The sequence below is a fragment of the Emys orbicularis genome, chromosome 2, assembly GCF_028017835.1.
Source record: "Emys orbicularis isolate rEmyOrb1 chromosome 2, rEmyOrb1.hap1, whole genome shotgun sequence".
Lineage (NCBI taxonomy): Eukaryota > Metazoa > Chordata > Testudines > Emydidae > Emys > Emys orbicularis.
In genome coordinates this window covers 53,467,625-53,611,803 of record NC_088684.1, presented here as the reverse complement: position 1 = coordinate 53,611,803, position 144,179 = coordinate 53,467,625, and positions in this window count along the sequence as shown.

Below are 144,179 nucleotides of genomic sequence, written 5' to 3'. Positions count from 1 at the left end.
TATTCTGTCATTCCTCCCATGACTGCTTGAGTGCATTTGGTGGCCTGACAGAACTGGAATATTGGAGAAATGAGGAGCGTAAGAACGTTGTGTGTCTACATTCAAGTCGCCATTAAAGGTTTTTCAAACCACACAAGAGCCAACTGGACAATAACTGGATCACCCCGGACAAACTGGAAGAGTGGCATACAATTAAATAAGGACCAAATAAACAAAAATAAATTGACATACAAAGGCCAAAGTAATGTGAAAATGTGGGTGTGGGTGTGGGTGTGGGTGTGGGTGTGGGTGTGTGAGAGAGAGAGAGAGAGATGTGGGGAGACCTTAAAGATTTTAAAAAGAAATGAGGTGAGCTATCCCAGAAATTAACTTTAGAAGAGCATTCATGGCAATAGTGGATGATGTTAACATGAAATCTAATTTTCCTAATATAGAGGACATTACTAGGCAACATTTCAACTAAATCATCGTCTTGTTAATGTTCACTTAATACTGAATAATTCCTGTGGCAGTACCTCTGACATGCCTATGAATACTGAACAAATGTATTGTATCTTGTACTATTGCAATGAATCCCCAATGAATTCATAAAGTCTAGACATTTAAAATAAAATGTGAACATTTTGCACATTAAAATAGACTTCTAGTTACTACTTGTGTGAGCCCAACTAAACATCGATGTGATTTCAGAAATCTGGCTAAACTTTTCAGGGAAGGAGAATATTCATAGCAAGACCCTGGGGGTGTGGGGGGGGAAGGAGTTCAGTTCTGGTGTAAGCAGGTGCTTAACTCATGTGCTGAGTCAGGCCTAGACTTCTAACAGGGCTGAATCTGAACCAATGTCTTTACCAGCCAGTATGATGTGCCCACTTTGGTTAGAGAGGTAAGCTGGGGGAGAATTCTAGCCATGTGACAATACTGTCACTTTGGCAGATATTCTTATGGGGAGTAGACTTTGTTGACAAAAAAAAATCCCGCAATTTAGCATTTTTAAATCATTCCAAATTTGCTAAAGAAGAAGTGAATAAAGTAAAAAAATCTGATGTTTTGAACACCAGGAAACAAAAATCAAATAGATCAAAAGGGTATGATTCTGGATGAAAACAAAAATGTATAGTACATGGGTACGGACAAAATTATTTAAATACATTGCCTTAGAGAGACAGGAACGTCATATAAAAATGTATCAATTAAGACTGATTCTACCTTTATGACTATGGTGCATGTACTGCTATAAAAGAATGAAAAAAATTATAAATGGATAAAAATGTGTGTGTCACATTGCCAGAAAAAGTTCCATTTTTTTTAATCTGAGAAATAGTGTGATCATGTTATTAAAGTCTACATAATAATCTACACGGAGAGCATGGCAGAGTTAAGGTGACATATGCATCTGTGACATTTCCTGACTTCAACAGTTAGCTAACTGTGCAGCATTAATATTCTCTCAATGTTATGTTTGTATGGAACTTCATTCATTAGCGATAATGTTGTAACAACAAATGTCAAAGTCATAGCCAATAGCTGACACATTGCCCTTACTGACAGATATACACTATGACATAGCTTGGGCTACATCTACAGAGGACTCACCCTGGGCCACTTAAAATCCTGGTCAGAGTGAGTGGTGATATACAGTAGATAGAGCACAATATTTCTATCAAAACTTGATTCAAAATAGTGATTTCTATGCTACTTTGAAATATGTGTTATGCACCCTAACAAATTATCTGATGTTTTAAAAAGCCGTTTCATCTTAAAATCCCTTGTAGATGCTACACTGCATTTCTTCTGAAAACTAATGGCCAGATGCATTATAAAGGCACAGCTCATGTTGAGGGTTGAGCAATCATAATACCTTCCAGAGCTCCCCAGTGCACACTCAACAAGTTCCAGGAACAGGACCACAGAGCACCAACAGTGCTTCACCAAGAGAAGGCAAGTCATATGGTGCTGGCTTCTCCTCTTTATTTTCAGCTGCTTCAGGGACCAGACTATTGGGCTGGATGGCCACAGCAACAGGGAAGTTGTCAACCAGACATCTGGTGAATGTGTGCATGGAGAAGGGAACCAGGCAGCTGTACAGTACAGTTGAGAAGGATACTCAGGGTGAAATCCCATCTCCACTAAAGTCAAGGAGAGTTTGCCACTGACTTCAGTGCAGGCAGGATTTCATCTTAAGTGCCTGGGTAGCACGTGCAGGGGAGAGGAGGATCTGATGGTAGAGAAGCACATGTAGAGAACAAGGAGGAAGGGGACAAAGAGGCAGAGAAAGTAGATATTGGAGATGTTGGGGATGGAGAGGAAGAGTAGCATGTATAATAGGAGAGCGGCAAAGAAGGGAATCAGCAGGGAACACACACAGGGAAATAGGGGGAAAGAGGAACAGAATATATAGGAGGGAAAGATGAACTGAAGAACAAAAGGAGAAAGTGGTACATTTTTTCCTCAAAGGACAAAACACTTGTCACAATAAACACACTTAAACTACATCAATATTTTCTGTTACTTTCCCCTATGAGTAATTGCTGTAGTTCCCACAAGGCTATTCCATGATACTGAATTAAGATAGCAACTGGGGAATTTGGAAAGGCTGAAGCTCAAGACAATCTCTGTTAAAGTGTGGTCTATAATATGAAAAGTTTGAAACTCCCTGTATGAGATCACTGAACTCTTGCCGTGAACATTGATTCATGGCTTTATTTAGAGAAGAGTTAGATTATAGCTCGACCCAGATTTGTTAACTCAAAGGTTGTAGCAGACTCATACGTGGTCCAGCCACTAAAGGGGGATAGAGAGCCACACCATGTAATGTAGCTTACACATGATATACTCCTGTACATTAAGATGTGTACAAATACATAGTGCCATATATGTGGGCAAATCCTGCTCATTTGACTCATGCAAATCATCTACTTGTGATCCACTTGTGTGGAGAAGCAGTAGCTTCTATTCTAGCCTATAACATGAAAAAGTAGCCATGGAGACTGCAACGCCTCTGGTCTGCCTGTGGTTTAATGGGGGAGGTGAATCCAGTATTCTCCATCCCGCAGAGATCTCAGCACAAAATCCCGTTATTCAGCAGGGTGGGGGGAGGGTGGATAAGTTAACCTGACAGGAATAATACATGTTGAAAGGTTAACTATCAGCCTGTCTACGCTCAGTGCTGTAGATATAGAGCTTGCAGGGGCAGATCAATTTTCATCTGAAGAAAAAGTCTAAAAATTGTGGCATAAAGAAACACTCCCACCCTTCCTTGATGCACAGATGTCCTTTGCTCTTTGTTTAGCATACGACCCCGCAGCTTTCCATGACCAATGCAGATGAGAGAGGTTCTTGGCTCATGAATAATTGAGGAGAGTTCAGAGTCATAAAAAAAACCCACTTCTTAATGCAACAGTAAAAAGCTTTGAGCTTGCAATGTGAAGGCATCTGAATGTCACATGTAAAGAGGATAGAAAATTGTGCAATCAAGCAATTTCAGTAGATGCCTTGCTAATGAAAACCAGAATAAGTCATTTAACAAATGATACAAACATTTCCTGGGGACATGACATCATGAAGTTTTATGGTTCAGCTGATAAGACAGAAAGCACTTATTGTAAGGATCACTTACCATTGTTTTTGTATCACACCAGCAGGATGGTAGTTAGAGTGAGATGGCCTTTCCTTTTTTCTTAAGCCTTCCATTGACTTATAATTTTGCCCAGGAATGCTCCTTTTGTTATGAATTACCAATACCATTAACATGCCCCACACCCAGATCCACATAATAAATCCCTCTGCAACAGACATCACATGGCTATGAACAAGTGTGAGGCCTGAGAGCACCCAAATTCCCATAAATCTCTCATTACATTTTATAATAAACTCACAAATGCTGTATGCCATGCAGTACTAGCTTTTATAAAACAGTTCTGCTATCAGTGCACACCGATTCCCCCCACTTCAAAGTTGAATTCTGAAATAGGCCATGCACAGAATAGATACAAATGCTGCCAAACTTCTGAGGGCATGAGACAAAACTCCCCTCAAATGCATAGGTGCTGGAACAAGGGGTGCTGGGGGTTCTGCTGCACCCCGTGGCTTGAAGTAGTTTCCATTATATACAGGGTTTACAGTTTGGTTCAATGGCTCTCAGGCCCCCCGCTCCTCCCCAGGTGACCAGATGTCCCATTTTTAAAGGGACATTCCCATATTTAAGTTCTCCTGCAGGTGTACTCCATTAGCACTGTGGGTCCTGCTGCTGGCTGGACCCCTGCTTGCCAGTCGCCATCCCACCAGTTGTGAGTCGGCAGACCCAGTGGCCGACAAGGGGGCTGGGTGTGCAAGGCTGGTGGCGGGGCGAAGCTGCAGCTCGTGGGGCCGGCCACCCCTCCCGCCCCCGCAGGTCTATCAGTGCAGCCCCCGCTGCGTGCTGGCTCTCGGCCAGCAGGGCCCCATCCCTGTCCCATTTCCAGCTGGCGCTGGCTGCGTGCTACAAGCTGCAGCAGCTGGTGAGTGCAGACAAGTGCCCCCTTCAGCCCTGCTCCTCCTCCATATACCCCTGTTGGGACGCGTCCCGCTCTCAGCGCTGAGAACCAACCCCTGGTCAGAGTGCTCAGCTCACCAGCAGCCTGGCTAGCAGCCTCCTTACTTCCCCCATTGCCTCTGGCTGGGTTGGCGCCCCAGGAAAGCCCAAGACCCTCCAGCCTAGGGTGCTGGCCAGGAGGAGCCGAGCCCTGCATGTGCCAAAGCCTCTCTGCCCCTCAGCTAAGCTCTGGAGTGGTGCGGGGGGTTGGGGGAAAAGCGATTTCCAGCCTGTTCCCACCCTGAACCTGCAGGCTCCACAGCAGTCTCCTGGCTTAGCACCCTCTTTGCCCACCCTCTCCCCCACCACTCTGGGTCCTGCCCCCAGGGAGAAAGGGACTGCTCTGTTCCCTAGGCAACCTCCTCTGCTCAGGTTCCCTGGGCCCTGGTGAACAATGCATCCTTAGGGCTTAACCCCTTCCTGCCTGCGCTGTAGCGGGGGGACAGGAGGCGGCTGGGTTATGTTGGTGACCAGCAGCAGCCTGCAGGTGTCAGCTCCTTTCGACACTGTGCAGGCAGGAAGGGACAAGCTGCTTCCAGCCATGGGAGAGAGGGGGAGAAGAGATGAGCTCTGCAAAGACACGGGCCAGGTCATCCCTTCCCCTTCTCCTCCTCCCCTGCGGCTGGAAGCAGCTCCCGTCCCTTCCCTCTGGCACAGCTCTGAAAGGCTGCTGCTAGCAACGTTGTTGTGATAAACCCTGGCAGAAATCTGGGGGGGATGCGGGATGTGACCCCGAATGCCCCCCCCCACTTTGCCTTGGGAAGACGCAGCACCAGGTACTGGGAGAGGCGGGTCTGTCCCGGGGGCCCAGCCAAGCATGGAGGGTGGAGAGCGCCGGCCAGGGAGGATTGGTCAGTCGGTCACCCTTCCTGTGAGAGAAGGGTAACGTGTGTGGGGGGGGGGGGATAGGGGTGTGTGTGTCACCCCGCCCCATATGAACCCTAAAGCCTTAAAGATAAGAAGGTAAATAAAAAGAATCCAACTACGCAGTATTTCTTTTTAACGGGCTCAGTCAACCTGATGGTCATTTGAATGTTTGTACTGCATAGTTCTGATCGATTGCTGTTGAACTCGCCTGAATACGAGTAATTTTACCAGGTGTCCTGTATTCAGCATAGGGAAATATGGTCATCCTTTCCCCCCAGCCCCATTACAAAAATTGTTCCAGCTCCCCTGCTCAAATCCCCTTAACATTAGAGGGGGACCCAAACCAAAATCTCAGAATCTAAAACATTCAGACTTTGGGAAACTTTGGATCTGAACCATCTATTTAATGTAATCTCCTGGTCAGGATTGCTAATAGACAACAGAAGTTCTAACACTGATTTGCTACAAAATTGTTTTCCAGAAGCTATCAGGGCTGGTTGTTGTCTTTATTCATCAACTCGCCCTCCGTTCTGTATTCCAACATCATATAAAGGAATCATACACCGGACCCTCGCTAGAACGCAGGATTTGGGATCCATGCGCGGTACTGCGTTAACGCGGGGACCGCGTTAAAATGAATTGCAATTAAAGTAATTAAATTTGGGATCCATGGCCACGACCGCGTTATATGCGAATCCACGCTATATAGATGCGCGTTCTAGCGAGGGTCTGGTGTACCACTAGGGTTGCCAATTTTGGTTGGATGTATATCTGCAGGTTTCATCACATGGTATAATCTTTAAAGATTAATCTTTAATTCCTGGAGATTCCAGAACAATCCTGGAGAGTTGGCAACCCTAAGTACCACAATACCTATGTGACAACCTAACAGTCTATCTCAGAAACTGCATCAAAAGCTTTGTGGAAATCAAACTGTTCCTTCTGCAATTTTCCAGAAATTCTGGAGGATCTCAAAAAACAACCAACAGGGTCACAAACCCACAGCAGCAAACCACAAAAGACCTGACAACAAGATCCTGGATGGACTCCCTAATAAGAAACTGATTCAGAATTACTTTACCCCTAGCTGAATGGAAAGAAAAATGGATGCTATTTTGGGAACTGAGCTGGCTCTGCTGCAACTGTAAAGAAAGTGAAAGTTTGAGCAGAGTTCATTTTCCTCAGAGGATAACTTACCATAGAATTGCTATTCAAGTACAGCACATGATAAAAGAACATACTAATTTGTACTTCTAAGAGCTTCTCTTGTGATGTTTAGTATCCAACTACAGAAATTTTAATGCTTGTCATTTCTTTTCTCCAACAAATCATCTCATATCCATGGGCTCCTCAGATGTGGCTGCTTCTTGACTTGGGCTTGGTTCCTTTTGGACTTGTGTGGTAGGTGAAAGTGGTGGTATTTCCCAAACCCATCCACGAAACTTCAGTAGGGGAGATTTGCTTGCAAAAACCAATAGCATGATAAAACTAAATAATGTGTCAGAAAGCCAATTATTCCATAAAATGCAGCTAACAAAAACATGTATTTGTTCATTTGTTCAATGTGGACCAGTATAAATGAATTAAGAAGGATTTTATCTCCCTCTGCCTCTTGCGGTAAAGCACTCTGCCTGATTTGTTTAATTTCTCCTGCCTGATTTTTAGTCTTCCACAAGCTGTAGCACTGTAGTTTATTGTGTACAATCAGCCATACAGACTCTCAGCTCTCCCATTGTTTGACCAGGATCCTTTTCACAATTTGTTCTGTGTTCTCTTCTCCATGATCTCACCAAGCATTAGTGTCAAACACCCTACCAAAAAGCTCAGAACAGGTGATCTAAATGAGATTTTGTTTAAATTAGCTGATAGCCATATAATTCCCCAGTCAAAGGAGCTATATTACTTTTGCTTGCTGACCTCCATTTTTCTTTGAGCCTAGAGCACTCTACATGATGTAGTGAAGAACACTCTAACTTTAATGTTCATGTATTAGTTTATCTTCTCAGGGGTTGTATTTTTAAAAAAACTGTGTGTCCATGAAGTATGCGCCATATTTTATAAGGTTCTGAATATGGGCACCACTTCTACTGCAGGATCTTGATTCCATCTTAGCCAAAAAACACGCCCCCTAAAAAAATTATGTAAATTTGGGAGTGGTCTCTTGTCAGTCATCTTTGCATTACCAACTTTGCTGTTTATCTAAAACAGTTTATCCAATTAATTTCTATGTCCCCCATTCTAGTGGGGTACATGGGGTGCAACAGTGCAGAATCTGCATGCATATATTTATCAAGAATGTAACCCTTCTGCGAGATGCCAATGGTGGAAACAATGGCCAGGTTCAATCTGTCTAGAGGTCTTTTTTCTAAAATAAATAAACTGATGGCTCAAGCCCCCACCCGGAGCTGTACTCCTATTTCTGGCTGTGAGAAATTAAAATACAACTTCCCCAGGCTTCTAAGTGGTTCACCTCACTCACAAGTCCTTGGGAATATGGAACCACAAATACTTTGAGGAAAAGGGAAAAATCAACAAAAGAAACATGCTAACCATATTTACATACAATAAAACGAACAAAACCCATTCTGTATGTCAGGAGTATGGCCAGCCCAGAGATCCAATGTATTAATTGTATGACTTGTTAAGATCCAGAACTTAGTCACAACACAATCCCCACACACCTAAATCCCCACTTACAGGTCCAGTTAGACTCAGTGGTAGTCAGGGGGTTGCTCTCCTCCATCTATCTACTCCAGACCAGAGAAGTCAGCAACAACAAATCCCACGCTCATATGCAGTTACCCAGTCCCGTTCTATGCCATCAGCTCTGCCACCTGCTGGACTAGTTCGCCCTTGCTGCAGAGCCTGCTTTATGCGGTCAGTCTGGTCTCGCTACAATGGCAGCTCTGCATCTCCATCGCTGGCCTTGTCAGGCCACCATAGAAAGTCAGCTCTGTGCTGCCAGTGATACGGCATGGTCCAGTCCAGTCCCAGGGAATGATTCCACCCAGGGTTCAGAAACTCCAGGTGGGGAGCACAGAGCAGAAAGGAACACTTGCACAGAGTCCCTATTCACTCAGATAGTGTTCCTGGTCTCTAGGATAGAGCCATCTACCCAGGGCTGGCCTTACCATGAGGCGAACTGAGGCAGCCACCTCAGGTGTCAGACTGTGTGTGTGTGGGGGGGGCACCACTCGGACCCAGAGTATAGAAAATTGTGTCTGCTGCTGGTGCATATGTATTCTCTCTGCTTCACAGAGATGGTGGAGTGCTGTGCTGGAGGAAGGAGGGCACAAGAGACATAACAGGCAGGCAGGAGAAAAGGTGAGAGGGAATAACAGAAAGCAGCAGGAGCTGCAGGGAGAGAGAGGAGTGGTGGAGGCGCAAGCAACAGCTGCTGCTGAGTTTAGTTCCTTAAGTCTAGATGATCCAGGACTGTGGACCCACTTGAGCAGTAGCCTGAGGGACTTCCTTGTACTGCATGAGCCACAGCAAGTTAAAAACTTCTTGTTCCCCAAAGACAATGAAAATAGAAGTTTCCATCCAACACATTACTGGCGTGAAATCCCCAATGGTGACAAAGTGGAGAGGCCAGGGCTCATGTACTCAAAAACCCAGAATGCTGAATACTGTTTTTGTTGCAAACTCTTCCAGTCTAATGTTCCAGCCATATTGGGTTCTAAAGGAACAAAGGACTGGAAAAATCTGGCTAACAATCTGGCATGCCATGAGAAGGCAGAAATCACCAGAGAGCATTCCATAGGTGGAAAAAGCTTGAGATGAGACTAAGGTTAAAGGCCACCATAGATGATCAGCATCAAGAGAATATTGCATCAGCGTCTCTTTATTGGCAAAATGTTCTGAAAAGGCTCATTGCCATTGTGAGAATGCTTGCTACCCAAAACCTAGCACTGTATGGCACTTCAGATCAGCTGTATCTGCCAAACAACGGAAACTTGCTTAATATTGTGGAGCTGATGGCTGAGTTTGATGCTGTACTCCAGGAGCATCTTAGAAGAGTCACCACCCAAGAAATGTACACACACCACTACCTTGGAAAAACAATTCAAAATGAGATCATACAGTTCTCATAGACTCATAGACTTTAAGGTCAAAAGGGACCATTGTGATTATCTAGTCTGACCTCCTGCACAACGCAGGCCACAGAATCTCACCCACCCACTCCTTTAACAACCCCCTAACCTGTGCCTGAGTTATTGAAGTCCTCAAATCATGGTTTAAAGACCTCAAGGTGCAGAGAATCCTCCAGCAAGTGACCCGTGCCCCACGCTGCAGAGGAAGGCGAAAAACCTCCAGGGCCTCTGCCAATCTGCCCTGGAGGAAAATTCCTTCCCGACCCCAAATATGGCAATCAGTTAAACCCTGAGCATGTGGGCAAGACTCACCAGCCAGCACCCAGGAAAAAATTCTCTGTAGTAACTCGGCAGCACAATATGGGGAGAAGGTGACCAGCCCTCTGTGGAGAAAGAAGTGGTTCGGGACTATTTAGAAAAACTGGACGTGCACAAGTCCATGGGGCCGGATACGCTGCATCCGAGGGTGCTAAAGGAGTTGGCGGATGAGATTGCAGAGCCATTAGCCATTATTTTTGAAAACTCATGGCGATCGGGGGAGGTCCCGGATGACTGGAAAAAGGCTAATGTAGTGCCCATCTTTAAAAAAGGGAAGAAGGAGGATCCGGGGAACTACAGGCCAGTCAGCCTCACCTCAGTCCCTGGAAAAATCATGGAGCAGGTCCTCAAGGAATCAATTATGAAACACTTAGAGGAGAGGAAAGTGATCAGGAACAGACAGCATGGATTCACCAAGGGGAAGTCGTGCCTGACTAACCTGATTGCCTTCTATGATGAGATAACTGGCTCTGTGGATGAGGGGAAAGCAATGGATGTGTTATTCCTTGACTTTAGCAAAGCTTTTGATACAGTCTCCCACAGTATTCTTGCTGCCAAGTTAAAGAAGTATGGGCTGGATGAATGGACTGTAAGGTGGATAGAAAGCTGGCTAGATCGTCGGGCTCAACGGGTAGTGATCAATGGCTCCATGTCTAGTTGGCAGCCAGTTTCAAGCGGAGTGCCCCAAGGGTCGGTCCTGGGGCCGGTTTTGTTTAATATCTTTATTAATGATCTGGAGGATGGTGTGGACTGCACTCTCAGCAAGTTTGCCGATGACACTAAACTAGGAGGCGTGGTAGATACACTAGAGGGTAGGGATCGGATACAGAGGGACCTAGACATATTAGAGGATTGGGCCAAAAGAAACCTGATGAGGTTCAACAAGGACAAGTGCAGAGTCCTGCACCTAGGACGGAAGTATCCCATGCACAGCTACAGACTAGGGACCGAATGGCTAGGTAGCAGTTCTGCAGAAAAGGACCTAGGGGTCACAGTGAACGAGAAGCTGGATATGAGTCAACAGTGTGCTCTTGTTGCCAAGAAGGCAAATGGCATTTTGGGCTGTATAAGTAGGGGCATTGCCAGCAGATCGAGGGACGTGATCGTTCCCCTTTATTCGACATTGGTGAGGCCTCATCTGGAGTACTGTGTCCAGTTTTGGGCCCCACACTACAAGAAGGATGTGGAAAAATTGGAAAGAGTCCAGCGGAGGGCAACAAAAATGATTAGGGGTCTGGAGCGCATGACTTATGAGGAGAGGCTGAGGGAACTGGGATTGTTTAGTCTCCAGAAGAGAAGAATGAGGGGGGATTTGATAGCAGCCTTCAACTACCTGAAGGGGGGTTCCAAAGAGGATGGAACTCGGCTGTTCTCAATGGTGGCAGATGACAGAACAAGGAGCAATGGTCTCAAGTTGCAGTGGGGGAGGTCTAGGTTGGATATTAGGAAACACTATTTCACTAGGAGGGTGGTGAAGCACTGGAATGAGTTACCTAGGGAGGTGGTGGAGTCTCCTTCCTTGGAGGTTTTTAAGGCCCGGCTTGACAAAGCCCTGGCTGGGATGATTTAGTTGGGAGTTGGTCCTGCTTTGAGCAGGGGGTTGGACTAGATGACCTCCTGAGGTCCCTTCCAACCCTGATATTCTATGATTCTATGATTCTATGATCCCACCCCATCTAACATCCCATCACAGACCATTGGGCATATTTACCTGCTAATATTCAAAGATCAATTAATTGCCAAAATTAGGCTATCCCATCATACCATCCCCTCCATAAACTTATCAAGCTTAGTCTTGAAGCCAGATATGTCTTTTGCCCCCACTACTACCCTTGGAAGGCTGTTCCAGAATTTCACTCCTCTAATGGTTAGAAACCTTCTAGCTCTGAAGCTTACACCCAGCCCTCAGCCAGAAATCCACAGTCCCAGTAAGTGTTGGAACTAAACATGTGCAAGTAAATTCCCCACTTTTCCATTTGGTCTAAGCATGCCCAACAGTGCTGCCACAGAGCTGTGGGCTAACTGGATTGGTACCTCACTCACAACCCCTGCTGAATCATCAGTTAAATGTCTCACTGGCCTCATAACTGTCACACCAATTAACAATGGAACACATTATGGGTGCAAGTTCAGCTACCTTTTGGATTAGTGCAGGTGAAGGCTTCCCTGAGGGCCCTACAGACGCTGATCTTGGTTCCCTGAGAGTTGTTCTGGAGAAAAGGGTGCTTATAGATAGAGCCCCTCATGGCTCTACACCATCACCCCACCTGCTATAGCAATTCCAGGGGGACCCTGAGAAGCAGGAGCAGCAGCATAGAACTCTTTTTCACCACAGGAATGGCTAGCAGCACACCCTTCCTTCCACTCCCCTTAAGAGCAGCAGAGGTGCCTCTCTCCCTTGCAGAGGTAGAGGTGGCAGTGGGGAGGCTACCAGTACTTACACCTGCAGCTGGGATTTATTTGTCTGGATGGGTCAGCAGAGCCTGGCCCACTCTTCTTGATCTGTGACATATGGAGTGCTCCTGCTGGGTGGTGTTGCCATGTTCCTCCAGAGAAGTGGGTCTTGGAGTTAACACCCCATTGAGATGATGGAACTGGTCACCTCTGTCAAAACTATTATTTCAGTCTTTGCAGATTCAGGCAGGTAACACTCCATCAGTTATGCTTGATTCACATTTTCAAACATTTCTTTGCCACAATGGGGGCTGGAGATTTAGACCCAGACTGAAATCAATGGAAGTTAGGAACCTAAATATCTTTGAGGCTCTGGGCCTTATTTCTTTTTAATGAAAGCTAAGATTTTGCTGCAAATACATGACTCCAAGATCTGGTGCCTTCATCATGGGTCTATAGTGCCTATGCCTTAATCTGGCCCTGTCCCAGATGCATCAAAGATGTGGCCCCATATAAAGCACATAGCAATAATCCAATCTTTAGGTAAAAAAAGGCAGAGATGACAGTAGCAAGGTCCATATCTGAAAGAAATGAATGCAACTTCCTGATCAGATGTAAACGAAAATAGCCATCCTGGCTGTTACCATCTAACTGTGACTGAGGCACTTTTGAATATTATCCCCTCAGCCTATTAGCTCTCATCCATGCCTCGATCCCACCCAAACAGTAGGTAAGACAGTCAACTGGGTGGAGTGAGATGGAGCTATAGAGTTGGGTGTCAGCAGCAGACAGAAGACACCCAAAGCCATGTCTCTTCACTAATCCTTTGGCCCATATACGTATTAAATAAGAATGGTGACAAGATGGAGCCCTTGAGTGGTGGCTGGGTGAGTGTGGGTAAGTGACGGCTGTCTGATAGGCGTCATCTGCCATTGAAAACATCATCAGCTCAGTCCAGGCCTCCGAGTCCAGGGTCCTGCTCAGGTGCCATTGTGCTACTTCTAACTGCAAGCGGCTGCCTACATCTTCTCCCAAAACAGCCTCTGACACCCCCGCCCAATGTGTTCTGGCAGCAGCTTGTGCAGAGCCACAAAAAACAAACACTGTCACCGTAAAAAGCAGCAGCTGTCAGTCCTGTAATTAGGGTGAGAAGGATCCATACATTTGGAATATAACAGCCAGTAAACAAATTTGGCGGGCCTAGGCCATTTCCTCCCAGCCCAAGCCCAAGAGTGAACAGAAAAGTTGCCCCACAAACCCGCACGAATGTGAGCATAGAGCAAGACAAGGAGTTGGGACATAAGCCCAGACACATGCTTGCTTGTCACAGCCACTTGCAGCGCTATGCAGACACGGGGTGTAACAACAATATGCTAACATTGACAATGTGGGCATGCAGTAGTGGAGTAGGCTACCACGTATTGACAAGCATGCAGCTACTTACCCAATGGTTAGCGCGCACTGAAGACAAGGCTCTAGAGGCTCAGCCAAGATTGGAACTCCACTGTTTGAGGCCCTGTACAAACACAGAGTAAGAAACAGTACCTCAGGGAACAAGTCTAAATAGACAAGACAAAGGGTGGGAGAAACTAAATAATATTATTAATAGCCCCATTTTACAAGAGGGAAATAGATGCACTGAAAGATTACATGTCCAAGGTCACACAGGAAGTCTGTGGCAGAGCCAGGAAGTTGAATGGATCAATAGAAGGGATTGCACATGTTGATACTCATGGTTAGGATGGGCTAACAAATATTTTTCTGGGCTGTTGAGTTTTCTTGGCTATTTTAAAAGTCTGATTTAATATGACAGTTGAAAACACCTCTATACCACACTGCACCGTCATGAACCTTCCCCTGTCTTGTCCCCGCACCCCCACCACACTTTCTCTCTGCATACATACACAGCAATGTATATAGGAAGATGCTTAAATCATTACAATTATGTTTATTTCTGTCAACTAAATGAGCTGCTTCTTTGTATAAATCTGTTCTTTTTAAATTATTCTGAGCCTTTTCCTCCCCTCAAGCCTTAGCTCCAATTGTTATTTTGGAAATAAATCTCTAAATCTCTCCTACAGGTTCCTTATGAGCACAGTATAATTTTATGAATAATTGAGCTGCTCTATCCTTTTGAGAGCGCTGCATTTCTGTGAACAGTTTATCCAGGATGCCTTTGGGGTGGTTCCACACAGCATATGATTTACCAGGTGTTTTATTGGGATGGCGATCATGCCGATGAAAACAAATTGCCTCATGACTGAGCCTTTGGTGGGCTGCCTTAGATTTCATTTTAACCTTGAGATGGATAGATTCGGTTGCCCTCCACTACAGTGTATCTGCATTTGTTTTTCAGTATCGTTGATGTAATGCACTATGCAAGAACCCCCTTCACTTGTCAGGAGCAGTAAATGTTTTAGAGTGTGCCATTGACAGACCCTAACACACGCATTCAAACTCCTTCTCTACAGAGAGGGAAATGCATCACTCTTGCAACAGGCACCCCCATTAGTCTCAGTCCATGTTAATTAGAGCTCTAATGAAGTTTTCATCCCTGGGGTGAACTGTAGCAAACAACCCTCATAAAACCTGCAGAGTTGTAACTATTTGCCCAGCACATTCACTCTTCATTGAAAACTTGGCTGAAACCTTAAGCTTGTGCAGAAACAAAGTCAAAATGTCCAGTGGAACTATAACATCGTGCCAGACAAAACTAGAGAATTGTGCCAGGATCTTTCTCAGTGAGGTGATTTTTGGACATTGTGTGGTGAACTTAAGAGAAAGTGATTGTACTGAAAACTGGAAAAGGAATTAAAGAGGAAGGAGGAGTTCAGTGTGGGACAGATGAACCAATTCATTCAAAGAATGGCCCCAAAGGTTTGATCATTTCGAGACCAAAACTCAACCTTACTTTTTTTTATTTAGAGATTCTGAAATATTTGCTTAATTGTTTTTTACTTTGATTGTCCAGTAGGACACTGTCCCTCTGCTGAAAAAAGTAGACCCTTTCTAGTCTGCATACTCTTAAACTTTCTTTCCACAAGCATTTGTCTCAGCAAAATAAATCACCTGAACATCCATAGAAACTGATCAAAGAAGGGGTATGAACAGGTTCACAACAGACACAACTCATTGAGGTTTTCAATGGAAACTCACTGAGAGAACTGCCAGGTCTATAATCTGGTGACTGTGTTCATGTCAAATTGGATGAAGAAAAAAGATGGACATAAAGTAGGTGAAGTCATGACATCCTCCTTCACACCAGCTGCATGGGGGAGTATGCTGCACCCCTCAAAGTAGTACAGCATTTTTGTGCTCTTTGAAATAGAATGTGCTTCCCCCGGAGATGTGCGACCCGATACCCCACCCAATCAAGCAGTGTGTCAAAATGGCATTGTCTAGACCTTACTCATCTTTTATTCCCCCAAACAGATGTTGTTGCTTGAAATCAGCTATGTCCTCACTGTTGGTTTTGAATAGCCCAGGGGATTTGATGGTATTTTATCGGTTAACTTTGTGCACTATGTTGAAGCAGCAGCAGCAATGGTCTGGCAGTTACAAACCTACAATGTGCTCATGTTCCAGGGAGAACCAAAGACAAGACTGGCCTGAATAAACTGTGGGTTTGGATTCAGAATAGAGATACTCCTCTTCTCCCCTCCTACCTTAATTAAAGCTGATTCTGTGCCAGTGGATCTTATTAATGTAAATTCCCATCATGCAGTTTTGATGGCGTTTTTTCCCCAGGAGAAATAAAAGCAAGTTAAACATTCTTAATTATTTTATTACTTCAGAAATACATTTTAAGCACAGTAAAAACAATTCCTTCAAAGTACATTTTCTTCAAAATCAATAATAGTTCTTAATGGCTCAGAAAAAATATCATAATACACCACTATCAAAGCTAATCTACCATAAGGAGAATAGTAACATCAAATGGCTTCTCCTATAGCAACAAATTGTAATTAATTACCTAATTTGTTGGAGCATTTGTGATATATATTTCATAGCTCCACTGCTTGGTATAACCTTCCAGACAGCTTTCTGAAGAAATATGATCTAAGCATCGCCTCAAGCTGATATTGTCAAATAACTCACCATGCTGTGCATAAGAGCAAAACAAAACAAGAGTATAGTGTTTCAGCTTCTAACGCCTCAGGAAACTCTATTCCTTACCAACATTTCACTCCAACAGTCCCCAGCATTTTGCCTTTATATCTGGAACATGCAGCAGATCCTTTAACTATTCGGCTTTCACTTCCTAATGCTTTCCTTGGTATCAGTTTGATCATTACTGCTAACCCAAAGCAAATGATGTCCCATTACTATACATCATACTCCAATCACAAAAGTCTCTGCCATGTGTCTAGAGTGTGATATATCCAATCTGTTAAGCTTGATGAGAGTGATGTTAAATAAAGGCTGAATGGATAGTAATTGAACAGTGAGAAGCCCTTGGGCAGCTTTGCATTGTTTCACACCGCTCCTATTAATGAGGTTATATCACTGTTTATGTCAACGGAGCCTTTTGTTTAAAGTCTTCCAGTTCATATGCCTTTTGTGCAGATGAAAAGGTTACTTACTGTAACTAGATTCTTCGAGATGTGATGCAGACATGTATTCTAAGTAGGCGTGTGCACGCCCCATGTGCCAAAGCAGGACGTTTGCCTAGCAGTACCCGTAGAGGGACGGTGCTCACACCTTGTTCCTACAGCATTTCCCATGGTTCCTTTGCACTGAATGTCCAGGGGAAGACTCCAGTGCAGAGAGGCAGTGGGTGGGTTGTGCAATACACATCTGCATCACATCTTGAAGAACCACAGTTACAGTAAGCAACCATTTCTTCTTCGAGTAGATGCAGATGTGTATTTGAAGTAGATGGCTAGCAAGCAGTACCCACAACTGAAGGCAGGGTTTGGAGGCTATCTGAGTAAGGATCGCAGGACCACTCTTCTGACAATAGCATCCGCTCTGGAAGAAGCAATGATCGTTTGATGGTCCGTAAATGTATGTATGAATGACTATATGGACGACCAGCAAATGTCTACCATGGAAATGTCATTGAGGAACACTACCAATGTTGCCTGTGCCCTTGTCAAATGAGCCTGTATCAGCAGAGGAGGCATAACCAATGCTATTTCATATGCAGTCTTGATATATTACCCATCTAGAGATGGTCTGCTTAGAGACTGATTGTCCCTTCATGTGGTCCACATGTGATACAAACAAGTGAGGTGTAGCACAAAACTGTTCAGTACCTGATCAGATAAAAGGCTAGACAGCATCTCACATCTACCATATGGAGGCATTTCTCCTGGGGGGGGGGGGGAATATGACTTGGGGAAAAATACAGGCAAAATTGTCCTTGGGCCTGGATTTGAACCTCTCATACTGGGCTCTGTCATTCATTGCCATGATCACCAGGATGTTCAGGGCCAGATGGGAATAGAACCACTTGTACAGGCACAAATGAGTGCTTCTCCAAGTACTTTGCTACCGGTAGTAGTCAGGCCAGTGTACCCCAAAGGCTTTCACAAGTTCGAGGAGTATCTCATTAATTGGGAGGGCCACTCTCCCCGAGACAGAGGACTGGAGAATGTCCATGAGTTTATTGGTATTCTCCTGGAGAAACTCTGCTTGAATACTCAGGGTTGCGGACACCTAACTTAAGAGGTCCTCATCCAACTTGAAGTCCTCTGGGATGGAGGGGGAGGATGAACCAGTCAGCACCACATTATCCAGGGATGAGGACAAGGCTCTTGGCGGAGCAATAGATAGGTCCTGCTCCTGAGGTAGCATCTCCAGATGGGGAAACTCCTGTGGTTCCAAAGGAAGGGGAAGCGTGGGCACCTGGGCTTGTGGCTAATCTGCAGCTGCCAGTGCCAGACAAGCAGGCAATCTCACCTTCGACTTGGGCAATGAGCAAGACCTCAGGGAGTGACAAGCTTCCCACTGAGTCCAAGGGGGCCACTGGTATAGGTAAGGCATTGGTGGCCAGTTGGTGCTGGGCGAGTGGCCTCTGTCCCAGACTCAGGGCACATGCCAACCCTGATAGCAATAATAGTCTACTGGTGGCCTTCAGACCTCCTCCAGTGAAGCAGGAGAATAAGGATCTCAACTCTGAAATGGAGGAGTCCTGGGACCTCAGAGACTTGGAGGGGGCAACCCCAAACAGGGCAAGCTCCAGGGTTTTTGCCGGTCCAAGCAGCGCAGAAAAAAAAAAAAGAAGCCGCGATTGCGATCTGCGGTGGCGGCAATTCGGCGGGAGGTCCTTCGCTCCGAGCGGGAGTGAGGGACCGTCCGCCGAATTGCCGCCGAATAGCTGAACGTGCCGCCCCTCTCCGGAGTGGCCGCCCCAAGCACCTGCTTGGCAAGCTGGTGCCTGGAGCCGGCCCTGACCCCAAAGGGGGCCACCAGGTGATCTGATTTATCAGTGGACCAGAACGAGATTGGAATTGGCATTCCTGAGGTAGTCAGCACCTCCGGTGCAGAACATGTTGGTGCCGCAGGCAAGATTGGACCTGGTGCAAACAAACAGCAGTACCAGAACTCCTGAGTCCTCAACATCGAGGGTGGTGGCAACTGCCATGGAAGCATCTGCAGCATTGTGTCAGTGCCAAGGAAGGTTCCAGTACCAAAGAGCCCCATACCAGCTCCAGTGCCATTTCCATACCAATCACCAGGAGGGGTGCTTTCTGGCATGGTGCCAAAGGGACTTAACGTTCTGTTGCATGTTCTACCTGGGGGCTCACCATCATCTTCAGCCTTGCAAAAACTTGGACCAGCAGAGAAGATGGGACCGAAAGGTAAAATAGGTCTAACGCAGCCTGGTATGCTGATGTCACGCCTTCAGTATCGGCATCATCTCAGTCGGTACTGGACTCAAAGGACACCTGGAGGCCAGAACCAGAGTCAATGGTGTGGGATATCTGCCTTCCCTACCCTGTACTGAGGGAGGGTCAGAGGTACCTATGCCATCCCACATGCTGGAACTGGTCCTGTGGCGCTCTGCTCTCTTCTAAGGGGAGGCAGAAGAGTCGCCCTGGGACCTAGAGCATTCACGATTGGTCTCATGAGCCCTCTTCTTTGGCGCCAATGACAGAAAACGGCTCCTGCACCTTTTCATAGAGGCCGCTGCCCCGGACCAAGAGGCAACAGCACTGTCTGAGACCAAGGGCAATCTGCAGCCTGAGGAAGGCCTCAGTACCAGGTCAGGCTGCATGGCCTGCTCAAGCAGGTGCTGCTTGAGGCAAAGGTACTGTGCCACCTGAGTCCTCTTTTTGAATGATCTGCAGATCAAACAGCGTGCCTTAAGGTGGGCTTTGCTAAAGCAGAACAAGCACCACGTGTGGGGGTGTCACTGTTGGGAATTGCCACTCAACATGAAGGGCAATACTTGAACCCGGTTGAGGACACTACTACTAACAGTATACAACTTTTTTTTAAACTAACACTAACTAACTATTAACTATATACAATGAGCTAGGCTAAGAGGATGAATGCGAGGTTGTGAAATAACAATTACACAGAGCTCTGACTCCAGCTGATGGATGGTGAGAAGGGACTGATGGGGGTTGGGTCAACACTGCCTCATATAGCCAAGGGAGGGGCAGTAGGCACAAGGTGTGAGTGCCACTGCTCTATGGGTACTGTTAGGCAAAAGTTTCCAGCTTCAACACTCTCCCATATCTATACTGTTGTCTCTTTCAGCCTGAGGTCAGGATGAACTCAACCTGATTGTGCAAAGGATCTATGTTGATGGCCCATCCATGAGGTTAATAGAGCCAATGAACTTCCAGGCAGCTTTGAGGGAAAATGTTGTTCATCTGACTGACCACTCTATCAGTGGTTTAGCAGGACTTCATAATAATACACTATAGCTGGTAAAAAAAAAAAAGGCACAATATTTTTTAATGAGGAAAGTTTATAGTATTTTGCCTTTCTTGTACTCAAAATCAGCTGAACCATTTTAACTCAAATTTTACCAACAAAATAAGACTAGTCCTGGGAAATTTGAGCTCAAAGGGTGAAAATTTCAGAAAGTGATAAGTTTATAGAACTATAAACTAAATTGCTTTTACACCTTATATATATAATATAGTAATAGCCATGAAGCACAAGAGAATAACCCTGAGTAATGTTCTGTGCAATAGAATTAGACTTGGTAGAATATTTTGCTATGATATAGGTATATAAATGTAAATTTGCTCTAAGCAGTCATGCAGTGTGGTCTGATGACTTGATACAAAAGAGAGTGACAAAGATGGTTTTGAACTTTCAAATGTCAGTTGTTTAGGCTATAATGAACTGTGCAACTGTAGACATTTGATGACTGCTGCTACAGATACTGGTAGGCTGGGTGGTAAATGGCATTAGGCAGCCATTCTAGCTTTTAGCCCTGTAACATGATATTTAAGAGAACCGTTAAAATTACTGTACATTTTCAATGTTGACATCATCTAACAACAAATTCTAAAATAGCTTTGCAAGTATCTTATATGCAAAATACATGAATAGGTTACACAGTAAGAAACCCGACCTGTAGAACTTTGTCTTGTCACTTGTTTCTACAGCATGCTTCTTTCTTTATTAAATTCAGTGGCCATATAGGTTTCCAAGGTGACAACTCTGGTGTCTGAAATCCTCATCAGCAGAGACACTGAAAACTTCTCCGCATTGCTCCACTGTCAAAGAGCAACCCTGACTGGAGCACCATTTTGCGGCAGGCCACGACATGACACAACAAGACAAGTACGCCTGCCTCAGTTTTCCCTCTCAGGTAACCCAGGAACTCCACTTCAGGCTCTCTTTCTTCAATAATACCGTGTTTGGGGGTTATTTTACAACCTTTCCAAACCAGTGTTGGTGCACAGGGTAGAAACCATTCCTCTCTGTCATCTGCTGCTTCCATTTGCTCTAGGGAGTTGAGATTAACTAGTCTTCCCTGCCCGCTAAGTGTTCTTAAGGTTTCTCTTGTGCGCCCTCATTTCTTCACACCAGTTGCTTTCTACTTGATAACTTCATGTGGGCATCTGTGTTGGCAACCAGAGTGCATTCTCCCAATATATCCATTACTTCCTTCTGATTCTGGTGGAAACGAGCTGCTTGGTGATTTCTTGGATCTATTCTTCGGTGATGAAGTCTTTCTAACTAATACCCAGAATCTCTCATAGGCTCTTATTTTCAAAGATGTCTAATTTTCTGTCTGATGTTTTAATAGCTCTCCAGTTCTCACACCCACATTACACCAAGATTACATTTGAATTGAAAACTCTCAGTTTTGTTCTGGTGCTGTATAGCTTTGATTTCTGCATGGTTGTTGAGTTTAGTAGATGCCTGTCCTAACCTTGATGTCACTTCTTTCTTGAGGTCTCCATTGCCTAATATGGTGCTATCCAGGTAGCTGAACTATTCAACTTTTCTTGATTTTTTGCCTTCTAATGTGGTGTTACTGCTTGACATCTACCACTTGGCCTGTATTTTTGCCAAGTTGTCTATCTTTATTTGTAATGTTTCAGGACTGTCGCTCAGTAGCACAATATTGTCAGCAAAGTCTATGTCTTCTAGGCATTACCCATACACCCATGCTATAATGGTGTTTGTATTACTAATACACTTCTTAATTATCCAGTCTGTGGCAATGCCAAACAACAGTGGAGACAAAATGCAGCCCTGTTTCATACCAATGTCCACACTGAACCACTATGTTGTCTGGTTATTTAAACACTTCACATCCATGTTGATGATGTTGACAACTTAGCTGGAATTCAATAAGAGTGAAGAATATTCCACAATATACATTTGTACAGGCTGTCAAATGCCTTTTGAAAAACTTAATGAAATTGTTGTGAGGGGAGCTTGCCATTCTATACACTCTTCTATGATGTTCCTAGTATGAAATCTGATCTACATGCGCTCTCTTGGCCCTGAATCCAGCCTGTTCTCTAATCTTTGCACCCATTGCCTCTTTCATCCTGTGTGGTATCACTCTGCAGAAGGCTTTCTCTACAACAAAGAGCAGTGTAACTCCTCTCCAGTTGTTACAGCCAGTAAGATCATCCTTTTAAAGTAGTCTGACAATGATTCCATGTTTTCACTGGTCAAGAGAGGTCTTTTCCTCCCAAATCTTAATTGAACAGCTCTGTTAAGATGATGAATACCAGGGGTCGGCAACCTTTGGCACACGGCCCATCAGGGTAATCCGCTGGCGGGCCGCGAGACATTTTGTTTACATTGACCATCCGCAGGCAGGGCCCCCCGCAGCTCCCAGTGGCCGAGGTTTGCTGTTCCTGGCCAATGGGAGCTACGGGAAGCGGCGGCCAGTACGTTCCTGCGGCCCATGCCACTTCTCGCAGCTCCCGTTGGCTGGGAATGGCGAATTGCAGCCACTGGGAGTTGTAGGGGGCCGTGCCTATGGATGGTCAATGTAAACAAAATGTCTCATGGCCCGCCAGCAGATTATCCTGATGGGCCACGTGCCGAAGGTTGCCGACCCCTGATGTATACTATCAAGCACTTGATGATATTGTATCAAGTACTTTTAGCATTTTTGCTGTAATCATCTCCCGTCACATTGTTATTTTTCAGTTTTTTGATTCCAGCCTGTATTTCTGACTTCCTTACTGGACAAAAGTTAATGTCATGTTAATACAAATCCCAATTGAAAGTAATCCAGGAGCAAGCCTTTGGTAGGCAGGACTGAACGATATTTAATATTTATTTAAAGGGCTTTAATATCTCTCTTTGGGGGGAAAATATTTTGCTTCAAAAGACTTCCAGCAGTGACAAAGACTATGTTTCTGTTTGACATAAAGAGATGATTTAGTCATGTGTGCATATGTGAAATAGTTATTAGACAATGGCATTTAATTTCTGTTTTAGCTGTAATTTAATGAGATTTAGAAGGTGGGAACAAAGAGAAATCTTAGTGTAAATGTGCTCAGCCATCTCTCCATGGGCCCCCATGTATGCATGTGGTGGAACACCAACCAGTGGCCTAATTAACTGAGGCTCTGATCCTGCACTGGCCTCTGGGAGTTGAGCACGAGTAAGGCCTGCTGGATGGGCCCTGCAGAGTACAGTGTTGAGATCTAGGACCTCAATCCTGCAAACACTTGCTTAAATATAAGCACGTGAATAGTCCCATTAAAGTCAATGGGACCACTCGTGTGTTTAAATTTAAGTACATACATAGTAAGTCTTTGCAGGATTGGGGCCTACCAAAGTAATTGAACATGGACTGACAATTTGCCAAATATTTTTAAATGGAAACTAGTATATTTTAGAATTAGACAGCATCAAACTCAGTTTTATACTATGAAATTCTTTTCCACATATAAAAACAATAGCATGGCTTTATTCATATTCTGCCAAACAAATAAGTTTGATTTTGGCACACAAAGTTTTAGCTTAGAGTCATTATTTTTACTCTGAAAAACAGATGGTTTATATTACAACACCACTGACAGACAGAGCCCGACTTATATCTGTTTCCACAACATTCCTACTAGGGCCTGAACTAATACTTACTGAAGTCAATGGAAGACTCCCATTGGCTTTGGTGAGCACTGGATTAGCCCCTTAACAAATAACTTATAGACTGAAATTCGTTTACATAACTATGTGGAGAAAAATTAAAGAATGAATAGATGTATAAACATTGAAGTCTGATCACAAACTATTCACAATGAATAATCCCAGCAGATCTGATCCTGATCGTTGCAATCATTACTGTTCTTATGGCGTTTTTGCAACAGCACATGTTTTTAACCTCAGTGCCCTGGTCAAATTCCTGCCTAGGGAAAGTCTGAGAAACATCTGAACTCTGAAGCATTTTTTCAATGAGTCTTCAGGAATGGGGTCACCTACAAACTAGGGCTTAAATGGGCCTTGTGTTGACCCTCTGCATGAACCAAATCCATTCACAAATAACAGAGCACAAATCTGATTGAATAGGACAGCCATTCAGAATTTGAACAAGTATTTGAGATCACAACCATTGTTTTGGGGTATCCAACCAGCTTTAGTCAGGACCTGGGTTTAACTCCTAGTCTGGAAGATGGTACCTTCAGCAATGCCCCATAGGCCTATACTGGAGTTTCTGCTCAGTACTTATTGAGAGGGAAGAGTGTTCCTATTGAACCAGCAGCATAAATTTACTGCTGTGTTCTTCGGACGAAAATAAATGTAGCTGGAAGATCTTCTCATGCTACCAATATTGGACATTCTGTGCAAATGGATTTATTTACTTTGTTGATTATCTTCTTTTTTCCTGTTACAGGGTGTCTTATAACAGAAACAATAAAAAGGCAGCTATTCTGCCCACAAGGTAAAAGTCTAACAATGTCCAACCATGTATAGAAAAACATAAAGAAGGCATGTAGGAGAAAAATCTACTGGAGCAATTATTTTAGGAAAGGCACAAGCTCATTCTGAGGGCTAAATTTACTTATTACCTTTCACTGTGTAAATAATTCAGCAAACCTATTTCATGTCAGAGATTTCATTAAAAAGATGAAATTATTTCACAAAACACCTTCCTTTCAGATCTGATATAGGTTCATCTCCTCAGAGAGTCTCTTCAATTCTTAAAAGCAATGCTACTGCTAATAACATAAACCCTCTAGCTTTTCTGCTTACATTTCCCACAGCACAGCAAGAAATGTAGGTCTTTCTTTTCAAGTTTATTGCTTTTCTTTAGTTAGAGCAAAAAGAGAGCTACATAATAACTAAATGGACATAATTAGCTTTCACTGGGATGTAAAAACTGTTAATCAAAACCTTTTCTCACTACATAGAAAAAAATATGGAAACTTATAGCTTTCTCTCTTTCTGTCTCTGTCTTTCTTGTTCATATTTTGTGGTTGCTGTTGTTGTCTCCATTATGTTAGAATTTTAAGATTTCCCAAATGGAAGATGTATTGGTGAGAAATACTTATGCACTGCACAGTGGAGATAAATACCATCCTTTAATAAACACAGGGAGGCAAGAGCTTTGACTGAATGTTTTAATCTTTGCACAAAATATTAAAAACAATTTCGCTGAAGCCAGGAGGAAATATTAAACCAGCAGGACAGTTAACATTCTTCCTGGGACTAATATAAAAACAATGAGAAAACAGATAAATGATATTGGAGGTAGAATATGAAAATTCAAACAGGAAAACATCTGCAATATGTAACTTCAGGCCAATAAAAATTGATGCTGGCCTGTAGCACAACGCATTGGTATTGTTATGCAGACAATCTTCCCTTGCCCTGGGTAATCCTTTTATAACTAACCTTTTAAAATATAAATTACTCCCCAGGAATTGCTGTTTCTAGATTCAAGTGCAGTCATTTTTTCCTCCAAGTGTTGTTGAGGTTTCAGGAATTGTCTTATTTTTCCTCTTTCTGTTTCCTCTCTTTTGCCTAAAGCAGCAGCATGGTGTTCTATGCCACCCTCCCCTCACAACCAATCAACACACAAGAAGATGTTACATGCATCAGAAACACTGAAGGATCACTGGGAATGGGAGGCGGGATACAATGAGAGATCCTACAAACCAATGACTTGCAGTTCTTTTCTCTGTCACCATGTGCAGGCAGAGTTTGGGGTCTGGAATGGGGCAGGCTGGAGGAAGGGGGAAGTGGCTCGGGAGTCAATGACTACTTAGCCGTGGTATATGTATAAGGCTGTTTTACATGTACCCCAAAACATGCCCCTCCAGCCCCGTCAGGCCCCTTTTCACATTGCATTATTCTCCCTTGCAAGTTCTCAGCAGCTACATAGTTCCTACAGCTTTTACACAAGAACAGAGTCACCAGTGGGGAGACCATTGTGCAAAAGGCATTTATGCCTTACTTTACTTTTCTTTACTTTACTTTACTGTGGGGTGGGAAGGTCCCAGAGCTTGGGCTCCAGCCTGAGCCTGGAAGTCTACACAGCAATGAAACAGCCCTGCACCCCCGAGAGCCCAAGTCCATTGGCATGGGCCAGCCACGGGTGCCTAGTTGTTGTGTAGACAATTTGAACCTTTGAAATCTCCTATAAAACACAGTGGGCCAGACTGTGTCAGACTGTATGCAGGTGTGAAAAGGGGTGAGGTGAGAGGGTACAAGGAGCTAAGCCCCCTATTCCAACCCCACGCATAGGCTGGCCACACAGCTGTCCTTCCACTTGGGAACACCAAGGACTGTAGCAGATGTCTATACAAACCATGGCAGTGAATCTCCAAGCCTAAATCAACACACTTGGGCTTGTGGGGCCCATCCTACCACGCTAAAAATAGTTGCATAGACATTGCAGCTCGACCTGGAGTTTGGGCTCTGAAGTCCACCTCCTCAGGGCCCCTGGTGGTACTAGTCTCTATAAAATCAGCAGGGAGGAGTCAGGCCAATGGCCTATTCCCATCCCACCTCCATCCTGGCCAGTAGAACTGGCCCCTCGCAGATGCTGCCCCATTTCAAAGGGTGTCAAAGGGGCAGTGCTCCCACTGCTTTATAGTGGCATTGTGCCTGCCTGAGGAGCAATGATACTGGGACCCCCAAAGAAGGGATTCCTCCTCATAACTCCTTTCTGAGGGTTGCTCTTTAAAGCCATAGCTCAGTGTTTGGTGGAGACAGGTGTTTGAAGAAGTTTGAATGTCTCCTCAATCTTTCCTTGGAAATTATTAGTCTGGTCTGGTAGGAGAAGTTCTATTGTTTGTAGAGAAAACATGGAGCATTTTTTTAAATTTTCTTCAGTTTACATTTCAGTTTAAGAGAGGCCAGGCATGCACCTGTCTACTGAGGAAGCTCATAATGAAACATCTCGAGTTTATAGAAGGAAAGCAATATACTGCTATGGCATGTGCAATCATAACTTTAAAAATCCATCTTTTGTAAATAATGCAACTCTCTCTAGACAGCTTGGAAATTCAATATTTTCCTGAACCAGTGACCTGCCAATGTTAATGATTCCTGACTCAGTGCTTTAATCAGGTTCAATGGTTATTCTCTTCTTAATGCTCTTTGTCCCTTTCTCCCACTTGTAACTCCGTGCATTTTTTCATGCCTCCCTGTTAGTTCAGAATAATCTCCCTCTACTTAAGTGCCATTCCCGTTTGTTTTCTCCTTTCATATCCTTCCTCAAAACTCACTACTTCTGACTAGCTTTCCACCATTCCCTTACCACAGTGTTTCCCAAACTTGGGACACCACTTGTGTAGGGAAAGCCCCTGTCGGGCCGGGCTGGTTTGTTTACCTGCTGTGTCTGCAGGTCCGGCCAATCTCGGCTTCCACTGGCCGCAGTTCGCTGCTCCAAGCCAATGGGAGCTGCTGGAAGTGGTGCGGGCCGAGGGACATACTGGCCGCCACTTCCTATATGCAGTTACATTTTGAAGAATGCTTGTTGTTAGCTGTGGTACAATTCTTTTATAAGATTCAGCATATCACCAGTAAAACCTGTTTACTTCTTAGTTCTCCTATACCTGAATCATTTCTTACAGTAGTTGCATAACTTCTGCTTATACTTATGCTTATACTTAACCATTACATGTCAGAATGCCTGTAAGTGCAGAAGTAGCCTAACTCAACAACTGATGGAGTTTGAGTCCAATGGTCCAAAATGAAATGGGAAAGGATGAACCTTCATGTGAAGTGGAAGAAATTCAAAGATCGCGCAGAGTTTATGGGTCTCTTGAACTCCAAAGACGTTTCTTGCTTTGTTGTTTTCCTTAATTTAAAATTAAAGTCACTCAGACTGAAATTACATGGTCACTCTGTGTGCATGAAAAACACACCTTTAATACCTCTTAGCAATCTCTGCAACTGCTAGAATCCCTGTGGTATCAGACCAAGTTAGATGGCTTGTTTCAGGAAAAGTAAAACCAAGTTCTAAGAACTAAACTTACTTATTAGCTTTTCAATAAATAATTTAGCAAGTCTATTTCAGATAAGAGGTTTCATTAAATACCTGAAATTATTTAGCAAATCCTCTTCCTTTCATATCTGACACAGGTTCATTTCCTTAGAAACATCCTTTGAGTTCTTAAATACAATAGCACTCCTATTGTGATAAACCCTCACTAGGTTTCCTGCATACATTTGCTTTGACATATTGATTAATGTAATTCTCTCTTTTCCGGTAATGGTTAGTAATCTTTTTCTCAGCTAGGAAAACCTAACCTGAAACTAATACAAGTCTTGTTCCTCTTAGCTTTTATGCTGTTGGCTTAGTGGAAATTATATGAAACAATAATTCGGGTAAAATGGAGAAAGCATTCTTAACATGCAGTCCTGTCTCAGAAATTGGATTGACCCTCTTAATTTGAAATCACTTTTGCTTCAGAATTAAGTGGCTGCTGTGTTGGATGTTGTGTCTTTCATTATTATCACAAATAATCTGCAGCTGGGATAATATTTTCTCTCTGTTAGATCTGCATGGGAACTTAATGTTCAAGAATCTTGATTTGTTGGTGGTTTTGACATCATTTTAGATTCTTATTAATGGCTCAGTTGTAGTTATCTGAATATTTTTTTAAATAACTGTTCTGCTAATGACTGCAGTATTTGCATGAGCTACATTATTGTATATTATTATTACTGTCCACATGGGATACGAGAATGTCAGCTACTGAAATACAGCTTTTGTGGAACCTGAGATAATATTTTTAGCATACATCAATGCAATCAAAATGAACTGGAGAATAATGCAAAGAGGGTTTTTTTGGAAGACTTTCAAAATGCTATCGATATAAGCAGTGCCATGATTAATTGCTTTTTCTCCCAACATGCATTCAAATATAAATGACCTTTGATTCCTTTTAAAAGTTAATGCTGGAAAGATTTCAAATAATAATGGCAAAGAGCTGCAGATGTAATAATAACAATAGAGAAAGAGAACGGAGAAGGCATTTGGAATAAGAGGCCCACAGCAAAAACACACAGAGAACCTAGTCCACCTTTTTCACTACCCCAGAATGTATATGTCAAGTATTTGGTATCCAAAGCTATCTACAAGATGGTTGGATAGATAGATAGATAGATAGATAGATAGATAGATAGATAGATAGATAGATAGATAGATAGATAGATAGAAAGAAAATTCAGGTAAGTCAAAAGTTTAGCTTTTCACAGACATATGAGTTTGGTAATTGATATATAGTTTGTAGATGATTATTTATACTCTTAAATTTATCCTTTAATATATATTTTAGATCAGATCATGCCTTTAAAGTTACGGCTTGCATTAGGGTCATTCAGAGCAGCATTACCCCAGAGGCAACTAAGGGACGGATTGTGCTACAGTCAGCATGCGACTGTACAAGTTCTGTCCCCACTGCACTAGCCCACTCCTTAGGCCAATTAAGAGGTGGGGCAAAAGACTAGCCTGCAAGTGTTACTGGCCTTTTTGTGGGCCATACAAAATGGGGGAATTTCTTGTTCCCTTCTCCTGAGCACCTACACAAGGCCAGTGCCAGTCTGGCCAGGCAAGTGTAACATGGCAAGGAGGATTTAGCAGCTGAAAGCTATTTAGCACCCGTTGTTTTGAAGGGATGACTTCTAGGGATGAGAGGACTGTCAGTTTTCATGCTCATTCAGGCTTTGGTTCCTCCATGGATATGCTGACATAGATTTCCAATTGTTGCCAGTTGTGATGGTGACTTTTGTGTTGTGGACACATCAGTTAGGGAGTAAAATCAGAGCATCCTTTGTTTCTCCAAGGACTGTGGATACATCTGATGAACTGGAAGACATTTTCTTTTTGCTGATCTCTCATCAAAAGACCACTTCACACAAAAAACGGCTGTGGATTGCTGGTTAAGTTCCAAAACTACTAGTCTGGATGGGTAGTGCAAATGACCTAAACTTCCAGTGGTGGCTAAGAGGTGCACTGGTATTGAGATATCTGCCTTATTCTAGCTATGTACGTACTTGCCCACTTATATGTTTCCTATCTGTCTATCACTATAGTATCCAAGTGGAGTGGGTAGATGGGTAGCCCCATGCCCAGCGATACCTAGAGCTAAAATAACCTTTCATATACATGATGCAGTTAAAATCGCTCATGTAATTGACAGCAGAATGTAGCCCCTTATCTTTTTATCCAAGTGGATCATGAGCTCTATTAAAAGGAATAATATAAGCTTTAATGTTCCTGCAGTTTCAGAAATAGGTGTGGAGGTTTTAAAAACAGCCTTGTCTACTGCGCATAATGCTTTTTTTGGCAAGAAAGGGAGCATACAGCACTGTGCAATATAGCAAAAAGGAAGGAAAATGCTAGCACTTTGTTTTATGACAAATATAATTGCATTTTATATTCTCACAAAATCTCATTTTTTCCAAAGGTGATGTGGCTTAAATTGGCAGAAGTGTAATTTGTCTCCAACTATAGCCTTAAACCAAAAGTTATGACAAGATCTGAATTCACCTTGAGTATTAAAAAATGGCACAGGACTAAATGCCATGGGCCTTATTCTCCTCTTGCTTTCACTAGCTTACACTAGATTAATGCTATTGACTTCAATGGAGTTAGTCCTGATTTACACAAACGAGCAGGAGGAGAACCTGGCCCCAGGTCTGACTTGGGCTGCTTTGTATGAAAGACTCTCAACCATGCCCAACATAGGGCCAAATTCTCTGTTGGTGTAAAATGGCATATCTCCATTTACTTCAATGGAGTTGTGCCAGTTTACCCCAGCAGAGAGCGTGGCACCTTAATTACAAAATAAATCTAAGCTGACACAATATCAATGAAAACAGTCCCCAACCCTCCCCAAAATTTAGCCCCTCCCCCTCAGCTCATCTTCTTCAGAATAGCTTTAGTAAACAAGTCAGCTCCGTAATACTGTTCAGAGCACACACGCCAAACCCGCAGGGAAAAAACACAGAACTTGGGCTTGTTTTTGGCGTAATTGGCTTGTGAGTTGCTTGTTGGCTAGTTTTTGGCCTGTAGCTTGTTACTTTTTTTTTTTTTTTTTTGATCGGCTCCTGGCAAGCAGGGATAAGGGGGTGAGAGAGTCAGTGGTGCACAGCGAGCCCACCACAGTACCAGACTGCACGCCGGGGGGATCTAGTCACATAGAGTGTTGGGGTTCTTAGGGATTGGCTTGTTTTGGCCTTGTTTTGAAATGGGATTAGCTTCACTTTTGGCTGATTGTGAAAGTCGGGGTGCTTATTTACCACGTGAAAGTTGGCAACTGTGGTTCAGAGCTGTGCAGGTCCCAAAGGGAAATGGAGCCCAGAATTAAGGGTCCTTCACAGAGAGTATCTCCAGTTCTTAGACGTGGAAACCCAGGGACTGTTAGCTCAAGTGCCATATTTTATCTCAACTGTCAGGTAAGAAGAAAAGCAGATAGGAGCTTTTCTTAGATAAACAGAGCTTCAAAAGTTAAAACCAACAGCTTGAAATCCAACAGAAGTCCATGCAATCTATGAAGTCCAGGTGTAATATGCTCCATAGAAGAAGCATCAAGAACTCATTTTGCATTTAACTACATTAAACTACACTTCTTGGAATAGTCTGGAGACTTGCTGGAATACTAGATTACCAATACTATATATGGCATCTACCCAGCTACAGTACTTACTTAGCATTTCCTAAGAATGCTTAAGTGTATATTTAATTTAAATATAATAGAATATTTCTTAGGTGTTAGATAAATATTGTTTGATTTAAAAAAAAACTTTATGATTTAACAATTAGTTCTTTATTCACGGATATAATTATAACATAGCCGTTAAACCACAGCAAATATTCTCATCAATTGGGAGTAATTAGTTAACCTAGAATAAATCTCTGATCATATTGTGATTAAATGTACAGTAAAATGAGAAGAGATGGTCAAATAATATTTATAGAATCATTTATTCAATACATTTCATTATATTTTAAAATACATTATTTGAGACATTTCATAAAAAATATTTCCCCCCAGCCCTAATATTACAGCATTGCAAGGAAATACGTTCAAGGGCCACATTTGCAAAGGTTTCTTTGATTTCTATCCACAGAAAATTTGTATGCACTGATCAAATAGTCCTTCACCTAACCACTCAACATGCATGTACATAAGTCAGAGGCCCCTTCATAATTTGACTTGGACTCTTCCTTTAGCTCTTGCATCTGAATTAATACAGTAGGTGGCATGTACAAGGCTCAGTGCTGCAAGGTGCACTTTCAACTCCTGACGCTCAGCGCCTTTTTAGATCTGGCCTAAGACGTTGATTCTGCAAGCTGATCCACACATGCACAGTCCCACTGATTTCAGTAGGACTCCATGCAGATGAAAGAGCCTGCCACATGTAGGCTGACATCAGTGGGGCTTCACAGAAGCACCGAGGTCCACATGCATGGCTCATCATGCAGGATCAGGGCCCTTGTTCAAGCCAGGGCCGGCTCCAGGCACCAGCTCAACAAGCAGGTGCTTGGGGCGGCCAAGGGAGAGGGGCAGCACCTGCGGCAATTCGGGGGCGGCAGGTCCCTCACTCCCTTTAGGAGCGAAGGACCTGCCGCTGAACTGCCGCCGCCGATCCTGGCTTTTTTTTTTTTTTTCAGTTGCCGCCGCCGATCGCGATCGCGGCTTTTTTTTTTTTTTTGCTTGGGGCGGCAGAAATGCTGGAGCCGGCCCTGGTTCAAGCAAAAGGAAACATCGACGTATGGTTATTATTTGCTAATTAAATCCTACAGCCAGGGCCAGTGCAAGGAAGTTTCGTGCCCTAGGCGAAACTTCCACCTTGCGCGCCCCCCCCTCACCCAGCTAACCCCGCCCCCCCCCCACAGCAGCTAACCCATCCCCCCACCCGGGACCCCCCCCCCACAGCAGCTTCCCACCACACCCCCCACCCGGGGAGCCCCCCCCCACAGTAACTACCCCCCCTCTGCAACTAACCCCGCCCGGGGAACCCCCCCCCTCTGCGGCAGCTAACCCCGGCTCTGGGAGGGAGTTTTGGGATGGGAGGGGTGCAGAGGGATGGGGTGCAGGGGTGAGGGCTCTGTCCGGGGCTGGGAATGGGGGATTTGGGGTGTGGGAGGGGCCCAGGGCGAGAGTAGGAGTGTGGGGGGAGAGGGCTCTGGCTGGGACTGGGGATAAGGTGTTTGGGGTGCTGGAGGGGCTCAGGGCTTGGGCAGAGGGTTGAGGGTGCATTGGTGGGGTGAAAGCTCTGGCTGGGGGTGTGGGCTCTGGGGTGGGGCAGAGCTGGGGATGAGTTTGGGGTACAGGCAGGCTGCTCTGGGACAGGGGCCAGAGAGGAGGACTCCCCCCAGCTCTTTCCCTGCCAGCAGCAGCAAGCTCTGGGATATGAGCCCCCCCCTTTCCCGCCCCCCCCCAGCAGCACACTCACCCCCACCACTGTCATTGCATGTGCTCCTAGGATCCCTCTCAGGTCCTGGAATCTCCCTCGCCTTCCCCATGGTGGGGCGCTGCGTGTGCCTCCTCCCTTGCTGTTGCCCCTGACTGTAGCTTCACTGGGGGTAAGGGATGGGGCTGCCTCCTTGCCCAGCATGGGGCAGGAGCAGTGACTGTAGGCAGGGGGGTCCCCCGTGCTGCTGGAGGGTCCCATTGGAAAATGAAAGGGTCTGAGGGGGAAGGGCAGGCTCAGAGTCAGTCTGCCCTGGCAGTGGAGAAGGGGGGCACTAGGACCCTGCGGCAGCAGTTGTTGCAGGGAAGCAGCATGGAGGAAACAAAGACAGACAGGCTCTGCTCCCGGACAGAGCAGAGACTCTGGGGGCCGTGAAAGGTGAGCGGGGTGGGGGCAGCAAGTCGGGGCCAGGGGACACTCAGGGAAGGCGTAGGGGGGCTGCAGGTGGGGCCGGGGGGGACACACAGCCCCAAGTATTGCTGGAGCTGGGCCCCTGGCTCAGAATATTGCTGGTGCCCGAGCACCACGTGGATCGGCTTTTAGGCGCCCCCAACCACTAGGCACCCTAGGCGGCCACCTAGTTTGCCTAAATGGTTGCACCGGCCCTGCCTACAGCACCGATGATAAAAGTGTATTTATTGAAGTTTAACAGCTGAATAATTCAGCTGGTAGAGATCTTCCTAAATGATTGTTAAACTTCAACAAACATTTTAAATGATCAACTAAAACTCCTGCACTGGCAGAGGACTAGACAAGATGACCTAATATATCTTTTTATCTCTGATTTCTATTTTATGATTTAACAGTCAATAATTGCCTTAACTCCTTATTTCAGACACATAATTTCATTCCTTATACTATATTTCTGTAACAAAATGAATTGTTCTTCTTCATTTCCTGTCATCTACACATTTAACAATATTATTTTTGGCCATAGCCTGAAGTTATGTTCAGTTTTCACTCAGGAAAATCTCAAAATGAAAGTCAATGGAAGTTTTATTGAGTAAAAGATGTGCTCCTTCTCCAGATTAACTCAAGATTTTGCCCATTCATGGCACCATCCAACCCTTTTATAAAACAATAGAGCTAGGGATCCAGCCCCAAGTAATGTCCTTTCCAGATGAAAGGGTTCCACATAAAGAGCTGAATCACCCACCTTCATGCTAATACTCATGTGGGAAAGATCGTGGAGATGAAATCTCTGTGCGAACACTCCCACATCGTTCTGGAGGGAGGAGGGTTGCCTCCCACGGAACAGACCATGGCACCAACTCACAAACCCTGGAGATCCTTGGGCCGATGGCATAGGCACAGAGATCTAAGGCTCTGAAGTAGGTCTATCCCCCTACTCACTGAAGTACAGCTCCAGGGGACTCCACCTGGCCCAAGGACCACCTTCTAGGTATCCCCATAATGGAGAAATTGCCCTGGTTTGGAGATGAATCTAGATGAGCAGCACCGTCTCTTCTGGCCATCAAATCAATGAAAATCTCTGTATTATCTTTTCTTTGTAAGCTCCCTGGAGCAGAAGAAGGAATGGGACCAGTCTTCCTGGCACTAATCCTGGTCTTTCCAGTCCGTTCCTCTTCATACCCTGTGGATCCCTGGATCTGCAGATGAGTCCAGAGTAAAAGGGCTATTCAGCGTGGGTGATTGACTTCCTCCCATGTATGACAGAGACTGCACATGGAGAATCCCCTCTAAACACAGAACTTGGAGAGGGCATAATCCTCCTCCCATGAGTATTATTTTTTATCATTTGTATTCTGTTTCCAAATCCATGAGCTAAATGTCATTCAATTCCACAGCAGCAACTTCCAGTGAGAAAGTGTCCTTTGCCTTCTCATCTTTGTTATCTTTGCTTACCTTGGCAATAAACTCCTTGAAAAAGTGACTTAAAGTCATCACATGTCCACAATGCTTAAAACAGAGCTAGGTCCATCTACACTACACAGGGGATCCATGCTTTAAGTGCATCAGAAGAGACAGTACTGTTGTGGCCAGATGCCCAGATGCACCTGTTTGTTGTGTAGATGGGGCATTATCTTCCCCCTACCAGAATCTCATGCTACCCCTCACTTATGCTGAGAGAAGCAAAAACTGCTAGGAATCAGTTGTGAGGGTGTCAAAGTAGAGGAACACACTGCCCCTTTGTGGTTGGGGCTTCTAATGTTGGAGATGGAAACAGACAGCAGCCACTCCATGCTCCTTTCTAAACCCAACAGATTTCCAATAGGAAACCCATATGGAAGTTATTGTTGTTCCAAGAACGTAAGAATGTCCACGCTGGGTCAGGTCAATGGTCCATCTAGCCAAGTATGCTGGTTTCCGACAGTAGCTAGTGCCAGATGCTTCAGAGGGAATGAACAGAACAGGGCAATTTATCGAGTGAGTCATCCCCTGTTGGCCAGTTCCAGCTTCTGGCAACCAGAGGTTTAGGGATTCCCAGAGCATGGAGTTGACTGTGTGCTGTGTGTGAAGAAGTACTTCCTTATGTTTGTTTTAAATCTGCTGCCTATTAATTTCATTAGGTGATTTCTGGTTCTTGTGTTATGTGAAGGGGTAAATAACACTTCCCTGTTCACGTTCTCCACACCATTCATGATTTTATAGACCTCTATCATATCCCACCTTAGTTGTCTCTTTTCTAAATTGAACAGTCCCAGTCTTTTTAATCTCTTCTCATATTGAAGCTGTTGCATACCCCTAATCATTTTTGGTGCCCTTCTCTATACATTTTCCAACTCTAATATCTTTTTTGAGATGGGGTGACCAGAACTGCACCCAGTACTCAAGGTGCGGGTGTTCCATGCATTTATATAGTGGCACTATGATATTTTCTGTCTTATTATCTATCCCTTTCCTAGTGGTTCCTAACATTCTGATAGCTTTTTTGACTGCTACTGCATATTGAGTGGATATTTTCAGAGAACTATCCACAATGACTCCAAGATCTCTTTCTTGAGTGGTAACAGCTAATTTAGACCCCATCATTTTGTATGTATAGTTGAGATTATGTTTTTAATGTGCATTACTTGGAATTTATCAGCATTGAATTTCATGTGACATTTTGTTGCTCAGCCAACCAGTTTTGTGAGATCCCTTTGTAACTCAAGTAGCATCAACTGCTCCATGTGCTTTCTTTCCTCCATCCTGGGAGGGAGTAGGGCAGAGGTAAAAGGAGGGGAAGGGCCAATGCACCAGTGCTGATGAAGCCTTATTGCCAGCAAGAAGGGGAAGTTGTGGAGCCACAATAGTGCCATGAGCCTGATATGATAAAGCTTGACTTCTTCACAGAGTTGTCCTAGCTTCTGCAAGGGATCCAGAATTCAACTCCTCCATACAGGGCATTCCCAGAAACCTCTCCTTGGCAGTGGAGGAGGGGAATGACAGGGGAACTCTTAAAGATGAATAAAATAACATTTCAAGTGAGCTTCTCCCACTCCCGTATGTTTTTCCTCCAGATGTGCAGTCAGACACACAGTATGCCAACATTTTCAGACAGAGATGCCTAAAATTGAGCAGCCACATCCCTATGTAGCACTTAAAGTAAAAGTGTCCAAGCACCTGCGACTCCCGCTGAAGTGTTAAACACTGTCTTGCAATTAAGGTTAAGTAAACTTGCCAATGATTTGCTAGCATGTGTATGTGAAATTTCATACATAATGGCATTGTGCTAATCACCTTGCAGTCTCCAAGAATCCTTCCTAAACTAAGTGAGCTGCTGCATACATTTCTGTAACGTCTGTCCCTGCTTGGATTTATGTTGTCTGATCAACGTCCTTCATTAAATGTTTCCACTGACTTTTCTTGGTACATTTTTTTCACCTTGAAGTTTAATAACTTTAAGTCACTAACTATGCAAAGCAACACCATTTGTATTTGCAAAGCTACTGGTTCAAATAACCATTTCTCTACCACTTTTGTTGCTTTCAGATTCAAATTCTGAATTATCTTCCTTAAGAAGGGCCTTCTTTTCCTTTGAATATTTACCGAGAACTTACCTAGAAAGACATTGTAGCTTCACAGTGTGGTCTAGTGGGAAGGGCACAGGACTGGTGAGCTAGGTTCTATTCCCACCCATGACAATGACTCACTCTGTTATAGATGGAGCCACAGAACCAGTAGCTCCATCTATAAAATTGAGCTAATAGTAAGCTACCCTTTTAAATTGTTCTGAGTTTTATCTAAGTAAGCAGTTCAGGACTGGACCCAGGATATGTATTTCCAATTCTTCTAGCTCTTTGTGGAATTATAAGTGACAAGTATTAGCAATGATCTTCTAGGGCATCTCATCTGTCCCCCTGCACTGGAATGGAATGGAGTGCAGGAATATCATCGGTACTGGTTTCTCTAGTGTTTTACCCAGCCTTCGGAAGAACAATTCTAGCAAAGTTGCCCCAACAATGTTAAAATTAATTACACAATGGATAACATTACAGACAAGGGAAATATTTTAAATTTAAATTTCCACTTGCTAGTTATAAGCCTTTACTGTTTGTTATATCACCCTTAACCACCTTAAACAATTTCTCTCCTCTTTTGAAGTTACTTCCACTCAAATATTTATGGTTCACTACCATAAATGTATTTTTATAATCTGTGTTACAAAATACCTTTGTTGTGTCTTCTCTAGACTATATATTAAGTTATTTTAATCTCTTTGTATAGCTCAGACCCTTGAATCCCTTTATCGTCTTTGTGCCACTTGTGTTCCTAACACTACACATCCTCATGACCAGATAAAATCTCTATAGCTCAATGGTTAGGGCACTCACCTGAGATGTAGGAGACCCAAGTGTAAGTCCTTGTGCCGGTGATTAGGCCAATAGGGCTAATGTGAGTCATGGATGTATACACAGAGGTATATCAAGTAGGAGTAGAGAGATTGTATTGCCTCTGTACTTGGCACTGGTGTGACTGCTGCTGGTATACTGTGTCTGGTGTCTACAATTCAAGAAAGAGGCTGAAAAATTTGAGAGGGTTCAGAGAAGAGCCACAAGAATGACTAAAGAATTGGAAAACCTGCCTTATAGCAAAGGCTCAAGGAGCTCAGTCTATTTAACTTAACAAAGAGAAGATTAAGGGATGACTTGATCACAGGTTATAAGAACCTACATGGGAACAAAATATTCATAATGGAGGTCTCTTCAATCTGGCAAAGTGATAACAAGATCCAACAGCTGGAATCTGAAGGTGACAAATTCAGACTGAAAATAAGGTGCATATTTGTAGCAGTGAGGGTGATTAACTGGTGGGACAAAGTACTAAGGGTTGTGGTGGATTCTCCATCACTGGCAATTTTTAAACCAATATTGCATATTTTTTCTAAAAGATCTGCTCTAGTTCAAATGGGAATTACTTCAGGGAAATCCAATGGCCTGTATTAAGCAGAAGGTCAAACTAGATGATCACAGTGGTCACTTTTGGCCTTATACTCTCTGAATCTATGAAAATCCTAACACTCTTCCAAGCTTCTTGATTATTTTTACCTTCTTAATGCTTTCTGTTTCATCTTATCTCTATCTTACTTGCTAAATCACATTGATGTGCATTATTATTAGGTCAAAATGAAATGCCTAGTTCTTGTCAATAAGTCCCAAATATCCAATCTACATGCATACTGCTTACAGAAAATACTTCGCTGAGGAGACACTACAGTATTTCTAGCAATGGTGTTACCGTATCCCTTATTAGTCTACTACAGTATGCTATTCCGAGAAAGAATGCTTCTGAACCGGGGCATTTTCACCGCTTATAATGTCCATCAAAGATAGTCATATCCACATGGTTAAATAATAAGTAGTAAATAATATTTAGCATTGCTAGAGTAATAATATTTTCAAAGCACTGAGCAAATAGCCCTGTGAGGTACATTAGGTCTGATTACTTGTATTACAGATGGGGAATATGAGTTGCCCAAACGCACCCAGAAAATTAGTGTCAGAGACAGGATTACCCTTATTAAAAAAAATCCTATTACACTATTCCACAATAATGATCCAAATGACTGTGGTTGTGGTACTGCACTATTCTGAGTTATTATTGTAGACTATTATACCAGGGCAATGGAGCCCTGGCATCCAGGTGCTACTGTAATGTAAATAAAATAAAATAATTCCTGGATCCTCAATCCATTATCCCAGGAATTTACAATCTGGAGGATTAAGACCCTAACCTCTCTGCCTCCCATCTGTAAAATGGAAACAATGATAGATGCCTACCTTTGTAAAGTGTCTGAGATCCTCAGATGACAAATGCAATAAATACAAAAATATCACTGTTACTGGTAACACTGTAATATGTTAGGTAACCTTTCTTATTTGCCTGCCTTTACAAATCTTTGTATTTTTTAAAATGTAGGAAAAAGCTTTTGAATGAACGAGAAAGGCTGTGCCTTGGCCTGACTAGGATGCTATTACAATGTCATTGGATATTTTAGGCTACAACTTTCTTGCAAAATCGGGTAGATGAAATAAGAACAAATGCAGTCAATGTTCTATGGGCCCAATCTTGCTCCTGTTGAAATCACTGACAAAACTCCCATTGATTTTAACGGTGCAGGATCTTGTCCTAAATTTGCAGCTTATGGAGGGAAGATACAGAAGGGATCGGCGTAGGTAGTATGAGGGTTTTATTTCCAAATGGCTCATGCACATATTGGGATTTCAACATTTAATTCCCATTATGTGAAATTTGCTATTTGTCAGAAATAAAATACTTCAGGCTCCCAGGGCTTGATGTGTATTAATGTTTCAGAAGCTTGGAGATTGATTCTGCCCTTTCAAGTCTGCTTTGCTTAGAAGGAGGCCTGTTGTGTTGAGGTGGGATCCTGGTCTGAAGTCGTTTTTTATTCTTTCAAGCACTTTACCTGTGGAGATTGTGAATCATGGACATGTTCTTTCTACTCTGTTTGTTTGGTTTTGGGGGGGATGTTAATGAATAGAAAGCTAAAGCTACAGGCGCCTAGAAAATCTCTGGGATTCACAGTGTCTGAGTTCAGCGCCCAGCGCTGTAAAATGTACAATTCATGGGGAGAGATAGACACCCAAGAATGGAATTCACAAAAGCCAGCATGCTAGGTGGCTCCTCGTCTAAACTAGCCTGTGGGTGCTGCCAAGGGGAGGGGTGTATGCTAAGTCCTGCTCTTCTCTTGGAGATAGATGCCTTTGTCTGGGCTGCCTCCCCCCCCCCCCCCCCCCCCCAACTTGGGATTCTCAGCTGCAAACTCTCTTGGCTTTAGGAACCCACAACACTTTTACAAGCCCAGGGAGAGGGGAAGAAGTGGTGGACCCCCCTCATAACTTTTAGGTTAGTGGTTAAGGTACTCAATGAGATGCGGGAGACACACACCCGCAATTCTAGTCCCCCTCTGTCTGAGGGGTAGAGGGGATTTGAACTGCAATCTGTCACCTCCAAGTGAATGCTCTAGCCCCTGGGGTGTAAAATATTCTAATATGGGGGCTTCCTCAGTCTCTCTTGCTGAAGCTGTTCAACTGTGGAGGTACCCAGTAGGCAGAATGTGGCCCCTGCTACATTTTTTGGTGACAGGAAAATGGATCTCTAAGTGGAGCATGCCCTAGAGGTAAACAGCTTGACATGGTCAGAATCTCATCTCTCAAAATGGACTCCTTTGAGTCAGGACGTCACTCATCACCCAGAGTAAAATGCAGCAAAGGTCTCTTCTCTAGGCAAACGAAACACAAAATCAAAAACTAGCTTCTGGACCATCCCCCAAAACATATCAAACCTAAGAAGAAAGCAAAAGACATAGAGTGGTTGTATGAATGCAACACAGACCCCTAAATCCATATGTACTTTGACTCTGAACCTGTTAATTACCACTTATCATTGGCAAATTTCCAAGATAACAGTAGATGTTAGTCATTTCATTTGGACTCATTTTTTATTCCCCTAAAGTGTACTGGATAAAATATTTTTGTGCTATTCCCTATTGAACAAATCCTCAGTGACATCTGGTGTCCAACTTGAATTCTTAAGCATTCACTCACTATAGAAGTTTCTCATTTTCCAGACTTGCTTCAATCCCTAGGATCCAGTTCAATTCTGCAGTTCAGATTTCTGGCAATGTAAAAGTAATTGAAATTCCCCTTGATCAATGTGTTCTAATCTTTTTTACAGGCCTCTTAGCTGCACAAATATTTCCTGGCCTGCCCTCTCTCCCCCAGGTGGCCAGGAACAGGTCCCCAATAAAAAAAAATTAAGTATTTGTGTCTTTTACTTTAAATACCCTACTGTTATAGACATAATAGGCTATGCTTTTAGATGACTCCAAGTCAATTCACTTCATTGTCATTATAGTCCAGTCCTAAGGATTAGTGAGCTGGTTTGGATCAAATATGGCTGCCATTCTGCCCTTGCCTGAAGGTTCACCTATTTTAGAATCCTATCCATCACACCAATTTAAGAGATTATATAAAACTCATACAAGGATTTTGCTACTTCTCTTTTCTAGACAGCATATAAATATGAGATAAATGACCCACCCAAGATCTGGTGCAATCATTTTTGTCTGAGAACAAGAGATTTAGTTTCGTGTATTATGGGATGCCTCAGCCCAGAGTGCAAGAAGGGTAGGATAAGAGTTGGGATCATTTAGAGGAATGGTGGCAGAGACACGGGGAGAGAAGGGTAGTAGAGCCAATGGGGCTTTCAAAAAACCTCTGGCTGTATAGTTGGATCAGCTTTGGATACTCATCTGAGCAAAACACAAACTCTGAACCACTCAGGATTTGTTCATTACTCATTTACACTGGATCTGTAAAAGAACCTTTGGGAAGAATGTGGGAATATATTAGTAGGCATAAAACAAGGTGGGATCTCTAGTTTTTATTGTTATTTTTATAACACGTGACCACTATAGTATATTTCCCTGCTTCCTTTTAAAGGCTTATCAAAGAATTTCAGTGCTAACCAATTAAATAAGAAAAATGGCATACAGTATAACAGATGCAGTTCCAGGCTACCCTGCTAATCTTTGTCACATTTTGCTTGCAGTGTCAAATTTTACTTCATACAGGCCTAAATTAAAATGAAACACATTAGAAATCAAAGGCTGAAGATCTTTAGTGTTCCCCAGGTGTTATGTATACATATTTAAAAATCCTTTTGTGTTGATATCCTAGAAACCACAATATAATCACTCTGTTTTCTAATAGCCTCTGTTTATTTTATTGTAAAAAGCAGCTGTTAAATAGGAACATTTTATAATGTTATGCGTTGGCTATGACATGAAAAGAGACTTCCCACTATTTTGTTTGGAACATAATGGTCCTTAAGAAAGCCATGCAGACAAAGACTTCCCAAAGGTACAAAATTACAGTAGTACATAATTCTGAGATGTGTCACTTTTGTGTATCTTTATTATTTTTAATTAGCTACTGTCATTCTCCTTCAACAAGCAATTTCATATCATAAAAAGGTGTTATGTGGTACTCTGTGGACCCATACTATTCTTTTTCTGTGGAATATTAAAAACATCCAGCCATTTCATAGAGCCATAGAAGTTAGGGCTTGTCTACATGGCAAGTTACTGAGCCCCAGTCCAGGGTTAGAATCTGCAGTGCACCCATTAGCTGCACGGTAAAGTCCTGTGTGGACACTGCTACGGTGTAGTTTTTTACAAAATTTATCCTGAGGCCACATCACTGGTTTCTCCTCCACCAGCAAGGTGACAAAATCTGCTACACACACACATATTTATAAAATGTCCCCCATTGAAGACAAGGGAAGTGTTCATTGGATGTTTCACTGCACGGGAAAATCTCTCTTAAAAAATAATTTGCCTGGCTGAACAGTTCAAGGTGATTTATCATTTCTACTGAAAATAATTCAATTTCCAAAGAACAATATTCCAAAAACCAAAACAAATCATTATCCTTTATACAGGTACAGAAAACACAATCGCTTGGTTCCTGCATGAAGGAAAGGAGGACTATAACCGTAATTACGCTTGGGCTGATAATTATGTTACTCATTTTATTCCTCCTTTGTTCTGAGCATTTCTTTCTATCCTATGGAGACCAGTTGCCTTTTTTCCAATCAAATTCATGTTAGCATATGTATTCAGAAATGTACACAGGGATTATTTGCCAAAATCCCATTATATGTTTAGTAGAGCTTCTGCAGGGAACACTCAGGCACTAGCCTGAAACTTAGCTCCCAAAGGTTGAAACAATGACACTGATTCTAGACTGTGCTTCTGCAGTGTAAAGGGGACAGAAAGCAACTGGATCTCCCCTGGGGATTCTTCCAGGGCAGAGCCTTCTCAGATAGCATAGGGATGGTGTAACAGTTCTGTGCTGCCCACCTGCTTATAACTCCAGAATATATGTGTGTATATATGTATTATAACAGAGTGCCCAATCGATGCCCTGGACAAAATTTTAAAAATACACTAAATAAACAGACCTGTCAAACTCACCTGTCAGACGGGAGTGCCAGAGTGAGAAGGGATGTGTTGGGGTAGGGAAAGACTTTGACCGGAGTGCACTGAACTCTAGCTGAGTTGGGCTGTGGAATTGTACCTCAGGGACTGTTGTGGGTGAGGAGTAAGTTTCAGGAGCCCCAGTTGTTGCTTTTAGCTTATACACTTGAACCCCAGAGGTGCAAAGGTGAGATAAAGCAACCTTTGCCTTAGGCCAACTCCAGGGGAGCTCTGCCTCTTAGGAGGTTTCAGTTAGGACCTGGGGAAGGACTAACTAAAGAAACCCTTGAAAATGTGTAGTGTAGCCTAGCACTGCTGTTGCAGTCTTTGTAATTCTCCTGTAGTCCCATGTAAATCATAACACCCCTTTTTATTCAGAATATAAAAAGGTCTGATTATAATTGAAGCCACATCAATAAACTATTATTTCATTGATCTGCAGAAGACACAAAAAGAAAGCAAGAATTCATCCACTTAGACCATGCTGCACATCATACATTCTGTCATCCTTGTCATATAGACCCTTGACTGCATGTTGTACTGGAGGGGATTCTATTATCCAGCTTTGCCCTGCAATTAACCTAACAAAATTGCACAATGGGTGTTAATCTCATTTTTCTCTATTCTTACTACCACGTTTGCTAACCCTAAAGGTATTTCATGTTTGCTAAAGCAGCTCTTGTAATATCCAAAATGTAAAGTAAATCTTGAATCAATAGCTGCAGTTATAAAACCTAGCAGTGCTAAACGTATTGGAATTGGTGCAAAGCATTTTAACCATGTACAAATGAGCTAATTTTAAACATATAAAAGGCTATCATCTTGGTTGGTTACACTTATAAACAAAAACACAACCTTTTTGTGTGCTGAGTGTTAATGTGGATCATTTACTGTTGAAATAGATGCAACTGAGGTCCATTGGGCAGGCTACCAAAGATTGGCTTTATTTAGAAATTAACATGCCTTGTGAGTTGCAAGATAATTCACACATTGACATCTACTTTTTAAGGCCCCTATTGATCCTTCCTGCAGATTCAATTTCTACAGCAGCAGCAGTGAACACAAGCTAATGTAAATCATGATAATCTGTAACAGCAATTTTTAAAGCACCACTACCAAGATAGTTTGTTATTAAAAGATACCAGCTCATCAACACTTCATGGAAGATAATGAGGATGTGACAGATCTCTGAACCTGCACTGCTATGCAATAATCTGGGTTTGTTTGTATGCCAATCTAGTCAACAAAGAAATAACAGATACCTTAAAATGGCTATCGACATGTGGCAGAAGTCATTGTAAGCAGCGGCCAGCTCCCACCTCCTGCCCTCCTTGATTCCTTCTGATCCTTGCTTCTTCATGCCTTCTGTGTCCCCAGAGAAACTTTCACATGCATACAAAACAAAACTTTTTAAAAAAAGACAGAAAAAGAGATTTAAAGAAAGAATACTAGAGTTACATAAAACAAAAGGGAAACGTCCAGTCCTAAAGAGAAAATAAAGACAGAGAAAATAAGGTTAGTTCTGTATGGACTATTACAGCACTTCCATGCAGTTATAACCTTCTAATAAAATATTAAAAATCAAACCTTCTACATCTTCTCCATGTTCTGGTTTGCTCTCACTAATATATTTCATCAGTCCTAATAGGATTATAAAATGAGGAGATGCTGGGTACTTTGTTCATGGACATCTTTAATACCTCCCTGTGATGGGGTATGTACTCCACATAGGCCCAAGAAGCCAATTAACATACCTGGCAACACCTGTGTGTGAGAGAGAACACCAGTCCTAATTGTTAATGAAGCCCAGCTGGGGAGGGGCTTGGTGGTGGTTATAAAGCCAGGAGGTTTGTAGCAGAAAGGGGCTTGCTGGCTGACCTAATGTTGGCACTAACCTGGATAAGAGATGTGCTACCAGCTGCAGCTGTAATTTTATTTGACTCCAGCTAGAACAGGGAATTTGGAAAGCAGAAATGACATAGACAGTGAAATAACCTTCCTAACTATGGAAATAATGCAAGCAGGTATCTGTGCAACAATAGCATGGATTCTGGCACTGATCTGAATTCCTGGAAATGCGATGACTGACAAAGCAGAAAATCATGCTCTTAAAAAAAAAAAGATGGATATAAAGATAACCTTAAGTAGACAAGAATTTAAAAGTGCAGTCATGAACGGGCTAGAACTATGGACTAAGGAAACAAAATGATGAAGGTTCTATGATGTAGGCCATGTCTCCACTACCACTTATGTCACTCAGGGATGTAAAACAAAACAAACAAACCTCTCTGAGCAGTGTAAGTTTTGCTGACATAAGTGGTAGTGTGCACAGCGCTATGTTAATGGGAAAGCTTCTCCTGCCGACATAGCTACTGCTGCTTATTGAGGTGATTTTACTATGTCAATGGGAGAGCTCTCTTCTGTCCCCATAGAGTGGCTACATGAGCGATCTTACATTTACACAACTGCATCAGTACAGCTGTGCCACTGTAAGCTCGCTAGTGTAGACATGGCCGTATGCTCAAAAATCAGAGATAATACTATACTCCAGAGTCATGAAAGAAAAAGTGAAGTAGTCATTTTTAGAGTGTTAGCAGATCATTGTGCCTTAAATGATAAATTAAACTTGTTAAAAAGACGTAAAGACAGGCTGTGTAATGTGTGCAAAATCAAATAAACCTGTTGATCATGTTTTGTCATTGTGGGCAATGTTCTATGGAAAGGAAGGTTTTTTATGAAAAATTAAGTCAGCTTGGAATCAAAGATTTTTTCCTAAAGGGACTAGTGAGAATGTCATGGAAATTGAATAGTGCAAATAAATTAATTAATTAATTTTAAAAGCCTTGCTATGTTTCCTTAAGGATACAAGGCGGAGTGACAGGATATATATATAGAGAGAGGGGGATATATTAAATAAACCCATACAACTTGGCTAAAAATGAATTGTAACAAGGCACCTCCTTTGCCTTGCCGGGCTCAGTGTTTCCCTCTCTGGGAGCGGGCAGGGCTGGAGTAAATCAGTTCCACTCCAGAGAGTTTTTATTCCTCAATCAGGTTTTATTTTTCAATGTTTTATAAGGTGGGCCTCAGGATAGGCCCAAACGGTACTCTTCAGCCAAACCAAAGAAACAAATTCATAACACAAATAGGGAATATCTTTCTCTGCCCCCTCTCTGGGGAGTTGTCTTGTTATGCTGGCTCCAGGGTGCCAGTCCTTCCCCAAACTGGCAGTTAACTTGGTTGCTTCCTCTGTAGGGAGGAGAGCAGCCTTCCACCCAGGAGAAGCCTTTTGTCCCTGCTGCAGCTTGTCTCTTCTCTCGCCTCCTTCTCTCTCACCAGAAGAGGTGTTTTTAAAGGTCACAGGCAGCCCTTAATTGGACTCAGGTGTCCCTAGTTGACCTGAGGGAACCTCTTTTCAGCTCATGGGAAAAGGGGCCTTTATAAATCTGCCTTCCACCGCTCTCTGACAGCTGTCTGGTCTGTCTTGGTCATGAATGAAGAAAGTGGTGGTCATAGCCTCATATGATGAGGCTGCTGCTGCACCAAAAACAAAGAGACTGCTGAGATCTGCAGTCTCTCTCTGGGGGATAGAACAGGAAGCAAGCAGTCAGGGAGGCAGCAAGAAGTCTCAGGGAGTAGACCTTGGCTGCCAGCTACAGGGTCCCTGGGCTGGAACCCAGGGTAGACGGAGAGCCTGGGTTCCCCTACCAGCCACCAAGGGAGTTGAAGGTGAAACCCCCTGAGGTGAGGGATAATAAGGACCATGGAGCCCAGAGACAAACAGAAGACCTGCTGAAAGGTCACTGGATTATAGCTTTGTTGGACTTTCAGTTGTCCTGGAAGGGTTTGACTAAAGTGTGACCTGGCCAGAAGGCCATGTTGTTGGAAGAGAGATCACTGCAGTGATGGAGCGACCATTGCCAGGGATGCCATATGGGAAGACAGCTGCTACTCCACACCAGGTGTTCCTTGGTGAATGAACCCCTCTATACTCCCCCTCAGGAGGGGAGAATGCCATAGTCTTTCAATGGATTTTCCTCAGAAATCATTAGGTACTTGTCATTGCTTATTTCTTTAATTATCACCTTGCCTTTAACCTGTTCTTCTTGGGTGAAGTTGCTAAGAAGTTGATGGTAAAACAAGCCTGGTGGTTCTCTGGAGTCCTCAGACCCTCTTGATTCTTCTCCATCAGAATTCGGGCCTGGGTTTGGTACAAGCACTGCACTGGTGCCCTTCACAGATGATCTTCTCCTTGAGACAACAAAGTCAGATCCCGTGGCAATTCTATCAGCTGCCTTTGATACTGTTAATCATGAGGCACCGTTAATTTGATGGCAAACTTTTTGTGATGAGGTATTGCAGTATGAAACACTCCCAAGTTTACCAGTTCTCCCCCTTAATTTCAGTTCTGCAGTTTCTCGTTGAAGTCTGTTTTTGAAGTTTTTTTTGTTGAAGAATGACCACTTTTAAGTCTGTTATTGAGTGTCCAGGGAGATTGAAGTGCTCTCCTACTGGTTTTTGAATGTTACAATTCTTGATGTCTGATTTGTGTCCATTTATTCTTTTGCATAGAGACTGTCTGGTTTGGTCAATGTACATGGCAGAGGGGCATTGCTGGCACAAAACGGCATATATCACATTGGTAGATGTGCAGGTGAATGAGCCCCTGATGGTGTGGCTGATGCGGTTAGGTCGTATGATGGTGTCCCTTGAATAGATATGCAGACAGAGTTGGCAATGGGGTTTGTTGCAGGGATTGGTTCCTGGGTTAGTGTTTTTGTTGTGTGGTGTGTAGTTGCTGGTGAGTATTTGCTTCAGGTTGGGGGGGCTGTCTGTAAGCGAGGACTGGCCTGTCTCCCAAGATCTGTGAGAGTGAGGGATCGTCCTTCAGGATAGGTTGTAGATCCTTGATGATGCGCTGGAGAGGTTTTAGTTGGGGGCTGTAGGTGACGGCTAGTGGCGTTCTGTTCTTTCTTTGTTGGGCCTGTCCTGTAGTAGGTGACTTCTGGGTACCCTTCTGGCTCTGTCAGTCTGTTTCTTCACTTCACCAGGTGGGTATTGTAGTTTTAAGAATATTTGATAGAGATCCTGTAGGCGTTTGTCTCTGTCTGAGGGATTGGAGCAAATGAGGTTGTATCTTAGAGCTTGGCTGTAGACAATGGATCGTGTGATGTAGTCTGGCTGAAAGCTGGAGGCATGTAGGTAAGTATAGAGGTCAGTAGATTTTTGGAATAGGGTGGTGTTTATGTGACCATCGCTTATTTGCACTCCATCGCTTATTTGCAGTGTCCAGGAAGTGGATCTCTTGTGTGGACTGGTCCAGGCTGAGGTTGATGGTGTGGTGGAAATTATTGAAATCCTGGTGGAATTCCTTAAGGGCCTCCTTCCCATGGGTCCAGATAATTAAGATGTCATCAATGTAGCGCAACTAGAAAAGGGACACTAGGGGACAAGAGCTGAGGAAGCGTTGTTCTAAGTCAGCCATAAAAATGTTGGCATACTGTGGGGCCATGCGGATACCCATAGCAGTGCCGCTGACTTGAAGGTATAAATTGTCCCCAAATCTGAAATAGTTGTGGGTGAGGACAAAGTCACAAAGTTCAGCCACCAGGTTTGCCATGACACTATCGGGGATACTGTTCCTGATGGTTTGTAGTCCATCTTTGTGTGGAATGCTGATGTAGAGAGCTTCTACATCCATAGTGGCTAGGATGGTGTTTTCTGGAAGATCAATGGATTGTAGTTTCCTCAGGAAGTCAGTGGTGTCTCGAAGATAGCTGGGAGTGCTGGTAGCGTAGGGTCTGAGGAGAGAGTCCACATAGCCAGACAATCCTGCTGTAAGGGTACCAATGCCTGAGATGATGAGGCGTCCAGGATTTCCAGGTTTATGGATCTTGGGTAGCAGATAGAATACCCCTGGTCGGGGCTCAGGGCAACTCTCTGACACCACATTCTACAGGCCATTACCCTCTGATCCCACTGAGGGTTACCAAAAGAAACTGCACCATCTGCTCAAGAAACTCCCTGAAGAAGCACAGGAACAAATCTATACAGACACACTCATAGACACCATCAAACTGGACACCATTAAATTAGGCCTGAATAAAGACTGGGAGTGGATGGGTCACTAGAAAAAGTAATTTTCCCTCTGCTGATACTCACACCTTCTTGTCAACTGTTGGAAATGGGTGACGTCCACCTTGATTGCATTGGCCTCGTTAGCATTACAAAAGTAATTTCCCCTCTCTTGATATTCACCCCTTCTTGTCAACTGTTGAGATTAGGTCACTTCCACTTTAATTAAATTGGCCTTGTTAGCACTGACCCCGCACTTAGTAAGGCAACTGCCATCTTTTCATGTGCTGTATATTTATACCTGCTTACTGTATTTTTCACTCCATGCATCTGATGAAGTGGGTTTTAGCCCATGAAAGCTTATGCCCAAATAAAGGTGTTAGTCTCTAAGGTGTCACAAGGACTCCTCATTGTTTTTGCTGATAGAGACTAACACAGCTACCACTCCTAAACCTTGGGTTTTTTTATGATACACAAGAGAAAAGAAGGAAAACAGTAAAAATATATGAAAATAAAATAGATGATGTAAAAGCAATTGAGTATCCATACTTAGACAAGAAAACCTGCTCACAGTCTGTTATATTAATTTTACAAATAAAAAGTCAAGAGTAAATGATTTGAGGAGCAAATGTCATGGTTGACAGAGCAGTAAAAGACTGACTTCCTGACCTTTTGTCTTGTGTAATCACCAGTGGATAGCCTAGAAATACCAATGTTCTGGTTTATTAGCATTTCTGTGTTTGTTGCAATCAAGAAGAATAATCAATCACAGCCATGTATTAGTACCGTGCTTCAGAATATGATGTTTTTAAAGATTCCCACTGATCGTCTGCATGACATCGTGCTGACCATGACTAAAACAAAATGTGAAGAGACAAGAAACTTCTCAAGAGGTCAATAAGCACATAGCCTTTCAAAGGACCAAAAAACAAAACAAAAAACACTTGTCAGTAAATAGAGTTGTGTTGGATTTGTAACAGTTTGGAAAAAGCATGACCTGCAACTAACATGACTTTGAGAGAGTGCAAAAGTGTTCTGGGTCAGCCAAACTGGATCCAGAATGACCTGACTGGGGCTGTAGCAAATTGAATGCTGAAGGATGTAGAAGAGAAAACTGCCAGAACTAAATTTGTCACAATATTACTTGATGGGAATTTTTGATATTGGTTATTATAGTTGTACTCTCTTGCAGGATGTCAAACAAGACAAACAGCATCTGATTCTAGATGGTCTAGATAATAGTTAGTCCTGCCATGAGTTCAGGGGACTGGACTAGATGACCTCTCGAGGTCCCTTCCAGTCCTATGATTCTATGATATATCTGCTGACAGAACTGCATCAATGTTAAGCGAATATATAGTGAGTTGTACTCAAGAGTCTGACCTAAAAAAATGTAATTGCACAATCTTGAGATTGTGCTTCACCTATGTCTGGAGATGGATTAATGGTTTGAGAAAAGAAATTAATGGGTAGAAACCTAAAATCCATTTTTTGCACTGCTGTGCTAATATTCTAAATGTCATATTCTCTCAGTCGGCTGCCTCAGTGAGAGAGCGTTGGATTTTTCTATAAATTCTCCACAAATTTTCAGCTTTGAAGATCAGTAAAGCAAACTCATAGCCCTCACAGAAGGAAACTTGTCATAAATTGTAACAATGTCCTAGTTTTTTCCGTCAGAAGTGTTTAATACCATTTGAGAATACAGATTTGTATCAGATGACTTGTTTGAAATTATAATCTCCAGTCCACAGTCATAGGATTCTGAAGACCAAATATTAACACAATTGATTCTTGGGGTCCATTCTTGAAAATTTTCAGAGCATGATTTTTACTATAATTATTATTAGGATTAAAATGGTACTGAGAGGCCTCAATAGATATTGGGGCCCTATTGTGCTAGGCACTGTACATATACATAATTAGAGACAGTTCATGTCCTGAAGATCTTACAAATTAAGACATGACAGACTAAGTAGCATCATCATCACCATTTTACAGACCGGAAACCAAGGCACACAGAGGTTAAGTGATGTGCCTAAGGTCCCAAAGGAAGTCTGTGGTAGAAGCTGGGACTCAGTCATGTGAGTCCCAGTCCAGTACTATAACGACAAGACCATCCTTCTTCATTGCTAATCTTCAGCAAGATATTTGCATTCACAGTTGATTCTACAGAGCCCTGGAAAGATCCCAGTTTGACAAAAAAATTGCAGTAGGAAAATTAAAAATACTCTGGAAAAAGTCAGCCAGACAGGAGATAATATTGAGTAATTTTAGAGGACAGCTTATGTGATTACAAAAAGTGAAAAGAAGCATGAGGAAACACTTTAAAAAAACCAGATGTGAATAGAAATCTCCACCATAAACAATCTTCAGACATAATTTTTAAAGATAATTGATGTAATTTGCATTCAGATAGAGTAGCAATCCTGCATTAACAAGTTCAGACTTGGGAAACTGAGCCTGATTCTAGTGCCCATTGAAATCAATGGAAAGACTCAGGCCCTGTGTCTGAACTCAATAAGAGACAGATTTCGTGTGTGTTTCTGAAAATTGTATTAGTTCAATGTAATGCTAATGTTTGCTGGCATGAAAGAAAATCTGTATGCTTGTTTGGAGGGTGCCAGCAAAAAAGGAGAACAGCGGCATGAGGAGGAGAATGGAGAAGGGTTTGAATGGTGAACATATGCATTCACATCAGACAAAAAAATTTATTCCTGATATCGGAATGGGGATTGGCTGCCAGACATCCCCACCTCCAGCATTTTAGATAAATATTGAAAACTCAATTTATATGATATAAACATGAAGATTTATATATATATATATATTTTAAAGCTGAGAGTTATAACACTATGAAAAACTGCCTAATAGAGCAGACTGAATAATTCACACTGAATAATTTATCTGGGAAATGTATCCTCTTTTATAGTTCATGGAATAGCCACAAGCAGATCGTTATTTTCCCCACTCTAGATCTAGATTGTGCCTTTAGGGCCTGATCAACGGCCCATTGAGTCAATGGGAGAATTTCAATTGTCTTTGGTTGAGGCCCATAATACACAGTCCATAATACAGGGCAGTACATACACCCCAAAGAGAGAAATGGGGCAACATTCTGCCTTAGTCAGAATGTCTCCCAGAGCTCCCCAACTGCATGGGGGAGCACAATTGGTGGCACTCCTTTAGGAGGTGTAACATGCTCTTCCAGGGGAAGCAACTCAGTAGCAGCCCTGAGCTCTTGAGTGCAAGGGCTACAAATTCTGGCCAGTCCTTATGTAGGTAGCAAAGGGAGGAGTGGAGATTCCTTATTCCTTCCCCCCTCCCCACCGCTCACAAGGACAGGTAAGAGATTGTCACTATCTTCTTATTATTCATTTTTCAAAATCTTGTCTGAATTGTTTTGTTCTGTCTGAGGTGCGTTATTTAATTGTGATAGGTCACATAAGTCACATGGTATTGTTTCTGTTCCCTGATTGGCTGAGCCCACAAGCACTTCTTTTACAACTCCTTGCACAAATGAATTTAAATTCATTTCCGTCATGACATTTATCCCAATGAAAATTCATGACAAACCTCAGTTGTTTGATGATGTTAATGGAGAGTAAATACAAAAGGGGCAAGAACATGGATGAAGCAAATTCATTCAAAATTTCAAGCAAACACTAGAAAACAGTTTAATTCACCCAGCTTCACTGGCTAAAATCTACTATTCTATTTTGCTTCCCCTGTGCCTTCAAAATTGAGACAAGTGAGCCTCAGATACAGGTTAAAAAGTTGAATGCAAATCATTCAAGCTAGCTCAGTGGCACATGCATGAGTCTGAGTTTCTGCTAAACCTTATGCACTGCTTCCCATACACCAATGAACTGGGCAGAGTCTAAATCAGTGGTTCCTAGGTGTATTAGAGTTACCTTGCCCGAGCTGGTTTCCCTCAGTTGGTTGCAACTGAGGATTGAGCCCAACATGTCTATCTATAGAAACTGGTTACAGAGACTTGAAAGAGCCACTTACTGAGCCAGCCAGAAATGCTAAGTGCCAAGGAGTTCCATTTGTTAAGAAATGGAAACCAAAAACAACTTAGACTAGTTTTTCTGTAAAGTCCCAAAGTTCCTAAGCCCAACAGACCTGGGCTCATATACATTTTGAAAGGAGAGAAATGAGGGGAGAAGAAATGCAAACTGCTGAACCCCAAATTAAAGTGGAGGTAGGTAAAATATGACATAATCCAATTTAACCTGCAGAAGGAAATGTTTGCTTTTAACTCTATGAGCCAAAGCCAGAGGTCTTTAGTCAGGGCTTCATGCTCCCCTTCACATCCAGATGTCATGGGGGACCGCACCAGTGGAAGGAGGAGTTCTCCCTCGTGATTCCTGCATTTAAGCCACAGTAATGTAAGGGGACTTTGGGAGGAGGAAGGGCAGCAGAGCTCCCTGGGCTCTTCCCTCCCACAATCCCTGGTAGGGGATGCAGTACAAATTAATATAGTTTCAGGCTCTATCGTCTTGTTCGGCTTCTCCCTCTTCACTGTGTCTTCTCCCCATTGGAAGGGATTCCAGAGGAATGCTAGTAGGATGAGGTCATGGAATCAAGACTCCTGTATGTGGTAGCTCCAGCATGGTTCTTGCAGATTGTAGTAACTAAGGCCCCAAAGTTATGAGTTATTCCTATTTAAGAATTACACAGTCATCAAGGCCTTTTAAAAAAATAGAACAGAGGGCTAAGAGGTCAAGCTCTAAAAATCTAGATTTCTCTGAGGAAACTCAGATTTGCTGCAGCCGTTAGCAAGAGTGACCGCTGGTGCAGCTAAAGAGACTTCCCCTTTTTCACTGTCTGTAAATGAGTGAATTAATTACAAATCAAATTAATATCAAGCATTAAGATATTATATGATGTTCCAGAGATAGCAGTAAAAAGGTAGTAAAAAATAGTAAAAAAATACTGCCTTTTTCTGGGTCGGGGTGTGGTAAGACTGCGGGGCCCTCCGGAGGGCCTGAAAGGGTCTGGTACACCCTATTACAGCTGGTATTATCTCTATTTTATAGATGTGAAACATTGAGGCACATGGGGTAGGATCCAAAAAGGACTTAGATGCCTAACCCCCCAGACTTAGGTACCTAACTCTCAGATTTAATCACCTAAGTCCCAGTTTTGGTTCCACAGCAATCCACACAATTCCCACCAAAACCTGTTGGCACCCAAGTTTTCAGGGTAAAAGTTCCCTATCTCCTGCGTAAGCCTCAAAGCAATTCACGAACCAGGGAAAGATAGGTGTTCAGCCATCTAAGTCATGTAGAGGTCCCAATCTGGTAGGTATGCTCAGAGGCCACCTACCTGATTGTGTCCCATTCAAAATTTGCTTGGAGGAGGAGGTGCTGCCACCTCTCTCCTTCTTTTAGCCCAGTGGGTAGAGCAGTTGCCTGGGATGTAGGAGACCCCTCTTCAAATCCCTTCCCCCATCTGGTGAGGGGGTGAACTGAACCTGGGTCTCCCACACCCCAAGAGATTGCTCTAACCAGTGAGCTAAAAGTTAGGTGTCTGGTGGTGGCAGCATCTCCTCCTCCAGCTGTTTTGTGTGGAGTGAAGCAGGTGCATAACTAATTCACTCAAAAGTGGTTACTGTGCTGTTCCTTGATTTTCTAGGCACCACAATGCTCTACACTACAAAAATTAAGTCAATCTAAGTTAGGTTGATGTACAGCCACCATAATAATTACTGTGGTGGTTCATGATCACACTACGCCCACTCACCAGGAGCACTTCCACTGATTTAACTGTGTGGGGCATTGTGGGGCACTGACAGATGGAGCATCCCCTTCTTCCGCCCTCCCCCTGGGGCTGTCAGCCTGAGCTGTCAGCCCTATGTGGGGCTCACAGATGGAGCCCCCTCCCTCCCCTTCTCCTGCCCCGGAGCTGACAGCCAACTGGCAATGTCAGTGTCTACACAGTGTCTACACAAACACTGCATCGCACTAACTACACTGGCTTAAGCACTACACCTCTTGTGGAGGTGGAGTTATTAGGTAGGTGCAGTGGGCAATTTACATTGGCAGGAGCAATGTTGTAGTGTAGACACTTACAGAATTGGGTTGACATAAGCTGCCTTACGTCTATCTAACTCTGTAGTGTAGACCAAGCCTAAGTCCCTTCGTGGATCCCACTCATAGAGATAAAGGTCAAAAGTGTCTACTAATTTGGGATGTTCAATTTGAGATTCCTCTGGCCTGACTTTTCAGACAACTTAGCAATATATAACACTGTATATGTTCAAAGAACCGCTCCCATTGACTTCAGTTGCAGCTCTGAGTTCCCAGCACTTCTGCAAATCAAACCCTAGGGTCTCAAGTCAGGCATACAGAAAATGAAGAAGACAGAATTAGTGACCACCTGTGAAAAATTCAGTTTAAGTCACTTGCCCAGTATCACATAGGAACACTGTGGCATTCAGTTGTCTTAACCTTGAGACCATTCTTTCTTTTCCTGAAATCCCCTTCCTCATTTACTACACATCCTTCAATTTCTCCAACAACAAACCACAGCCTCCTTTTCTACCGAACTCTGTTCTAGTCCCTGAGCACTGTCAATCCAGTGCACTAAATGAAGGAGGAGTCCTGTGGAAAAAATAGTATGTGATCATGTAACTAAAGACTACATCATAAAGCACATGCAGAACGGGGTGAGTTAAGGTTGTACTGACAACCTTAATTCTGGCATTTCCTAACTTTTGAGTGCTTGACTTTGTAACCTTATTAATGTTATTTTAACGGAGGTTTTTTTGTGTAAATTTCTAGTTTTTTAAAAAAGCAAGATGAAAAAAACAAATTCTTTCATGTCATCATATTGACATTCACATGGGTCTTCAGGTGTGTGGGAACCTTTAGCTCAACTACACAGTCCTTTGCCACTTGAGCTAACCAAGTAACTGATAGCAATAGTGTATTCTGTAGTTATCCTTTATGGGTACCAGCACTGGATGGAAATAGACACTTTGCTAGTGGGTTTCACAGAGAGTTACTGACACAAAGGAATTGAGAGACTCAGGAATCTTTGGTTCCATTCCAGGCTGTGGAGCACAGTGTGTTCTAGCAGGCACAGACTCTTCTTCCTGTTACCCCCCTTAAACCTGACCTCTTCAGCCCCTGTCCTTTCCAACATGTCCCTGTCCCATCCTGTCTCTTCTCCACCCCTGGTTTCTTGTCCCAGTCCCATTCTCTTGACCTAACCAGTCCCAGTCTCCTTGCCCAGCCAGTCCAATTTTTTTACATGGCCAAACAACATATTGTCCCTAGATTTGTTCTTGGAAATGGCTGAACCAGTTTGGCTGAAATTTTCCAAAAATATCCAGCCTGCGGCAGACACTTTGCAAAGAAAATTTCAGCCCTATGGTTAAAGTTTGGTAAAGTATAAGCAACTGAAAACAGGATTTTGTAATGGGAAATGTCATGCAACATTAATAATAGGTGGTTGTACCAACCCCACCTATAATATGGAATGACTATTTTGTGGAGCCAAATCAAACTATATTTATTTCTTCTCCCTGAAGCTTTGTAGTTCTATAACTAGAAGAAGCAGCTTGAAGACAAAGGATGCAATTCTAGAAGCTAGTGCAGGGGTCGGCAACGTTCGGCACGTGGCTCGCCAGGGTAAGCACCCTAGCGGGCCGGGCCAGTTTATTTACCTGCTGACGCGGCAGGTTCAGCCGATAGTGGCCCCCACTGGCCGCGGTTCGCCGTCCCGGGCCAATGGGGGCGGCGGGAAGCCGCGGCCAGCACATCCCTCGGCCCGCGCCACTTCCCGCTGCCCCCATTGGCCCGGGACGGCGAACCGCGGCGAGTGGGGGCCGCGATCGGCCGAACCTGCCGCGTCCGCAGGTAAATAAACTGGCCCGGCCCGCTAGGGTGCTTACCCTGGCGAGCCGCGTGCCGAACGTTGCCGACCCCTGAGCTAGTGGGTTCTCAGTAGACTAGTGTTGCATCCTCAGCTTTGAAAACAGAAATAGAACCAGTATCTCAATCAGTTGATGTCAAATAGCAGGTACTGTGCCTTGGCTTATGATGATATTATGTCCACAGCTGCTATCTGTATAGAGTCCTAATGTCAGACCAGACTTGACTAGATTTGACAATAAATCCTAGTTTTGACAGTAAATTACAAATACATTAAATAACATTGTTCCCTACTTAGTAACATAGGGCCTGATCCTCCAATCTGTACTCACACTGATAGTTCTTACTCAGATGAGTAGTTCCCTTGAGGTCAATGGAACTATTTCCAGGTGTAAAGACTACTTCCATGAGTAAGAATTGCATGTTTATGCCCCTGAAATGTAACAATAATATGACATTTCTGATTGCTTAGTTTATTATTAATATTTTTTCTTGTTACACTGGAAGCTTCAGCATTTATTCCTTGAAACTCTCTTGCTACTGTAAGTTCTGGTGCTCTCTTGGCAGCCATCTGTCAAACCAACCCTTTATTTGTAAGAATTTTATACTTCTGAACTGATTACCTCACAGCAATAGATCAACTCCTCACTAAAGCAGAAATATAATAGAATCATAGAATCGTAGGACTGGAAGGGACCTCGAGAGGTCATCTAATCCAGTCCCCTGCACTCATGGCAGGACTAAGTATTATCTAGACAATCGCTGACAGGTGTTTGTCTAACCTGCTCTTAAAAATCTCCAGTGATGGAGATTCCACAACTTCCCTAGGCAATTTATTACAGTGCTTAACCAACCTGGCAGTTAAGAAGTTTTTCCTAATGTCCAACCTAAACTTCCCTTGCTGCAATTTAAGCCCATTGCTTCTTGTCCTATCCTCAGAGGTTAAGAAGAACAATTCTTCTCCCTCCTCATTGTAACAACCTTTTATGTACTTGAAAACTGTTATCATGTCCCCTCTCAGTCTTCTCTTTTCCAGAGTAAACAAACCCTTTTTTCAATCTTCCCTCATTCATCATGTTTTCTACATCTTTAATCATTTTTGTTGCTCTTCTCTGGACTTTCTCCAATTTGTCCACATCTTTCCTGAAATGTGGCGCCCAGAACTGGACACAATACTCCAGTTGAGGCCTAATCGGCATGGAGTAGAGCGGAATAATTACTTCTCATGTCTTGCTTACAACACTCTTGCTAATACATCCCAGAAGGATGTACGCTTTTTTAGCAATAGTGTTACACTGTTGACTCATATTTAGCTTGTGGTCCCACTATGACCCCCAGATCCCTTTCCGCAGTACTCCTTCCTAGGCAGTCATTTCCCATTTTGTATGTGCGCAACTGATTGTTCCTTCCTAAATGGAGTACTTTGCATTTGTCCTTATTGAATTTCATCCTATTTACTTCAGACCATTTCTCCAGTTTGTCCAGATCATTTTTAATTTTAATCCTATCCTCCAACCCTTCCCAGATTGTTATCAATCACAAACTCTATAAGTGTACTCTCTATGCCATTATCTAAATCATTGATGAAGATATTGAACAGAACCAGACCCAGAACTGATCATTGCAGGACCCCACTCATTATGCTCTTTCAGCATGACTGTGAATTACTGATAACTACTCTCTGGGAACTGGTTTTCCAATCAGTTTTGCACTCACCTTATAGTAAGTCCATGTAGGTTCCATTTCCCTAGTTTGTTTATGAGACGGTCATGCGAGACAGTATCAAAAGCTTTACTAAAGTCAAGATCTACTACGTCTACTGCTTCCCCCCTATCGACAAGGCTTGTGACCCTGTCAAAGAAAGCTATCAGGTTGGTTTGACAGAATTTGTTCTTGACAAATCCATGCTGACTGTTACTTATCACCTTATTATCTTCTAGATGTTTGCAAATATATTGCTTAATTATTTTAATATTTAATATTTTAATATTAATTCCCCATTGTCATTCTTTTCATCTTCCCATACCTGTCCCAAAGATAAAGCCACTTGAAAATGTTTGGAGAACAGAGTCTTTGCCATTTATGGACCTTCAGCTTTCATGTCAGGAGATGTTTATTGAGTTCTCATCAATTGCCTATTCTTATTCTGTTTGATAAAAATTTAGTCATATGATCCCTCTTGAGCCTGTAATCTAGTACTTTAAATCCATTTTTTTGTCAATTAAAGTAACACTGGGTTCCTCTTTTCTACAGATGGGCAGGTGTTATATTTTACTCCCATATATTTAACACAAGAACAAAATTGAAGATGGGAAAAAATTCTTTTTACTTTTCGCATTTCCAAATGCTTTACTAAGCATGTATTACCTGACATTGATTGATCACATAAATTATTCCAAATATGTATTCTCAAAAAAGATAAGCAACATCCTGCCTCCTTGAGTCATCCGTCATAATTTTATATAATATCGTACAACTTTCTGTTCTGAGTGTCAGCTTTCTGTTCTGCCTCTTTTATTGCTGCTGCAATGATATACACTACTTTATATTATGACCTCGTTTCACCAACCAATGACACTCGGCTTTTTTTACTCCCAAAAGTTAGGTTTACTATCTAGTAAACTAACTTGCTTTTCCAAGGCCTTCTGTCAATTCCCAGTTCACCTCATTCTTTTACCTATTGCAAAAGTGTGGCTGTCATTACAACTACAAACCTTTAGAAGTCTTAATGAGGACAGAAAAACCCATCTTCATAAATAAAGGCAATTTAACTGGTGTCAGCACCATTAATAAAAACTCAAAGAAGTTCTCATTCCAGTGTAATATCTCCAAGATATTTAACCTGCATTCTCCTTCAGCACAACATACTTGCATTTATCATTACTCTGATAACTGACTGTAGCTCAATTTAATTTCCACAAATTCAGATCATTAGGCTGGACGGCCATTTTTCAACCCCAGTGAGTGAAGGCCAAACTATTTTATGTATTTTGTTCTTCAATAGGAACAGAATCATAACTATTTGTCTAAATCCAATGTAACAAACCTTTCTTACTTTATTTCTGGAATGTGCAAGCCCTTTGCTTAAACTGAATTATTTAGGAAAAAATATGCAGAACTAGTTTTAAAAGAATGTGAATATTTAGTGATGTGATTGGTTGTTAGTTTCATTTGTAAACTGGCAGGAATAAATGTTTCGTTTCTGCATGATAAAATGTTGGGGCTGTCTGCTCATTATATTCCACTTTGAGGGGGATTTTTCCTTCTCGGGCAAAAGACTGCTGCCATTTGTATAGTGATCTAACAGTAAAAAACAGATAATTTTCAATATTCTGAGATACACCACTTTTATGAGAATTTTTTTTATTGTCTGCACATCTATCATTTATGCAGGTTAGCCCACTGACTTGCAAAAATCTCAGTTGCAAAATTTTCTTGTCAGCAATATATTTGCCACAAGAGGACAAAACAGTATAATGAATTATGTGGATGCAACCTGAATAAAATATCTGTAACTGTAGCGGTAAATGTCATGACTTACCTTAAAGTGCTTCAAAGTACTCTGCGCATGGAGATCATCAATGCAACATCATGCAGATGAGTATTCTCAATGATCAGGATTACTATTATTTGATGCTTCATCAAAAGGGAACAATTTAAATTCAATTAGTAGTGCTGTGCTTCCGCTCTTTTAAGAGAGAAAATTATACAGGTTTTTTCCCTAGCATGAGAGACCATGGCAGAAGTTAGGTACATGCAGGGCTAACACGTAACACTGAGATATGAGACCATAAGAAATCCCACAACTAGTGATCACAATAGAACAGAGGATATTGTTCAGTGCACAACTGAAAACCAATAGGTGCTCTTCTTTATTGCATGGCATCCTTTTGTCATAGGACACTGAAGAGGTAAAATGCTTCCACTTTTAAAAACAAATAGATGTTTCTTATTGTCAGAGGCTTACTTCCAGTAGAGAACCATGTTGCTTAAATCTATCTTTCACTCAGCTTCATGAAGTTTATATCCGATCCTCTGATTTTCATATTCTTTCCAAATATTTTGGAAGTGGGGAAGGTGATTGAAAAATATTCAGTTAGTTCCACACACATAATGTCTTCTGAAATGAAGAAAATCCTAGTTTTCTTAAACCTCCACTCAAGATCCTGGACTAGATTAATAAAGGAAGTTTTGGTTTATTCCTCCTTATACTTTGTTGGAATTCCTTGACATTTTGCTATTTGTGTTTTAGTAGCACCCAGAGGCTTTTTAAACACATACTAAGACAGAGTTCCTGTCCCTAGAGTTTGCCATCTCGGGGTATGTCTACACAGTAACTGGACACCTGTAGCTGGTCCGTGCAAGCTGACTCAGGCTCATGGGGCTCGGGCTGTGTAGACTTCAGGGCTTGAGCTGGAGCACAAGCTCTGGGACTCTCCCACTTTGCAGGATTCTAAAGCCCAGGCTCCAGCGTGAGTCCAGACGTGTACACAGCCCCATAGCACAAACCACACATGAGCTAGTCAAATGCCGTAGCATGCTTTGATGAGTCATAGGAGCAACCATTACCATATTCTGGCTAAAACATCCACAGGAAGGCCCAATGGGCAGGGACAGGCTTCTTTTATGGTCTATTGTGCAAGCTGAGTGTCCTTTAATGGGCCATCAACTTGAATAGTCCATTCATAATGTGTTGGCCAGACTGGATGAAAATTGCCTTGTGGGTGTTACCCCAGGAGCAAACACATTTGAAACACTGGTACATAGTCAATATTCATAAGTTTAGATACAAAGATGATAGATGCATACAAACAGGATAATCATATTTGATAGATTGTAACTTTTCCATTGATACCTTACATGACATACTTTGTATAAGATTTGTTGCAGTTATATAACAGTGGTAGCAACAATGATATACATGAACATAATTTAATCACACTTACAAAATCCAAACTGCCACTACATTATCTTCCTTAAGACTCACCTCTGACATGATGCCTACAAAACCGAGCCTACTAGACATAGCTAAAGAGTTGACCAGCTGAGCCAATTCCTCTTCCTTATTTCCTATTCCCTTCCTCCCTACTTCTAACCTCAATTAAAATGTTTTAAAATCCCTGCAATATATGTAACTAACAAACCTAAGCCAATTCTTCACCAGACTCATTTGCTTGTATGTTGCATCCATGTCTCCTACCCTTCATCTGCTTGTTTCTTTAAAGTATAAGCCCTTCAGGGCAGGGACTGTCTCTTTTCAGTGTTATATAGCATCCAGCACAATGGGGCCCTAAGCCTTTGGGGGCTACCATCATATGAATATTTACTGCTGATAATAATTGCCACTCTAGCATACCTGTGGAGTTTTGAAAGTTTCACTTTTTTTCATTGACTTGAATGGGAGTAGGCCCATAGTCATGAGAAAATTGCTATTGTTCTTCCAAAATATTCCCTCTTTTACAGAGAATAGTTTGATTTAGGAATACATTTTGGTTGTAACTGTCAGTTCAGCAACAAAGATAAAATCAAATGCAGCAGCCAAATGTAACTAAGACAATTGGGGCTTGGAAAAGAGAATGAAGACAATGGTAATTCAAGAAAAGTCCAACCACATCATGTATCAAAATAGTCTTTATTAATTCAGAAATATAAATCACTGTGTATCTTATTATCAACCCAAAAAATCTAATTAGTGGCTCTATCCCTACATGTCATCCCTACCAGCTTTTTCTTGAATTATTGTTCACCACTTATTTCTGATGCAAACTAGGGCAATCTGACAATATTACAATGCCCATATCTCTACCTGAATTCTTTATTTGCTCATTCCACACTGACTTGAGAATGTGACATCCTGTTGTATATAATAAAGCATTTGTCTCCATCTCCTGCCCTCAGATGTTCAGTAGTACATCTGTTCTATCTTAAACAGCTGCCACGTTCCACCCCAGAAATGGCTGCTTTCCAGCAATGAGCAATGCGGTCTTTGTGTTCATATGATCCTATTACTTTGCTATTAAATTTGTGTGGTGTTTAGGGCCCTTCAGAATTAAAAGTGCAATATAAAATAATGTTATTAAGAATTAAGTCTTACTGCATCTCACAGATTGTATTATCATTAATTCCTTTCATCCATAGATCCTAAAGTGACCAAATGGAGTAATACCACAGAGGAAGTTTAGGCAGTGCAGCAGAGACAATACACACTTCCTCCTTTTTACTTGGAATCAGTCCACTCATCTACCAGTACATTTCAGCATCCTGTTTGGTTTAGTTTGTCTGTAGCTGCACACTGGCAGAAAAGTTTGAGATTCTTTGGTAGTAACGCTCTGGTGCCCTTCTTCCTTTCTTGCCTGGTATTCTGCATTCATCTGCTTGCAGTTTGTCTTTTTTCCATCATGACATTCTATTAGTGTCCATGTCTGTTGCTGCCCTCTGTTTATCTTCACACTTTTGAAATGTGAAAATTTGAAATCAAAATGAAACATTTTTCTTTTGTGAAAACAAAAAATTGCGATTGACCCCCCCCCCCAAACGTTTTTTTTCCTGAATTTTTCTTTGCAGAGAATTTCGAAATGTTTGGTTTCCATTCCTAGTTCAAATGAAAGCAAATTTCAAAATCCTTTGCAAAATGGAACGTGGGTCCTCCTCACGGCTCTAGGAGTAAGTGTTTGCAGGATGGGGGCCCTTCAATAACACAAAATCTCAACAGATGCAGGGCCTGGTGGCAAAATGGTATGACTCCATTGACTTCATTCTTACTGGTGTAATAGGGTGGAGTCTGATCCTTATAATTTATCTGAAGATAAAATATCCCCACCCTGTCCATAGGACGTGCTACCTATAGTTGTGTATTTGAAGAAGATTGGATAAGCTGTGACAATGTAAAGCAATTAACTGTGAGTACCTAACCTGTATTGTATCAGTGTTCCAGAATTTTAGTGGTTTATTCATTTTTAAGAATTTTTTTTAACAAACAACATTTTAAAAATGGGGAATAAAAGAAATAATTACTATGGCAAATTGAAATGAACAAATGCATTTATATGAATATACTTGGATTCTATATATTGAACACTGACTATTTTGTTAAAAATCACCAAGAAACTACCATCATTGCTGCAGTTAGTGCTTGTTTCTATATGTGCTTTCTGTGCTGCAAAGCTGGCATCCTGATGTGATCACCCCCCTTCCCAGCACAGCCAACGTGGCCAGGAGCTCCGACTTCTATTCTCAATGGATAGACAAGTGTCTGTGTGAAGCTTGCTAAACTTGTTTTCACTTATAGCCATTGATAATAAAGGATGAAATAGAAAACTCTGCATAGTATACACTCATGGTTTCCCTTTCCATTCCATTTTCCATGCATTTTTACTCACTACTTTTGTTGCAGGCTTGTTAGTATCTTTATATGCATCGAAGACTGACGATACAAATAAATTTCTTGAGTATCTATTTGTGTATGTATTTTGTTCAATTTTTCCTGTTGGCCTGAATTTTTAACAATTAATTAGTCTCCTCATTTTTAATGCTGTCTTCCCCCCTCTTAATTGTTTTCACATTTATGTTTTACAGTGTGAAGAGTCTATGAGGGGAAATTGTACTACTCCTTTAAAGGACAGGTCTGGACATAATCAAGAAGGCCCTGGTCTGGTGCTGTGCCATATAAACAGGAACAGGAAGAGATTGGAACAAGGGAGAAAGAGCTCGACAGGGATAGGCTGCAATTGCTCTCTTAGGAACCTGGAGAATAGCCTAATGTGATTCAGAGACTTGGATGTGGACTACAAACGTGGGAGCCTTAAACTGGGATCCTGAAGAACTGTTTATTGTAACGATTCCTGTCCTGAAACCTTATTAAAAAGGGTCATGACACTTGGTTAATGTGTGTTGGCTTCAGTTTGCCCTGGGCTGTTAAACTGAATCTATTGCTGCTGCACTTGGGGAAATTAAGGTAGGCCACCAGGCTGCAAAAGGGTGTGCTGTGCCTATACGGTCCAACCACAAGTCACATAACCCCTTTTGATGAATAATATTTCATTAATGAGACTGAAGATACACGCTGCGTAATTTTTTCCATGTAACTAGCACTAAAATCAAGCTTAAGGAGAAGGTGGGAGAGTGATAGCACAGACTAGCAAAGTTCCATGTCTGGCTCAAGAAAATGAGGAAGTGTAATTTTACAGAGAAGTTTGAATACTCAGTTGTCCATATATTGGTAAAGTTCAAAACAGGTAGCTGTAACGTTCAACCCTAGACCTTATATTGTGCCCCAATGATGGAACTAACATATTACATTGTATACATGATAGCAGCAAATCCACAGCAAGCTATATATTATAATATCAAGGAGCTCATTGTACCACAGCAGGATGCAATTATTTTTGCAAAAGTTTGTTAGGCCCTAATTGTGGAATATTTGCTGACATCCGTGAGCACATACATAAGTAGTTTCATTAATTTCAATCACTTGATGATTACCTGTTCTGTTCATTCCCTCTGAAGCACCTGACATTGGCCACCATCGGAAGACAGGATACTGGGCTAGATGGACATTTGGTGTGACCCAGTATGGCTGTTCTTATATTCTTATGAGTTTGTAGATGTTCACTGACATGAGAATGGGTTGCACAACTGGACGATTAGTTTTTAATGCACAGAAATTTTTACAAGTGCTGTAGGTCGAGCTCAATAAATCACAGCAAGCCCAGACAAGATCATGAGTTTAATATAAAATGCAGAGACAGAGAGAGACAAGATTTCAGTCCCTACTGGATGTGAGCTCTTCATAACTCACTCAATCCACTCTGATCATTTAGATTCCTTTCCTCTTGATTTGCAGCTTATTTTTCATATTTTGCAGCTACCACTACTCCTAGGGCACTAGTAAAGATATGACTCTCACAGGAAATAGTGTGCTACATTTAAGCCACAACTCTGCTGAGCCATTGCAATACAAAATTTACAGCACATGTAGCTCCAAGTTCATAAGACTATAGGTGGAGACAATTGGAGAATGCCATTTATTTAAATCAGCCATACTTCTACACTTACATCTGCATGGTGTAGTCCTCCCCTCATATCCTGTTGTGGGAGTGGAATTGATTTACTCCAGATATCCAGGTCAACTGATGATATCTTTTTTGTCCTAGTCCTACCTTCTCTGTATAAATCATTGGCTGCATTTAATCCCATTTTGGATCTGAGCAGTCTGCTCCAGAATGCTGAATGAGAAAGTAAATTACAGACGTCACATTGGGCTGTCAAAAAGAAGAAGGTATTCTTGTAATAGTAACATGACTGACAGCTCAAGCACGGTTAGAGGTGCCGAATCATTTTCATATTTTGCATTCTCCTTTATATGAGGCTCATTTTTCATTACATATATCGTTTTCCACTGATTTAACTTGGATTATGGGTGTGTGTAAGTATTTGATAAACAGAAGGAACAACATTCCTACCATAAGCGCCGACTCCGTGGGTGCTCCGGGGCTGGAGCACCCTCGAAAAAAAAATAGTGGGCACTTAGCACCCACTGGACGATCAGCTGTTGGCAGCCAATCAGCTATTGCATGGGCAGCCCCCATCAGCGGTTGCAGCCAAGCAGCTCTCCCCATCTGGCCAATCAGGAGGCTTCATGCCGAAAAGCTATCTTCAGCTGTTTTGGCTGGAAGCCAGGTTCCAAGCGTGTGTGGTGGCTGCAGTTCCCAGCCCAGCTCTGACTGCAGGCAGGTGAGTCTTTTTCCAGGGCAGAGGAAGCCAGACTGGGGCAAGCAGGGACACAGGAAGTTTCTGGGCTGGCCTCAGCGGGCTGCGGGGAGACAGCCTGGGCAGGCTGGCAGCTTCTCAGCTGGCCACAGGGGGCTGGGACTGGGGGGAGACAGGCAGGCAGCTAAGCAGATGCAGTGTCTGGCACCCCTCTTTGGTATGAAGACCTCAAAATCCCAACTTCTCTCCACCCTGAGACCCATCCTGAACCTTCCAAGCCAACCCAGTAACTTATGCACTCTCCCACAGTCTACCCCCACAGTCACTCTGGATTATAGTTTAACTTTTGGGGACCACATGACATTAAAGCAAGGAACACACGTTCCTTTGCAAAGCCTGAAAACACACACACATGCACTTTACCCAAACAGCACAAGAGGTAGAGCTAGGTAAAACAAAGCTTCTGAAAATAGTCTCCCTTAGCCTCGTTTCACCTCTGTTGTGAGTCTCTGGGTTTGGTTCAAGTCCTTAAGGGAGGCCAGGTCCCTTCTGCCTACATTATTTCTGCTGAGGCTTCCCGCAGCTCCCATTGGCCGGGAATGGTGAACCGCGGCCACTGGGAGCTGCGGGGGGCTGTGCCTGCGGATGGTCAACATCAGCCAGCATCCAGCAATCAGATTACCCTGATGGGCCGCATGCAGCCTGCGGGCCGCAGGTTTCCCACCACTGCCTTAGAGGGAGGTTTGAGTCAAAGATGACACCCAAGCTTGAGTGACAGGCAGGGTGGTGTTGTTGTCTACAGGGATCAAGAAAGGAGCCATGGTGGTCCTGTCCCTTTGTGGACCTAAGTTTTTCTGAATACTACTGTATGTTTTTCTTTGCTGGATGCAAAAAGTCCAGCAATTGCATATCAATCTCTTTTCTCTTCTACTCTCGCGATTCTTTCAATATCTTCTCAGGAGATCTACAGAAAAATTCTATCAAGTCAACACAAAAATACTACTGAATAGATGAAAATACTGAATTCCTGCTGGATAAAGGCAGCGAATAAGATTAGTACAGTAACAGTCACATATGCATATAAATCACCATGAAAGCAATGTATTTTCCTATCAATCTTCTATAGCTCAGAAAAGGCAAAAGGGATTTTGCCCAAACTTTCCAAGAAACATTTAGCTTCAGCTTAACACTGAAAATTTAAGTCCCAAAAATTGAAAGTTCTAAGCATATGAATAAAGGTCATAATGGATTTTTTGCAACTTTGACTGATGCAGTGGCTACTGACATGAACTATAATATATATAAATAGAGAATAAACTTTCTCTACCACTTCCATATACATACTCTAGATGTCATTGTGCCATGCTATCCTCCTCATTATTAACTCCTTCATTTGACCCTCATGTTTTCTGTGCTACTTCTGGCTCAATGATATCCCCTTTGAGTAAAAGTTCTGATCTGCATTCTCATAAGCATTCTGAAAAGGCTACAAATCCAAGATTAATTTGAGATGCATGCCAATGTGTGAGGTATGGCAGTCATGAAAGAACTGCTACTTGGGGTATGTCTACACTACGAAATTAGGTCGATTTTATAGAAGTCGATTTTTTAGAAATCAATTTTATACAGTCGATTGTGTGTCTCCCCACTAAGTGCATTAAGTTGGCGGTGTGCGTCCACAGTACTGAGGCTAGCGTCGACTTTCGGAGTGTGGCACTGTGGGTAGCTATCCCACAGTTCCCGCAGTCTCCACCGCCCATTGGAATTCTGGGTTGAGCTCCCAATGCCTGATGGGGCAAAAACATTGTCGCAGGTGGTTCTGGGTACATGTTGTCAGGCCCCCCTCCCTCCCTCCCTCTGTGAAAGCAACGGCAAAAAATCATTTCTCGCCTTTTTTCCTGGGTTACCCGTGCAGACGACATACCACGGCAAGCATGGAGCCCACTCAGCTCACCGTCACCTGGGTGCTGCTGACAGATGCGGTACTGCATTGCTACACAGTAGCAGCAGCAGCTCCTTGCCTTTGCAAGTTAGCAAAGATGGTTAGCAATCGTACTGCACCGTCTGCTGCCTTCTCCTGGTTGCTCCTGGCTGATCTCGGTGATGTCGGTTGGGGGCGCCTGGGCAGACATGGGTGCTCCTGGCCAACCTCGGTGAGGTTGGTCGGGGGCGCCTAGACAAAAATGGGAATGACTCCAGGTCATTCTCTTCTTTAAGTTTCGTCTAATGGAGATTCAGTCCTGCCTGGAATATCATGTCAGCTGGAGGCTTCTGCCTCAGGCTGCTCTCCCAGCCGGCAGCACTGTGCGATCGCACCTACCCCAGCCTACCCCTGGCTCCCATGGCTCATGAAGCCTGGACAATAGTAAGGAGCAGTTCAACTATAGGCTGAACAAGTGCAGATTGGCAGTACAATGTACCTTTGGATGTTTAAAAGCTCGCTGGCGCTGTTTGCTGACTAGGCTATTTGCGATTAGATTAGAAGAGCACAGCAAGGCGTGCTGCACATCACAGAGGCTTTGAAAACCAGTTTCATGACTGGCCAGGTTTCTGTGTGAAAGTTGTGTGTGTTTCTCCTTGATGCAAACCCGCCCCTTTTGTTGATTTTAATTCCCTGTAAGCCAACCCTGTAAGCCATGTCGTCAGTCGCCCATCCCTCCGTGGGAGCAATGGCAGACAATTGTTTCGCACCTTTTTTCCACAGACGACATACCACGGCAAGCATGGAGCCCACTCAGATCACTGCGGCAGTTATGAGCACTTTAAACACTATGCACATTATCCTGCCGTATATGCAGCACCAGAAACTTCAAAAGCAGGCGAGGAGGCGACGGCAGCGCGGTGACGAGAGTGATGAGGACATGGACACAGACTTCTCTCAAAGCATGGTCCCTGGCAATTTGGACATCCTGGTGCTAATGGGGCAGGTTCATGCCGTGGAATGCCAATTCTGGGCCCGGGAAACAAGCACAGACTGGTGGGACGACATAGTGTTGCAGGTCTGGGATGATTCCCAGTGGCTGTGAAACTTTCGCATGCGTAAGGGCACTTTCATGGAACTTTGTGACTTGCTTTCCCCCACCCTGAAGCGCAAGAATACCAAGATGAGAGCAGCCCTCGCAGTTCACAAGCGAGTGGCAATAGCCCTCTGGAAGCTTGCAATGCCAGACAGTTACCGGTCAGTCGGGAATCAATTTGGAGTGGGCAAATCTACTGTGGGGGCTGCTGTGATCCAAGTAGCCAACACGATCACTGAGCTGCTGCTCTCAAGGGTAGTGACTCTGGGAAATGTGCAGGTCATAGTGGATGGCTTTGCTGCAATGGGATTCCCTAGCTGTGGTGGGGCGATAGACAGAACACATAGCCCTACATTGGGACCGGACCACCAAGGGGTACTGAAAGGGGTACTTTTCAATGGTGCTGCAAGCACTGGTGGATCACAAGGGACGTTTCACCAACATCAACGTGGGATGGCCAGGAAAGGTACATGACGCTCGCATCTTTAGGAACTCTGGTCTGTGTGAACTGCAGCAAGGGATTTACTTTCCAGACCAGAAAATAACCGTTGGGGATGTTGAAATGCCTATACTTATCCTTGGGGACTACCCCTTAATGCCATGGCTCATGAAGCCATACACAGGCACCCTGGACAGTAGTCAGGAGCTGTTCAACTATAGGTTGAGCAAGTGCAGAATCGTGGTAGAATGTGCATTTGGACGTTTAAACGTGCACTGGCGCAGTTTACTGACTCGGTTAAACCTCAGCAAAACCAATATTCCCATCGTTATTACTGCTTGCTGTAAGCTCCACAATATCTGTGAGAGTAAGAGGGAGACATTTATGGCGGGGTTGGAGGTCAAGGCAAATCGCTTGTCCACTGATTACATGCAGCCAGACACCAGTGTGGTTAGAAGAGCACAGCAGGGCGCGCTGCGCATCAGAGAAGCTTTGAAAACCAGTTTGATCACTGGCCAGGCTACGGTGTGAAAGTTCTGTTTGTTTCTCCTTGATGAAAACCTGCCCCCTTGGTTCATTCTACTTCCCTGTAAGCCAACCGCCCTCCCCTCCCCCCTTTGATCTCCGCTTGCAGAGGCAATAAAGTCAGTGTTGTTTCAAATTCATGGATTCGTCACACAAATGGGGGGATAACTGCCAAGGTAGCCCGGGAGGGGTGGGGGAGGGGGGAAGCACCGGCTGGGGTAACGAGGAGGGGAGGAGGGAAGGACAAGGCCACACGGCACTTCAAAACTTATTGAATGCCAGCTTTCTGTTGTTTGGACAGTCCTCTGGTGTGGAGTGGTTGGGTGGCCGGAGGCCCCCCCATCGCATTCTTGGGCATCTGAGTGAGGCGGCTATGGAACTTGGGGAGGAGGGCGGTTGGTTACACAGGGGCTGCAGTGGTGGTCTGTGCTCCTGCTGCCTTTCCTGCACCTCAACAATATGCCAGAGAATATCAGTTTGATCCTCCAGTAGCCTAAGCATTGCTTCCTGCCTCCTCTCATCACGGTGACGTCACCGATCATCTTGATCCCGCCATTTCTCCTCTTGCTCCTGCCACCTGTCCTCACGTTCATTTTGTGCTTTCCTGCACTCTGACAGTGTCTGCCTCCAGGCATTCTGCTGGGCTCTTAGTGTGGGAGGACTGCATGAGCTCAGAGAACATTTCATCGTGAGTGCATTTTTTTCGCCTTCTAATCTTCGCTAGCCTCTGGGATGGAGATGATATGGGGAGAGTTGAAACATTTGCAGCTGCGGGAGGAAAAAAAGGGAGAGTAGTATTTAAAAAGACATATTTTAGAGAGCAATGAGTAGACTCTTTCACGGTGAACCAAGCTGTTAACATTATATAGCACGTGTGCTTTCTTTACAAGGTCTCATTTTGCCTCTTATATTGAGAGCCTGCCGGTTTGGTGTGAGAGATCACACACACAGGGCCGGCGGGCAACAGAATTCGGCTTGCAGGCAGACATGGTAAGCCACAGTCTTTTGGCTTCTTTAACCTTCATAACATGTGGGGATGGTTTCAAACAGCAGCGCCCTAATTTCCCATACCAATCACCTGTTGGGTTGGCCATTTAAAAAGGAGGGGCTGCGGTTTTTGGGTTAACGTGCAGCACAAACCCAACGAACCCCCCCCTATTTCAACCAGGTGACCCTGGGAGTACATCCAGGAGAGCTTCACTGAGATGTCCCTGGAGGATTTCCGCTCCATCCCCATACACGTTAACAGACTTTTCCAGTAGCTGTACTGGCCGCCAATGCATCCCAAGTCTTCAGGGCAAATTAATCATTAAACACACTTGCTTTTAAACCATGTATTATATTTACAAAGGTACATTTACCAGAGGTCCCTTCTCTGCCTTCAAGGTCCGGGAGCCCACCTTGGGTGGGTTGGGAGGGTACTAGATCCAGGGTGCAAAACAGTTCCTGGCTGTCGGGGAAAACGGTTTCTCCGCTTGCTTGCTGTGCGCTATCTTCCTCGTCCCCAAAATCCGCATCCCTGTTGCATGAGAATCCATTGACGGAGTCCACACACAGGGGTGGGGTAGTTGTAGGGGCATCCCCTAGAATGGCATGCAGCTCATCTTAGAAGCAGCATGTCTGGGGCTCTGACCCGGAGCGGCCGTTTGCCTCTCTGGTTCTTTGGTAGGCTTCACGCGGCACTGCTGCGGGTCCCTGTTATAGCCTCTGTCCTTCATGCCCTTGGAGATTTTTTCAAATATTCCGGCATTTTGTCTTTTGGAACGGAGTTCTGATAGCACGGATTCATCTCCCCATACAGCGATCAGATCCAGTACCTCCCCTTCGGTCCATGCTGGAGCTCTTTGTGATTCTGGGACTCCATGGTCACCTGTGCTGATCAGCTTGCCACGCTGGCCAAACAGGAAATGAAATTCAAGAGTTCCCGGGGCTTTTCCTGTCTACCTGGCCAGTACATCTGAGTTGAGAATGCTGTCCAGAGCGGTCACAATGGAGCACTCTGGGATAGCTCCTGGAGGCCAATACCATCGAATTGCATCCACACTACCCCAAATTCGACCCAGCAGGATCGATTTCAGCGCTAATCCCCTCGTCGGGGAGGAGTATAGAAATCGATTTTAAGAGCCCTGTAAGTCGACAAAAATGGCTTCGTCGTGTGGACGGGTGCAGGGTTAAATCGATCTAACGCTGCTAAATTCGACCTAAACTCGTAGTGTAGACCAGGGCTTGGACTCATAAAATTAAAGGAAAATACCAGGACACTGAGGAAAAAGTGGAGTCCTCAATCGATAATGAATAACAAAAGAAAAAGATACATTCAGAATAAAGGCTGAGGAATCAGATATGTACAAATAATTCATCTATAGGAATTTATATAGTGTTTATCACCACAGTATCATAAAAGATAAGTGAATGTATTTAATTACATATGACATAATGGAAAAATTGATCCTTTTTATCCAAGATGCACAGCTTGTTGATGCAGACAAGACAAGAGAACTAAAACCAAACTGAAATTTTTTGAAGTTTGCAAGTTTGGATTAATACTTGATACAATTAATATGGTTTTTAAATTCCATAATGTGATTGAAATGACCAGAAAGAACAATTAGAAGCGAGCTCATTAGAAAGTCCATGTCCATTAAAACCCCAACCCAATGCTACAGCTATAAGAGGTTAGGCTATTTTAAGATTTGGCTAAACTCCCACATTTTGAGGTTATATTCTGAATGAAATCAAATCTTTAGTAGCTAAATCATCAGTAGTTTGTAGTTTATATCAATGTAAACAAAACAGAATGTGTTAGTGTTTTCCTTATCTTAAAAAGAATCCCAAATATTTTGGATATATTGAGTTTCTATCAGATTTCAGTAGTATTGTTTAAACTGGAAGATTAAAACAAACATCTGAGTATAGCACTAGATGAGAGAGGAATAGTAAATCATAAGTAAGTCTGTAACCAGATGCAGAGAGACTTAGAATCAAGGCAGCAAAAATAATTTTGCTCAGTTCCCAGGTCAGAGATATGTGTGAAGGGTCATTTACAGCAGAGTTATCTCCTGATACTTGGCTATAATTGAGCTGAAGATTTAGGCCCTGATCTTCAAAGGTATTCATGCACCTAACTCCCACTGAAATTACTGACAGTTAGGTGCCTAAATACCTTTAAGGATCTGTACCGTAGCCATGGCTAGACTGTGTACATTGATTTAATTTCCTCTCTGTTCACTAGAGAAAACCTGAAAGATAGCTATTAAAGAAAAACAAGAATTTTCACAACTATGCTGCCATCCCTATATGCTCAGGATGAAGGGAGAGAGGTTAATTATTATTAAAAAAGAAGTTTCCGCAAAACTTTGTGCGTGACCCAAGTCCCCCTGAAATACATGGACACCCTGTTAGAATCAGCTTGGAGAAGCCATGATTGTTTATCCACCATACTGGATAGGCAATCATATCTATCCAGAATGAATGTGCTTGAACTAATGTGACAGCACAATGCTCTGAGTCTTTATTTCCATGTTCAGGCAGAAATGCATAAGGAGTGCAAGGATTCAATTGTGCATCCATTTTTGCTGACAAGATGATGAATTTATTTTTCTGGGGGAGGAAGAATGATTGACTCTGCTGGGAGATGAAGGTAGAAAATGAGGTAAAATGTGCTCTGACTTACAGTAGATGTAGTCATGTTGGGATCAATAGGATATCGCAAGGTGTATATTAATACACAATTTGGCTCTCTGTCTATTTTGTCCCCCATCAGCAACAAGTTAATCTGGGAAAGGATTTTTTTTATATTTGCATAGGGTAATTGCAAATAGCCATTTTGGGATGTTCAATATTAGAGCTGGTCGGAATTTTTTCCTTTCTCCCTCTGTGGAAAATTTTGACTTTTTGTCAAAACAAAACAAACAAACAAAAACAAGACATTTTCAGTTTTTGGGTTTTTAGTATTATGACAGAAAAAATCCCCAAAAATGTTAAAGCAAAGCAGACACCACACAATTCTCCTTTTAGTAGTAGCAGTTTTAGTAGAAAACCTAATTTCCCTCTAAAAAATATTTTCTATACAAATTTTTTAGCCAGCTCTATTCAGTATGTACGTACGACTTCACAATCCTCTGTACATCAATTCTACTTCCATTATTTTACCCAACTCTGCAGGCTTATTACTAGATTTGTGAACCTTCTGGATGAGGTGGATACAGCTTGTGACCCGGTGTGCCTAGGGTAGCTCTCACTGAAAATGCCACGGTCAGGGCAGGCTGCAAAAAGGAGAGCAGATTCTCCCAAAACTGGCTTCTCCCAAAACTGGTTAACACTGAAGTTAGACTCACCAACCAGTCACAAACTGTGCTCCTGATCTCCCACACTGGTTATCAAGAAGCTTAAAAACAAATCACAGCGCCCCCTTTATTGCATTCCAGTTCTCTGGCTTCCAATCAGCACATAGGTACAGCACAGTGAGTTCTTTAAAAACTCTGCTCACTATGCAAAATGTTCTTCTGACCCCAAAGGGCCAGCCATATCACTAGGTCAATATTAGTTTGGATCTTACCCAAAATACCATGCTGCCAGCCAATCCTTTAGTATCTAAAACTAAAGATTTATTATAAAAGAAAGAAAGAACAAAAAGTAATCAGATACATACATAAGACTACAAAGTCCATATATCAGGTTCTTACAGTGTTGGTGTATTTGCTGGCTTGAAAGTCCCTCTGGAAAACATCCACAGCTTGGATGGGTCATTCAGTCCTTTGTTCAGAGCTTCAGTTTGTAGAAAAGTTACTCCAGAGGTAAGAAGCAGGAATGAAGACAAAATGGAGAAGATGCAGCTGCCTTTTATATTCTTTTGCCACGTGGCTGGTACCTCCTGCATCCCAAACACAAGCTTCACAGTACGTGGCATGGAAAAGCCTTAGACTTCTGTCCCCAGACATACCCCTATATGTCTTGCTGACTCATAAGGTGTAGCCCCTGCTTTCTCTCAATAGGTCCATTGTACAGCTGATGTCCCTTGATGGGCCATCAAGCAGGCTTAGTGCTGATGCCATTCTGTCTTGGGGTGTCACCCAGAGACACAGCACACGTTTTGAAATACAGATCTATCATACATATCTATAACTCACAATACAAGGGTGATATAAACATAGAAGCAAAATCATAACATTTTCACAGATAGTTTACATGGCATATCTGGTCAGATTCCTTGCAATTTTATAATATTGGTATCAATCATATCATACAGTGTCTCCCATATTCCATACAGCATCACACAGCTGTCCCAGAGATATTTTTACCTAGGAGGGAGAAATATTGCAGGTGGAGCTCTACAAGCCTTTCTTAATGAAGCCTGAAACCAAGCCAACGTGAAGGTTTGCAGAGGTCCAAACAGCATTTGAGTGAGTTTCAGGCCATTTTAAGCCAGGCCCCAAGCCATGCTCCTGTTGCCTGGCTTCGGGTTTTGTTCAGCCCTAGCCAGGCCCCAGCTCCACTCTCACTGAGATCTTCTCTGAAACTGAAGACTCCAAGGGGAACTGTAGGAGTGTAAAGTGAACTCCTTTAACCAAACCTGGACAAAAACATGTTGACAAAGGCTGGTTGAAAATTTTCCATCAAAACTCTTTTCAAGTGGAATATTGGTTTTTTGACTAAACTTACATTGTCACAGGAAGTGTCTGCTTTCCTCCACAATTTGATTATTCAAGCATAAACAAAAAGAAATCTTTTGTTTTTGTCAGTTCTTGGCTCCAAATTTTATGGGTTTTTTTCAATGAAGAGTAAAAAATTTCCTCTGAATGTTTTGATGAAAATTAACTTTTTGTTGTTGTCATTGAAATTTGCCAGAGAAACCCCCAAGTGTTCTGATCCACTCTATTGTTGACTGTGCAACCTGGAACTCCTGTATTTCAACCCACTCTAGTTCCCAGCTCAAATTTCAGAAAGAGAAGGACTCTGGGGTTATGATGCTGTAATGAAAATGCACAGACAAATGGGCAAACACTCGAGTAATGACAGTATTGAATTATGAAGTTAAGCGTGGCAGACAGCAGTTAGGAAGAGTGTGCATGAATTTCAAAAGAGCCTGCACACATGTGCACCTTATTAAAGCCCTTGCTAGAATATGCTGACAGATGACAAAGGTGATTCAGCTCAGAGAAATATAGGATATCTTTACCGAGGGAAAGAAACAACAATCCTGTTTGGATAATATGAGGAATAAAAATAGGAAGAGTCAAAGGACACATCTATGAATGATGAGAAGCAGAAAGGTGAATCTCAATCCATTAAAGTAATGATTGACTGAGTTGTTATCATAAAAGTCTTGGTGCCTCATAACAATTACAGAATAAAAAAAATGTATTGAAAACATGAGACAACTGCAGGGCATAAAATATAAAGAATTAGTGGCAACTAGTTTTGTCAGATTGAAAAAGAAATTGAAGAAAACTCAATATCTTCTATTGTAACATTCAAGATATATTGATTTAGGCAAATAAAATAATATGAATCTAGTTAATTCAATTAAAAACAACAGAGACTAGTGCTGAAACACAAACAAATCTACTGATTGAGAGATTTCTGCTGAGATCACTGCATTAATCAGTGCTAGATCCAAGGAAGGACTCTGCTGAAAGGAGATAAGCTAGATAAGCCAACTCATTGACCCAATTGCAGGACTGCATATTGGCTATTAATTCTTTGCAGTTCCAGTAAAATCTTTTCACAGTGATTTGCATTCACATATTGACAAGGCTAGTGTAATGGCTTGGTTTTGCTTCTTTGCTGCTCACTCCTAGGATAGGTGGTCAGAAAACTGGTCTCTCTCTCTACGGAAAATTTAAATTTTTTGGTGAAAGATTAAAAACCAAGAATTTTCATCCGAAAGCCAAACACTGAAAACTTTTAACTGACAACTGAATATTTCAGTTCAGAAATGCCACAGTGCCTCATGGGAATTGTAATTCAAGTGCCTGGTGCCCCTGCTTTCTTCTATGGGCTGGGTTCCCTGGCAGGACTACATCTCCCACAATCAGAGGTGAAAGTAAGCCAGTACGCTCCGGTATGGCATACTGGCAAGAGCCAGTGCGCCGTACCGGGGCGGCCCAGCTTCCCCAGGTGGCAATTTAAAGGGCCTGGGGCTCCCAGCAGCGGGAGGGGCTCTGGGGGCTATTTAAAGGGCCGGGGGCTATTTAAAGGGCCGGGGCTCCTGCTGCCTCTACTGCTCTGGGCCCTTTAAATAGCCGCTGGAACCCCGCCGCCGCTCCGCCAGGCTCCAGCGGCTATTTAAAGGGCACGGGGCGGTAGAGGCAGGGAAGCCCCGGGCCCTTTAAATAGCCCCCGGAGCCCTGCTGCCGGAGCCCTGGGGTAGCAGTGACAGCCGGGGGCTCCGGCAGCAGTTTAAAGGGCCCGGGGCGGTAGCGGTGGCTGAGCCCTGGGCCCTTTAAACTGCTGCCGGAGCCCCCGGCTGCCGCTGCTACCCCGGCGGGGGAGGGGGAGGGCACTTACCGGTACAGGGTGGGCCGGGGCTGGCTCTGACCCCCCCATCCCCGCCCCTTCCACCCAAGGCCCCGCCCCTTCCAGTGGCCAGAGCCAGCGCCAACCCAGCCCCGTACCGGTAAGTCCCTATTTCTACTTTCACCCCTGCCCACAATGGACCACCATCTCCTCTCTTGCTGAGATGCTGCAGTGTATCATGGGTGCCACATGACCACTGCATCAAAGGAGATAAAGTATGATTGGGTAGTACATCTAATACATGAGAAAGAGCACATGGTACCACTCTGGCACTTCTATAATGTTGTTTGTTTGCTTGTTTGTTTTAGAAAAGTCAAAATTCTGTGTGGAAGGTAGACAACTTTTCTGGAAAATGTAATTTTGTTGAATATCCTATTTTCTGTCAAAAACAGTTTAGACTGAAAATTTTAAACAAGCCCTAACTCCAAGTAAAATTTGGGAAATGGGAAATATATTGTCATCATCATCTATAAATGCTAAAAAGCATTAACAGTAGCACATCATTTTGAAAAATCCTGTGGTAAATGTGTGCCACCAAACAAAGTACTCACCTGCCTCCTACCTCAGCTAAATAGACACTTTCATTATGTGAGGGAGTTAGATGCATAATAGCAGCTGCTGGTTTCCTCTTTTCCAATTCATTTTGTTCACCGTGGTTCCTACCAAGAACCAGTTTTAACCAGAGGAAGAGATAAAACAACTAGGAAGGATGTAACTCTCAAGTGAGGTATCATCAGTGCCACAAGATGGTGCCTTTGATTGTTCTCCATCAGAAAGCAGAAGAGAATCCATCTTCCTGTTTGGATGGAGAAGTTATTATGTTAAATCTCTTTGCCAGACGTTCGATGGAGGGCGAGAGGTGGGCTATTTTGGAGGAGAAGGGCTATTTTACTATGGGCATTATTGGAAGGAACACACCATTAAAGAGGTGAACTAGCTACTCAGGGTGCAAAGCTGAGATGAGGTGTTTCCCAGTCTCTACATAGCTTCGTAGGCTGCCTGATTATAAAAAAAACATGGTTCACATCCTGTTACAGGATTCCCCATACCATACTAGTGCCAAATATTACAATCTGATTCGTCCAAAGGTTTCCAAGTTCTAAGGATTCCAGTGCAATGTTTTTTCTTTGAGGCCTGGTGTAACTCACTGCTGCAGAAGCGACACTGTCTCAGAAAGCTTTACCTAACATTTAATTGGAATGTGAGGTCTCGGCTTGGATTGGCTTATCTCCATGGATTTCATGAAGGTATTAAAGTAGTTACACAGACAAGGAATCTGGTCATATATCTACTTAATTCAATGAGTGTTTTGCCATTGCCTTCAGGTGAAGCAGCTGTCTAGTCAGTTAGACCTCTGGGTGTGAGCATTATTTCTGTTCATGTAATTTCTTTTCATAACTCAGGTTAACCATTTGCAACTTCTTCTAGCTCAAATAAGGTGCCATCTAGTGGGACCTTCCACTAGTTCATTTGGTTATTATTGTTTCTATTAGTCTAGTGCTTAGGAGTCCTAGTCATGGACTAGGACCTCATTGTGCTCGGTACTGTATAGTCACAGAACAAAAAGATGACTCTGGCCCAAGAAGCTTACAATCTAAGTATAAGATGATAGATGGAGATAGACAATGAGACAATATTGGTCAGCATGATGGGCAATGGTCTCTTCACACTAGCAGCCTAACTGTTGTCACAATTTTTTGTAGGTGTCACAGCAAAGGAAAGTTTTAAGTTATGTGTTTTTGTGCTTCTTTCTGCAAAATGCGGTGTCGCTGTAATCTGATAAGTGCTTAGTCTCCTCACTCCAGTGTCACCTTCATTGAAAGGGCAGTCTTGTCTAAAGATATAAAGGTACCAGGAGGACAGCAGTCTTCTATATAAATAAATTTGGGCTCCAACTATTTGCATCAGCCATTCATCTCCCTGGGAGAGAAGGTGCAGAAGTGAAAACACAATTAGGATTTCTCCAATTCAAAAAGTGACCAGACTGCACGTTGCATCCTCTTCTGCCCAAATTTGTCAGTTTTAACTGGGAAGGGGTTAACTTTTGGAGGCATTATTAGTAGTCAGTTTTGATTTGTTTCAACAGGTCATAGATTCATAGATTCATAGATTCTAGGACTGGAAGGGACCTCGAGAGGTCATCGAGTCCAGTCCCCTGCCCGCATGGCAGGACCAAATACTGTCTAGACCATCCCTGATAGACATTTATCTAACCTACTCTTAAATATCTCCAGAGATGGAGATTCCACAACCTCCCTAGGCAATTTATTCCAGTGTTTAACCACCCTGACAGTTAGGAACTTTTTCCTAATGTCCAACCTAGACCTCCCTTGCTGCACTTTAAACCCTTCTTGTTCTATCCTTAGAGGCTAAGGTGAACAAGTTTTCTCCCTCCTCCTTATGACACCCTTTTAAATACCTGAAAACTGCTATCATGTCCCCTCTCAGTCTTCTCTTTTCCATGAATGTAAACGTTTTGCCTGGCTGGTGTACCAAGAAGGCAGTTCCCCCTTACAAAGCTTTCCTTCTGTTAGCAATCTGCTATGGAACAAATGAGGGGGAAAAATCTAAAACCAATAATGTAACTGAAATAGATACTGGAGAAGGGAACACACAGAAAATACCAAAAGCCACTGCTGATGTAATGGTTAGTTTGATTTATAACTTAAAACCAATGTAAGACACTCATTTTGTCACTAAAGAAAGCCTCAAATGCCTTACTGTCACATCTCAGAAGTTTCCAGCATTTCTATAGAAATAAACAGAAGTCATGATCCTCTGTTCTGAGACTCAGAGCTTGCCTACACTACACGTTAGGTCAGCGTAACTTACGTCGCATAGGGGTGTGAATAAGCTACCCCACTGAGTGACATAAGTTACACTGATCCAAGTGCCGGTGTGGACAGCACTATGCTCGTGGGACAGCTCCTCCTGCCGACATAGCTACCGCCTCTCTCAGAGGTGGTTTTATTATGCTGATGAGAGAACTCTCTCCCATCGACATAAAGCGTCTTCACCAGATGTGCTACAGCAGTGCACTTCTAATGTAGTGCTTCTAATGTAGACTAGCTCCCAGTCTTCCCACAGAATTAATTGACAAAAATCTCATTGACTTTAGCTGGAGCATGATCATGCCCCTAGTCATGGTCTATTATGGCAACCAGTACAGAGGAATCATCATGGTAACCACCGGCAGTTAGTTATTAGTATTACAATATTGTCTAAAGGCCCCCAACCAAGATCAGGGCTCATTGCGAAAGGTATTAGTGAAACACAAAAGTCAGTCCCCTCCCCAAAGATCTTACAAGCTAAATAAACAAGCTAATAAAGGATGAGAGAAAGTTAATAGTGTTTGCTCAGTATTGTCATGTTCAAATTCAATGACATAAATGAGGATGACACCAACCCAAGCCTAAATGCATATGTAACCTACCGGTGAATGTATGTAACCGGTCCCCTCTATGCTAATCCACAGAGAATATGAGCTGGTACAGCCCCCAGTGCAGAACCTTGGCTCTTTAACTCAAGCTATAGCAGTTTATGCTTTTAGCTCTGGAGGTCTCTGAATCAAATCCCGTTGTGTTGACCAAGAGGGCAGGCATCACACACTCGAAGTAGTACTGTATACATGTGGTCCAAACAAAGCCTGTGTTAAGGTTATAGTTCAAACCCACAAAGGTAATGAAATTAATTGATGAAAGTACCTCACTGTCTAGTTTCCATCTTTGTATAATTCACTGTTGCCTATAACCTCCCACAACAAGCACTGTTGGGCAGATGTTTATATAATGATTTAACCAGGATTTTGGTAACAATATGTTACCTATGCTAGCTGTGGTAATTAGCAGATCAGACATGTAAATTGACAAAGAAGGTCCCCTCTCAGGAAGTCCCAGGAAAGTAGATTAGAGCATCATAGGATATGTCTACATAGCAACTAGACACCCGTGGCTGGCCCGTGCCAGCCAATTTGGGCTCGCAGGCTCAGGCTCTGGGGCTGTTTCAAGGCTGTGTAGACATGTGGGCTTGAGTTGGAGCCTGGGCTCTCGGACTCTGCAAGATGGGAGGGTCCCAGAGCTCAGGCTCCAGCCCGAGCCCGGAAGTCGACAAAAGCAGTAGAACAGCCTCACAGCCCAAGCCTTGCAAGCCCAAGTCAGATGGCATGGACCAGCCACAGGTTTTTCTTTGCTGTCTAGACATACTGATAGAGAAGTGAAAAAGAGGGGGACAGAGAGGCTGACCAAGAGAAAAGAGGAACAGGCAATGCTGGGATAGGATGCAGGCAGACAGGGAGTGGGGCAGAGAGTGATTTGTCCCTACTGCCTCTCTGAGTTTCCTGCCTTGTGCTAATTGAAGGGTAAGGGTTGTATATAAAGCAGCAAAACATTCGGAATTGCATTTTCTTTGGATTTTTAAGAGAGAGAAAAAGGAGAGGTGAGCAGACTATTCCTTTCTCTGTTTTCCAAAATATATGTATTTAAGATGGATTCAAGCCAAAAAACAAAACAGACCTGGTCCAAGATTTCAACCTTCCCAGGATTTTCAAATCTAGGATCATAAAGTTAGGCTCCTAAATCCATATTCAAACTCCTAAATGAATGACCTGATTTTCCAAAGCACTTCCATCCAGCAGCTCCCATAGATATCTACAAGAACTTGAATTCAGTCTTTGACTTCTGCTGGGTGCTCCGTGCTTTTGAAAATCAGGTCATATAGTTGGGGGTCTAAATATGGATTTAGGAGCCTAACCACAGCCTTTACTTTTGGAAATCCTAGCCTGAATGTTTGGGGAAGGGTGTTGAATCCAGCGTTTTGCTTCAGTCCATTATAAATATAAAGGCTATTTGCAAAATTCAGATCAGGATCTAAGTTTGGATTCCAAATACACCCAAAGTTCAGGGTTTTGCAGAACAAGGGGTTTGGACCTATAGTAGTAGTATCTATTTTACCATCTACAGAGCTCACAGCTTTTTGGTCATTATGGCTACTGTTTATGACCCTTGTGGAAGAACATCAACCCTTCCTCAACTGCTCAGCTTTTCACCTTTGCACATGTAATATTGGTGAAAAGCAAAACCAAATCAAACAAATTGCAGATGTGTGATTGGATCCAAGAAACTGAAGCAAGGAGAGGGGAGCTGCAGTTCAGTATTTAGAAAGGTAAACAAGAGACTAAATATCATATGATAGATTATCCTTTTTTGGTATGTTATAATATGATGTACATACCTATAAAATATCAGATGAAGGATTTTCTCAGTTCATATTTTTTCAGAGCTCTCCTAAAAAACATTAAACAAAACAAAAAAAATCAAGATCAGTACAATGAGGTGGAGAGATGAAAAAACAAACACCTTTTGGTTTGCAAAGGAGAGCACTGGCTTATCAAATAAAACCTAGCAGGTCGGAAGATCATATATGGATTTCAAAAGATTTCATACTATGTCCATGCATTGGATAACCTTTGTTTATTTCCGGTGTCTTAATTACCTGCTTGTTTTTCTGACTGTAAAACTAATATTAGCTACTAAGGAATGACATTTTGTACAGTGTTTATTACCTATACATAGAAATGGATAATTTTCTCATTGGCAACAAAGCCAGAGAAGGCCACTTCAGCTGACAATGTGCAGGATCATTATATAGTTCCCATTGTCATTGTTTTTGTAATAATGGCTCATCAGTGCAAAAGTCTACGTCAGGGGTCGGCAAGTGGTGTGCCAAGTCTTCATTTATTCACTCTAATTTAAGGTTTCGCGTGCCAGTAATACATTTTAATGTTTTTAGAAGGTCTCTTTCTATAGGTCTATAATATATAACTAAATTATTGTTGTATGTAAAGTAAATAAGGTTTTTAAAATGTTTAAGAAGCTTCATTTAAAATTACATTAACATGCAGAGCCCCCCGGACCGGTGGCCAGGACCTGGGCAGTGTGAGTGCCACTGACAATCAGCTCGTGTGCCACCTTCGGCATGTGTGCCATAGGTTGCCTACCCGTGGTCTACATCCTGCACCACCCCATGCTTATCTATCGGGTATTGCAAGCCATGTGGAGCTGTGCAGTGTAGGGTGTGTCCAGGAATTATGTAGAAACCACAGGACAGATTTTTTAAGGATGCACCTAAAGATGCAGATTGTTTTTAATCCCACTAGGCATTTGGGTGCTTAATTCCCCTGGATTCCAATGAAAGTTAGGTGCCTATCTGCATCTTTAGGCACCTAAATCCTTTAGAAATCTACTCCCACATTCTAGACTTGCTGTATGTGTGGAACTCCCATTGCTAATAGGTCATTCCTATCTCTGTAGGGCTGTTCCAGCCACAGAATTGGGCTCAAGGCTTCCACCTCTAACTAGTTCTTAGGGCTCAAGGTGTAACCCTCTTAATTTAGGCACCCACCCTTACCCCATTCCTAGAGCTCAGGTGTAACTCTTTTAATTTAGGCACTCTAACTTCACCCCTCCGTGGGCTCCAGGCTCTACTCCTCCGGGCTCTACTCCTGCAGGCTCTGGGTAAACACTCTTTCCCTCTGGACTCAAGGCTCAGTCTTTTGCGGGGTCTATTACCACTGAAAGAGCCTTACACAGGCTCTTACAGGGTCTATTACCACTGAAAGAGCCTTACACAGTATGTATTAACAATCACCAAAACAGAATGCATAAGCTACATATACAATGCTGACTACTCCCAATAAGTACAGATGAACTTTTCTTGATGGCCAGTCAGGATCAGGTCATCTGGGGGGACTCCAGTTTCTGCATGGTGTCACTGGCAGAGTGAGGTCTGGCAGCTCTGTTCTTGGGGCTATGTCCTGGAGTTGGTTCCCAAAGAACTTCCTTTTGGACCCCAGTTTATATAGTGAAACTAGAGTCCTGCTTAGCTACACCTTAACCAGTCATTTTATTAAAATTTTACTAACCAATCCTAACATATTGTAACAAAATTCTCTAACCAGTCATACCCCACCCCCTTAATTGATTTACACCTAGCAAAATTAATTATGTAACAGACAGAAACAATCAAAGAACCAGACAGAGACCATACAGACAAACAATAGGGACATGGAGACCATAAAGATAAAACAATAAAGAAATGAGGATTTCACAACCACAACTATCGATAAGTGATTTCTTGACAGACGGGGGGGATGCTATCGAACTAAGTTTTCTTTAACCATCTTAAGATTTGTTTCTTTATCTGATGATGGTGGGTGCTATTAGGACAGGATCTCCTTCTTAACAGCCCAATATTACATTGTTTTAATGTAATTTAGATGGAACGTGAGGATGTGACTTCCTGCTTCTTAGCTAATGGCTGCTGCTCGCCTAATATAGCTGCAGACAAAGGCCTTAGGCCTTACCATATGGCTACAAGAAAAGGCCTTATCCTTACAGCACAAAAGGCAGTGTGCAAAGTTTCATTCCATGCTGTTTACATCAGGCTTGCAAAGGTTTACTTGCCCAGGATGAGTAATTGTTTGACAAGCAAGTAAAATATCAGATTCTGCCCCCACCACTCTTGTGCTCATAGTAGAGGTGGGAGAGTATATTTTGTACTTTGGTTGGTAAATATCCATAGCTCAGTGGTTTGAGCATTGGCTTGCTAAACCCAAGATTGTGAGTTCAATCTTTGAGGGGACCATTTGGGGATTGGTCCTGCTTTAAGCAGGGGGTTGAACTAGATGACCTCCTGAGGTCCCTTCCAACCCTGATATTATATCTTTCTATACTAGATTGAAAAGTCCATTATTATTTTTTGTGTGTAGATACTTATAGACTGTAACCAAGTCACCCTTTAGCATTCTCTTTGTTAAGTTAAAAAGATAGACTCAAAGAGCTCTATCACTATATGGCATGTTTTCTAATCCTTCAGTCATTCTCCTGGTTCTTCTCTGAACCCTCTCCAATTTACCAACCTCCTTCTTGAATTGTGTGCACCAGAACTGGACACAGTATTCTAGCAGCAGTTGCACCATTGCCAAATACAGAGGTAAAATAACTTCTCCAACTCTACTTCAGGTTCTCCTGTTTATGTATTCAAGGATTTCATTAGCTCATTGTTGGTGCTCTTCTCGGAACCCCCTGTAGTTCTGCACGAGCCATTTTGAGATGGGATAACCAGTAATGCACAAGGTATTCTGAGTGAGGCCACACCACTGATTTTATATATATAATGTTTCAGTACTAATCTCTATCCCCTTCTTTATGCATCTTACCATCTTGTTAGCTTTTTTGATCACCGCTGTACATTGAGCAGAGGTTTTCACTGAGCTGTTTCACAGTAAATCCTAGGTCCTTTTTTTGGATTGATACAGTTAATTTAGAGCCCTGTAAGGTGTAAGAGTAGTTTATTTTTTCGCTCCAATCTGCATTACTTTGCATTTGTTGGCATTACATTTCATTTGCCATTGTGTTGTCTACTGCCCACTGCCACCAACCCACACTCACCCATGCTTGTTTACTTGTAGGATTAGGGCCTTTTTGACTAAGTTTCTCATTTTATTGGATCTCCCTTTCTGATATCCTACCTGTCCTTTTGGATGTTGAACCTAATTTTATTGTGGTCACTATTACTTAATGGCTCATTTATGGTCACTTCTTGAATTAGGTCCTGTGCATTACTTAAGACTAAGTCAAGAATAGCCTCTCATCTTGCAAACTGTTGAACTAGATGTTCCAAGAAGCAACAAGAGTTTCTCTAAACTTTGTCCCATTGCATTGTATGACCAGTTTATAGGTAGATAATTAAAGTTTATTTATTATTAATAAACATTATTATTGTTTTGTTAGATTTTGCTGTGTTGGTGCTCTCTCTACACTGTGCATGCCATTTCCTTTTCTTGGTTCAGAGGCCAGTAGTATAGTCATACTAACATATTTATTATTTTAAAGCATAGAATTTCTATCCACAGATTCAAACAGGTGCTCTTCTCCATTCAGAATTTTTCTCTCTAGCGTCTGCGGAATCCCTAATATATAGTGTTATTCCCTCACCTCTTTGGCCTGTCTTTCCTGTACAGTTTGGAACCAAGTATTACCATATCCCATGGGTTTTCATCATTCCACCATATTTCATAATGTCTATTATATGAAGGTCCTTGTCCACTGAAGGCATTCTAGTTAACTTAGTTTTGGTTTTAAGCTTCTTGCATTTGTATATCTTGACTAGGTGGTTGTTTTATTTAATTTCTTGATCTGACACCCGACTGATTTTGCAGAATGTACTTCTATGTTCACATCCTGTCCCTGCTCTAGTTCAGTTGTAATTTACACCCTACCTTTACTGGATAAACAGATATTGTATTACCAATGTCTTTAACAGATGTCTCTGTTCTACTTGTGTCCCTCAGCTCCTGCCATTTTCCCCTAGCTTTAACTTCAAACATTCCCCTGATACTTTATTTTATATGCCAGCAATCTGTTTCCATTTTGATTAAGGTGAAGCCCATCCCTGCTCTATAGGTTCCTTTCCCCCACAAAACATACCCAGTGCCTAATAAAATCAGATACTTTTGAAAAAATATATATTTTTGTCAAATTCTTCCATATGTTCAATGACACTGAAAAATGTAATTCTTTTTTAATTTTTTTCAATTCCCCTTTTGGTTCATCTTTTTTCCTCCCTCCCTTACTCCTCCTCTCCCTCTCCCCCCCCCCCCCCCCCCTTAACTGGCAAAATGGAAAAGAGGGAAAAAAGAGGGAATGGGGCAGAGGGAGAAAGAAAATGTCAAAAACAGCTATTTTTGAAAAAAATGAAGTGAAAAATTATTTATTTTCAATGAAATGAAAATGGCTTTGAAATTTCTAATGGAAAAGTTTCTTCTTTTTTTCTCAATTAGCTATCCTCAAAATAGTCAAGGGACAATCCAACTCCCCTAGAAGAGAATGGAAGACTTTCTATTGACTTCCAGGAGAGCTGGGTCAGCACTCTTGGCTTCAGTGAGGGTTCAGTTCTCAAGTGTTAGTAAACTGGTTCTTGGAATTCCTGAAGGCAGGGAAGTTTAGTGCTCACAACAGCATTGCCAGGCAGACCAGCTGTCAATCTAGATCTAGAAGAACCTTGATGAAGTCAATCAGAGCAGGAACAGGAGATTGTGACAGACCCTGAATGTCTCCTTCCTGATCCTTATACAATCAAGGGATCCATCACGTGTGGTCCCATTCCACTTGCTATCGAGCAGCATTTCTGTATTTCTAAAATGGGGACAGATATTAGAATTAGCACTACAGGGTAGCAATAGAGTCCAAATCGCTGTGAGGTAGGTCTCAGCTGGCAGCAGTTAGACAAATGCACTTAACTGGCCTGCTGTTTATTTTCCCCCAATTTTGTTTTGCAGTGTGACATTTCACTCGGAGTCTGACAGATTTAACAAGTCATGTAGAGCTGAAGGTTTTATCATTCAGAAAGACAGCCAAGATAACCATTAATATTTTCACACATCAAAAAAAATCTTCATTTACATTCAAAGCTTCCCAACTGTCAGCTCAGTTCTCAATGGGGATTTGAAGGCCTTGAGGCAGCAGACTGCTGTCTACTGGCAGTGAGGGGAAAAAAATGAACTTCCTCTTGTATTTGATTTTTTTTATTTTCATATTGTTTTAGCCACATGTATGGTTTCCAAGTGACCTGAATGTAGACAGAAACATACAGTATACTGACAGCAAAAATGTTGTCATGGTAACACAGAACAGAGACCTGGCATTTAGAGACTTGCAGGCAGGTAATTAAAGATATCCTGGAGCAAGAAACAAGTGCTTGATACTGTCCTCATTGCCCCAGGGCAAATCGCAAATGAAGATATTTTTTCTAAACCTTTGATCCTGTGTTTATAATTGGTGGACCCACTTTTGCACATAGTTACATGAATTCAGCTCTCATTGGCTTTAACTAAGGGCAAATAATATACTTAGAAAGCATGATTAATCATTATCTGTACATTTTGCTGCCCGTGTGACATTCATTTATGGTTCAAACTATTAACTTGTGTTTTTTAAAGGTGTTTTGCATTAATGAAGCTGTAGAACTCAGTGGGTTTTATTTTTATTTTTTTTGGTATTGGGTTTTTTTGTGGCAAATAATAAATTCACTGACAAATGCATTTTTTGGAGCGCTGAAATGATTTGAAAAGTCAGGTTAAATTGAGCAAATAATTTCAGCCAAAAAAAAAAAAAAAAAGAGTCAAAAAGGTTTATTTTGGCCATTTTTAAAACAAAATATTCGACTTTTCTTTTTCAAATGGTGTTTTGTTTTGAAGTTAGGTAATTAAATAACAAAAAAATAAAAACAGGGTGAAAAACATCTGACAATGACATGAAACAATATTAAAAAAATGTTTTAGGTTGAACACGTTTTGTGTTACGCAAATGAAATTTTGGGTTTGTGTGTTTGTTTTCTGATTTTTTTTCTTCTCAAAATGAAAAAACAAAAACAAAAACATCAATTTAGGCTCAAATCAAACCAATTTTTTTTTTGGTTAGTTTTGCTTTGCTGTTTTGTTTTTGTTTTTCCTAATCCCACCCCAACCAAAAACTCAGTTATTTACTCAGCTCTACAGATTAATTTTCAGCACAGTTATATAGCCAGCCATAGATTATGCAGACAACTCTGCAACTGGTGACATCACATTTATGTGGCTTCCATTATGCATAATGGAAAAACTGTACATGTTAAAATCAGCCTAGTAAACTTACCAGCCCAGGCACAATATTGCCTTGCTTGCCTTTTACCATGACTGTATGCAGCGTAGTTGCAGGAGTGTCTGTCCCAGAATATTAGAGACACAAGGTAGCTGAGGTAATATCTTTTATTGGACCAACCTCTGTTGATGAGAGAGACAAGCTTTTGAGCCACTCCAAGCTTGTGTTTCTCTCACCAACAGAAGTTGGGTCAATAAAAAAAAAATATTACCTCACCCATCTTCTCTCTTTTACCATGATGAGTAATGTAAAATGTAATTCCTGAATGTCCACTAAGGTGTTGCAGAATATAGGAACCTTGATGCAGATTTTAGGTTCTGTTTAGTACATGATTCCTTACCCACAAGTACATGCAACTGTATTTGTACAAATGTTCATGTAATCTTTAAAAACCTGACTGTGAAAGTCTTATGTTTACAGAAAATTGTCTCTTTAGTCACAGTCCACTACCTCAAACAGAACTTGCTCATAGAAAAATAAAACTTGGTACATTTGATTTGTTATTTATTACTCATCTTATTAGACTGTAGGTCCTTCAGGCAGGGATGTTGTGCTGAGTATGCTGCTGAGCATGTTGTCAGCTCTTAATGAATTATAAATTTGAGATTACAACCAACAATTCATTAAAATATAGTTAAGATTGTAAATACATATCAATAACCTAATGGAAAAAAATAAATTAACATTTAAGTTTTGTTGCGTTTGTTTAAAAAAAAACTTTGGAAAATCAGGAACTATCCAGGTTTTATTAATAAACTGAAAATATGAAATTTTACCCAGGTCAGGTGCCCAAATAATCTTGACTCTGCCCTTCACCACTGCCACATTGAAATGTTTTCACTGCTCAGGAGTTGAATTTCCATATCACAGGCAGGAGAGATGCTTAATGGAAGGGGAAGAAAGAGCTGCCATGTTTAGTGAACAAGCAGCTGCCATGTTTAGTGAAAGAGCAGGAGTCTGAACAACTGTAGCTAGCTGCTAGGGTATATTTATACTTTCACAGATTTTAAGGCCAGAAGGGGCCATTAGATCATCTAACCCAAGGGTTCCCAAACTGTGTTACTTGTACCACTGGTGGTATGTGGAAGCAGAACTTGTTGGAAGCAGTATTCTGTAACAGGGAGGTCTGTCCCATTTAAAGGGTAGAGGGGCCTGGGCCAGGCAACCCTGTTCCATGACATGGTCCCTTTAAAGAAACAGTTATTTGAGGGAGCAGCAGTCTAGCTGGGGACTGGGAGCCAGGTATTGCCAGGTCCTGAACCTGATCAAGTAGCCTGAACAGCAGAATTGCAGTGGAGCATCAAGTAGAAGAGAGACTCTCTGGGATCAGAACCAGAACCGAGACTGGTGAGCTGGGGAAACCTGCCTGAATTACAGCCCAGCTCTGAGAAGGAGGGCTGTGGTGCCTGGAAACCAAGGGGATGAAGTGTGTGAGTCTAAGGACCAAGGCAGGTTCCATGGACTGGGGACACCTGCTTGAATCATCACAGCCCTATGAAGACGGGCTATAGAATGTCTTATTCAAGAGGATGGAGCTGTGGGACCAGAGCAGGAGGAGACATGGGTCAGACTTTCCAGAGAAGCCAGGGGATGCAGTGGAACTGGCAGAGCTTCTTGGTTCAGAGGGAACCGACAGGGAACTGGGAACCTGAAACCTTGGAATAAGGGTGAATTGGCACTGAAGCAGCCTGATACTCAGGTAAGATTCTGCCAGCCAAGATTCCCCTTCCCCTCGGAGCCCCCTTTGCCCCTTTACACACACACACCACCAGAGCCCCCCTGTCCCTTTACACACTCACCACTGGAGCTATCCTGCACTCCAGCCAAAACCTCTGCCCTCAGTCTAATCTCATTAGAGCTGGGTGGAAAGTGATAATCGTATCTTGCAAAGTTTTTCCTAAGTTCAGTAAATTTCTCATACCACATCAGGATGAAACAGACTATTTGAAGCTTTTTCATGAAAAACCAGACAGACCAACCCATCCCAGACTAATCAATACCCTAGTGGTTAGGGCACATAGCTAGCATGATATGGGAGTTCCAATTTCAAGTCCCTAGCCTGAATCAGGCAGACCATGGTCTTGAATCCGAGTCTCCACCCCAAGTGAGTGATCTAGCCACCGGCCTACTTTGGGGTGGATTTTTTTTTTCTGGTTTTCACCAGAAATTCTATTCTGGCTTTCAGAAATCTTTCCCAGTCAAAGTTTTGTTAAAACGGATATGTTCCCACATAAAACTTTAATTTTGAAAAATTTGCATTTTCTGACAAAAAACGTTTAATCTAAAAATTCCCAGCTAGCTCTAACCCTCACCTCCTTTAACCCTCCTATCCAGATTTCTGCTGGCCAAACTCCATTCTCTTCTAATTTTGCTCTGGCAGATGTCCACCAGCCAAATTCAAAACTGTAAACATGTATGTTAAATCTATTAAGGCCTAAAATATATGTGCACAAAAAGGAGACTTTTTTAAAAAAGATGGCAGTATATGAACCAACAAAATTTGGGAACCACTGATCTAGTCTGACTCTCTGCATAACACAGACCATGGAATTCCACTCAGTTACTCCCAATTTGAGCCCCATACCTTGTGTTTGGCTAAAGCATATCTTCCAGAAAGGCTCTGATTCAATTTCCAGCCATTTCTTATTGTTATGCCTATCTTCACTAGATTAAAGAGCCCTTCCCCATCCACAGTATTTTCTCCTGTGAAGGTACTTGTATATTGTAATCAAATCACCTTTTGATCTTCTGTTTGATAAGCTAAACAGATTGAGCTGTCTACTGTGCCAGAAGTGGATGCAAGTCAAAAGAGAGAAGCAGAGAGAGAAGGCAATCGGCTTAGTTCTACTGCATCCCTGCTTCTTTTCACTGCTCCTCCCTCCTCTCCCCCCACTGCATCTGTGGCCTGATCACAAGTGTTGGACTTAACATAAACCAAAAGGCTCCCCTGCAAGACAGCTCAGTGCATGCACCAAGCATGCTATCTACACAGTGACTTTACTTTTGTGATAATAACAGGAGTACTTGTGGCACCTTAGAGATTAACAAATTTATTAGTTATTTATTATTTATTAATAAATTTGTTAGTCTCTAAGGTGCCACAAGTACTCCTGTTATTTTTGCGGATACAGACTAACACGGCTGCTACTCTGAAACCTACTTTTGTGATATCTACCTGTAGCCACAGTTTCAGTGTCCTTGGTTTTGTTGTTTCTTTGCTCTATTCCTTACTGTTTCTTGCCTCTGTTTTTAAATGATCTTGATTTTCTCCTTTCCATATATTAAATTTGTTCAAAGGTGCATAACCTGATTTTTCTACAGAACTACGTTTGCTCTGTGTAAGATACTTGCCGAGTTGGGAAAATACCAATCCAGCAAGCAGGCTCTGTTATTTGATTTTCAAACAACACAGGGAGCAAGTCTGGCATCAATGCAACATTTTCTTTAGTTGTCAAAGCTCCCCGCAAGGAAATAATTTTCTTGTGTTACCTGAACCTGGCCTTGTAACTGTCTAAAATACCGAAGAAAAGGTAACAATTATTCAAGCTAAACCTAAAATATCAATAGTTAGCATTTCAGGTTACCTTTTTCTGATTATAGATCTCACAGGCTAATATGTAATACATTTTACTAGCAACAGAAAAAAAAGTTATCCTCGTGTTTTCAACAGGAGTATGTCCTGGCAAATCTGGTGATAGATTCCTAAACACTGTAAACATTAGGAGCACAGATGTGCATTTAGTGAAATTTGCAATTACAGAAACTGTGGTCTCCAGTTATGATTCATCTGAAATAAGTAACCTGTATTTCATAACCTTTGTGATTTAATTCAACTTGGGGCAGTGAGGAGGTATTCTCTCCTTGATGTGATGCATAATTCCAGTAATGAGTACACTACGGGAAAAATCTCCATGCAGGTGTGTCAGTCAAATAGGTTGTGACTAAGTCAAGGAAAGCTGGATCACAACAACATGGGCCTGACCAAACCCATTGAAGTGCACACATTAAAGCGCATTCCTGTTGTACCCAGGGAAATTACACAACATGAAGCTCCAAGGGAAAAAATCTACTCAATTATTATTCTGAGATCAGAAGTCAATAAGGGAGAGAAAGGAGAAGTGACAGACTAAATTAGTCCAAATAAAAAAAGGCCACGACGCTATAATTCAAGGACTATGCTGAAATTAGGCATGGTAAAATCAGAAGATGTGAAACCCGAAATTAATGAAGCAAAATTGGTGTGTTGGATATTAGGCCTAATTGGCAAACAATTGGCTATTCCACAAACCACTCCCTTTTTAGAGGGAAAATAGAAGAACAGATAGAAGCTACTGGAGCAAACTTCACCATCATGGCTGCCACCTCCAAAGTCTCCTGGGATGCTGGACCTTCTGTTTCCTAATCCTGAGGAATGTCCTGGTCTGTTCAGGACAGAGAGGGGGGGACTCAGATGATATCACCACCTGGGATGAAATGGGAATCAGACTTTAACAGCAGTAGTAAGAACAGCTCCAGTTCATATCAACTAGCTTCTCCTCTTTTCCCCCAAAAGGACAGTTATTACCATCTTTGATACCCTTTAAGAGACTGTCAAACAAGGGGGGGGGGGTTCCTTCCAAAACTCTCTTGCTAAAGGCAATGGGAACAAGGGATGTTGTTAAAAGAAAGCCTTACTTAATACTTTACATTTCAAATGCTTTAGCTGTTTTTCCTTCTTTTCTGTATCTTTAAAAAAGGTTAAAAGGATTTTGATTGTGTTTTCACCAGTGCTAAGCATGCTGAAAGGGCTCTGCATACCAAGCCCCAGACCTGGTTTAACACTGTTTAACGTTGGACAGTGACTGGATTATATTAACACTTTTGGCCCATTTAGTCCATCTAAATTAATGCAACAGCTCCTTGACTCTATCACTATAAGGCATGTTTTCTAGTCCTTTAATCATTCTCCTGGCTCTTCTCTAAACCCTCTCTAATTTATGAACTTCTTTATTGAATTGTGTACATCAGAACTGGACACCGTATTCCAGCAGTGGTGGCAAAAAACAAAAACAAAAATGTTAAATATAGAGGTAAAATAACCTCTGTTGCCCTACTTGAGATTCCTGTTTATGCATCCAAGGACATAGGCACTGACTTCCTCTCTACCTGAGGGGTGCGTGAGACTCCCTCTACCCCAGGCCCTGCCCTCACTCCATTCCTTTCCCCAAGCTCCCATCCCCGCCCCCTCTTCTGGCCCCCACCCTGCCTCTTCTCCGCCTCTTTCCACCCCCTCCCCTAAGAGGGCCCTGTCCCTGCTCCTCCCCCTCCCTCCCAGCACCTCCTGCATGCCATGGAACAGCTGATCATGGAAGCTGTGGGACTCTGAGGCGGGAGGGTCCCAGAGCCAAGGCTCCAGCCTGACCCCAAACATCTACACCACAGTTAAACAGCCCCTTAGCCTGCATCCCACGAGCCTGAGTCAGCTGGCACAGACCAGCCATGGGTGCCTAACTGCAGTGTAGACATACCCTAAGGGGCCAGAATTTCACCCTTAGGGTATGTCTACACTATAATAAAACACCTGCGGATGGCCCAAGTCAGCTGACATGGGCTCAGGCTGCAGGACTGTAAAACTGCAGTGCAGATGTTCGGGCTCTGGTAGACAAGACCAGACACACACCCTGCAATTTTATAGCCATATACCCCAAGCCACATGAGCCCTAGTCTGTTGACACAGGCCAGATGAGGGTGTTTTATTGCAGTGTAGACATACTCTTAGTTTTCATATACCCCATTGTCCAGGTATCGGTTGATTAGTTTCAGTGTTCCCTATTTAATTAACACCTAATATTAATCCCACATTAGTTCCAATTGAAACTGATTAGAAAGATGGCACATGGCTATGTATATTTCTGAACAGTGTGACATTAAGCATGAGAAGATGATTGTTGGTAAACCTTTACCTTTGTTTCAGTAGGATTTTCCTATTATATATTGTTTAAAACAGAAACCAGAAGTCAGAATTGTGCAGCATGTGAAAACCATTTAACTCAAGGTTAAACCATTCTCTGAGAACGGAGCCAATATATTGATTTCAATTTGATATTAGAGCTTTGCCTTTCCAGTCAATGTATATATATTTTTTCCTACGTATACTATCAGGTCCCAGTCAAAAGGCCTTTCTTCAATTCTGGCATGAAAAACTCAAAACACACAGAAGAATAACAATATCTTCACAATAAAGCAAACTGGGAGAGATCACCACATTGGTAAAAGATTGAAGGAACATGAACAATAACTATGAGAGTATTGTCCATGTTGATGAAAAAAAGAAAAATAAGACACATGGAACCAAACGGTGGGAAAACTAGATTCTTCCAGTTTTTTGTTTTGTTACAGGGAATGTACTGAGATACTATACATATCTGATAATGAGGTTGTAAATTATAAGCCTAATGATCTGATGTACCTGTTTAATACCACAGAAAGAGTTATTTAAAGGCTTTTGTATTTGTTCTTATTTCCCTGAGAATTAAGGTGAGTTGTTGGACATAAACTTTATTTACAACACTAGGGATAATCACTGGGAAATATATATTAATAGTTCTGGTGCAAGAAGTGTATGGGATTTAATGACCCTGCCAGAAAGAAATCATATTTAGGTGATTTACCCTTATCAGAGTCAAAGAATGTGGAAAATATTTTAACTATATTTTCTTTTGTCCTACGGGCCCTCTTTGTTAAATATTTAGCACTGCATGTCAGGTAATAATTTATATTTTGGACATTTTTATAATTTTCCCCCTTATTTTCCAATATGGAATAGAATTTATGTGTGATGTTAAACTGAGATATTTCTAATTGGGAAGGAATACAAAAGGACATGAAAATATGCCTTCTGATATGTTTACCATGAATATATGCAGGACCTGTGCTAACTAAACACTTGTGTTATCTTTAAACAGTAAGGTTTTTGTTTAAGTAGAATAACTTCTCTTTGGAAAAAATGCTTATGGGTACATGCAGCTAAACTGCAGAATTTATCAGTTCCTCTAGCTCTACTATGTGCAAGCATAAAAAATAAACCCTAGGAGCATGTGAAATGCTAGACTCATAGAATATTGGAAGGGACCTCAGGAAGTCATCTAGTCTAACCCCCTGCTCAAAGCAGGACCAATCCCCAGACAGATTTTTTGCCCCAGATCCCTAAATGGCCCCCTCAAAGATTGAACTCACACTGCTGGGTTTAGCAGGCCAATGCTCAAACCACTGAGCTATCCCTCCCCCCTAGATTAAAAATGAATGAGTACCAAATGATACAGAATCTTGCACTGTTCTTTTGCTGGAGATGAACAAGATAAACAGTAAACTGAGAGGCAATATTAAATGTACAGATGAATGGATACATTTACTACAACAAAATGTATCTAAAATAAAAACATGCCAAACTAAAGCATCTTTTAATGAAAATGTATACAGTACGTTGAAAAATTCATGTGCTTAGAAATAATATATTTTTGTGCCTAATGTAATAAAATATTATGTTTGAGGTTTTAATTGATCAAAAGTCAGGAAGTTCAAATGTATGGCTGTCTCAGCATGCACGTAGTACAATAGAGTCCTTCATGATGTGACCATGGTATACATATGGAAAGAAAACCAAATGCTGAATGTGCAACTACAATTTTAGAAAAAAGTAGTCTTCCCATGTATTAAAATGATAGTAACTTCCTGGTACATAGCAATCTTTCACCCCAAAGCACTTTATAAGGAATGGTACTAATTTATCACTCCATTATTCCTGTTCCATGGCTGTTGATTTCAGGGGTGTTACACTGGTGTAAAAAAGGAATAATGGAGTGGTGAATTAGACCCAACATATACAATAATCAGCCATGTAAAGTGCAGCCAATTGGAGGTTAAAACATAGTGCCACACTACACAAAGAGTTTAGGACTTCAGGTGAGGAGAACTCAAACTGCAGAGAGAATTCAAATAGGCAAAATGCAATTACCTACATTAGAATTTGGCCAGGATATAATCATTCTGGTGAATAATACCTTAGGAACATAACAAAAAGTGATCAGAGCCTTAGGTTTATATCTCTTGTGGAAAACTCAGACAGCAAAGAGTCTCTTAATACTATTTATTGGTTTTAATGCAGCCAAATGCAAGATCATACATGTGAAAACAAATAATGTAGGTCATATTTACAGAATGGGTGACTATATCCTGGAATGCAGTGACCGATAATTGTCATGGTACATACTTAATTGAACATGAGCTCCCAGTGTGATGCTGTAACTAAGAGGGTGAATGCAAACCTTGGATAGATATGTAGTGAGGGGGTATTACCTCATGAGTCAGACCATTACTAGAATGCTGTGTCCCGTTCCGGTGACGACACTTCAAAAGGATGTTGAAAAATTAGAAAGGGTTCAGAAAATTACCAACTACAAATATGCCTCATACGGAGAGATTTAAGGAGCTCAATTTAGTTTATCCAATAGAAGGGAAAGAGTACCCTCATAGTCCACAAGTACCTACACTGGAAGAGATTTCTGACAGATTAAAGAACTGTCTACTAGCAGAAAGAGACATTGAGAACCAACAGTTGGAAGCTGTAGCTAGACAAATTCAGACTAGAAATAAGGTGCAGATTTTAAAAAGTGAGGTTAGTTAACCACTGGAACAACCAACCTAGGGATGCAGTGGATTCCCTGTTACTTGGGGGTCTTTAAATCAGAACTCAATATTTTTTTAAACTTCTAGTTCACACAGAAGTTATGGGCTTGATGAAGAAATTACTGGGTGAGTTTATTTGGCCTGTGTTATGCAGGAAACTGGACTAAATCTTAAAATCTGTGAAGATATGTAGGGCACTAGCTTAGCCCTGCTTGAAAAGGAACTTTCAGGTCTCCCTTTGAAATTCCAAACAGACCAACGCTACTTAGCTTATGAAAACAGACAAGACCACAGCCCAGAAGATGTGGCTGCAGCAGCAGTATTTGATCAATAAGATGTCACTTTACCCAGTGTCTGTGATCCTCTTTTGAAAGGCCCTATTGAGTAATGCTGATATATCCTTAATAATGTTTACAGACCTTTGTAAGGCATGTTGAGATCCTTGGATTAAAACCACTATTATAAATGCTAAGTGTTATTGTACTGGGCATGCAAGGGAGCAGAATTAAGCTTGCTATGGAAAAGATCACTTTACTTCCTGACTTCTTGTGGGATTGTCATGCAAGAAGTTAAACAAAATTCCCAAAATGGCTGAATTCAGTCATCTGAATTCAGCCAAATATTGGATGGGATTTTGGGCCTTCTAGATATTCCTTGGAGTCTGACAGATCCAAGCTAAGCAAATAATCAGCATTCCACTAAGATTAGACCTTTTGGAACTAGGGGAGCACTAATCAGCCCACTCCTAGCTCCGCTTTGCTGCTCAACAACATATCAGCTGTTGACACACCTTTCCTTTCTCTGATCAGAAGGGAAAGGGAGAGAAAAGATCCCTGGACAGGCACCCAGCTCTGACTTCCATGGGGAAAAGATGAGTAAATTTACGAACCAACCTCTTCCAACAGTCTCCATGAGGGAAAAGAGAAGAAGTCGTGTCCAGTCACCCGTTCTCTGGCCTGCACTGGGATACGAGGGGGATGACCCCCAACCAAGCACTGCATTCTCTTGTTGCCTCCACAGAGATAGTGAAGAAAATCAGATAAGTAGTCTCATTCCCCTGACTTTCTTGAGCAAAGCAAATATACTAGAGGTCGCAGCCCCGTAGGGAAGATAGCCTAGCCTCATCCCCAGAAGCAAGGGAAGCTGCTAGATGACTTCCCAACAGCCTGGCTGAAGAGATGGTAGAAGGACTGCAGAGAAAGTGATCTTTGTCATCAGGACTTGAGTATTTCCTGAACAACAGAACCCAACAAATAAGATTCAAATCCAGACATCAGCCTAGACTTTCAGAAGGCCTAGGCTGGTGTCTGGATTTGAATGATGTTTCTGTTTGTGAAGTGTTATCAGGACTTTTGAGTATTTTCTGAATAACAAAGATCGCTTTCTCTGCAGTCCTACTATCTCTTCAGCCAGGCCGTTGGGAGGTCATATCCAAATGTGTTTTTTGCTCATTCAATTTATCCCCTTTCTCCGCTGCACAAATCCAAGGGCTAGGAGAACAGAATTAACTAATGCGGAATAGCAACCATTCAAGTGCATTTGTTTCTTCTTCTCATTAATGTAAAGACAATTGTATAACTTCATGAGTCAGGGACATCAATAGTTAAAACAAGATCAAGTTTCAATTAATCATATATTTCAAAATAACTTCTGCAACCCCTATTATAAGCTTATTTTGAAAATGCAATCTAGGGACTAGATTCAAGGGAAAGAGCAAGTTAGATCCTGCCATGCTTACTCATGTTGAGTAGAACCTTATTCTGCAAGTAGTCACATTGAAACCAATGGGCTTGCTCACCAAGTAAAGTGCTACTTATGAGCAAGGTGGCAGAATCTAGCCCAGAGTACATAAAGGTGGCACTGACAAATCCTCCTCTAGCCCCTTCTCATTTTGAACCCTCACCATCTTCAGGAATGATCTGATCACAGTGATTAGGCACTGCATTTGCAAGACCTTTACAGTCTCAACATTAATTTTCTTAGTATCTTTTATCTACAGTCTCAAACCACTTTACAAATGTTGATTTATTAACCCTCACAGCAACTCTGCTAGGCTACATTATGATAATTTTAGAAACAGGTAGGCTGAAGTACGGAGAAGTTACGTGACTTACCCACAATTATGCAATGAGCCTGCGGAAGAGCTGGGAATAGAACTCAAACATTGTCACTCACTTCACTGCCTGCACAGACCACATCACACATTCTTGTCCCCTGGGTTTGACAATGCTGGTGCCAGCATGGTTCAGCCAGCCTGAACACACAAACTACCAGAGTATGTTAAGGGATAACTGGGTGAGTGTGTCATGGGAAATTAATTCAGGCCAGCACCACTCCAAATAATTTTGCAATATTGCTTGTGATGCTATGCATTAACAGAATGATTGCTGTCCAGTGCAAATTACTCATTTATATAGGACTGAAATTCCTTGCTGACATTTCATGCATCTGCAGGGGGGGAAAAAAAAAAACACAAAAAACACCCCCACAAAAAATTCTTCATATTATGCAGTAAATAAGCATCTAAAGCAAGTGCCATGTTATAAAATGTACATACAAATTCTAAGTCCTGAAAGCTTTTTCTATGCATGTTTTTTTCCACATCCATGCATTCACTAAGTCTGGCGCATCAGACAGACTACATTAGGGGACTGGCCTGTTAATTTCTATCAGAATCCAAGAAAAGCAATCTTCAAAGAAATGACAAATAAGATTCACGAGCTCAGTACCAATATTTGATTGAATACATATGGAAAAACAAAACAGAGGTGTCCCTTTAAGTTCGAGACAGATAGCTCCCTGAGTAATGCTCCCATATAGGAACTACATGCAGATGATATATATTATGTGGCTGGTCTTTGTTTTCTTTATCATTTGGCTGCACATTATGTGCCCGGATTGAAAACTGTGTTCAGACAAATTACACAAATATGTAATTTTTTTCTACACCTCAACACAGCAGAAAGATCAAGTTAAGAAAAGCCCACTCGTATCTAGCACTGTAATTGCTTGTTCATAGGAGGAGAGACTTTTCAAATGAAATCTGCACATATAGTGTTACTAGAGATGGATATGCGCCAAACCCCTGAATCCAAATACTTGATATCAGAGCTTAATGGTTCGGGCCCATCCCTAATGAGTACATCAGGCAGACAAAAGCAATACACTCATTACCCGCAATATCCAAATACAGCTTTTGTTCGACATGCCATTTCCACAGCACTTGATCCAATTTAGGATATTTCTTGCAGATCAAAGTCAGACTCGCAAGCTCCGCTAACAATTTATAAACATAAGTTGGTTTCAGATCCATAGCTTCCTCCTTCATTTTATGAGGCACATCATTCCCCTCCCCAATGACAATGATTAGATTTTTTTTTTTTTTTTAAGGCAGACCGACTGAGATGTTTAAAACCACTAGATCTTCTTTTGGTCTGTACTGTACTTCTATAAATTATTATGATGCAGCTACACGGGTAACATAAGCCATTAGGACCTGCAGTGTTTCTCCAGGGATGTAGTACAAAAGTGCTCTATCAGAAATGCAATCAATTCCAAGGAAGGCTGTTTCCTGCATGCTTCCAAGCTGCTGTTTTTATAAAATAGCTCCCCATAAAAGAAGCAGGAAATACATGACATCTTTCAGCAGCCAGTCATTATAATTTAATGGAACACGATTAAAATACAAAAATGCCATGCTTAAAGACCTTCACATACATTATCCCAAGCTTTAGAAAGGAAGCATCTGTGGCATATTTAAGAGGCTTATCTCTCTCTTCTCCCTGCTCCCAGTCCTCCTCTCTCCAACAGGGAAACAGATCCCTCAGTCAAAGGATAAACTGTGCTACTACTATAATTGAATGGCATTTACATAAAAATGAAAACTGTCTGAATAACCAACGTGAAGCCAGTGATCTATTTGATGTCACTTCTTATGCCACTGACAATAAAATCTGTCTCCCTATCTTAGTCTGTGTCTGATTAACCATCTCTGCGAGGGGCAGATACCCTGCCATTCCTTGGGGATTCTTCTTCCTTTCCAGATGCATGTAGAATGAACACACACACACACACCCTGTACAATGGGAAAAGATGAAACAACTCCCTGAAATTATATTCTTGCTGAGCTGTTTCAAAGATGTTTGGTTCTCTTCCAAACAAAAACAGGAGCTACCCTGCATGTGGCATCATGTGTGTGATAACAGTGCTGGGAAAGTTATTTCTTAAAGTGTATTAAGTGTTTACTGTTACCTATACAGGGTAAACTCGTCCTTATCAGCATCCAAAGATAAACTTAAACTACAAAAAGCAAATCAAGCTTTCCAATCCCAGGCTCTCCTAAATCACCATAAAGTCTCTTTCCTTTGCAGGTTTTGAAGCTGACAGCTGTACTGTGCTGATAACATTTATGCAGATATTGGTTAATTGCATCTAACCCTAAGTTACAACCAATTTATCTTTAAGAAGCATATTACTGGTCATCTAAAGGACAATTCATTTCATGGGCCAGACTGAAGAACTGTTGTTCTTCTTGGCAGTTTTAGTCTCATGTTGCTTTATTCTCCAATTAAGCATAGTTCAAGCTGCCCTGGGTGTTTTAAAGCCAGAATACTGCTTGATAATCATCTGACCCATCCTCATGATATAACTGCAGAGTTATTTTGAAAGTCAAATCTTGACACCCAAAAGTCTGAAGTCATTGCTTTCAAAGTACTGTTACAGGAATCCAGAGTCCCTGCTTGTTAAGAAAACGCATCTTGTAGAGTCCTCAGATACTATGAAATGTTGACTCATAAAATTTGCCTAGCTCATTAAATATTTACTGTTGTTGGTTAGTTTAGTCATTCTGCTGCAACAAATTGGCTTCTCTGCTGCCATACCACCTCAGGCTGTGATCTCATCAGATCTCACAGGCTAAGTCACATTGGACATGGTCAGTACTTCGGTAGGAGACCTCCAAATAAAAGCAGGGTGCTAGGGGAGTGCTGGTGCTGATTCACTGGGAGTCACATTTCCCTCTGAGTAACACTGAACACCATGCTGTGTCAGAGGTAACTGTCCTGCTGAAAGTGCTGTCTTTTGGATGAGATGTAAAAAAGTTAGATCCTGACAATTTGTGATCATTAGACAGACTTTCTTTTGCAAGACATGGAGCATTACTCCAGTGTCGTGAGCAAACTCCAGTTTATTCTGTTCTATTCAAGTACTTGTACTGTCCTCAGCGCCTTAGTGTGAGAGCACCTAACTACACTGTCTCCCTAAATAGTCTGCTTTAAATCTTCTTCTATAATTTTTATGGATATAGTATTTTTCTTTACTTTCTATCATAAACTGATACATGTGGCAGCTGTGTACTGTTAAAAAAACTATTGTATTCAAGTGCAGCGGAGGCTGCACTTCATTGGTAGATACAGTAAATTTATATTTATAAAGTGTTTGGGATTCTTAGGGGAGGAAAGACAGAATATTCTTAGGCTACTAGCACAGTAAATCTACTGGAAATCTTGGTCTAACAGCTTTCTACCCTCCTCCTTTAGAAATGTTCATCTATATACTACATTTGACAACAAATACAGTTCTTCTATGAATTTCTGAAAATATGCAGTACTGCAAATTTAGAGCTTAAATCAAAATCATAAAATATCAACAGGAAATTGCTGGCACTTCAGACCCACACCTTATTGTACTACTCATTTTGGGTTCATCTAATCTAAGATAAAAGGTGCCTTTTAAAAAACACGCTAACTAAAACCTTTTAACTAACACATTTTAACTAACTAGTGCAGATTGGTCAAGTTGTATTTTAACATGTTAGCTGATAGAGGCAAATCTTCTAGTGTTCACCTCCACCAGCTCACGTGTATTAAAATGCCACTTTCCCGGTGTACACTAGAGTTTTACAATGTAGTAGTTAAGTATTACCTTGCAAATTATAGACGTAATACAGTGCCCAAGAATTGCTGTGCTTGGGCTTTTCTTCATGAGATCTCCATGCATGGTGTAAATATCAGTTAATTAGGAAGTTATTAGAGCCAGTCCGGAATTTTTCAAGAACACATTTCTCCCCCCCCCCCCCCCCCCCCCAGGAGAAAATGCTGATTGGTTGAAACGGAAAATGTTTGCAGGAAAGGGTTGGTTTCAACTAATTTCTCATTTTGAAAACAGCCCATTTTGACATTTTCCAAAACAAAAAAAATTGTGTTTCAAAATAGCTTTTCATTTCAAAATCCAAGCCAATCATAGAAAAAAATAACTAAAAATTTAAATTGAAACAAAACATTTTGAAATTATTAAAAAACAAAACATTGTGATTGACTTGCATGATTTTTTCCCCAGATTGTCGATATGTGAATATTTTTGATATTTTGAGTTTTCATCCCAATTTGAGATGGGAAAAATGTTTTGAATTCTCAAAAATTTTCCTGGGATTGGAAAACCATTTTGCACCATGCTCTACTAGTAACACCACTTAATATTCCTTTTAGGCACATAACGATTATGATACCATTTTACAGATGGATAAAATAATGGATGGAGATATACACTGGCCTCATTGAAGTTAATGGGAGTTTTGCCATTTATTTCAATGTAGCCAGGATTTCACCCATTATGTTTGGCCAAATTCTACCTGAGGGATTCCTAGAAAAGGGCCCAGGAAGTTGACTTTCAGTAAAGATGCTCTCAAATAGAACATAAATTGGGAAAACGAGTATCATCTGAGTATTCCCTAACTTTATTTACTATACAAAGAACGAGGAGTACTTGTGGCACCTTAGAGACTAACAAATTTATTTGGGCATAAGCTTTTATGGGAATTTGTTAGTCTAAGGTGCCACAAGTACTCCTCATTCTTTTTGCTGATACAGACTAACACAGCTACCGCTCTGAAACTTATTTACTATGTCACCCAAGGATCTTCAAGAGTTAATTATGTTTTTGAATTAATTGCTTGTTCCACACCATTTTCCAGTCATTTACCTTTACAAGAACTTTCAGTTGCTGGCAGTGATAAATTCAACTGGCAGTGATAACCTAGTCAACAGAAGTACAACATCCTTTCAGTAACTGATGTTGATCTAACACAATGGTGCATGTTTGCATCTATCCCATCTTTCACTCAAATGTTTCAAGGATTGACTTTTTATTTACCAAGATCCAGAAACTCAAGGTTAATATTGTGCAACTAGCCAAATGCTGACACTTAGGGTATGGGTATTTTAAATGTACAGCAGGGTTTAGCGTAAATGCCACTGTAGCATCATGTCTTAATTAGAAATTAGAGCAGCCTCTGATCTAGTATTTTAGTAGAAAAAGTAGCAGTGGTACCAAGTTCTCAGCAAATTAAGGGTAAAGGGAAGTATAATTTACACAACTAAATTCAAAAGGAAGCAATGCATGCTGAATTCTAGATGCCCATAGCTTCTCATATTACACTAACGAATACAACCTTTTTCTCTACCAGAAAATGTCTAAATGTTTCTTAAATTTAATATTGAGCTGCTGACTTTTATCTCCTGAATAGGTAATGACAATTGATGTGCTTTAGTAAGAGGCTACTGAAATAAAAAACTATATGAAAATGGATCTTAATGCCTGAAGAAGAGATAACATAAATCAAAAACTAGCCAATAAAGCAGACTTTGTTTAGGTAAGAGTTTATCTAAAGCCAAGGTCAGAAGGCTTGCATTTGAGTTTCTGATTTTCAGGGTATTTAATAAATGCTTCCATTGCATTTTTATAATTCTGTTTCCAAGGAAGTGACCTTTTCAGTATTGCCAACCATAAGCTATCAAAAATCATGAGTCAGGCCCCCAAAAATCAGGAGATTAAAAAGAACTCCAAATTTATCATTTTGAGCCCTTAGTATGCACTCAGGATATGTTTTAAAGCTTTTCTCTGTAAGTATGTAGCCTAGAAATGTAATTTAAAAAAAAAAAGAAAACTCAGATTCTCACAATCACCAGACTCCAGGAGCTAGGGCTTTAAGACCACCACCAAAAACCATGACACCCATGATAAAATCATGAGACCTGACAACAGAGCCTTTTGGAAGTTTTAGTAGAGCGGCATTTGTGATGAAAATACTGGAAAGGCAAATGAAGATATGTATTTGAACCATGTTCTTTTGACGTGTATAAAGCTAATTGATTGCTAGTTAAATTGTCACACTGCAATTCAAAATATACATCAGACCAAGGCGACTTCTCCATTGTTTGTCTATACTTAGAAGAGACTATTTTTATCATTATCTTCCTAAACTACATAGCCTTCCTTAGGGACTGCACTTCAATGTGGTGAGAAAGCTTGTGGGTTCCAGTGAGCCTGAGAGATATGCCGGTTGGAATTTTAACTCCGGGTAGGACAACCCAAGCCAGACAGGTCAAAGGGTAGGGACCAAACAAGACAGTCCACTGGCCCTCCAGGCTGGAGGCTGAGCAGTAGACCAATAACTTTTCCTCATTAAAAAGTTAATCTATAGAAACACAACAAGGTAGCCATTCCAGCAAACAGCAACAGGGATGGCAGAGTCTTGCTCATGCCTAAGCGATGAGAAGGATTCAGATTCAGAAATTATCTAGCATAAAAATTTTAAAGGTGACTAAGTGACTCTAGGAACCTAAAGATAAAATTTGCAGATGTGAAGTGTTGAGTAGAGGGTTCAAGACTCCTACGAAGGTTAGAGAATTGTTGGAGCACCAGATCAACATTCTTAAGATGAAAGGAAGTGTTTATATATCGACCATTGCATACTTGTTTTGACTGGTAAGTTTTTGCATGACAAGGTTGTCAGCCCTTTTGGGCAATGTTTTTTCTTGGGTGCATCTGACAACTGGTTCACATGTGGCAGTGTCCTCATGCGAGTAGGGGACATTAACGGACATCATCATTGGTCATCACCACCATTGCTACATGCAGGGACCCAGGAATTTGCCATCTCACAATTAGGCCTTCTTTTTCCTGAACCTGAGGCCAGACCAGGTGTGTGACAGGGAGCCAGTGGGGCTGAGGCATTGTGCTAGTGCTCTGCACAAGATGAATTTCCCCTTCGGAGTACACCTTATTGAATAAGATTCGAACTGGGTGAGATGCCTGGTGCCCTGCTTTCCTCAATGTACCTTAGGAGATGTGTGTGTCCACTACACAGCTAAGTTAGACACATGAATACACGGGGGCACTTCCTTTTGACTGATGCATAGATAGTGGCATTGTACTTAAATTGAAAGACACTTAACAAAATGATTCCATATAAAATTCAGAAAGAGGGTCAAAAAACCACTTGGTTTGTGGCTGGGAAATATCATGTAGGGCAGTACTCTATTACTGCATTAGCAAAGCCCTTCAGAAAGAACTGAATTGTAGAAGGAATAAAAATAATATTTCATTGGCTGCTGCTGTCTGAGCTTCTATGACTGACAAGTGGCTGAGGATTAAGGGGAACTGAACCAAACACAGGGCTGGTCTGCATGCAGTTTTTGTAGCAATTTAACGATATAGTTAACTCAGTGTAATCCACTGGTTCTGCTGCAGCTACACCAGTATAAAGGTGCTTGTACTGGACTAGCTGATTTCTGTAAATTTACCCAAATAAGCTAAACAGATATAAGTAACTTTATACCAATACAACTCCATCCATATTGGGAGGATTGGGAAGTGTGATGGGGTGTGCTCCCCACACTGGACCTGCAAGAACTGAATTAGTCCAGGTGGCCCAATCAGCTACTTAGGCTGCAAATGGGGGAGCTTTAGGCAGCTAATTAGAGAGAAGCTCACCCGTGAGGGACAGGCAGGGCTTCTGCAAAAGACAGGAAATTGGAAGCAGGGGGAGTGGCAGGGAGAAGTCTGCAGGTACTCTTTGGAAAAAGAGAAGATTGTTTGGGGGCTACAGAGATGAGTTCCCTAAAGTTACTCCCTGGGAGGAGGGCAGGGCCGGTGCTACCATTTAGGCAAACTAGGCGGTTGCCTAGGGCGCCAAGCTTTGGGGGTGCCAAAAAGCAGTGCCCCAGTTTTTTTTTTTTTTTTTTTTTTTTAAACAGCATTCCTCCCTGAGCGCGCGGTCGCCGCTCCACTTCTCCCGCCTCCCAGGCTTGCGGCGCCAATCAGCTGTTTGGCACCGCAAGCCTGGGAGGAGAATTAGAGCGGGGGCGGCGTGCTCAGGGAGGAGATGGAGCAGAGGTGAGCTGGGGTGGGGAGGTGTCGCATGGCTCCCCGGGCCGTGGGGGTAGGGACTTGCCGTGGGGGTGCCTCAGGCCGGGGGGGGGGGATCTGCCGCAGGGCTCCCCACCCCAGCTCACCTCTGCTACGCCCCCTCCCCTATCACGCCGTCGCTGCTCTACTTCTCCTGCCTCCCAGGCTTGCAGCGCCAATCAGCTGTTTGGTGCCGCAAGCCTGGGATAAGAATTAGAGCGGGGGCGGCGTGCTCAGGGAGGAGGCGGAGCAGAGGTGAGCTGGGGTGGGGAGCTGCCGCACAGCTCCCTGGGGGAGGGGGGGGGAGAGCACCTCAGGGCTGGGGGGGGCGCAAGGTGGAAGTTTCGCCTAGGGCGTGAAACTTCCTTGCACTGGCCCTGGAGGAGGGAGTGAAGAGACTGGCAAACCCAGAGGAATGGGGAAGGCCAGGAGATATGAAAGTGGCTCAGGGAAAGGCAGCAAGGTACAGGGAATGGACCTTGGCTGCTGCATAGAGGGTCCGTGAGGTAGAACCCAGAGTAACGGGTGGGCCAGGGTTCCCCAGCCAGGCACTGTGAGAGTGGCACTGTGAGGCAGTGAAGTGGAAGGCTGCCAGAGAGCAGGAACTTGAGTTCCACTCCTCCCTTCCCCCCCCCCCCAGGAAGAGGAACCATGATAGTGACCTGACTGGAGGGCTGAGTCATAAAGAGGATGCAACAGCTCCTGGAAACAAGAGAGGGGCTGTAGAGGAGAAACTGACGGGGTGCAACTGCTGGAAGGGGCATCGGCATGACCAAGCTAATCCCCAGAACTGACAGGAGGTGGCACCATCCAGTAGTGAGTAGAACAACTCCATCATAGGGAAGTTGCACCAATTTAACTATTGATTTCTATACCTAAACCAATATAATTAAATTGTCTACATACAGATTTTGAAATAAGTCCGGAAGGCCTCTACCAGCCTGAATGAAAAGCTTCCCATTATCTTCATTGATCTGTGTATCAGGCCCAAGGAGCAGATCATAGAATTGTAGGACTGGAAGGGACCTCAAGAGGTCTTCTAGTCCAGTCCTCTGCAGGACTAAGTATTATCTAGACCATCCCTGACAGGTGTGTGTCTAAACTGCTCTTAAAAATCTCCAATGATGGAGTTTCCACAACCTCCCTAGGAAATTTATTCCAGTGCTTAAACACCCTGACAGTTAGGAAGTTTTTCCTAATGTCCAACCTAAACCTCCCTTGCTGCAATTAAAGCCTATTGCTTCTTGTCCTATCCTCAGAGGTTAAGAACAACACTTTTTCTCCCTCCTCTTGTAACAACCTTTTATGTACTTGAAAACTGTTACCATGTCCCCTCTCAGTCTTCTCTTTTCCAGAATAAACAAACCCAATGTTTTCAGTCTTCCCTCAGAGGTCATGTTTTCTAGACCTTTAATTACACTGCTCTACAGCCAAAATGCTTCTGAAATAAATGTAGTCAAACTTTACTAATTCTGGGTCACTGAGAACGAAAATGATGCTTAAAATTGTTGATTGGCTCTAGTTTTCAAGATATGCTATTGGGTCAGTATATATGACCCTTGACTTGGGAATGGCGGAGGATAAGTGAGTTATAAAGGGAAGGGATCTCAATTTAAACCAGAAATTACTAAAATACATCTTTGACTGGATCTATGAATAAATCTATGACTGGGTTTGGACAGTACTTGCTTTTTAGGCAAAACAATGAATGATGCAATCTGAAGCTGGTATTGCGTCATACATGATATGAATTGCATCATGTTATTCCTAGAAGTCATGGATGATGCAATCATAATGAAGCTTACATCACTCTGCTGAACAAATTGCCCTATATCAGCTCTAGAAATCATACAGTGTAGTGCTCTCTTATTTGTCAGTGTTTGATTTTGCAAAGGGACACATTTCTGTTTAGCCAAAGTGAGCAGAGATGCCTCGTACTTGTGTGAACAGTGCAGATAACTTCTGCTATGTTTGTGGTGAAGTGACTTTTGCATCACAAAAGCGCAGTATAACCACTATGGTTAAGAAAGCCTATCACCTCTATTTTGGCTGCAAAATTGGAGATCAGGACAAGAGGTGGGCCCCACACATATGCTGAAACACTTGTGCAACAAATCTTCGTCAGTGGTTGAACAGGAAAAGGAAATCTATGCCTTTTGCAGTGCTAATGATTTGGAGAGAGCCAACAGATCATACCAGCAATTGTTACTTCTGCATGGTGCCTCCAGTTGGGAAAGGTGTGTCAAAGAAGAAAAAGTGGACTGTGCATTATCCAAACATTCCATCAGATATACGCCCAGTACCCCACGGAGAAGGACTGCCGGTTCCGGATGCACCAGAATCACTCTCACTTGAGTCAGACGAGGAAGAGGATGAAACTTCTGGTCCTGAACCATCAATGTCACAGGACCCACATTTTCTCCCATCCTCCTCCTCTGAACCACACCTCATAACACAAGGTGAACTGAATGACCTTGTCAGGGATTTGGAACTACCCAAGAGTAAGGCAGAGCTGTTGGGCTCCAGACTACAGCAGTGGAATCTCCTGGCAGGTGATGTTAGGGTTTCCATGTTCCGTGACCGTCAAAAGGATCTTGTCCCATTCTTCTTCATGGAAGGTGATCTTGTAGCCTGCAACAACATCGATGGTGTGATGGCAGCCCTCAACATCGTTCACGATCCAGATGAGTGGAGACTGTTCATTGATTCATCGAAGACGAGTCTTAAAGCTGTTTTACTGCATAATGGCAATGTTTTGCCATCAATTCCAGTTGGTCATGCAGTCCATATGAAGGAAACCTATGACAACATGAAACAACTTTTGAGGTGCATAAACTATGACCAACATCAGTGGCAGCTTTGTGGCGATTTGAAGGTTGTTGCTCTCTTGCTTGGTCTGCAGACTGGATACACAAAGTACTGCTGTTTTCTCTGCCAATGGGATAGTCGTGCAAGAGATTCCCACTACATCAAGAAAGATTGGCCACTCCGACAGTCATTGGAGCCTGGGAGGAAAAGTGTTCAGCATCCACCACTTGTTGAATCAAGGAAGATTTTGTTACCACCCTTACACATCAAGCTGGGTCTGATGAAGAACTTTGTCAAGGCCATTGACAAAACACAAGCAGCTTTCAAGTACCTCTGTGGAAAATTTCCAAGGTTAAGTGAAGCTAAGATAAAGGAAGGTGTCTTTGTTGGTCCTCAGATTCGTGAACTTCTTCGAGATGATGCATTTGACCATGCACTGCATGGCAAGGAAAAGACGGCATGGAAAGCCTTCCAGTTAGTGGCAATAAATTTTCTCGGAAACAACAAGGCAGACAACTACAGGTTGTTGGTGGAAAACCTCCTCAAGGGATACAAAAGCCTTGGTTGCAACATGTCACTAAAGATACATTTTTTGCACTCTCATCTAGATTTTTTTCCACCGAACTGCGGAGCAGTGAGCGACGAGCACAGCGAGCGATTTCACCAGGACATTGCAACAATGGAGAAACGCTATCAGGGCAAATGGAGCCCATCAATGCTTGCAGACTATTGCTGGACAGTGACAAGAGATGCTCCATTTAATGAATACAAGAGACAAGCCAAGAAGCGCCGAGTAGACACTGAATAGGACTAAACTATGTACATAATAGTTTTTTGCCTTTTGTTTCATAATAAAGTTTATTTATATAACCCTTTTGCTGATTTTTAAAGTGTTACATAAATAGGACAGGTGAAATATCATCATGTAAAGCAACCATAAACACATGAAAAGACCTAGGTTTACAATTTATGATTAAAACTCTACTATCTACACAATATACATAGACATAAAATGTAAAAACTTAAATATCTTAGAAACAGTAGCCAGTTGTTTTAATTGTCATATTTGAATTCAGCACATCAAAATACATAATAAATAGCACATTTTATCTCTGAAGCAGACGACTTCTCAAAAATTGTAGACCAGTGTTATTTTTGTTGCTCTCCTTTTGGACTCTCCAATGTGTCCACATCTTTCCTGAAATGTGATGCCCAGAACTGGACACAACACTCCAGTTGAGGCCTAATCAGTGGGGAGTAGAGCTGAAGAATTGCTTCTCGTGTCTCGCTTACAACACTCCTGCTAGTACATCTCAGAATGATGTTTGCTTTTTTTTTTTTTTTGCAACAGTGTTACACTGTTAACTCATATTTAGATTGTGACCCAATATGACCCCCAGATTCCTTTCCACAGTACTCCTTCCTAGGCAGTCATTTCCCATTTTGTGTATGTGCAATTGATTGTTCCTTCTTAAGTGGAGTACTTTGCATTTGTCCTTGTTGAATTTCATCCTATTTACTTCAGACCATTTCTCCAGTTTGTCCAAATCATTTTGAATTTTAATCCTAACCTCCAGAGCACTTGCAACCCCTCCCAGCTTGGTATCATCCACAAACTTTATAAGTGTACTCTCTCTGCCATTATCTAAAGCAGTGTTTCCCAAACCTGGGATGCCGCTTGTGTAGGGAAAGCCCCTGGTGGGCCGGGCTGGTTTGTTTACCTGCCCCGTCCACAGGTCCGGCCGATCACGGCTCCCACTGGCCGCGGTTTGCTGCTCCAGACCAATGGGGGCTGCAGGAAGCAGCGCGGGCCGAGGGATGTGCTGGCCGCCGCTTCCAGCAGCTCCCATTGGCCTGGAGCAGCGAACCGTGATCGGCCAAACCTGCAGATGGGGCAGGTAAACAAACCGGCCCGGCCCGCCAGGGGCTTTCCCTACACAAGCGGCGTCCCACGTTTGGGAAACACTGATCTAAATCATTGAAGATATTGAACAGAACCGGACCTAGAACCAATCCCTGCGGGACCCCACTTGATATGCCCTTCCAGCTTGACTGAATAACTGATAATTACTCTGGGAATGGTTTTTTCAATCAGTTATGGATCCACCTTATAGTAGCTCCATCTAGGTTGGATTTCCCTAGTTTGTTTATGAGAAGGTCATATGAGACAGTATCAAAAGCCTTACTAAAATCAAGATATACCATTCTACTGTTTCCCCCCATCCACAAGGCTAGTTACACTGTCCAAGATGTAGCCTTTTGGGAAAAGTGCTAAAGGGAAAGACATAAATGGCATGTTGATAATCTGTTGGGTTTGGAAGACATCCCATAGTCTTTTCTGTGCAACAAGAAAGGATCCCTTTGATGGGATCCTTCTGAAGACTTCCCCCCTAGAACGCTCTCCAACAAGTTTTACCAGGAGAAGAGCTGAACATTTGAGATACGTTTGCTATGGAATTAGTCTACTATTTTCCTATGCCAATCAAAACCCGAGTTGTAGTGCTGCTTAACAGGCTGATGTTATGGAGCGGAAGTCTCTCCTTCCGGTGGTTTAAACTTCCTATTGTGTAGTGTATTGCCTAGTGTAAAGCTGATTTTTGGAGTCTTTTTTTTAAAAACAATTCTTAAAGTTAATAAAAATCTCATAGGTCATTGATGATGGGTAAAGAGTCACATTTACTAAAACTTCCCTAGATGATTTGAATTGAAAGATATTTTCCATTTACAATGTATTCATCTGTATTTATGGGTATGCATTAATCTATGGACCCAATAACCACAGATTGGAGAAGGACAAGAATTAGTACTGCTGTACATATTGATCATACCTAGTGAATGGATAAACTTAAGAGACTACATAAAGTAAAACATCTTCTCAGCAATATATAGGGGAATCCTCTTAAAAGAGGATCTAAAATAGGACTAAACCTGCTAAAGGAAGGATTTTTACTGTAATGTCATGGCTGTGCTTTTAAGCAGCTTCCACTATATTCAATTACTATTGATTCATTAAGTACATGAACTGTACATCTCTAATTAAAATCCTCTTTCCTTCCTGCCTTGCCACCAGCAGGAATGCTTAAATAGATTTACTATGAATTGAAAAAAGTGATAAAAAGATTAATTAGAAAACACTAGCCAAAATACCCTGACTTTCTCTGCGTGTTTCTCAGTAACATGTGGTAATCTCTCCCCTCAGTGCCTCTCCCTAAGTAGAAGCTGCTGTGGATGATGTATTTTGATAATTTTTTTTTTTTTTTTTTGCATGCCAATTAGACAGAGCCCTTGTTCACACAGATTGCCCTTCCCATCTTTGGAATTGGAAAGACCTATTGCTAAAAGTACCTGACACCAAAGAACAAAAGCCCTGGGAAATGAGAACAGTGCTGCTTTAATTGTCAAGCTCATGTCATGGAGAACTGACTAAATAAGCAATGTGAGGAGTAGGAAAACCACTTAACTTTATAGAAAGCCACTGATAAAACATCATGCAGAGTCCCAGTGCTGCCTGGTGATATTTCTGCCATGGACTTTATCATAATGACAAGAGCTGGGCAAATAATTCATAACAAATAATTTAACAGAAGTATGGTGCTTCTCTCTCCGTGTGGGCAGAATTCAACCTTGTGCAGGGGCCAGTGTAAGTTCTACGCAATACTTAAGAACTATTTAAGCCCTGGGGATCTTATGTAGCAGAATAAAAAGTTTAAGGGCTTGATCCTGTAAGTAACTGAGCACTCTGGCCCGAGTCCAAAGCTTTTAAGAATGTGAATAGTCCCATTGGCATTAATGGAAGGGGCTGCTCACATGCCTTAAGTTAAGCATATGCTTAAGTGTTTTGCTGGATAAATGCCTGAGTGCTCAGGACTTGATCAAAAAGTAGAGAACATCTTCCTCCTTCCCTAAATATATTCCCATATTATTCCAACCAGAAACCCCCTTGCAGCACCACTTAGGAATCTATTAGAGTCATTAATTCCTTGAAGGATTAGATGGCTCCCTGATTCTCTGACCACTTGTATACCCCACTCCCTGTAGCGTTTAGAGAAACATTGATGGAGGGGTATGCCAACTCAAAACCTACTGGAGACTCTTCCACATCAAGAGAATGCCCAGCTAAGGAGTTATGAGAGTATTCTCTATAGAAGTGTCTGTATATAAAAGTTAATAGTTGGTTAGTAGTTAATGTGCCAGTAGATGGTGCTCAAGAATATGTAGCATTGTTCATTGATTTTGTAAGACCAATAATACTTGTTGGTGTGCAATGCAAATGGCTTCCTCTGTGCAGCTCTTTACAAGACACTCAACAAGGAGATGCAGCCAAATTTTATTCCAAAATATCTGGCCACCTAAATTCATTTGAAATTTTCATGACATAATTCAAGTGGCACTCTTCCTGATTGAATGACTCCGGTAACAAACCAATGGCAGCACAAATTTCAAACTGCATACTTGTGTGTAAAATTTTCAGTTTGAAATTCTCACTGCGACTGGTCGGTAATCATTCATATTTCACTCGTGGCAAATATTTGGAGTAGTCTGGCTAGAGATGTGCTTTTTCCAAGATTTGCACGGGAACACCTGATCACTAGAAGATTTATGGAAAGTGAAAACAAAGGTCAAGACACAATCAAAGTGAAGCTGTTTAAAAATTCTACTAAAAATTCACTTTTACGGCTATGCATTCAGTATTATAACTCAACGTCGTCACACAGATACAAGATCATGATAAAAATATTGCAAAGTTGTGTCAGAATATCATACCATGAATAATTCCTGGCTCTCTGTTTTCATTTGTCACTTTCTCTCCACTCCCCCCACCCTCAGTTTCTGAGAAAGCATTGGTAGTGTTTCTTCGCCTCTTCCCACTCAGTTCCTATCCATTAAGAGAGTGGTTCATTCCACCACTAGTTCTCTCTCCTCCAGTCTTCTTGCTGTTTGGAGGGAGGTCAGAGAGTCCAATGGCTGTTCCTTTCTCATCTCTCTGAAGTAAAGTAAGGTGGTAATTAAAAGGTAAGAATTATGATAATGATTATTTACTGAGCTCTGTCCCTACCCTGAGCAGTGTGCTGACAAAGAGGAAGACTGAGTTTACAAGGTTAAGACCAGATAGAAAGCATAGAGTTTCAATCAAGCCTATGGACCCAGGACAGCCACATGCAATGTTGTAGCCATGTCAGCCCCAGACCTGAAGAAGAGCTCTGTGCAAGCTTGAAGTTGGGCCAATAAAAGGTATTCTCACCCACCTTGTCTCAGCCACATGAAGACATTAAATATCTGTGGGTTAAGTATTACTAGGCTAAATCATCTAATTAATGAGGAAGGTCTTGGATTTTAGATGATTACCAGAAGAGGGCTCACGGACAGTTTTCAAACCAGGGAATTACTATTTTCTGTTTTTTCACCTTTTTGTTCTTTATGGTACTTATAAAATAATCATAGTGAAACTCAGGCATTTATATAGCACTTTACGTCTCCAAATTGCTGTGCAAATATTAAGTAATTAGACACAGTATAGCAGCTACCACATCCCCAAAACAAACCTTTTCACTTCTAGAGGAGCGGTGACCATACTAAACTAGACTCCCTTACATTGACTTAGGCCATGTTTACACCACAGCTACAGTGCCATAACTACATCTATGGAGGGGAGGAGGGGTTCATCACTATAGGAATTCCAGCTCCCCAAAGCAATGGCAGCGAGGTTGATGGAAGCATTTTTCCAACTGATCTAGCTGCATTTACAATGGGGAGGTCAGTATAGATTCAGCACTCAGGGGGTATGGATTTTTCACACCCTGACCAGCAGAACTACATTGGCCTAACTTTAAGTGTAGTGCAGGCTTAAGACTTTCTTAGACCAACTTACACCCATTTACTGAATGTATAAAGTCTAAGGGCTTGTCTTCACTTTGGAACTAAATCAGCGCTGCTGCAATCGATGCAGCAGCATTGATTTAGCAGGTCTAGTGACATGCTCAATCAATGGGAGAGCACTCTCCCATCGATTTCTGTACTCCACCTCAATGAGAGGTGGAAGCAATGTCAGCAGGAGAGCATCTCCCGTCGACATAGTGTAGTGTGGACCCCGTAGTAAGTAGAGCTAAGCTACGTTAACTTGAGTTACGCTACTAACACAACTCAAATTGCGTAGCTTAGATCAACAGGCAGCGGTAGTTTAGACCAGGCCTGAGTATTAAAAAGTCTATACTGGTGAGACTTATACCAAGGAGCTGAAGATCTGAGTTTCAATAAGGATTGTCTGCTTTAACTTACACAGCTTCACCTCCCTGGTGGTTGCTTTCCTTGCTAATATGAAGACAAATTCTATTCTCATTTACTCTAGTGTACATCTAGAGTTTACACTATTAATGTTTATGGAGTTATTCCAGATTTATACTGATGTGATTGAAAATTGAATTTGAACATAGATTCCCTTATACTCAGTGGGCCAAATTCAGAGGAGCATTGTTGGGAGGGTACATGTGTACACTGCATGTTGGCAAGTGGATATGAATCTGAACTAGTCTAAAGGAGTCTAAGTAGGTATGATATACATGTTGGAGAGAAGGGAAGAAGGTATAATGTATACCTGCATAGACTCCCTCTAGCATTAGCATTATAACAAATTCTGACAATTTAATAGAAATGGAACTAACAAAGACCTATAGAAATATAATATGGCTGTATATAAATTACTGATAAATTCAATAGGTTTTAATAGATAATTATATTATCCTATTGGCTTCTTTAACCATCCTTTACAATTCTATACTGGAGACAGAATAGGATAAGTGAGTCTATAGCGTACTTTAAAAATACATACACGTACTATAGACAGGTTATGTCTATTAAATTCTGTGGGACTTCTCTATATGGGTTTCTACATTCACGGAGGCAATGTCTACACTATGGATATTACAGTGGCCTGGCTGCAGTGCTGCAGCTATGCCACTGTAGTGCCATAGTGTAGATGCTTCCTACATCCATAGAGGAACTTTCTCTCTTTATGTAGGTAATCCAGCTCCCTCCCGGAGCGGCGGTAACTAGTTTGATGGAAGAATTTTTCCATCAACCTACCTGCATCTACACTGGGAGTTAGGTCGGCTTAACTACGGTGCTCAAGGATGTGAATTTTTCATACGCTGAAGCTAGGTTGATCTGAGTTTTATGTATAGATCAGGCCTTGGATTCACCATTGAGTTTGGCCCATAGTCTGCAATAGAGACTGTCACTTGTGTATCCTAGTCACACCTCTGAGCGCTATAGTTAAGATGACCTAACCCCCGGTGTAGAATTCTTCCACTGACCTAGCTACCACCAATCTGGGATGGGATGGAGGGGTGGATTACCTACATTGATGGAAAACCTCTTCTATTGATGTAGGAAGCGTCTACGCTACAGTGCTACATCAGCATAGCTGCAGCGCTGCCTCTGTACTGCAAACATGGCCTGAAAGTCTCCCGGTACCTTTTCCCTAATGGAAGTACGTACTTATCCATGAGTAGGGTAGGTATTTTACTATGCCTGCCACATACAATGCCATAATCATGGCAAGGTCCGGCCTAATCAAATTCATTCCGCAATGGTTATTTCTTTTCAATTTTACGTCATGAGTCTAGGACACTTTAGAAGTCCATTTACAAATTAATAACCTTTCATCCGTCAGTGCTACTTTAAATTTCAAAACTTTCATGTATATTTCATTAGACAAAGGCTGATCTATTATTCAGATGCTTTCTCCAATTAAATATGTTTTTGCTTGTCAAATGAACAGAACATATTTATCTTTGTAAATATACCAAGGAAAGTGTCAGAAGTCCCATCATTTAAAACAAAACTGGACAGAGCACTGGATAATACATCACAGGGAACAATACTGCCCTAGAAGGGGAATTAACTAGAATCTCTCTGCTTCTGCCTGCAGCTATCACCATTTTTAATACATGCAGTTGTCTATAATTCCTCCCTAAAGACTGCAGTATTGTTGAATATATCCATTGTACAATTTATTTATTGTCACAGAAATATAGGGCTGGAAGGGATCTGAACAAGCCATCTAGTCCATCCTCCTGTGCTGAGGCAGGATTAAGTATACCTAGACCATTCCTGACAGGTGTTTGTCTAACCTATTCTTACAAACTTCAAATGGTGGGGGATTCCCCAGTCTCCCTAGATAACCTGTTCCTATGCCTAACTAGCCTTATCATTCAAAAGAGTTTCCTAATATCCAACCTGAACCTCTCTTATTGCAAACTAAGCCATTTATTTCTTGTCCTATCTTTGATGGAAGTGGAGAAAAATTGGTCACCATCCTCTTTCTAACAGCCTTTTACATATGTTAATGTCCCTCCTCAGCCTTCTGTTCTCTAGACTAAAGATGTCCAATTATTTCAACCCTTCCTCATTGGTCATGTTTTCTAAACCTCTTGTCATATTTGTTGCTGTCCTCTAGATTCTCTCCATTTTATTTGTTTCTTTCTTAAAATGTTGTACCCAAAGCTGGACACAGTACTCCAACTAAGGCCTCACCAGTGTTGAGTGAGTTACCTACAATGTCTTACGTATGACACTTCTGTTAATACACCCCAGAATTTTGACTTAAAGAACTAAAAACGACACCATCCATATGCTCTAGGTGCCCTTGACATAGTTTAAAAATACATGTACAGGAAATTAATGTAATCCACCACAAATCCCCTCTCCCTCCCTCTCAAATAATTCCCCATCCTTAGTTCCTCCCCCATTTTCAAGTGAGAAAAAGGATCAACCTTATAATGAGCCCTGAAGATCATAAAAGCATAAGGCACAAGCTGCATATGTATCTGTAAGTTTAGTGGTTTCATCAACTTGGTTAGAACACTGCACAATGCTTTGAAAATTCAATACTTTTGGTTCCTTCATTACTTTGACGAGCTAAAGAGAAAAAGAAAAGTCTGCAGAAAAATACATGACCCAAAAAACCAACGACACATCTGAATAAATTCCGTTTCTGCTAATTACCAAAGCCAAAAATGTCTAACAGTGGCTAGGAAAGTAATTCACCAACATTTGCTGAGAGATGCATATATAATATAAAATGAAATTATATATAACATTTCTCCTTTAGAGGACATTCTGTGATTATGTAAGAAGATATAGGTAACATAATAAGAACTGTGTGGGCCAGACACACTTAGCTGGTGTAAATCAGAAAAACTGCATTGAACTCAGTGGAACAGCACCACTTTATACAGCTGAGAATCTTGCCCTTTGTCTTTAAATGTATATTCCTGAACACATACTAATTCCAAGTCTATTATCTTATTTCATCTCACAGCCAGTATATGGTTTTTCCCTGCACGATGTCCTTGCACATTAATCCTAGTCTACCTTAAAATGCAACTAGCAAATGGATTTTCCACCACTTCCATTGGGAGTCTCAGACTTCATTGTCAAAAATTGGTTCCTGATATTCAGTCCAACTTTTCCTTTACTCAGTTTCATCTCATTCCCTTAATTATGTGTTCAAAGTTAGCACAGCTCTTTAATGCGCACAGGGATATTATTTTTGCTGCCTTTCTGTAAAAGAAGGTGTATACTACACCTTCGTGGATTACACATGAGCTGGGGAGGAAACCATTTTCTCAGTCTGACACTTTTTTAATTTAGAAGGATGAAACAGACCTTTTGAAGTTTTTCATCAAAAAAACAAAAGATAGGCCACAACCCCCAATGCACCCCAGAAAAACCAATAGCTGAGCGCATTTACTTAATATGTGGAAGACCCAGGTTCAAGTCCCTGTTCTGTTTGAACCCAGGTCTTCCCACATCCTAGGTAAGCACCCTAACCAATTGGCTATTGTGGAGTGGGTCTTTCCAGTTGGAGATGTTCCACTTCATATTAAATATTCAGTGGGCCACAAAAACAGAGAGGCTGACTCTATACCCCAGATATTATGGCACTCGCTTGGAATGTGGGAAACCTGGTGTAATAGGGTGAACTCACCTCTCACAAGAACCCCCTTTTTCAGTGCAGTGTGTCTGCACACTCACTCTCTCAGTTTGTGGTGGATCTTCACTGACTCAGCCCTCCAGCCAAGTCACACACAGTCTGTTGTGAAATAAAAACGAAGCAAACCCTTCCTGGGTACAAGTCCATCAGGGGCCTCTCTCAGTGCCCTCTGTAACATCTCTCTGAAGTTGTCCCTGCTCTGGAATAGTGCAGTGCTCCAGGGCTCCCTCCCTGGGGGCAATGTCTTCACCCTCTCAGGGCCTTTCTGGCCACAGCTCTCCAGCTGGGCCACTACAGTTCAGCTCCCCATCTGGGGTGCTTCAAAGTCCAGGCCACTTTCCCAGTGGCTGGTGGGGAGGACCCAGGCCCACCCTCTACTCCAGGACCCAGCCAAGGGACCCTACAGATAGCAGCCATGCCATGTCCCTTTCTCTAAGCTGCATTGCTGCTCTAATTCCCTGGGCCACTTCCCCATGGCTCCAGTACATTCTTCACCCGTATCTCAGGGCCTTGTCCTGGTGGAGTCCCAGCAGCCAGCCCAGAGCTCCTTCCTGCTCTCCCTGGCTTCTGGCAGCACAGCACAGCACTGCCCTGTCCAAAGTCCTGCAGCTCCCTCAGCCAGCCAGGTGCACCATCCACTCTCCTCCAGGTCTAGCAAGGAACTGATCTCACACTGCCCCTGCAGCTCTTCTTATACCCTGCTGGGCTCTGATTGGCTGCTTCCCCCACAGCCACTCTAGGCAGCTTGGAGGACCTCTCTACTGCCCTTTTCTGGGACAGGGTGCAGCAGGGGGCTTCCAGACCTAGTCCACCCCATCATACGTGGGTTCAAGTTCTGGTTCCAAATCAAGCAGAGCAGAGACAAGACTTAAACCTGGATCACCTACATCCCAAGGTGAATGCTCTACTCACCAGGATCTCTCTCTCTCTCAATCACTCTCATTTGGACCAAAAACTCCATCCTAGACCTGAGAAACCTTTCCTAGATAAAGTTTAATTGAAATTGGTAAATTCCTGTAAAAAGTTTGTTTTGATGAAAAACATTTTCCAACTAAAAACCATTTAGTTGAAAACTTCCCAGCCAGCTCACACTCACAGTTTGTGAATAATGTGTTTATAAGCTCATTAATGCTAACAATTTTATCAGAAAGCCACTAAGTAAGAATGAATATGCAAACTAATTTTAAATGTCAAGTGAACTCTGAAGCATATACAGGTATCAATTTTATATGCTGACAATGAGACAAGTACTAGTGGGTCAATGATAAAGACTAGTATATAATCACAGAGCCTTACTAAATCTTTTAATTGGCCTTTTGATAATTATAAGTCTCCCTGATGATGTTCTAGAAATTATCCAGATCATCAATCTTACTGAGATGATGCTGAACCTTCTTCCTACTTAGGTGCTGGGTATGTAAGCTGGGGATCAAATGGATGATTCAGCATCAAAAATTATTAGGGGATTGGACAGACTGATATATGAAGAAAGATTAAAGACCCAAACAACATGGCTTAGGGGGGGACTAAGGGAGTTAAAAAATAATTGATTAAAATATTTGAAGCATGTAAACGCTATGAAAGAAGAGGAATTATTTAGTTTTATAGATGAAGATGTAATTTGGACTGCAGACATTAAGTTAACAAAAGGCAAAATGAGGCAATAGATCAGAAAAACCTTCTGATAAAGAGATCTTCTAGTCTCCTAAATGTAGCAGTGAAAGTCTAATGCCTTGAGTCATTTAAAACTGGAGTGGACAAAAATCCAGAATATACATCTGTAGATCAATCCTTCAATAGGCCAGGATGTATTAGATATCCTGAGAGGCCTCTTCTCTCGCTAATGCCTTCCATTATGTGAGAGCACATTTGTTTTTAGGGTGTTTTAAATGTAATTTATTTCTAAGACTAAAGCTGATCTTGTGCATGCCTTGCCTTTTCCCATCCTATAGGTAGATAGTTGATTGAGAACAGTTAAGATGGAATTTCCTAGACATTAAAGGTGGGATTTTCAAAAGCACCTAAGGAAGTTGGATGTCCAATTTCCTTAGACATATTTGAAAATCCCACTTTAAATCCTATACAAAATTTGAGAGGCCACTTAAGAAGGAGCTCTTGACCTGATGTTACTAAATAACAGATAAGATTGCATGCAGTACCTACTGCCCCACCTGCCATGATTCACCTTATTATGACTTTCAATTTGTCAAGGGAAGAAGTCAGATTGTGTGCATGTTTTTAAAAATCCCATAGAAGTAGTTATGGTAATATTGCCATTTTACCGTGAAATGAAACTCAAGGCAAATTATTCACAGCACAGGCAGATGAATATTCACTGATATTATAATTGCATATTGTGCTGAAGCACAAAGTAGATTTCTCTTGCGTTGCATTTCTTTCAATGGAAAAATGGCAAACTACAAAAGATATTAACCTATCAGAAGTAATGTCGCCTTCCCTAGAAGCAATAGCACCCTGTCCTTTCTTGCCTCAAAGCACTGTTTATAATGAGAGCAATGGCTTGACAGCTTTGACTCTGCACTTTCAGTGCTTGCTAAACAGCCTTTTCATTATCATGTATGTTGCATGCAGTCCTTATAGTCAAATGTTGCTACCAAGAATAATTTAAGGATACAGGCTATGTCACTTCAAAAACATCAGGAATCTATTGGGACCATGAAAGGATACATCTTATCGTTATTGATGTTCTTTCATATGTATTTATTTTCCTAAAATCTCAAATAGTATTGCAAGAACTAAAGCATCTAACAATTCCCAGTGTGACTAATAGATTTAGGTATCTTCCAAGATTAGAGACTGAAAGCAAACCATGATAAGAAGTTTTCTTTGGTAAAAAAGAGATGCAACATACAAAGATACAGTAAATATAAAAACACATCACATTCAGAAAGCACAGAGACAAATTCCACATCCTACAGATTAAGAAAGCATGTACTATGGAAATATCATTTCAGTATTGTCATATTTTGTAAAACTATATGTGTGTGAAGTGTAAACTAGTGGAAGAGGGGAGTGAAAATCAGGTCTCCTGGGTTCCATTCCTGCCTTTCCCCCATCACTCATTATGATTTTTTGGCAATTCTTTCATTTTGCCTCTGTATTTCAGTTTCTTTTTACACAATGGTTATAATACTGCAATAAAAGCTAATGCTGGTGGTGTGAGCATAAATGTTTGTAAAGTGCTTTGAGATCCTTGGATAAATGCCAATTACTAATTAATTATGATGTTAGTTAGGTATTAAATAAAACATCCAAGCCACAAACCTTTTCCTTTTCCAATAAAAAGAGTGAATGGAAGGGGATGGATTGCATCTCCCAGCTCCCTATTCTTTGATAAATTAAGCCAAATTTAGGGCTCAATCCTTCAAAGACTTACAGAGGTGAGTAACTTCACTGCTGGGTTATTGCCAATTCTTCCTCCATTCCAGGGGCGGCTCTAGGCACCAGCAAAGCAAGCACATGCTTGGGGCAGCCCATTTGCAGGGGCGGCAGGGATCCAACAGGGGGCCCTGGGAGCTGTAGTTCCTTGGTTAGCTCCCTGCCTATAGAGCCAGCCCTGGAGCAGGGAAAGAACTACATTTCCCAGCATTCCCTTGGCCACTACCAACAGGAAAGAGGGGGAGGGAGTGAGGTAGCTGAGACCTCATGCTGCAGCCTGCTGTGAATGGAAAGCTGCGCTGTGAGTAGGGATACTATATTTTAACTTTCAAAAAATAGGACACTCCACAGGGAGAGAGGGTAGCCCCACCCTGCCACCATCCACTCCCTCCAACTGCCCCCCACAGAAACCCCAACCCATCCAACCCCCCCTGCACCCTGTCCCCTGATCACCCCCTCCCGGGACCCCTGCCCCAACTGCCCCCCAGGACCCCACCCCCTATCTAAGCGCCGCTGCTCCTTGTCCCCTGATTGCCCCCTCCCGGGACCCCGGCCCCTAACTGCCCCTTGGGACCCCACCGCCTATCTAAGCCTCCCTTCTCCTTGTCCCCAACTGCCCCCTCCTGAGACCCCCCCCAACTTCCGCCCTAGGACCCCACCCTCTACCTGTCCCCTGACAAACCCCCGGGACTCCCATGCCTATCCAACCACTGTCTGTCCCCTGACTGCCCCCCAAACCCCTGACCCATCTAACCCCCCCTTCTCCCTGCCCCTGACTGCCCCCCCGAACCTCCGCCCCAGCCAACCCCCCAGCCCCCTTACCGTGCCACTCAGACCAGCGTGTCTGGCTCCCCGCAGCACCAGACACACTGCTGCATACATGCTGCCGTGCTCCCCCGTGGAGCCACAGCCCCCCCCCCCCCCAAGCACCTGCCTTCCAGATTTGAACACCTCAAAATTCAGGAGTGCTCAAGCTCAGTTTGGGCAGCTGTTACTTCCTTTCTCCCAAATCAAATATACTGATCCACTGTAACTTGCTGTAGAAAAAATAGGATAAAATTGAACAAGAAATGCTTCCCAGTGGTTAGGACTGGAATTGCTATTTTCAACAGCCATTGCCTTGTTTGTTTGTTTGTTTGTTTGTTTGTCTGTTTGTTTAAAAGGAAGACAGTGATATTGCATTGGCAAATTCCCCATAGAAAGAAAGAGTGGAACAAAAGAATAATAAAGGCACCTCAACTTTTCCTCATTTATGTAGGACAGTCTTATAATATGCATCCAGATATCCTCCAATCACACAAGCTGAAAATTGTTCCACTTTACTGCAGTTCTGTAACCATATGGGAACCAATCCTGTCTGTGTTCTGTGCACATCTAAAATTCCTGCTGAATGACCTGCCATGGGAGCGAGTTACCACTGACCCAGGGCTGTGGCGGAAGGAGGGTGCAGGTGGCGGGGGGGAGAGAGAGTCCAGGGCTGGGGTGGCAGGGGGTGTGTGCGTGGGTGGGAGAGCCCAGGGCTGGGGCAGCAGGGGGGTGCGGCGAGAAGCCCACGGCTGGGACGGGGGCAGCCAAAATTTTTTTTGCTTGGGGGGGCAAAAAACCTAGAGCCTGCCCTGCTCCATTCCTGCCAATTTAACCTTTAAAGAGAAAAAAATGAATATATGTTGATAGACATTTCATACTGCGCATACACACCCAGCAGATTCCTGCTGTGAACCAGAAAGAAACAAAATGTAAAATAAATCAAAAATTTCATGCCTACAGGGCACGATTCTTCTTGTTTTCTGGTTGGGATTTTTGTTTCTCCTCAACTTTAAATGTAGCTACTGAAGGATAGAAGTGCTAGTGACAAGGAGACAACAGGTCTGAATTTACAAAATTGCAAAGCCTATTTGTAAGAATAAATCAAAGCTTAAACATTTTAATAATGCAACTCAGGATATAGTAAGTGCTTGATCCAGCTCCCATTGAAATCAAAACCAAAAGGTAAATAATTTTTGAAGTGGTCACATATTAGTAAATTGTAGCTGCCCTTTCTACTGGAAAATAATGGAAGGCCTTACCAAGCAGCATTCTCTCAGTACATTTCAAATGCACACATTTCAAGTGCATCTTAGATATCTGCTCAAACCCATTTTCCCCTCCCTAACTGACAGTAAGAGTTTTACCTTCCTGATCATATTCTATAAGAAGACAAGCAGTAAAGCAGTTTCTGTGTTTGTCAAGACAAGGTGCAAATTCTGCGAGAAGCAAGCATCACATTTTTCTAATGACAGCTCTTGGATACACGGCATTCCTGCGCAAGCATTGCTCACTTAGGAGAAGAAGATGAATGAATGTGGGGATGAAAAACAATTTGTCTGTCTCCATAGCACAGCAATGCAACTCAAAAAATCTACAGGGGCTTCTTTCACCCAACACCAATAATTTGCTTAGAAAAATATTTCCACTCGTCGTCTTGTGCCTTTGTATTCGACAAAATGTCAACAACTGTGAATATTTTTCTGCTTTCCCATCCAATTCCATAATAACAAAAGAGAAGAGCACTGACTTCATTATTCCAGTCACATGTAAAATTTGCTTGTGTCTTCTCAGTACATATCATGAATATAATTGCTATAGCAAAAGCCTGATGTGACAAAATAGCTGAAGAAAAATGAAAAGAATGTGAAAGCAATGTTCAGCCTGATAATCAAACATGTATTTTACTCAATGTTTCTTAGCAAACTGTCGGCAAGCATAACTGACAGTTAGGCTACTAGAAACTTTACATACTGTAATTATCTTTCTCTTCAAATCCTTATCGGAGAGGATGTTAGCTTGGTATTGGAATTTGGTTTCTATAAATCTGAAACGAATTTAGTACCCAAGGAAATTGCCAGATCGACAGCCCCAGCAAATGAAATCCTCTCTTTATCTGCAGCACCATGTGCCATATATAACAGGCAGAAGCAGTATAGATTCCTCATGCTGCCATGGCAGTGGGTCTCACTTAGGGGTGAAATTCTCATTTGCCTTTCTGTGGAGACTGTCAGATGGATAGAGGCATATGTAGTGGAGGCTGTAGTAACACAGCATGTAACTGAGTTCATATAAGATTCTTCAGATGGAGCTAACATAGCATATTATAGTTGGCCATGTTAAGAATCACAAACATAAAGCCCTATTCAAAGCTCATTTAAGTCAACGGACATCTTTCCATCAACTTCAATAGGCTTTAGCAAGCAATGAGCTTCCATAGATGCTGACATTACAGAGAACAGGGTAGGTACTTTCAGATGGCTAGGTCCAGCCCTAAAACCTAAAACGCTGCACAGAAATCTCCCTGCACTTATAGAAGGGGAACACACATAGCCATACCAGATTACTAGTTCTGTGAATTTCTATCAGATTTTTCTTCTGCCTGTCCCAGGGGAAATCCAGTTCAATTAGAGAATGTAAATGGGGTCACCTCTCACCTGCACCTCAATGGAATGCTCAGCAGGATCCCAGAAATATTTGTAAAAAGCAACAGAGGGTCCTGTGGCACCTTTAAGACTAACAGAAGTATTGGGAGCATAAGCTTTCGTGGGTAAGAACCTCACTTCTTCAGATGCAAGGGATCTTGCATCTGAAGAAGTGAGGTTCTTACCCACGAAAGCTTATGCTCCCAATACTTCTGTTAGTCTTAAAGGTGCCACAGGACCCTCTGTTGCTTTTTACAGATTCAGACTAACACGGCTACCCCTCTGAGAAATATTTGTGTGCCCCTAAATGTGTCAGCTTGAACATTTTCTAAAGGACAGTGAAATACCTGCCCTGAAGTGATTAATAAATGTTTGAGATGATTCACATTACTAATGCACTCAGGCATCATGGCAAAGTTTTGTCTTGAACAAAGTTAACAAGCAAACACTAGAAGGAAGGAAGCAGCATAAGAGGTTGTCAAATAATTTAGCTGGATGATATCTTTGTACATTGAGCATAGTCCTGTAAAACGTACAACCTGCACATAACAATATAAATATAGTTTAAACCTCCATTAAAATAGTATCAAGGGATTGATTTAAAGTTAATTAACACAAGCAAAACATTTCCAAGTTAAGTCTTTCATGCCATCCTTTAACGTTGTTCCTGGGTATTGCTACGTGTTAATATTGGGAACCTCAAGAATTGCTCTGAGACCTCTCTAGAATCTGTGCACAGAGCAGGTGAAGGATAAGGCTTTAGCCATAACTATGATTTTAATTACTTGCAATGGTATAAGTCAAATCCCAAGCTTCATTTCATTGTAGTTTTTAAAGATTTAATTTCCTTTTCCTTTTTTTAAAGCTAATACCGTATTTTAAAAAAGGATTATAACCAGCATTTTCCTTAGGACTTGTCTACATGGTGCCTTATGCTCACCCAAAAGTGCATTTTAATGGCACTTCCAGTTTTCACCCCAATGTCATTCTAGCCTAAACCCAATTCAAAATAAGGGCATCCTTAGTGTCTACCATGCCAGTGGCCTGGAACACCAGAAAGGTGAGTTTACCCACTTCGTTTTTTACTACTACAAAACTGGGTCACTACCCTTAGGAGTTCATACTGTCTGAGAGACAATCAGATAGACAGAGGTTAAGGGGAGGGAACAGGGTGAATTTAGATCAGCCTACATGGTGCCGCACCAGATAGGGTGTAAATTCTAATTCATGCTCAACGACCCTGCTGGCACGCACTAAAAGTTCCCTAGTGCATGTTACTGTAGAACTATTTGAAACGGGACTACAATAATGTCCACTAGGGAACTCTAATGCATACCAGCAGGGTCCACATGGGCCAGTTATTGCACAACACTCTGGTGTGCATTAGAATTTAACCCCCAGCTAGTTCAGACTAAAGGCACCGTGCAAACAAGCCCTTAGTCTATGTTCCACCCACTTCTGTTCAGTCTGTATAATAGCGTTTGGAAGTATGAGGCAATACAATGAGACAGGCATACTATTGGGCAGATGCCGTTGGCGTCTCTATGGCTGCAGCCGTTCAACTACGAGGAGAACTTGCCCATTAATGTATCTCCAGATGTATATCCTCAACAACACACCCTGGAAGCAAACAATATAATGGAATCTTAAATGCATTGGGTCAGTGCCTGGCAGACAGCTCCTGAGGGGCACATTTTCAAAGGAGACTGTAACAAATGTTCACACACTGTGCGGGGGACAGTTGCTACTGTTATATAAGGGAGCTGGGGTGTGGGGTTAGGAAGTTCAAGGAGATCACTTTTCACATAGCAGTGACAGATTCTGACTGCTGATCAGAACAGAGAGCTGCCTGCTGCAATTAGGAGCTCTGGGTTTTGCAGTTTATGGCGTTTGCAAAGTTAAAATAAAACAATGTATTTAACATAAGCTCCCCTGGCATTAGTATAAAGAACGCCACACACTGCACCCACATACGCTGGCAAGTGCACAGACTAGGGCCAGATTGTGACAAGCATCCCCACATTTAAGGCCTGCAGAAGACCTCCCACATTTGTATTCCCTGCGCTCAGAGAGAGAAGGGCCTGCTCCTACCGTGTGCTCCAAAGGAGCAGCGCACCCCAAAAGGTGTAGAAGGGTAGGGAAGAAAGGGGCCAAAGGTCCAGCCCACTCCACCCTTCTCAGAATGGTCTGGCTGCACTAAGGACAGTGTAGCCTGTGGCATCTCCCTATTCACCAGGCTTCATGGAAAGGGATTGTCTCCCCCAGATACCATAGTATCTAAGCAGCCTATGAGTAAGAGCTGCAGAACTAAGCTGATATTATAGACTGGGCCTTGGTTTGAAAGCTAATTCTGTTCTCTGCACATCCCAGTTAACAATCGTTATGGTATCCCATTCAGATTTTAATTTGGGCCTCCTGATTTTCTCCCACTTGCTAGCAGGTCTTTTTTATTGGATATCAGATACAAATGCTGTCTCTAACGTTTCCTAAAATCTTTTTAAGCCATGCTGCCCCATTGCGACAAACACCTTTTAACAGAATGGACCCAACAAATGATCCTCTATTATATAGAGTTTGGTAAAAAAATAAAAATTACCCACTTTCTTCTACTGTTTTTTCAAGCCTCCTGTAGTCACTGGGCCATGTGCAAACTTCATCGTTTTTGCTTGTGTTAATCTGGGCCTAAAGTGAAAGGTTAATTTTCACGTAAATTACACAGGAAATGGAGCCAACAGGGATCATTCAAAAGAAAATAGCTTCTTATTTTGGGGTAAAACAAAGAGGGAGTGAGAGGAAGAAGGATGTTGCAGACTGTCAGAACCTTCTCTCCTCCTTCTGCATTGCCATTCTCACTTGGCCAGATTCTGATCCTTTTATTCGTGTTGAGCAGCACCTTATTCCAGGAATGGTTCTGCTGACTTCACTGGGCTATTTGTGGAGCAGGGACTAGTTAGCTTCAACAAGTGTAATAGAATCTCAATCATTTTCTTTGACTTTTGCTGTAGCATTATGACAATATGACCAGTGGGGGGAAAACTGTACTGATTGACAACTTAATATCTAGCCATTGGAGGAAACAAAGAAGACCAAGGAGAATCCCAGACACTGTTATAGGTCATCACAACTGCCTCTGCAAAAAGAAACAAGGCACTCTACAAATGGAGGGGTGGGAGCTGTGCAAGCCAAAAAGAGGGATAGGGACTAAGGGAAGTGAGGAAATAGCCAGCTTTTGCAAGAAAAACGGCTGATTCATGAACAAATAACATTTCTTAAAATCTACCTGGTTTGTTAGTGAAAGTGGCTGTATGATTTCCAAGCAGCTTTAACTCATGTGACTGCTGTTTCTGCAATGACTAACACCTGCACACAATGCTTCTAGCAGCATTACAAAGGTAATTCCCATAGGCGCTTAGTAATAGTTTTATGTTTAAGGGTGACGACAGAATATGATGGGTCTGTGCTATTAATTCTGACATGCAAACAGAACTGTGACTACTAAGGCCTAAGAGATGGTGCAGTAGATTTTTAAACAAGGGAACAGTAATTTTCTTGCTATATAACATCTAGGTTTTTTGTTTTGTATTTTACTTCTCCTTCCTCCTCTCTTTCCTACCTGTTTCCCCTCGCCTCACCCCTGCCTCCCCATTCCAGCTCAGATCCCTTATGAGAGTAAATCTGGTTTTGTGGAATTTCCCCAGTTTCTTTCTTCTGTCTCTAGCTTCTCAGACAAATGTGCTTTCCTGCAAACTCAGATGTGATTATTCCTCCTACTTTTTTTCTGGGTAACCTAGTGACATCCAGTATGAATGATTAATTATTACACTGTTCAAGACGGAGACTTATTGTTCACTTGGTAAATAGCCTTGCGTATTGGGGCCAGATTTTCTAAAGAGTTCAGAGCCAGATTTTTTTGTACTCTGAACTCATAGTCATGACCAGATTTTCATAAGACTCCAACACACTGCTTATTTCAGTACCTACAAGGTAGGTGTGTTCTTTGAAACTCTGAGCATGTTAGAAAATCTGGCCCAGATAGTCCCATATAAAGGCTCTGTAATGATACTCTGGTATTTTTATAACATCTTTCTTCCAAATGGATCCCAAAACACATTACCGACTTTACTGACTGGCTGTACATGTTCAGTTATGGAACTGTGGTAATGGCTCTAGAGTTAGGGTGTTGCTCACTTTCCATTACTGTGTAAGCCCAGTTACACCTAACAGCTTCAAAAACCCTTGGAAGTGAGGGGGGAGGGATAGCTCAGTGGTTTGAGCATTGGCCTGCTAAACCCAGGGTTGTGAGTTCAATCCTTGAGGGGGCTATTTAGGGAACTGGGGTAAAAATCTGTCTGGGGATTGGTCCTGCTTTGAGCAGGGGGTTGGAGTAGATGATCTCCTGAGGTCCCTTCCAACCCTGATAGTGTGTGATTCTGTGACCTTAGAACTTTGGTCCCATCCTCATGGCCCCCTGGAAAATCCACCTCTTGAAGACACAGTTGGTGTGGAGGGTACTGAACCACTGGGCCCTACAGCCCAGAGGGGTTAGAGTGTTCTGTCCCTGAGGTTACCTCAGTGACATCAAATTTAAAAGGCCTGTTGGGGAGAAAGGCCAGCTGAGGACCTCAGCCCATATTTTATTAGGGATGTAATATGCCTCAGGTGGCAACTGAGCTAATCATGAGTGATGGTCCTTACACTCCAATATCCAGTTGTTAGGGAAACTGCTATAACCAGGTACAATAGTATGTGCAGCATCTTCAGTGCGTACCCAGAGTCTGATCCCCTCTGGGGCATATGATTTACCTCCTCCAAAAATAAATCACCACAATTCATTGATAATTTGTGCACTAATCACTTTTCCTAGGAGATGGAACTCTGGAAGAAGAGAAAGACAGCTGGCCACATCTCCATAGGATCCATAGTTCTGTGTGTGTACAGCCAGCCAGGCCACTGAGCTGAGATCTTTTACATATATTTGTTTTTCTTGTCTTTATTTTAAGCCATAAAACAGATGCAAACTAATCTAGTTACAATCACTGGGCAAAATATTGCCACAAGGTGTGCAATGCATAACTCTGCAAAAATGAGTAAGATCTGCGTATACTGATGAATATAAACACAAATGATTGAGAAATCTTGCCATGAAGCAAAAAGTGCCTGTGTTAACATATGCAGGACTTTTACTTGTAAGTGCCTGGATATGCAAAAATATGCAGATCTAGGTCAAAAGTGGGCAGAGTTGCCAAAACAAATGAATTTAATCAGCACAGGCCGCCCTCACCAAGTGACATACCACATCCGTAAAGAAGATGAATAACTCTCTGATGGCCCTGGCAGGTGTATAATGTTCACATCTGAACAATGCCTTGGGACTTGGCGTGGCTGCATATACTAGTCTATAAATATTTTTAGTAAAGCGCCCTATACACACCTCCCTTATGCACACCAACAACATGGTGTATTGGTAAAGACTATTACAAGAAGAAAATCCACCCTCGCATGTAACCAAAACTTAAAGGGATTGCTCTAGCAATTCATCTTTTCCCTAGGATGCTGGTGTCCTTCGTAGAGTCAGTGCAACAGGCTAGATATCCCACATACACAGTGCATCAGAGTACAATAAGGGACACTGTCCTTCGGTGAGATGTGTGGATGTGTGTATATCTGAACTGGCACCTTGTAAATACTAGATGCAGCCCTTTATACATTAGAACTTCTTATATTATATTTTCTTTCATTACCAGGCTGTACTTGGGTGGCTATATAGCATTCACCAGCTCAGACACAAACTAAGTTGAACCCTGTCAAGAAAAGAAGCACATCTTGTAACGATGTCTTCTTACAAATGCTGGACTGTATGAAATAAATTCCTCAGAAATCATCTTCCTGCCAACCCTGCAGCAAATATGTCACATATTATCCTTTTTTTTGTCTGTTTCACAGAATGTACACTCCAAATGTGACCAAGTGTAGCCTATTCTTAGGGTATGTCTATACTACCCGCCGGATCAGCGGGTAGCGTTCGATGTATCAGGGATTGCTTTATCGCATCTCGTCTGGACGCAATAAATCGATCCCCGAATCGACGCCCGTACTCCACCTCGGCAGGAGGAGTAAGCAGAGTCGATGGGGGAGCCGCGGCAGTCGACTTGCCACCGTGAGGACGGCCAGGTAAGTCGAACTAAGATACTTCGACTTCAGCTACGCGAATAGCGTAGCTGAAGTTGCATATCCTAGGGTACGTCTATACTTACCTCCGGGTTTGGCGGTAAGCAATCGATTTTCTGGGATCGATTTATCGCGTCTTGTCTAGATGCGATAAATCGATCCCGGAAGTGCTCGCCGTCGACGCCGGTACTCCTGCTCCGCGAGAGGAGTACGCGGAGTCGACGGGGGAGCCTGCCTGCCGCGTGTGGACCCGCGGTAAGTACCTTGTAGTTCGAACTAAGATACTTCGACTTCAGCTACGTTATTCACGTAGCTGAAGTTGCGTATCTTAGTTCGAACTGGGGAGTTAGTGTGGACCAGCCCTTAGTTTGAAACCCCCCCCCCGCTAGTGTAGCCCAGGCCTTACATCTATTAGGGCTACTTTCCCTGGTTGCCTCGTGTAAAGCTGTCCTAATGCCAGCTCAGTCATCTAGTGGAGGATTCCCCATATCATGCAGAGCCACCATAGCAACTTCTATGCCCCCCACTTCCAAATCTCTGGTGAGGGGATATGCTCAGGTCATCCTTTGCTCCAGCAATCCCCAGCTGCCAGATCCACTTCCAAGGGTTGTTAGAGCAAACATAAGCTGGAGTAGCCCTGAAGTTGCTCTAAGCTTTGCCAGAAACTGAGCCAGTGCAGAATTAGCCCCACGGTTTCTTAAACAGCCTAAATCAACAATAGTGTTTCTGCCACATAGGCTATGTCTACATTTATACCGGCATGTAGAGTACATACACTGCACACACCCCTACCCTGGGTATAATGAGCAGTGTAGACGCTGAGGCGCTGTTCAGAAAAGTAGATTAAAAACACCACAGAACCTGTGTGTATATACCCTGCATGACTCTATACATGCCCAAGCAGCGCCTCCCACTTCTACACTGATATTTGTAGCACTGTAGTCACCAGGGAAAGATGCCAACGGGGACTTTTCACTGCCACTTGTAGCTATGCACAACAGCATGGACACAGTCTGCTTTTCATTGGAGCATGTAGCTACAAGTACCACCAGTGTGGACAAGGCCTTGGGCAGATCTGCTCTAGGAATTATTTTGGGGAACTTCTGTGGCCTGTGTTATGCAGGAGGTCAGACTAAATGATCACAATGGTCCTTTCTGGCCTTGGAATCTATGAAACCCAAGAATAAATGCCAAAAGAATTGAGATTAGAGCCCAGAATATTAAAGTTTGTGAACAGGATAAAAAATTAACCATTTTATTTCTCTTTTCTCTGATGGCAACTGTATGCATATCACATCACTTTTTGGTTGCACAGATATGCAATATCAGCCAGTCAGTCTGAAGACATCACATGAATCTAAAATCATCTAGGTGATTTTTAGTTGCTAATTGAGCACAGGAAAAGCCAAGTTCTGAAATGTCTTTGTCAAAGGACAAATGGGAGGTGTGTGTAAAACCAACAAGTTTAACAAATTGCATCCCTGGAGGGGTTGTGGTGATCGGCTGAAGGGTCATACAAATCTGGAGCCAGGACCATAACACTTTACAAAGTTTCCTTTAAATTCCCCCTGGTTTTTCCAATCCTATCTGTGTATATTATACTTCAGCCACATCACTGCATCCTGGCTACTTGTTGCCATTAGGTTTTGTTTGTTTGTTTTTCTAGTGGAGATCTGCCAGTTCACTGTTATGGCCTGAGCACTGTGGGAGAGCGAAATAGCAGAGATTAGAGTTGTCACAGAGTTATTTATATGTGTTGCATGTTCAAAAAACCACAGTACCTGCTATGATTTGACCTAGACTCTTTCTGTATGCCTTGTACTCAGTGTACAGCATAGCTTCATGCGCTGCTTTACTACTCAGCCTAGGACCCTGTTAAAGTTACACTGTCAAAATGAAACTGCTTCACCCTGATTCTGTAATTGACTGTGCTCATGCATACCCTTGCACCTATAAGCAGTCAACTGCAGGATCAGGGCTATATATTGTACAGCTATAAATAATGACGTTCCTCTTTTTCATGTTCACAGTACATTGAAAAACTCATTCCATTGGTTGTCGTTTTTTCCTGGTTCATTAAGAAATTCTATTTCCATTAAGTTTTTATCTCCCATATTAGGGTTTCTTAAAATAATTTTTAAATTTCTTTTACAAGATCTATGAAATTTTGAGCTTGCAACAATTTGACACTGTCCATAATTTCCTTCTGGAGAGATTTTATGCCTCCAAAAACTAAAGAAAAAGGAAAAATACTTGAGACGAATTATTTATACTCAAAGCAAAGATATTAAGAAAGCCTTCTTTTAAAAGGAAGCAAGGATAGTCTTGTGGTTAAGGCAACAGCATGGACATGAGGCGGCCTGGGTTCTCTTCCTGGCTTTACCACATACTTTATGTACAATCTTAGACAAATCACAATCTCCCTGTTTCTTAGTTTCCTCATTTCTAAAATAGGAATAACAATACTTGCATACCCATTGGTGCATAGGTACCAGAACAGCTCAGTCTCTTTGTGTTCTCATTCTTTTTACTCATGATTTGGATTGTATTATATGTTGCATTATCTGATATGATACATTGCTTCTATCTGATACCATTTCACCAGGATCCATGGCTCTAGAAATACAGAAACAATAGTTACTCCTGGGGGAATTCTGCGCCACGTACATGTGCAGAATTCATGTCCCCTACAGATTTATTTGCTTCCCCACAGAAAAATGACTTTCTGATAAGGAAGCAAAGTCTCCGAGTCTCACCCTCCCACACACCCATACTCATACCCAGAACCTCCCCTGCTGAGCACACTGCCCCTGCACCTGGACCACCTCAATGAGTCACCCATACCCGGATCCCCACCCCACTGAGCCCCAACCAGCTGCACCTGGATCCCCACCCCACTGAGCCCCACTTGTTCAGCATCTGGACCCCACCCTCACTGAATCCCCCACACCAAGACCCCCCTGCCAAGCTCTATCTCTCCACACCCAGACTTCCCTTCCTTTCTGAGCTTCAACCACCTTCACTTGGACTCCCTGCAGAGTCCCATTACCCTTGCACCCAGACCCCCCCCCCAAAAAAACCCAGTGCATCCAGATTCCGCCCCCCTGCACCCAGATCCCCCACTGAGCTGCCTGCACCCAGATTGCCCCACACCGAACCATCTCAGCACACACCTGGATCCCCCAACACTAAACCCCTCCACACTTGATCCTGATGGGATGAGCCTGCCTACCCACACCTGATGCACCTGGCATGGAGGGGCAGTGCCCTGGGGTGTTTCTGGAGCAGGCCCTGTCCTTGCACTGTGTCAGGGTTGGGTGCAGCCTCACCACTGAATCTGTGTCCCGGCGGGGGGGAGGGAGGGGTGGAGCTGCACAGTGATCTCCCACCTCTGTGTAGCCAGTGGCCTGTGCTCCCCAATGTCATGCTGGAGCCTCCACATTTATTTGACAAATCAAATTTGCAGAATTTTGCACTATTTTAAAACATTGTGCTCAGGATTTTTATTTTTATTTTTGGTGCAGAATTTTTAATTTTGGCACAGAATGCCCTCAGGAGTAAAATAGTTAATAGCCAATAATATGTACAGACATCCAAACAGACCATTTAAAGATCTTTAGGTTCTTCAGGTTTAAAAAATGCAGCAGGAGAAATTTAAACTTCTCCATTAACCTTGTCCTGTGCCTTATTCACAAGAATGGTGTTTCCCCTTTTGGCCTGAGTGGCTAGCCAATATTCAGGGCTTTGCCAAATTGTTTCCAGGAGGAGGAGAAATTGACTGTATGAGTCAGGTATTTCTTTGGTGCAATCCAGTTTACTTACAAAGGATGAACACAAAGTCCTGTTTCCCCAAACACACTAGAAACAAACCACAGAGACCATTTCCTTGCTCGGAAATCCATTTCTGCATTTCCAGCCAGTACCCAAAAGAACCTTCCACCCAGGGCTAATATCACCACTGCTCCTCTTGCTTTCTTCTGGCTTTCTGCCTCATACACAACCACTGCCAATTAATCCCCTATCCCCTCCTTTCCAATCAACCCTGAGAAACCCCTCAGCCAACACAGTTTAGCTTCTGATCAGCTTTGCCATGCACCCAATGCCTTGGGTAGTAATTTCCTGTTGTTTCTAGCTATCACTACATAAAAGGGAATTTAATCGCACCTTCCATCTACCCTGAAAGTAGCATGGTTATCACACCCATCAGTTTTAATGAGGTCTGTGATTGTTTAAAGATCAAAATACTGCTTGATAATAGTCATTAACAGCTTCCAGCATAACAACATCTTCTTAAATCTACTCTTTTGAATGCCATAATTTGCAGAAGTAACACCCTCAGGAGTCACACCAGTGTTTCAGATGGGTTAGGTATCTCAATATTCCTTCATTGGTCACTCATTCAGCCAACATGCTTAAGAAAATAGTGATCCTATAGAAAAATAACCCTATGCATTATATTGTGTACATGAATCAGACTAAAGACACTTTAAGCTGTGATCACAAATTCTCAATCTCTACCCTGACCTGGCAATTATGTTGGCTCATAGACAATGAAACCTACAACTAGATAAAAAGCTGAAAGGCTCTATTGGTGTTGGGGGAGTCAGGAGATGGCTGTCTTCACACACGCGCCCTGACAGTGTATAACAGATGCAGCTCACAGTTGGAGACTGAGTCATTCCAAGAAAAAATCCAGACAGTTCCAAGCAAAATGAAAATATGAGATGGCCTACCCTGCGTTGTTTACAAAAGACTCACGGCAGGACGATTTTTAAGTTCAAATACTAAAGAGGACAGTTAGAGAGCTAATAACAGCTACAATAAACAGCATCCATCAGTTTAATGTTATGTTTAACAAATCAACAAATCATGTTTGGACAACATCAGCCAGTCACTAATTGATCTAGATAGAAATTTACCCTAAAACAAGTATACTCACCATGTGACATCTCATCAGATGCAGAAGGATATTGGGATGCAAAGTAGCGCACCCACCCAGATCAGTAATGACAATCTGCTGGAAATGTGCTCCTGGGTGAATCACCACCAGCTGACATTCACAGGATTATATTATCAATGCAGCTCTAATGAGAAGAACGATTTCGCAAATGGAAACCCAAAGTAAGACATAGAGTCTTGCTGAGGGAATTGTTTAGCTTTGGGATATTTTCCAGTCTAATATTCCACTTACAAGTAGCTTTCACTGTTGATTCACAGCTTCATAGAATCCAAGAACAAGAAAGGATCATTTTGATCCACTAATCTGACCTCCTGTATAACACAGGCCATAGAACTTCCCCAAAATCATTACTGTTTGAACCAGTGCATATCTTTTTTAAAAATCTGTGAATAGCTCTATTTCTGGGAATGACTTCATAGCACCATATGTTGAGAGTTTCCCGTTTCTGGCACTATAATTTAATTCTCTTAAGTCCTAGCTTTTTCCAGAGACTGCATTTCTGAGAAAGATGATAACAAATATGTTCTTTCCCTCTTAGATTCACAAAGGTACCAATATCCACATACCTTCCATATTCAGATATCAGTGGGTAACACCTGTTTGTAAGCGGTCAGATACATAGTGCAAAATCTTTAGCAATAGTATGATATCACACGGGATCACCAAAAATCACCCATTAGCTTAGCAGGATGCACACTACCTATCTCTAACCAAAGCCAACCATCCTTTCAACATAACAATATTGCTTTTCAGTTTGTCAAAAAAATTCTGACCTAAACAACCATCCGGGAAAGTTCACTAGATCCACTGAAATCGCTGTACTCAGTCAGGCTCCTGGACAGAATTAACCAAATAAATATTTATTCAAATGTTGTGTTAACTAAGTAAGGACAGTGCAGACCACTGAAAAGTAGCAGAGTCTCATAGGGTAGAGGAGCGAGATTGTGTGGGATCTTGTATTTGATATCTGAGTTATGTTATTAATAAATTTATAGGATATTCTTTGTATTATTGTTTGTGTTATTGTTGTTCTGGGTGCCCCAATCATGGACCATGACCTTATTGTGCTACAAACACAGAACAAAAAAATAGATTATACGATTCTTGAGGCAGGAGGAACTAAGTATAAGGTTAAATAACTAAGTAAATTGCTTTCTGGAATCAATGTGACAATTTGTGAAAATGGGGCTGCATTCATTTTTATGCTGTGGCTCCACTGTGGCCTCAATTCAGCAAAACACTTAAGCATATCCTTAAACATCCTGCGTAAAGTTAAGTACATGTTAAGCACTTTGCTGGATCAAGGCCTTTAGGGCTCCAAAGGAACCATACTGCTAGAGGCCATAAGACCTCACTATAGATCCCCATGTGACTCTTACACATTTTGGAAAATGGAATAGAGTGTTTGGGAGAACCCCATCCTTCCAATGGAAGAGTTCAGAGAAAGGGAAACTCTTCCCACAAAGGGAAATTCATGGAGTTTTCCTCTTTTTCCTGGTCCATTCCTGTGGGTTTCTCCAGGGCTTAGTAGTGGTAAGTTGTCCTGGGAATTGTGAGATAATATAATCATTTTTTTAAATTAAAAACTAATTTCACATCATGTCAGTTTTCCTTCCTCTCACCATGTTATCATGACTACTCATGAAGTTCAGGCAGGCTACCAACTCAGCAATTCTTAGCTTCCACAAACACTTCTCTGCTACAAGTATTCTGAGGCTTGGTCTACACTAAAAAATTAGGTCATCTTAACTATTTCATTCAGGGGTATGAAAATTCCACATCCCTGAACAGTGTAGTTAAGCTGACCTAAGTCCCCACATAGATAGCACTAGGTCGTCGGAAGAATTCTCTGTCGACCTAGCTACTGCCTCTCAGGGAGGTGGATTACCTATGCTGATGGAAGAACCCTTCCTGCTGGAGTAGGTAGTGTCTACACTGAAGTGCTACAGTGGTGCAAGTGCTGTGCTGCAGATGTGCCACTATAGCATTTCAGGTGCAGACAGGCCCTGTTATTATGTTACACCGTGATTTTTTTTTATTTTTTTTTTTGATAGAATGCAGGAGCACTTGAAATGGACCTTGAAAGATCAGGTTGGTGGTGAATGTTGGTAGAATGGGTCAAGGATCTGCCAGTGCTACAATGGGAGCACTGCATACATTTTCATAATGTTAAGTGAAGATGACTAATGGAACATGCAAGCCTTATGTCTTCATTGGGGCTTTGTCATCTTTTCTGATTTATTAGTCTTTCTGGTGTTTTTTCTTTTTTGTCCACAGTTGTACTTCCTTCATTATTTAGTCCAGAATTATAAGCCCTTCTCCAGATTTGGGAGTTTATTTTATGTTTTCTTTCTTGATGCAAGATATTAATGTGATTAAAATCACTCATATGTAAAGCAATCACAGGAATTTCTTTGGAGGGCTACTAACAGCATTTCTGATTCTCACCGCTGTCAGGAACTTCAGCTTCTTTTTCATTTTCCTTTCAAGAGTCTTGCATAATAAAAAAACCACGCAGATCATAAGTGCCTAGAGAAACAGAGGTTATTCGGTCAAAGCTTTGTAAATTTTTGCCTACTTGGAGAATTATGGTAGTTATTATTTTAGTATTTGCCTATATTTCAGAGAGATAAATAAATCTCAGTGGGCCCAATCCTGGAAGGTCCTGAGTAGTAGGAACAGCCCTACAGAGCCTGATTCAGCGTAATTGAAGCCAATGTGAGTTTTACCATTTACTCCGGTAGATGCAAGATCAGGATCTTGATTTGGAGGTTAAGTTCATTCCAAATGAACATGCAGGAATTAAGATGCTTATCCAAATTACTGTGACCTATTTTTCCAGATAATTAGGCTATAGATCTCAGAAAACTGCCTTTCTCATGCATTTGCCATGTTGTCTGCTTCTAGATGAGCTAGAAATAATGTTGGAAGTGCCTTTTTTATGCCATTTTGGTAATTTTACTTCTGGTTCTGACTGAAGGCAGAAAATGCATGTGTATGCAATTTTAAAGAGAGAGATTTGGGAACTTATTGGAAATCAGAAAAGGCTGGAGGTCAGTTTGGTTCAAGTTTTGAATGAAGTCTCAGACAATTCTGATTTTATTAGAACCAGTTCATTCCTACCTGTGCTTACGCTCCAGTTTTTATTAGCTTGGTCCCCTTTCTAATGACCAGCACTGAACGTCATCCTGCATGCGGATCACCCAACAGGGTTCTTCTGTTGCCCCATATCACCACCAGAACTGAAGACGTTGCCAGACACCTTCTGCCCTTCGTTACATGGTGCAACTCCATAGTCTTCAGATTCTCCTGTGATACCTGTGTAACCCAATTAGCCTTCACTCTATGTTAGGTACTTATTGGGCCCCGTGATTTGAGTGCTTCACAGACTTTAATTTGTTTATCCTCCCAATACCATGTGAGCTAGAGAAGTACTCACCAACTTTCTTCTTTGAGGATGGTTACAAAATTAACCAAGGACAGAATTTGGCCTGTGGCATCTGTATTAGCAAAATGATGTGAGAGAAGGAAAGAATCCAGTTGACCCTCAGGGTATGTCTATACAGCAATTAAGCACCCATGGCTGGCTCAGGTCAGCTGACTCGGGCTCATGGGGCTCGAACTGCAGGGCTGTAAAACTGCTGTGTAGACTTTCAAGCTAGGGCTGGAGCCTGAGCTCT